Here is a 122,968-nt window from a genome sequence, read left to right on the forward strand (position 1 = left end):
TCTGTGTATTTTCATACAGCCATAGTGATTTCACTCTTCTGCTACAAACCCAAGGGAAACACCTTTGCCACACCTAAAGTGACAGGGAGCTGCAGCCGCCAGGTTTGGCCACATAGAATGACCTGAGGTAGCAGAGGGCTCAGGACAAGGAGTAGAGCTGGAAGAAGGCTGGCTCAGAGCACTAACCCTCCGTGACAGACAGCTGTCACTCCAACAGCAAGTGCTGGCACCCAGGGGAACTGCAGTGGGGCATGGGGGAGTTCTGGAGCACAGGGGGTCAGGGCCTTTGCTGGAGGTATGAAGTCATGCTGACAGCATACCAAATAACAAGCTGCAAAGGACAGAAGGCTGTGAACATCACCCTAATCCCCTTGTGCATGTACATTAACATACAGCTTTTCATAGCATCATAGAATGATTAAGGTTGGAAAAGACCTCCAAGATCATCTGGTCCAACCTATCACTACTGTTGTCACCCACTAAACCATGTCCCCAAGCACCATGTCCAACCTTTCCTTGAACACCCCCAGGGATGGTGACTCCACCACCTCCCTGGGCAACCTGTCCCAATCAATGCCTGACCACTCTTTCCAAGAAGAAATGTCTCCTCATTTCCAACCTGAACCGTCCCTGGCACAACTTTAGGCCTTTCCATCTAGTCCTAGTTTTAAAAACAGAAACAACCAGGGCAGGAATACCCTCCTCCCAGAGGAGCATAAATCACCACACAAGAAGCTCCCTGATGTTGCTGTAATTAGCACCACAGAAAAACCCATACAATAATTAACTTTCTCCCTTCCCAGTTAAGATTTAATATCATGCAGCAAAATAAGACCTGAAGTGATGAAACAAGCAGAAAAAGATCTGGACAGATTGGAGAGCTGGGCGATCACCAACCACATGAAGTTTAACAAAAGCAAGTGCCAGGTCCTGCACCTGGGACAGGGCAACCCTGGCTTTACGTACAGACCGGCGATGAGACGCTGGGGAGCAGCCCTGCAGAGAGGGATCTGGGGGCTGTGGCTGACAGCAAGTTGAATATGAGCCAGCAGTGTGCCCTGGCATCCAGGAGGGCCAACCATATCCTGGGGTGCATCAAGCATGGCATTGCTAGTCAGTTGAGGGAGGTGATTGTCCTGCTCTACTCTGCACTGGTGCAGCCTCACCTCGAGTACTGTGTGCAGTTCTGGGCACCACAGTACAAGAAGGACATGAAACTGTTGTAGAGTGTCCAGAGGAGGGCGACGAAGATGGTGAAGGGCCTAGAGGGGAAGACGAATGAGGAGTGGCTGAGGGCACTGGGCCTGTTCAGCCTGGAGAAGAGGAGGCTGAGGGGAGACCTCATCATGGTCTACAACCTCCTTGTGAGGGGGAGTGGGGAGGCAGGTGACCTATTCCCTGTAAACACCAGTGATAGGACCAGTGGGAACGGTGTTAAGCTGAGGCAGGGGAAGGTTAGGCTGGACATCAGGAAGAGGTTCTTCACCGAGACACTGGTTGCACACTGGAACAGGCTCCCCAGTGAAGTAGTCACTGCACCAAGCCTGTCTGAATTTAAAAAGTGATTGGATTGTGCACTTAGTTACAGGGTCTAAACTTTTGGGTAGACCTGTGCGGTGCTAGGAGTTGGACTTGATAAACTTTACAGGTCCCTTCCAACTTGGGATATTCTATGATTCTATGAAAAAAACAAAACACACTGTCAAATTAGGCACTCGTGACTTGATAAGGAATTAATTATGCCCTGGTCTAATAACAACACACTGCTTTTAATCTGCCCTGTGCTCCAAGCAAGGAAGGGCATGCTGGGAAAAGCTGCTTGAAAAGTCCTGCACTGCCCGAGGACTGGGCTGCTGCCAGGGCCTGCCACCGGGACAGGGCTGACCTAGGGTGATGGCAGTACCAGGACAGGAGAAAGCCCAGGACAGGAGGGACGCAGGCTGTGGGGAAGCTTTGTCACACCCCTGTGAGACCAGGACACCTTCTGGGGGGCCAGATCCAGCTGGCCAGGATGGCTCCAGCGTGCGCAGCAGCGGGATGCAGGAGGAGAGGTTAGGAAATAGTGGCCAGGAGTCAGGAAGGTCCGATCAGGTCCCAGCTTGGGTCCACTCCAGGTCATGCTAGCCTCATCATCCCAGGGATGACCTGCACCCCTCAGATGTGCTGCTCTTCCCCTTGCAGGAGGGAATAGCTCTTCCCACAGGGAATTGGTGCTGCCAGCCCTCAGGGGCACGGGGACCTTCTCCAACAAGTGCATGCTCCTCACCATGAAGGGAAGGCAAAAATCTGCTGTATGGGTAATACATGCTGGTAGCTGGAGAGGCTGCAGTGAGCAAAGCCATCTCCCTGGGGAGGAGCAGCGCTGCCAATGCTAGCAGCCCCAGCCCGTAAAACTGGGCACTGGGGCGGTTTGCAGTTCTTCAGCCAGGCAGGACAACGCTCTTCTCCTGCTGCCTTAAAAGTGAGGAGAGTCCAACTCCACCGAGAAGCCACACCTCCATCCCTGCTGGGCCCAGACCCCAGGGGCACAGTTCTCTGGGCACTGAGGGTAGGCATCTCCTCAGCTCCGATCTCTGCCTCTCCCCAGCTCTTCGTGGAAAATAGAGGCTGGAGATGGCTTACCAGCCCCACACACCACTGAGCCTCCCTGGTAAAGCAGGACTTCGATCATGCAGACAGGACACAGGACCCATCTTGGAGATCATCTGAGATCAAGTTTGATTCGTTTCATTTTCTCCAGTGCTCTGGTACAGATACATCCAGTGTAAGCGGCCCCTGCACACTCCTGTCTCACTCTGGCAGCTCAGCCACTCAATGCCAAGAGGAAATCACAGAATCACAGAACAGCTTAGGTTGGAAAGGACCTTAAATTCCAACCACCCTGCCATGGCCAGGGATGCCACTCACCAGATCAGGTTGCCCAGGGCCTCATCCAACCTGGCCTTGAACACCTCCAGGGATGGGGCATCCACCACCTCTCTGGGTAGCCTGTTCCAGTGCCTCACCACCCTCTGAGTGTAGAATTTCCTCCTAACCTCTAATCTAAATCTCCCCTCTTTTAGTTTAAAGCCATTCCCCCTCGTCCTATCATTGTCTGCCTGAGCAAAAATTCGCACTCCATCTTTTTTTTTTTTTATAAGCCCCCTTTAAGTGTAAGAAGCTGCAACGAGGTCACCCCAGAGCCTTCTCTTCTCCAGGCTAAACATTCCCAGCTCCCTCAGCCTTTCCTCACAGAATGTACAAGGGCTGTGGAACACCAACCTTCCGAACCATGGACAGCAGCCAGCCTGACAGTCTGAAGCCTGCCTGGCACTTTTGAGGATGCTCTTCCAAAACTAGGGGGCTCCAGGCCACCCCATGCTCGAGGCTCAGGGGTTCAGACTCTGCACCAGCTGGGACAGAGACCCATATACTCAAGTCACAACAGACCTTTCTGCGTGGGGTTTTGACCACTCTTCCCAGGCCACAGGGCTTCCTAAATATGCGTGTTTTAATGAGGGCCCAAATCCAGCCCTGAAATCATTACCTGCCGCAAGCAGTCACACTGAGGTACACCACAGCCAGACAGGTAAGACACATTTTGTAGCACTACCACATCCGCCCCAAGCATGTTTGCTTTTTGCCCCAAGCCCTCTTGAAATTACTCCACCTGATATTATCTGCCACTTGATACAGCTTGGTGTAAGTCAAAGAAATAAGTTACTCGATTACTAGAAAATCCAGTAAGACTGAATTCAGAATTAGTCTCATTAAAGCACAGAGCAAGTACTTGCAGCATCAGCATGTTTGTTTCTTGGTCTCTTTCCTTGCCCTGCCTTTGGCAGCACCCAGGCACTGCCCATCTGCTCAGAGGTCATGCGTGGTCACCACAGTTTGCATCACTTGGTGAGACCCTGGAAGTTGGGCTCTGTACACAGGGGCAGCACAGCCTGCCGGCTCAGCAGCTTGTCCAGGATGTTTATTTCAGCATCTCGCCTCTCGATGTCCTCAAACGGAGTCCAGGACATGTCGTGCTGGAGCTTATAGGCACCAAGAAACTCGTGGGGACTGGTCCCCCACTCCTGGAGGAGAAAGGACAGATTCACATCACTACTCAGGTTCCCTCGAAGCTGGACTGTGCTTATGGCCCCTCTGTCTGGGCTGGCTTGCCCTTCCACCTCTGAGGCAGTCCCAGCTACACAACTCCACCATTTTCTAACGTAAAAATAGGATCAACTACCCCAAGTCTAAGGCTGGATCAAGCTACAGTGCTGCTGACACAGGGAGGCTTGGGGATTCAACATCACCCCAACCTGTGCAGAGCTCTTCTACCCTGCTCTGTACTTTGCTCTGCTTTCTCTGAAGTCCTCGCTCTGCACATAAGAAAAGTGGTACCTGGGAGGAAGACACCCCTGACACTAACCCCACCACTCAAGGGCAGAGCCATCCCCATTTCCCATAGAAACAAAACACCAAGCTGCAAACCAGCCCAGCCCCTGGGCTGAAGCACTTGAACAAACTGTGCTGCCACACAGCCGCGCTGGACAGGGAAGGCCCAGGGCATGTTTGCAGTTCATTACTTTCAAAGCACTGCAAAGACTGAATTCAGGTCTACCTGCCATACATCTCACCCACCTTCTACCAGCATCTAAGAGAACTTCATAAAATGGCTCTTACACCAGCAGGTAACTCAGACCAAGAACACTACCAAATGGGCAAGGGCCCACTAATATTTCCATCAAGCTAGTGCTTTTCTCTGAGTTCCAGAAGTGCCCAAGCACTAGAAACTTGTTGTTTTTCTCCTCTCCCAGTTCCTCCAAAGCTGTTACCGCGCACCTTAGGAGACAGGAGGGAGAAGTATCTTTGGCCACTCTCCCGCCTATACAGGTAGTAAATGTTTCCTGGCTTCTTCACAAAGTTGCAGGCCACGTGGTGCAAGTCAGCGTCTCTGTTAGCTTCCTCCAATACCTAAAAAACAAATTTAAGATTTCTAGGTGAAATATAACTTATTTGCACGCTATCACATCTGCCTAAAACACTGCTTGCATGGCCTTGCCCTCCCAGCACAGTTCTGGCTTCACACAGCACATCTTCACTCACCCCAGGAAGCGGATGCTTTCCAAAGGGACAATTTATTTTCTGTTTCCTCATCTGAGCTGAACCCTGGGGCTCATGCACCACTCTACCAAGGTGGAGTTACCTCCAAGCAACAGCAACATCTTCACAACCTCAGGTTCACCTCCACACCTCATCCCACCATGTGCTGGGCTCATTCCTTGCCTCCACACACGGTCACCAGGCCCTGCAGAGGTCACCTGGGGAAGGGACAGCAAACAAATGGGAATTCAGCTTCCCAGCGTCCTCCAGCTGACTGCTCTATGGCTCCAGCAGATAATGACCAAACGACACACTCGCCCTGATGGCTGCGGGCCAGTTGCAGTGACTGGCAGCTCCTTTCTCACTCCAATCCTTCTCTTTGCTTCCAGAACTCATGATTGCAGCCCCAGGGGTGAAGGCAGAACCGAGGACAGCCGAGCCCCACTGTGTTTGTGGCCAGGTCTGACTGCTCTGGCAAAAGAGCCTGGACAAACTCAAGAGCTGAGACGTGGCCAATCACTGGGGAAAAACTCATCTGTTCTGTACCAGGTCCTCGTTGGAGCATGACCCACAGGCTGCAGGGACAGGAGATTCCCATCACACAGCCACCACTGACGCCTGAGCTGCTCTGGTCTGACCCCCAGCTCCCATTGCTCCTGAGAAAGACGTTGGTCTGCGCAGGCTGAAGTCCTCCTTGCTATGCAGAGGAAAGTCCCAAAAACATCTCCCCCGCCCCCAGCTGGTACCAGACAATAAACCTTCATTGTGTCCCCACTGAACCTTCTCTGTTTGGCTTCTGGCAATGATTCGCATCCAGGTTGCAGATTGTTCCAAATGCTTTGCCATCACCTACGAAGCTACTTTTTCCTTCCTGTTTCCTCACAGCCAACATGCAAGCTCAAGGCAATGATCTCCCCGCCCAGCCACCATGAGACCTGCCCTCACCTTCCGAGCCTGCTCCTGCAAATACCGGATCTGCTCGGCAATGACGGTCAGGCGGTTGCAGGCGTTTGCTCGGACGAAGTCACCCGCCTGCAAGGAAGAATGGGGCTGTTCAGGACCGGGGCAGCCAGGGCTCTCTCTGGACACTTCCACGCCAGAGATCTGGACGTGCGCTGGAGAAGCCATGGCCACAGCCTCGCTCAGGGCTTGGACAGGGCTGTGGTGCTGCAGGAGTTGCCCAGGGAGCTCTGAGCCCACCAGCCTGGCAGGGGGACACCCAGGCACCCCCAGGAAGGGAAATGACAGCCACAGGGCCAGGAGGAGGCACCGGGATGCCTGGGGCCGCAGCCAGCAGCAGAGGGGGCGGTGGGAATTTCCAGGAGACTCTGCTAGGCCAAGAGGCAGCGGGACGCGCTGGGAGAAGGCAGGAGGATGTACTGGGGTGACTGGGAGGCACTGGGGGAGGCAGCAGGACACAGCAAGGGGCACTCAGGAAGGCAGCAGGACACACCGGGAGGCACTAGGGGAGGCAGGACAGACTGGGAGGCACTGGGAGGCACAGGGGGAGGCAGCAGGACACGGCACAAGGCACGGGACAGGGGGCCCCAGGAGACGGAGGGCGGCACTGGGTGCAGCGGCCCCGGGACCGGCGCTGTCCCGGGAGGCCCTGGAGGAGGCCGGGCAGCAGCGGGACACCGGCCGCCTGCGCAGCCCCACACCCGCCCCAGCCGCTTCCCCTCACCTGCTGCACCTGCCGGGCCAGGGCCACCAGGTCCCCCGGGTCCCCGACGCGGGCGGCCCGCCCGGCGCCGCCCTCCGCCAGGGCCAGGGCCAGGCCCGCGCCGCCGCCGCCGCCGCCGCCGGGCTCCGCTCCCCCCGCCGCCGCCATGCCGGGGACAGGGGCGGGGCCTCCAGGGGGCGGGGCCTGACGGAGGGGCGGGACATCTCGGGGGCGGGGCCTCCCGGAGGGGCGGGGCTTGCCAAGGCTGGGCCATGGCGCTGGCGGGGCGGCTGCTGCCGCTGCTGCCGCTGCTGGCGTGGGCGGCGGGGCCCCCGGAGCCGGTGGGGCCCTCGGAGCCGGCCGAGCCCCCGCTGCCGGCCGAGCCCCCGGACGCGCTGTTCGCCGCCGGCGCCGAGGCGTACGCGCGGGGCGATTGGCCCGGCGTGGTGCTGCACATGGAGCGGGCGCTGCGTGCCCGCGCCGCGCTGCGCTCCCGGCTGCTGCGGTGCCGCCTGCGCTGCGCCAACGCCACGGCCGGGCCGGCGGAGGAGCCCCGGCCCCAGCCCGAGCCCGAGCCCCCGCTCCGCGACCTCCTCTTCTTCCGGGGGCTGCTGCGGCGCGCTGCCTGCCTGCGGCGCTGCGGCCCCGCCGCGCCCTCCAGGTACCGCCTGGGCGAGGAGCTGGAGCGCGAGTTCCGCAAGCGCAGCCCCTACAACTACCTCCAGGTCGCCTACTTCAAGGTACGGCCCGCGGGCGGGGGCGGCGGGGAGCGCCCCGCGGGGTCTCCCGGGAGCGGAGCTCCGCGGGCGGGGGGACGCCGGGGGTGTCCCGGGCCCCGGGAGGGGGCGATGCTGGGGGCCGGGGCTCGGGGGCTGGCGGCCGCCCTGGCGGCGGGGGTCGGGAGGCGGCCCCGGGCCCTCCCCGCCCTCCCCGGCTCCCCCCGCGGTGCCACGTCGGGCCTGGCCGCGGCCCTGCTGGAGGAGCCGCGGCAGCGGGGCAGAGCCGGGCTGCTGCTTTTTGGGTAGGGAGCAGCTGGACAGGACGATCCCGGGGGTCTTTTCTGACCTTCACCGTGCTATTCTGTGACCCCGTCGGGTCCCTGGGGAGCTTGCCCTCAGCACCGTGCGCATGGGCCGTGGACAAACAGGAGGAGGTTTCGGTCCCGGTTCCTCATGCCTCCTGCCACCCCCCACCCAGATCAACAAGGTGGCGAAGGCTGTGGCAGCGGCGCACACCTTCTTTGTGGCCAACCCTGAGCATGTGGAGATGAAGCAGAACCTGGAGTACTACCAGATGATGGCGGGCGTCAAGGAGGCCGACTTCATTGACCTGGAGGCCAGGCCACACATGGTGAGCACCCCATCCACGGGTTTTATCCGCAGGGGTTAGAAAGATGGATTGTGTTGGCTGGGATCGTGGCAACAAGCCTAAAATTCATGGCCATGGCTGGGTGTGGGGAAGAGGAGATGGGTCTGCCACCAAGAGGCGCTGGGCAGCATTGGCTGAGTGACTTTGAGGGCACTTCTGGGATGGTGACAAGGGCTTTCCTGCAGCAGGGGCTGTGGCAGGAGTAAGGTTCCCCTCTCCCAGGGACGCCCTCGGTGCTGTTGCGGCCCTGCAGTGAGGGGATGTTGCAAAGAGCAGCAGACCCCACAGTCATTCCTTAGCCTGGTTCTCCACAGACTGAATTTCGACTAGGCGTGAGGTTTTACACAGAGGAGCAGCCCGCTGCAGCTGTCCTGCACCTAGAGAAGGCACTGGAGGAGTACTTTGTGGCAGACACTGAGTGCCGCGCACTCTGTGAGGGGCCCTATGACTACGAAGGCTACAACTACCTGGAGTACAACGCAGATCTTTTCCAGGCCATGACAGGTAGGAGTGCATGTACAGCATCCTGCCTGACAGCCTGGGGACTCCCCTGATTTCCCTGTGGGGTGAGCATGCATCTCATCCTGAAAAGAGCAAGCCCTATCCTAGATTTTCCTAGGAGGATCCTGATCAGTAAGTTGCAGGAGGTGTTTCTACCTGCTCAGTGCTGGGGATGCTGCCCATGATCCACCACATACTCCTAGAGGGACCAGCAGAGGGTCACCAGGACACAAGACTGGGAAGCTGGGGCTGGGTATGAGGAACACCTCCTTCCCTGGAGGGTGGCACACCTATGGCACCAGCCCTGTCAGAGGAGACCACCATCCCTGTGGGGTTCTGACACTGAAGAGCCCTGGTGCAGTGCTGGCACCAGGTGGTTGGAGTGGGGACCCCCAAGGTCCCATCCACCAGCCCTTTGGTGACATCACCAGCAAGTGGTGACGTTGGTATTTTTTTTCCTACCAGATCACTACATGCAGGTGCTGAGCTGCAAGCAGGGCTGCGTTACAGAGCTCGCCTCACAGCCTGGCCGGGAAAAGCCCCTGGAGGATTTCCTGCCCTCGCACTTCAACTACCTGCAGTTTGCCTACTACAACAGTAAGTAGCTTGTTGCCCCATCCTCTGCTGGCTGGGACTCCAGCACATGGCACTGCTGTCATCACCACGGACAATGTGCTCTAGGGTAGAAATAAAGGGCAGGCCCTTCTCCATGGGCAGGAATGTGCCGCAGGACAGCTGGGTCTTGCTGCCCTTGGTTGCAGTAAGTCTCCGTCCCCCTTTAGATGCCAAATTCCCAGGAAGCTTCACTACAGCCTAGAGAAGAATATTCTTTTTCTCCTGCCAACTTTCAACCTCAAACTCCAAATGACAGAGGCACCCTCCAGAAGAGTTAGTTATAACCCAGGCGAATGCACCTCTTTTTTTTGTTGTTGTTGTTCTCCTCCTTAGAAAAAGTTGAATTAGTTCTTTGCGTGTTTCTCCAGAAAAAGGAAAAAAAATGAACCCCAAGAAGACTGAAAGGATGGAATACTGTAGATGAAAGTAGGTCAGAGTGCTTAAGTGACTGAAAATTGCAGCTTGGTCTGGAAATGGTTGGGTGTTGCTGTTTGGAAATAGGCTTTAAGATATAATTTCCAGGCATGAAAACTACCCAGCCAGTGGCATTGATTTCTGGTGAGGTGGAGGTGGGCGAGGGCCTTGGGCTGTTACTTTCCCTTTGTGTCAGTGGTTATCTTTCCTCCAGAGTATCTACCCTTGCTTGCAAGGGAGACCTTTTGCAGAATAAGAGTTTTCTCTGTTGTTTCTCCTCTGCATCCCCATTTACTCTTTCTGATGCACTGTTTGAAAGCGTCCAGCCTTAGAGCTTATGATCTGTTTATTCTGCATTAGACTGAGCTTGCCAGTGTATCGTCTCCCTGATGACTAGCCCCTGCCAAACCCCTTTCATCCTTCCCAGTTGCTGTCCCAGCAGCAGATCATGCTTGTGCCAAAGCTGGACACCAGCAAGGCAGGGAAAATACATGCCATAACAGTTCTGTTTCTCTTTCCAGGTGGGAATTACGAAAAAGCAATTGAATGCACCAAAACCTACTTGCTCTTCTTCCCGAACGATGAGGTGATGAACCAGAATTTGGCCTATTATACTGCTGTCCTGGGGGAAGACCTGGCCAGGCCCATTGAACCACGAGAGGTGGGTGACCATCTGGGATGAGACATTGTGGGGACAGGTTCTGTCCTCTTGGGGCTCACAGCCTTTGCAGCTGTTTCACAGTCAGCTCTGGGTGGGCTTGCAGTGGGAGCGGTCACCCTCCATCAGCAGGGCAGAGAGGAGAGGATGAATGAGAGACCTACTGGTCTCAGACCAAAAAGAGTCTGACTGATCCACGCCCATGAGTGTACTTCACATCTCTCTCTGTCTCCTGTCCTGGGCAGTGTAACAGAGCTGGTGGTTTTGTGAGCAAGTCCCAAGGCAAATCTGTTCTCTGTGCTGCTGTGTCAGGGCAGATAGGAGGGAATACTGCTTGTTAACAGCTGGAACTTAGCTGAGACTGAAAAACATCACTGACTAAATAGCTTTGGCCAATTTACATGGCCAAGTGAACGCTTGATTGCTTACACAAATTGAACAGCACTCCTGGGAGAGGTATAGGAGAGGCAAACAGTCTTTTTTGTGAAGGCATGTATTTGAGAAGATCAAACCCACCTCTTCGACATGATTGAACAACTGAAGTGAATTTTCTTTAGAAGGAAAGAATCTCACTTCAAAATAGCTGGGGCCAAAGGCTCTGGTGCTACCTTAGAGGTGGTAGACGGGAATTCAGGTCTCTGCCATGCATCAAATGGGGCACAAAAGGGAATCTGCTTCTCCAGAGCCTTCTGCAGGAGGGACATGTGTCCCCTTCCATGTGCCTGTGTCTCCCTCATCCTATCCCTAGGGCTCATCCACATAGGAAAGTTCAACCAGGATGGGGAAGTCACTTGCTCCCCAGCTGCCAGAGAGTCCAGGAAACCAGAGCAGTGGGTCTGGAGGGAGGCCCATGGGAGCAATGCAAATCCCACACCCTCCTGCCCTCACTCAGGATGTTTCCAGAGCACTTGTGCAGTGCCCTGACCCATCCCTCTTGTCCCTTTCCCCAGGAGATCCAGGCATACCGCCAGCGAAGCCTGATGGAGAAGGAGCTGCTCTTCTTCAGCTACGATGTCTTTGGGATCCCATTTGTGGACCCGGTGAGTGGCATTAGACCTGGCTGGTCGTGGCAGTCAGGGGTGTGTCTGCAGGGGAAAGGGATGTGCTGTTTGTGTCCGAGCTGGATCCTTGTCCAGCTCCTGCTGTTGCTGTTGTTGTGGCTGCAGGACACGTGGACCCCCGAGGAGGTGATACCAAAGAGGCTGCGAGAGAAACAAAAGTGAGCAGCTGCATGAGCCTTCCTGATGGGGAGGAAACCAGTGGGGAGTACCCCGCTGCCTTCCTGGGATTTGGGCTGAACTGGGGGGCTGCAGAGTCACTGCCAGGGAAGTTATTTGATGTTGGAGCTGGGAGAGGCTGCTGGAGGGCAGCACTTGGTTCTCCAGCTTGGCCCTTGGGTCACGGGGTTGAGTAGGCCACCATGAGTGGCTTGGGGCAGGGGGGTGAGGGCTGTGCGGAGATGACATGCTCCCACCTTGGGTTTTGTCACCAGCCCCTAGACACAACTTGTCCTGTCCTTGCCTTGGCATGCCTTGTTCCTGACATGGGGACAGTGGGGCTGTGGAGCTGATGGCCCATGTGTGCCCAGGGTAGAGCGGGAGACGGCGGCACGCATCTCGGAGGAGATCGGCAACCTCATGAAGGAGATCGAGACGCTGGTGGAGGAGAAGGCAAAGGAGTCTGCTGATATAAGCAAGTTCATCCGAGAAGGTGCGGGGTGCTGTGGGTCAGGGGAGGTAGGAAAGGGACCTCTGTGTCCCCAGTGCCAGCCTCCAGTCCATCCAGGCAGGTGGTGGCAGGAGCAGGCAAAAGGCTCTGGCTAACCACAGCACCCCCACCAGTGCTGTATGCTGGGGCCAGCAGCCCCCAGCCCCATCCACGTTCCTTCCTGATCCCATTTGTGCCGTAGGTGGCCCCTTGGTGTACGAGGGAGCCAGCGTCACCATGAACTCCAAGGCCTTGAATGGCTCGCAACGTGTCGTGGTGGATGGGGTCCTGTCAGCTGAGGAGTGCCGGGAGCTTCAGAGGCTGACCAACGTGAGCATGGGGAGGGGAGGAATGGGCAGAAATGGGGCAGGGTCTGATGCTGAAGGGTCACGTCCCGTGGTTCAGAAGTCAGATGGGATAACGTCGGCTGGGTTTTGCAGGCAGCGGCCTCGGCTGGGGACGGCTATCGTGGGAAGACATCTCCTCACACTCCCAGTGAGACCTTCTATGGCGTGACTGTCCTGAAGGCCCTCAAGGTTAGGATGTCTGTGGGGAGGGGAAGAAACAAGCTGCAGTGATGAGGGAGGGGACTCTGAAGGCAGGCAGCTGCCACTGCAGGCCTCCTGGGGCTGCCTCAGTTGCCATGCCAGGTTCCACAAGGGCTCCTGCCCCAGGGCAGTCAGCAGCTGAGCCCATGTCCTGTCTGTCCCCTGCAGCTGGGCCAGGAGGGCAAGGTTCCCCTGCAGAGTGCCCACCTCTACTACAACGTGACAGAGAAGGTGCGGCACATGATGGAGTCCTACTTCCGCCTGGAGGTCCCACTCCACTTCTCTTACTCCCACCTGGTGTGCCGCACAGCCATCGAGGGTGAGTACAGCCGCAGGGAAGTATGACACAAGGAGAATCGGGGTACCTGCTCTCCTATCTCATTTCTTAAAAGGAAGGTGTGGGGAGCTTGTCCCTAAGTCTGGCTGGGGAGATGAGCAGCCCTGTTGGCTCTCCAGGCAGCTTCATACCCTGCTGGGTTTTGGTGCTTGGAGGCGTTTGGGGTTGGGTGTAGGGGGAGGCTGTCTGGAGGGCAGGAAGAAATGCCATGAGATAAGTCCATAGACTTGCGCTACCCATATGACCAAGTTCCAGTGAGTGGAAGGGCATTAGGCTACAGGTGACCTTGTTATCTCCATACATGTGCTTGGGGACAGGTCACCGCCCTACAGGGACAGACTGGTCCTGAAATGCTAGGTCTTGTTGCACCCTAGATAAGCAAGAAGGCCGGAGTGACAATAGTCACGAGGTGCATGTGGACAACTGCATCCTCAATGCAGAGGCCATGGTGTGTGTGAAGGAACCACCAGCCTACACCTTCCGGGATTACAGGTACTGAGGTGTTTGTGGGCCAGAACTTCTCTGTCTGAGGGCGTTAAGGCTTAGTGGCAGGTGGGCCAGTAGCCCCTGGGGTGAAAGGGCAGCCCATGCTGGGCTCTCCTGCCTCCATCTCTTGCTGTTGGGGAGCTCCAGACATACCTGCTTGCTGAGTTGTGGTCTGGGGTGATGGATGTCACCTCTGCTTGTCCCCTGCTTTCTTTAGTGCTATCCTCTACCTCAATGGGGACTTTGAAGGGGGAGCTTTCTACTTCACAGAGCTGGATGCCAAGACGGAGACTGTAAGTACCTCAGCTCCCCGTGCATCTGTCAGCAGCCCCATTACCACACCCCACTCCTGCTCGCTGGCTGCCAGCCTGCTGCTGTCCTCTGGGACAGTCCTCCATGTCAGTGCAAGGGGTTAATGTGAGTCGGGGGCTGACTTGCCCCCTTGCCCCACCTGGTGTAGCAAGTCCAGACCAGCCTCTCCCTTGCAGGCAGAGGTGCAGCCCCAGTGCGGCCGTGCCGTGGGCTTCTCCTCTGGTTCAGAGAACCCCCATGGCGTCAAGGCTGTGACCAAAGGCCAGCGCTGCGCCATCGCCCTCTGGTTCACCCTGGACCCACGGCACAGCGAGCGGGTGAGCACCTCAGCCCACTCTTCCCTGGCAGCAAGAACATTTTTGGGACTGTCATCCCATACCCTTTGTGGAAGCAAGGGGTAGCAGGGTCTGACGTGAGCTCTGGTCTGCAGGAGCGTGTGCAGGCTGATGACCTGGTGAAGATGCTTTTCAGGGTGGAGGAGGTGGACTTGCTGCAGGAGACCGGCACAGAGCAGGAGCCACCACCTGTCACCACCACTGATGGCTTGCATGCAGCAAGGAAGGATGAGCTCTGACACTCCTTGTGCAGGGTCCTAGCCTTGCCATGGGCCTGCCCTGCTCTGCCAGCACCACCAGCTTCAGCCTTTTGGGACACTGTTGTAGCACGCAGCTTTGGCTGCTGGGCCCTGGGGTGCCAGATGGGACTTACCTTGTGGCCAATACACCCTGTGCAGGAGGGGGAGCTGGAGGTGCCCTGTGCTGCTCCATGGCATCTGCCCCCCCGCACCAGAGCTGCCACTGACCTCAGCGTGCCCTGGAGAGGAGCAGCCAAACTCAGGGGGGGTAGGAGGGAGATGTGGGGCAAAGGGAGGGGGGAGGCTCTCTTATGGTTGAGGACTCAAGTACCAAGGTAGCAGTGTGGGGCTGAGGGGGCTGGAGTCACTCTAAACGTGCCTTACTGCTTTGCTCGAGCCCACTCCACACCACCACTACTTCAGTGCCTTCTGCAGAGAATGGGTGAATAAAGGTTGTCTTTTCCAAGAAGCTGCTCGCAGCACAGCTCCCCTGGTGGCATACTCCCTGCCGTGCCATCAGCCACCGTTTGGGCCTTGCAACCCTGTTGCTGTCCAGGCGAGGGCAGCAGCCCCAACGCTGGCGGGCAGCACCCAGCGGCTCCTGGCATCTGCCATGCAGCAACCCCAAGGCAGCGGCTGCGGGAGGTGCTGGGGACCGGGTGCCTCAGCTGGTAAGCACAGTGCCCCGGGCTTAAAATAAGGCTTGTTGCCCCGCAGCGCTGGGGATGGGGCATGGTGGGGAGCAGGGGCTCCCTGTGCATGCCCAGTGACCCAACCCCTGCAGGGTTTGGCCCCCAGTCCTGCTGGAAAGTGGGCAAGCATGTCTGCTGTGCCACTCACCTAGGGCAGCACCCCGAGAAGTTTTGGCAGCGCAATGGGGCCCCTAGATTAGCCCCGCAGCAACCCCCTGGGCAGCAGGGGCTTGGAAGGGACCCATGATCTTCTTGCTGTAAGTAGGAGGGAGCTGGGGCTGGCATGGCAGGGGCTAGTTCACCCCACTTTGGCTTCCCATTGCCCCGGGCGGGGGCTCTGCCCTCATACTGAACAAGAAGGACATTGAGCACCAGCCGAACAGGGCAGCGAATTGTTCCCGGGGGTGCTGGGTGCCTCAGCCATTACCATAACCATCCAGGGAATGTGAGTAATGGTCCCACCACCAGCCGCCTGCAAGGGGGCCCTGCACTGGTGCTTGGAGGGGGCGAAGGGCTGCTCCGGTGACCAGGGCTGGGGACTTGGGCACAGGCAGGTGGCCGTGAGGTTGCTTTCTTTGGGTGGGCTCCAGCAGCAGCTCATGCCCTCCACCAGGAGCAGTTCCCCGCTGTCCCCCCGAGCACGGCAGCTTGTCCAGGGGAGGCATCCAGCCCCCTGCCAGCCAGCCCTGAGCGTGAGCTGACTGCAGATGAGGCCAGGCGGTTAAAGATTGCCAGGCCCCACAGGAGGCCAGCGTCCCTCCGGCCCTACGGCTGCCCGCACCCACCACCTATCGGGCCATGATGGGGAACTCTGTGCCAACCCCAGCTTCGTGTCAGGGGGCTGACAGAGCAGCCTCACGCCCCTCAGCCTTGTGCCAGGCCACCTGCGTGCCCTGGCCCCGTGCCAGATTCCTACAGCTGCCCCCGCGGCAGGGGGGTCCTGGCCCCATCAGCCTCCCCCTGCCATCCCATGCTGCTCCGGACCCTGGGGCACGCTGTGTCCCCCATTGGTTTCCCTGGGGGTCCCCATCTCCCCGATCCCCTCAGGGCCCCTCCGCCTCTCCCCTCCGGGGTCCCTCCTCTCGGGGAGACTCTCCCTCACCCCGTGCAGCCCTGGGACCCCCCCCCCCCCATCTCCCCGGGCCCCTCAGCCCCTCCTGCGGCCCGAGGGAGGGCGGAGCGGGGCGGGCCCGGACACCGCCCCCGGGTCGAGCCGGGCCGGGCCGGGCCGAGGCGGGCGCAGCGCGGCGGCGATGGGCGGCGGGGCGCGGGAGCTGGCCGGGTACCTGGCGGCGCTGGGCGGGTGGGTGGCGGCGCTGGCCGCCGCGGCGCTGCCCCAGTGGCGGCAGAGCTCGTACGCCGGGGACGCCATCATCACCGCCGTGGGGCTGCACGAAGGGCTGTGGATGAGCTGCGCCGCCCAGAGCACCGGGCAGGTGCAGTGCCGCCTCCACGACTCGCTCCTCTCCCTCGACGGTGCGTACAGCGCGGACGGGGCCCCGGGGTCCGACACCCACAGGGTTGAAGCCCCCCTGCACGCGTCTGAGCCGCCCGCTGTGGCTCAGAGCCCCCCTACCCCGCACTACCCCCTCCTGGTGGGTTTGAGCTCCCCTGGCCCCTCCGGTGCTCCTAGCAGGTCTGAGTCCTTCCTCCCACCGTGTCGAAGCCCCTCTAATGGGCCCCAGCTCCCCGATCTGCCCATTTTGTGGGTCCGAGCCTTCCCCAGCCCCACGGGCTCTGAGCTCCCCCTGGGCCCCTCTTAGGTCTGGGCACTGCACAGGTCTGAGCTCCTCTGGCCGCTGCAGTAGGTCAGAGCCCACCCCCAGCCCTGTGCTCCCTGATGTCCTCTTCTGTGGGTCTGAGTCCTGCTATAGTTCTGAGCCCTTCATGCTCCTCACTGTTTGAGCCCCACAATGCACCCACGGTTTGCTACGTGTTAGAGCCCCATCGTAGGCCTGAGCCCATCTTATGCTCCTGGGTTTGAGCCCCTCTGTGTGGCTTTGTCCCCTTGGCCTCTGTGGGTTTCAGCCCCAAGGCAGGTGTCACGCAGGGGAATGGCAGCTGCTTGGTGGGGACATCACTTGGGGACACGGTGCTGCTGTGGGCACAGTGCCGTGGTTCCCACCCCAGGAACTCACAGCGAGAAGAGGAGCATGGTAGGGAAGAAGGTCGGGGTGTGGCTGCATGGAGTTGGGAGAGGTGCCCTGAGGTGAGCCGAGGTCTGGCACCACACGATGCCTCTGGGCACAGGAGCAGTGTGTGGCTGGCTCCTGCCCCTGACAGCACAGGGGAACAAGGGTTAAGGACCAGGGTTAAGGACCAGTTCATCCTGCTGGGAGGTGACTTTGCTTTGCAGACCACTGTGGCTGAAAGCTCCTGCTGTTGAGCAGCTTTGTCTTCCCCCCCTGCAGTTCACATCCAGACCTCCCGGGCTCTCATGGTTATTTCTCTCCTCCTGGGTTTCTTTGGCATCATTGTGAGTGTCGTGGGCATGAAATGCACCAAAGTTGGTGAAGAGGATCCCGTTACCAAGAGCCGCATTGCTGTTGCTGGGGGTGTCCTCTTTATCCTCTCTGGTAAGTGGCTGGGCAGGTCCAGTCCATGGGTCCTTGCCCTTCTTCAATGCAAAAGAGCTCAGACAGCTTTTAAAGACTTGTTGGCAGAGAAAGGGAAGAGGGAACAGTTTGGTGATGGGCTGGGTGTTGCTGATGTTCAGTGTTTGATGTCCAGGTCTGTGTACGTTAGCAGCTGTGTCCCTGTATGCAACACAGGTCACCTATGAGTTCTTCAGTGCCAGCACCCCGATCAACGCAAGGTAGGAGTTGTACCCCCAGCCTGAGGGGAACTCTTTGAATCCCAGCTTGTCCCCAACATACCTGCATGTTTTGTGGGTTTGGGCAAGGCGCCGGGCAGGCAGATGTGCCTGCAGCCAGGGCAGTATTGGGGCTGTGCCAGTGCCACCCTGCAGTTGTGACACTATGAAAGTCCTTCCAGCACTTTCAGTCCTGGTTTTAAGCAGCTGAATAAGTTTTAATCTTAGTGCCACTGCTGACTTTACACTGAGACAGCGTAAGAGTGGTCATGTGGGGTTTCAGCACATGGGAGGAAAAAAATGTGGGGGAAGATCCCGATAGCTGCAGGGAATCCTAAAAGCAAGATCAGGCCAATGTGAAGCATGGGGGGGCTGGAGAGAAGGACACCCAGCTTCTGCCTCAACACTGCCAGCAGCCTCCTAGTGGCTTTGAGGGCCTGGGTGTCACTGAGGTCCCTGTTTCTCTTTGTACCTCTGCCTTTTTCACTCCCAGTCCTCCTCCCTGATGTCCCCGTCTCTCTTGCCACAGGTACGAATTCGGCTCAGCATTGTTCATTGGCTGGGGGGCCGCCAGCCTCACCATACTGGGGGGCTCTCTCCTGTGCTGTTCCTGCCCCACCAAGGAGCGGCAAGGACAGCAGTACTATCGGCAGTCACAGCCCTCAACAGCTCGGGAGTACGTCTGATCCCTAACCCTGCTCTCCCTCTGCCACCAAACGCCTCCCTCCCTTCCCAAGAGCAGGCCAGACCCCGGTGCTCCCACTCGGCACAGCAGATGCTGCACGGTCCCTGGGCACCATGCGAGACCTTTCATCTGCTCCAGACACACCTATTTCTCAGGGGCTTTTCCAGCTTCCAGGTTACAGCACTGCATGAAGTGCAAACCTCTAGATTTTTATTTTTGTTCAGTTCCTGAATCCAGCACCGCCAGGCTCCCCAGAGGAGGTTGCATGTCCACCCCCAGCCCTGAGCTGCTGGGGCTGTGGGTGGTTGGGCCATGTCCCGTGGCGCTGGCCGCTGTGCCCCGTGCCACTTTGGCAGGTGCTGGTCCTGCGGGGGTGTGCAGCACAGAGGCGCTTTGTGTCGCAACCCCCACGCCACACGCGGCTGTCCCTGTGTGCCTCAGTGTGTCTTGCAGCCTTGCCGTCAGGAGCTAGTGCAGAGTTTTTCTCGATTTTCCAGGGAAAAGGATGCTGCCAGCCTGTGTTGGACTCAAGCAGCAGGAAGGTCACCCCATGGCTTGATGCCCTTGTGCCCTGGCCTTGGGGTCTTAGGAAACATTCCTGCTTTCAGGGTGCAATTATTCCCTGCCTGACTGCTGCCCCAAAGCAACATTTTATTCATTAATTCTCGTTTTGAGCTCAAGAGGAATTAGACACCACTCTGGCCATTGGCAGCCTGGCAGTTGCTGGTGCTCCAGCTGGGCTCTGTCACCTAAAATCTGACCTGGGCGCATTTTTCACCAGACACAAGTCCGTGGCCTTGTCAAGCAGAAGAACAAACTCTGGTATTGGTCAAATTAAAGCAGGCAAAAAAGGGGACTTTGAGCCACAAGCAGTGGTTTGTTTTTATTTTTGTGCCCAGAGCAGCTCTTTCAGGTAACTCAGAGATGGACAGACCTGTGAATTTTGATGTCTCCCTGCTGTTTCCAAATCCCCCTTCCCCAACAGGATCCCCTGGACAGGATTCCCTGGAGCGTGCAGTGAAGTCTTTAAGCTCAGGAGCACTAATTGCCACCACCTCTGTGTACTGCGTCTTGGCTGTTACTAACTGCTCTGAACCTCCATCACTCCAATTTCTTCTGTAAATCCCCCGAAGGCCCTGTACTGCCAGCTATCCGTCTGTTGTGTGTGGTATGCCAGCTAAACCACAGGAAACCAAACGGTGGAAATGATCCAAAAAGTCTGTGTGGTTTCTTTTTGTGTTTCATTTTTAATTACTATTTTTTTAATCCCAATTACCCAAGTAGTTGATTTCTCCCTGCTTATTTTTGCTTTATGCCTGTGTGCTGCTTTGATTCCTGGCTAAATTTTGCCAGTTATCCCCTGTCTGCATCCCCACATTAAAGGACGGCATCATCTCCTCGTGTTGGAGGGGAAGCCACGCGGTTTCTGCCCTGGGGTTGGTTTCTCTCTGGCAGGCAGGACTAACAGCCCTCTCTCTCTTTTGACTTGCAGACCCCATGTAAAAATATCTTCACCCGTCAGGGGAGAGCAGTGCTTGTAGTCTGTCTTCACCCATCGGGGAGAGCAGTGCTTGGTCAGCTGAACCCAGCTGATGGGTTTCCCCTCAAAAAATACACACCAAAGCTACTGCTGTGAGGACTGAAAAGGAAAATAATGCTTTACAAAAATAATAGCTGAAATATGTTTTTATATAAAGAGCACAGCGTTGTGTAGAAGAATGTTTTTATTCTTTTAATATGAAATTACATTAACTTTTCTATGTGATGGACACAGTGGGAATGGCACTGTTCGGGATTTTAATTTTTTTTTCCTAATTGTTTGTACTAAAAATTGTGACTCAGTAGAATTAAAGTATTTCCAACTATGGGCATCTTTTTAAAGTTGTCTCGTTGTCCCCCCATCCAAATCTGGGCCTCTTCTGAACAGTGCCATGCAAGCGACCACTCTGCCGGACTGTGGCAGCCTCCTGCATGGCGAGGTCTGGGCAGGGGCTTCCACCAGATGACTTCCCTGTGCCAAATATTTTTGCCTGTTGCTGGTTCTTGGGGCAGCACAGTGGCCAATGCCCTCCTTTTGGCATGTGGGGAGGCATCGGAAATAATTGGGGCTCATAATAGCTTGCCATGAAGACTTGAGCCATGCTAAGCGGAACTTTTGCAGGTGCTCACAGACAGGTGCTATCTCTCAAGCCTTTTGTCATGTGTCACCCTAAAAGTACAAAGCGTGGCATTGAAGACAGCTTAATTTAGCCTTAAACCCATGGGAAATCCCAGCTGTCCCATTCGGGGGGGCTGGCCCAGCACCTCAGCAGGGCCCTTCCTGGCTTGAAAGCAGCATCCTCTGCTATCCCCTCTCACATGGGGGCTTCAGGCTGGGCTCTCCTTCCCTAAGAATTCCCATTCTTCAGCACAGTACTAAAACACATGAAAAAAAAAAAAAAAATCTGGAAGAGGAGCCCTGCAAGCTGTAGTCTCTTTTCCAAGAATTCAGGGCTTGGTCATACCTCACTGGGCCTGTCCTCTGCCATCCTCCCCTGTCCTGCCCATGGCAGCTGGCTCACAGATACACCCTGTAGTCCCCCAAAACAGAGATCTGGGGTCCCTGGTGACTCCTGTGACATCACCAGAGGCCTTGCGAGGGCTCAGCCCTGCGACTCCCTGGGAACAGCCACATCGGCTGGAGGCGCATCAGAGAGGGGGGAAAAAATAGCTGAGCTGCAGCAGCGAGAACGTGTTTGTGGGCATAAAGGCCCCCACTGTCCTCCAGACAATCCCTTGTGTGTTTTGCACATGGCAAAGTGGAACAAAATATGGGAAAGAGCTGCCAGACTTGCTATGATGGCCCACAGCTCCTCTTGCACTGCGTGGGATCTGCCTCCATCCAAATCACGCTGCACAGAGTAAAAAGAGCAGTTTGGGGCTTCTTTTATCTTTTTATTTGCTTCTTATATAACCATTATGATGAAGAGTAGTTAGGTTTCTGGTTGTACTTTTTGGTGGCTTGCTTGCTTCCAAACACTGGGAAATAGTATTCATTTTATTCATTTTTCCATCTCCCGTCTGGAGGAAAACCTCTTTGGCTCTCTTTTTCTTCCATTTGTAGACATACAAGACTCCCTGCATGGCATGCTAAAACAGAAAGGCTCAGGCGCTCTGTCAGCAATATTTCTTATGCACCAGTTTTACAAACCAAGTAGGAAACCAGATCTGACCTTCATCCAGTCTTCACTCACCAGAGGAATTTAATTACTTATATTCTGATAGATTTGCCCCCTGCCTGTATCTTTTCATACCTCAAAAGATTTCAACTGAGAATCAAATCATGTCATACATAAGAAACTGACTGATTAAAAGAGCAGAAAATAAAAGCAAGCATATTTTATAATATGATATAATAGAGGTGATGCAGCAAGATGCTTTGTAAGAAAGCAAGAGCAAAAGTAATTTTTCCAGGTAGTAAGGAATCAGTGAACAAACCTGCAGGTTTTGGGACAGCATGAGGCAGCTGAGGTACCTAGGCAGTGCTTTCGAGTCTCAGCAATAGCCCACAATAATGCATCTGGCTGACCAGGCACAGTTACCTGACCTGTAACCACCAGCAAAGAGTGACGGCTGATAATGGCCCAGAGGTTTTACAGGATCCATTAAGTGAGGCTTTGTCCTTTAGAGCCTTTTCTTGCCTCCCTCCCTAAAGAGCTTTGAACTGGGGGGGGGGGGGAGGGGGGGGGGGGGGCAAGGCTGGAGAAGGAATCGCAGTTCTGCTTGAACTGGCAAGTGCTTTGGTCTTGCTGCCTTTAGGCTAATCTCTCTAATTAGTTCAAAACCTATAACATCTTTGGGAGATGAGAAATACTGGACCATTTCACAGCTAGATACCTGATGGATAGCACTAGTTTTCTTCTTCAATAGAAAAAAAAAAAAAAAAAAAAAAAAAAAGGGGGTCTTAATTATTGACTGCACGCCTGGCCAAAGGTTTGAATTATCCCCCTTGCAACAGACTGCATTTTTTGTCTTCCTGCCACCTCTGACCCTGTTGCATCAGTACTGTGAAGCCAACATGTTTTAGGCCACTCATCCACGAGCAGTAATTAAAAGGCACGATTAAAGAACAGGGGATAATTGCCCAGGACACAAAGTCCCCCACCTGGGGAGTGTTTCTCCACGGCCCCAGCTGGTTCCCACAGGTGTCAAGATGTGGTATTTTTTGGAGGCCGACCTCTGTTCCCAGCCCATTACCTTTTTAACCACAGGGCCCCCCATCATGCCTTGAGCACAAAGCATACCTGACGTGACCTGGGGAAACATTAAATAGCCCCGTGCAGGCATGGGCTTGCAGTGCAGCTGGGCTCTGTTGGGCACTGTGCTTCCTGGGCTCCATCAGGCACCTCTGGATGGGTCAGCATCAAATCCCACCGGTGCTCGAAAACCTTCAGGACCCACTTGAGGATCCCTGAAGAGCTTTTGCCGTTGTCCTACGCCTGCAAGGAGGAGCCTGATCACACAATGAAGGTAAGGCTTCCCTAGCACCTCTTCATTGCTGAAAGGGTTCAGGGCTGAATTTAACCCCCCGCACTGCTTGCTGTGTGGGCTCTCCTCTCACCTCCGTTGTGCCACCAAGCAGGTCATGAGCTCAGAGCCTGTGGAGGACAAGGCACGATGCTGCCAGCTGGGGCTAGGAGGGGAGGGCACTTGTGGACATCCTGATCCCACCAGCAGAAAACCTCTCCCAGAAGCCATTTTGCAGCAGACCGTGCTGAGCAATGCTCCCCAAGCAGTACTGCTGCCATTGCCTCTCCTGAAAGCTCTACCTGTGCCAAAGCACTGCCAGGCAGCCCCAGCATGTACCTGGCTGGTGCCTGCTCCCACCTCACTACAGCCTGGCTCTCTTCTGCTTCTTCCAAAAGGAGAACAGGGCTGCTCAGCCCTGTCTGCTCTTCATGACGTGGAAGAGGCAGTAGGGACAGACAGATGGGTGGTGGAGCTTATGAGGAATTTACTCATGCCACATGATGAGTAAAGGTAGCAGCTGGTGAATGCATGAGTTACCCATCTATGTTCTGTCCTGGAGGAAGACAGGATGCTTCCCACATGCACATGCATGGACACATGCATACCACCAGCTCTCCTTCGCCCTAAACATCATTATTTCCCCATAAAACTCTTCCAAACACAATGAAAACAGAATGAAGCTGGCAGCTCTACCACCTGCTGCACCAGCCAAGGTTCAGGCAGTAAAACTAAGCTGTTTTGGAGTTATCCAAGTGCAAACAATGACTGAGAGTTTCCTCCACGGAATATTTTTTTTTCTTCCTTTTCACTTAACTCAAATAGCTGAACAGATTTTCTTCAAAGCCTGCAAAACAGTCAGGGTCTAATAGAAAGAAGAAAGGTTATGGGGAGTTAGCTCAGAAGGTGGCCTGGGAAATTAAAAGAGCATTGTAAATTGGGGTCTAAGAAGCTGCCTGTTAATAGCAGAGGGAAGCTGATGGAGATGTTCAAAGACAGTGTGAGTGGTACCTCCACTCCCAGAAGGTGTCCCAAGAGAGGATCTTGTGGGAGATTTTTCTCACTAGGCTCAGGGCACCATGCCCTGCTTCCTGGCCCTGCCCCTAGAGCAGGCAGTGTCTGCACAAAGGGCACAGACCCTACAATGGTGAACATCACCCCACAACATACATGGGGTCAGGGCTGCTTAACCCATGCAGCTCAGAGACCCATGTGATTTCATTAATAGTATATCTATTTAACAATTGCTCAGATCATAGGGTCTGACAACGGTCGCTGTTTGACAATAGTTTCCAAAGAATGCTTAATTCCCAAAGGGGCAACACTAAGGGTTGGCAACTGTAGGTGGTCTATGTGGAAGAGGTGACTGCAAAATGAACATACCCCAAAGGCCCTATCTACGCGCAAAATTGGTGGTTCAGCCTCAGCCTAGGTTACCTGAGCACTTTGGAAGCACTGAGGACCATGGGATGGATTCCAGGTGTTATAGCATCATAGCATCATAGCTATGTTTGAAAAGACCTTCAAGATCACCAAGTGCAACCACCAACCTGAGCTACAGAGTCCTGTCAATACACCACATCCTTTAGTGCCACCTCCACATGTCTCTTCACTGTCTCCAGGGATGGGGGCTCCATCACCTCCCTGGACAGCCCATCCCAATGCTTGACCACCCTCTCCATGAAGAAATTATTCCTAATATCCAATCTAAAACTCCCCGGGACAACTTGAGACCTTCCAAGCAGCTCTTAGGGATCCAGCACTCTGACCCAGGCAGTGCTTTGTCCTCAGAGGATCAGGTTCCTGGGAAGTGGCCAGAGCAGAGGCAGCAGACATCTCTGTGCCCTTGCAGGTGTCCCCATGATTGCAGTCTTGCAGATGATGGCGTTCGGTCTCACTCTCCTCTCAACTCTCTTCCTCCTCCTGGCCACATGCACTGACTGCTGGATGGTGAATGCTGATGACAGCTTAGAGGTGAGTAGAGCAGCTGTGATCATAGTTGAGAGCCAGGTTAGTGCCTTGATATCTGTGGGGTTGCATCATGACTCCACTGGACTGGAGGGGGAACATGGTGGGATAAGCCCACCACTTTCTGCGTGAGCTGGAGGACCAGGAAAATACTAGAGCAGAAGGAAGGGAGAGACAAAGAACAGGATATGGTGGTGAGAGCCTGAAGATCTGCCTTGCTGGGTTGGGATATTCCCGAGGAGCAGGGGGGCTTTTGAGTGCTTTCTGCTTTGAGCATCTTTCTCCTGCTTCCAGGTGAGCCACAAATGCCGGGGGCTTTGGAGAGAATGTGTCACCAACATGCAGGATGGGGTCAGGACCTGTGACCAATATGACTCCATTTTGGCAGACCATCCAGGTAAACTAGCAGGGTCTGGAGGTGGAGGCGTTACTGTACATCATTAACCCTTTTCTAGCAGGAGGCAAATGCTTTGCCTATTCCACCAAATCCCTTTAATCTCTCACGAATAGCCACAAAGGCACTTTTAAGTTCTCAGCTAAAAGTATTCCCTTTGAGAAGATGACTCTCACTGTGAAGGGCTGACCTTTGTGTCTGAGCATTGCAGGCCTCTTGCCCCACCAGCATGGCCAGGACAGTAGCCCAAGGACCTGACACATCTGCTGAGCAAGGGCACGAAGCTGTGCTGAGAGGCCAACACACCACAGAGGTGGTTTGGCCCAGCTCCAGCCTGCTCCACCATTTCCTGGTGGGATTTGCAACCCCCTCTCATCTTAGGAAAAGAAAATTTCTTTAGGAAAGGGGAGCCTGACATGAGTCAAAGCAGTTGTACTGAGTGGATGCAGGCATTTGAGGGAGGGTGGTGAGGGCCATGCCCACTGGCCAAGGCCTTGTGTCCTCAGTTCATGGACAGACACAGCATGGTAAGGCCTGCATGGGACACATCAGGCCCTGCACAGGAGAGCTCTTGTCCTTTAAAGAATGCTAGTGTGGGACAGCACAGATTTGTACAGAGGAGAAGGGAATGTGAAGTTAGCATGGACTACGTGTGGATTTCTGTATTGCTCTGGGGAAAAAGCTTTGCAGGGAGAAGTCACATCACACACGCAGTGATGTGAAGGTCTCAAGGAAACGACCATATCCCAGATGCTGACTGGTGCACCTTAAGTTGTTTGGTTTGTTGAGCTGAGCTGATAACAGGCTGATTAAGTCCTGTTGCATGGTTTCTGATGAGCACCCTGGCTGTAGTACATACATGGTGAGTGGCACATAGGGCTGGGGGAATGTCCTAGTGTCAACATCTCCTACAGATATGCCCAGCAGCAAGCTGGGTGACTCTAGCAGGGCCACAAGCAGCAGTTGGGGAGGGGGGAGGCAGATCCTCTGATCATTCTTCAGTCCCCTGTCTTTTTTTTTTCCCCCCAGTGAAGATTGTGGTGACACGGACGCTGCTGATCACAGCAGACCTCCTGGTGGGCCTGGCCTTGGCAACTTTGCTCCTTGGGCTCGACTGCATCAAGTTCCTCAAGGAAGATCCTCATGCGAAACTGAGGATGTGCTATGGGGCTGGTGTCATCCTTGGCATTGGAAGTGCGTGGCTGGGAGTGCTTAGGGGGCAGCTGGACCTTATGGCCCATAGGGAGCTAAAGGCAACCTCAGAGGGGCCCTGGAGTTGTATGGCTCTCCCTTAACTGGCCCTATTCCTCACAGGCATCCTGGGCCTGGTGGGCTCCGTATGGTATGCAGTGGATGTCTACGTGGAGAGGGCCATGCTGATGTCACACAATGTATTCCTGGGAGTCCACTATGACTTCGGGTGGTCTTGCTGGCTGGGGATGGCTGGCTCAACAGGCTGCTTCATGGCATCCATCCTGCTGACCTGCTGCCTCTACACTTGTTCAGGTCAGTCCATATTGCCCTGGGTTGCCCCATCCCACAGCAGGGGGCTTGTTGTCCTGCATGGCCCCTGTGTTACATCCCTGACTCTCTCCTGCAAGGCCCCAGTGCCCGCCAGGAGCCCCTGAGGTTCCCCCAGCGCCGAATTGTCACCAGCAAGATGTACACCATGGACTCCCGTGTGTGATGGGCAGCAGCATCTCCCTGCACCCAGTCCGTTGCATGATGCTCACCCCAAGTCTGAACCCATTAAAGCACCATCATCTACTCCAGGACATCTCTGCAACTGCTCTAGGACTCCGATTTCAGGGCTCCAGGCAGGGCCTGAACAAGCTATAGCATCAGCAGCTGCAAAAAGTGGGCATGCTGCAGAAGCAAGTCACAGACAAAGAGGTGTTACTGCCAATTCCAGCCACGTTGATTCAAAAATAAAACCTAGAAAAGTGGTGGTTTATGAAAAGAGGCTCCTCACTGATGCCGGAAAAGAGAGAAGGAGGTCTCTGTGTGGGTGGGGGAAAGCTTAACATCCCTCCCAATTTAATTCCTTATTTTCCCATCATTAACACGAGGGGAGCAGTTCAGGACCCTTCCAGATCACACAGCTCAATTCAGTACCTCATATGACCCCATATGAAACCTGGGGTCCTAAGTTCCTGCTTCCCCCTGCATGCAACAGCACCCCAGCTAGATTGCTCCTGCCACCCCAAAGCCCCTTGGGGAGCTCTCACCACCTTGAGGGTGACAGAAGCAAAGCAGCTCCTGGTCACTGCGCCACTGCTGCTTTGGAGGAGGTGAGCAAAAAGCCTCAACTGCATAGAGCAACACTGACTCCACGTGGCTGCTGGCCCCGATGATGCAGCAGGCTGCTGGAAGTTGCCCCTGCACTCAGAAATTTGGTAGCATACATGCCATTTAGAAACTGGGTAAAGCCAGTAGCCTGGAGCATTCAATAATGTTATCATGGGGTTATCATTAGAGTAACTCCACAACCACATAGAGGCAATTTGAAAACTAGTGGAGGTGCTCTTCATGCAGAGCTGGGTACTGAAGCCCATGCAAAAAGAATTCTGTTTTCCAAATGAATTACCCTTCTTCACTCACAAAACACTTTGAAAATAAGCGTGAACCTCCAAAACACCCTCTCCCCCATTGGCTGTGATTTAAATCTCCCCATTTCAAGCTCAGCTCCTCTGCTCAACAGCCAAAGGTGATGTGCAATCCAGGAAGCCTCACTTCCTGCCCATATGACAGCACCACACTGCCTGCTTCTTCCTCTATGAGGATGCTGGGGCCCTCTGCCACGCTCCTTGGGGAAAGTTCATCTCTAACTGCAAAGGTGAGCCTGGAGAGAAAAGTCACTCCTCCCTGCTCTGCTCAGTCTTTGTCCTATCCCTTACTTCTTAGCCAAAGATCAGCAGACAAACCATATGGCAGTGAAAGGAGGTTGGACCAGGTCTGTGGTCCGAAGAACTGGTAGCTTACAGGAGACACCTCCACTGCTCTAAGGGACACAGGCAGCCAGCAGCATGTTAAAAGGCATTTAGAGACACAGCATTGGGTTCTTAATGGTTGGCACTTGAGCACATAGGAAAGCAATTAAAAAGAGCAAGCATTTGCATGATAAAAGCAAAGAGCTCATTAGTGCATAGAAAGGAAAAAGCTACAGTTCCCATTCAAAGCTGTGAGACAACTCCGATGCCACTGGGTGCTCCTCACTAGCAGCTTTGCATTCATCACCAGTAAATTTATTACAAGCACACAGCACACTGCTCTGCAAGGCTGGGCAGGACCAAGTGAGCCACACCTGGGCTAAGAAACAGCTCTGGATTTCCAGCAGGCCCCGAGCAGCCCTGACTCACACACACACCTGGCTTGCTGCAAGGTCTAATCAGAGGAGCCAGCTTCTCTGTGAAGCACAGCTCAAGTTTCCATGCTCACTGAACCCCAGCATAAGAGCAATTCAGTCACAGCAGAGAAGCATGTCACCACCTGGACTTGCCTGTGGGAAGCACAGCCTGGGAGCTCCAACATCTGCTTGTCAGAAGCTCACACTGAGCAGAGCATGAGTTAAATCAAATCCATGCACACTTGAGATTGCTCTCCCCTTTTGGAAGGGAAGCTCAGCTTCAAACCCAGCTGGAGACCTATGTTTTCTTCTGGTTTGCCCTAGGTTCCCTCCCCACACAGCAGTTAAGGGGGGCAGCAACTTTTGCAGTGACTCACCTTTGAAAACATCACATCCACATCCTAGTAAGTCAGGAGCAACAGCGCTTTGCATCATACCAGATGATGAGTGCCCCCCCTTCCCAAAAGGGCTCCCACATCACCTCTTTTCTGCAGTGGTCATATTCCATTGAGGACATAGCTGAGCTTCTCCAGCAAACAGCTTTTGGAAACACACGTGGATGACACTAAGCACCTCCCCTCATCATCCTCTGGCCTTTCCATTGAGTTGTATCAGGATATAATTACACCATTTTCAGAAGTTTGTGACTGACCATCCTTACAAAGCCGGCAAGTGTCAAATTCGAGACTACCTTCCTCAAGGAGATTGATGACAAAACTTAATTCAGCAGGAGGAAGAAACCTTTCAGCCACCCATGGCCTTGGAGAGGTGGAAGCAAAGGCCCCTGCTCAAAGAGGTCTCACTTAACAAGAGAAACAGATTTCAGCCTCTGCATTTAACTCACCAGTTTCACAAACTGGTGTTTTTACAGAGAAACTCCCATCATATAACACCTGCTGCTTAAGGTATCAGCAACCCTCCAGTCATTACACTGGAAGCCAGGGCACCAGCACTAACAAATGACCACTTGCACTGCACCCAGGGGTGTCTAGCACAAGCCAGGGCCCTTCCACCCACTGCAGCCTATGGGAAGGGTGTGAGGCAACAGCAGCCTCCCACTGAGCAGCCAGCCCTGCACCAAGAGCCGTCATCTCCCTGAGCCCTCAGTCCCAGGCTGTGACTTTCACAGAGCTGCTAAGCTCATGTGCAACAAGAGGCTCTGTAGACCTCTCAGTCTGTTTTACCACAACAGCCTGAATGAGGAAGCATGTTACAAACCCAAATTCCCTTGCAGTAAGGTAAGGAATAGACAGGCAGCCAGAAGCAGGCTCCAGGAAGTCAAGTACAGGAAGCAAGCATCTTAGGGTCACACAGATTTCACTTAGGTTTCACTGAAGAGAGCTGAGGACACTTAAAATTGAAGAGTGTATGAGTTCAACATAGTTTTGATAGATATCCAAATACATCATGCTGAAAAAAAATAAAGCAGTCTTTTTCAAAGCCTCTTATGAATGCTTAACTTACATGCTTTCCATACAAAAGTGGGTTTCAAACAACCAAGCACACACTAATTCTTTAAGACCTTTATTAACAGATGCTTGCAGTTTGACTTGAAAAAATCAGGTGTACATTTCATACAAATTAAAAATGAGGTTCTTAAAAATCTCAACTTGACCAGATATGAAACAATTTAAAAACCTTTAAAGGTGTATTGAGAAAAAACAGACTTTTAAAAAACGTGTTTATCGTTTCCAAAAGGAGACTTCTTTAGGTAAAAATAATAAAAACCCCATGCTGCATAGATAATGCAGATAGTTCTAGTAATCTGGTCAACAGCAAAAAGCAAGCACTTAAGGTCTTCAGTTCCAATTCTTTTGTTCATTTCTTATTGCTGGAATTTCATTTTCTTTTCTTCTTCATTTCTTAGGTCTTTTCTTTGATGACTAAACTGAAAGAAAAAAGGGACAGGTATAATCAGATATAAATGTTTTGTCTACCAAGACTCACCTGCAATTTAAATTCACACTGAGCTTTCATACACACAGAAGAATCTTATCAGCTACAGCTCTTAAATTAGTCCAGCACATCAGCCCACTTTCCAGTGATCAAAACTGCCAGCTGCTATGCAAAATAAGTGCAAAGAATTCCAGGAAAGAAAAAAAATTAACAGAACGTAACTCTATCTACACCTCTCCCTGCACTGGCCTCCTGCTTCAGACTCTTTCACGACAGCCTCTTGGAGAACGCTCCTCAAATCAGGCACTGCAGACACACAGAACTCTACCGTACACTCGTCTGGAAACAAAGCTGGTAAACTCTGAGGAAACTCCTGGGAAGTCAGGAGAACAACTTAAGATCCGCAAAAGATGGCTGAACGGCAAACCTCCACCTATGCCGAACAGAGGTAGAACAGCTTCACTATGCACCAGAAATCACGATTTATATTCCCCAATACTAGCAAATAGATAGAAAAAGCAAAATAAAGCGTTGTGTTTTTTCTTTCTTTGAAGCCTGCTAGTTAAGGAATTCATCCAGCTTGCCTCAATCATTAAGATTAACAGCAGGATAATACAAAGGCTCACGTCAGGCACACAGAAAATGCTGCAGCAAGACATAGAGGTATAAAATAAGTTATTTGTACAACAAATTCAGCAGCATCCGAGCCCTTGAAGTAGGAGTCCCTAAGACCTCATAGTTGGAGAGGTCTATAGCTACTAATGACACCAAACTACTGCTCCTGCATTCCCTATTCTTCCCAGTAATGTATCCATTCATTAACATTCTCACCAGGATCTAAATAAGTCTGAATGCTGGCCTTCGAAGGCAGAAGAGCAATGAGTGAAACAACAGGAATGGGATACGAACTCTGGTTAACAAAGGAAATACAGAAGAGGAAGAACAGACAAGGAAGGTGCCAGAAACAAAGCAGAAGATAGAACAAGTAAACTGTTCTGGCAATGAAAATCCCCAAATTAGCAAGCGAATCCATCAGAAGACAGCACCAAGCTAGCATCAAATCACAACTAGCTTACTTTGCAATGAAGGCAACGTTTTTAATATCGACCTTAACACCAAGCCACACCAGTACTTCAGTCTAGGAAAGTGAAGCCTCCAGCTGAATGCAACATCAACCACAGATACAACTGCTGCCAGCATTTTTGTTCAGATAAAAAGCCACTACCAAGTTATTCCTGCACATTCTACATTAACTTACTAGAAATGAATCCCTAGATGTCTTAATGCCATCCAAATGCCCTTTGGGACATAGCAGTAAAAGCCAACATGCTTACAGTCTCAAGCAAATCCTAGTACCTCTGCATACCTGTTTCTCCTAGCAGGATACTTACAGCTCACTATACCAGCATCACTTGAACTACTATTTCTGGGTGAATGAAAACTGTCATAAGCCTGGGTTACTGACTGTAGCCAAGATTTTAAGATTAGCAATACTCTAGGCAATGATTCCACCAGTGAAAATCAGAGCTTTGTAACTGAGTCCTCCCAATTAACCAGCATTTAGACAGCAAAATCTCACAGCTCAGTTCTGCAGAACTTGGTAAGTGCACTAAGTGTGACCAGCTCAGTTACAATACACATTAGCAAAAATAGTTCAAATCTCTCAAGGCAAAAATTAAGAGGAAAGCGTCCAAAGAAAAAGGTCAACCATCAGATCGTATCCTCAAAAACATCCCGGCACGCACCCGGATGATGGTAGAGATGGTAAGCCGGTATTTACTCAGCCCCGCCCTGCTCGGCCTCGGGAGCGGACGTGTTCTCAGCTGGTGGTTCGGCTGTCTTCGTCTCTTTGCCATCTTGTGGTTTAGGGTTCTCTGGGCGTCTGCGTCTGTAGTTGAAGTTACGACGGTACCGACGTTGAGGTGGCTGCTGACTTTGGGTCTCATCCCCTTGGTTCTCTTTATCTTCCTCATTTCCATCCTCTCTGGGCTGTCTTTGACGAGGAGGACCCCTGAAAGTCAAGCTAGGCTTTAACAATGCAGCATCTGACCATCGCGATGTTCTGTCTGTGTTGCTAAAGCTCAAGGTAAAAGAAAAAGAGTTGATCTGCAGCATACCTGCGAAATCGTGGTCTATAACCTCGATACATGTTCTGCCTGACTGGTCTGCCTTGTTCTCCTGCACCCTGGTTGTCAGCACCCTGGAAGACATTAGGCAACAAACCATCTTAGCCACATGCAAAATCATTACCACCACAACTAGCCAAACCATGGAGAGCCTGCTGTAAGCCAGGAGGGCTGACCGCTGAAGTCTGAAGCATACAATAAGGTGGATAGTGGTCCCAGTGCATACAAGTATGCACTACGCAGAATCTATTGTTTTTCCAGTTAATTATACAGAAAGTTAACACTAATTTGATCACACTGCTTTTCAAGAGTAGTGACTAAGACCTCCAGCATATTACTATCTGCTCAAGCATTTCATCTTACTGCTAAGCCTTATGGAACAGATCTTGAGCATCCACAAAGAATGGCAAAGAGCTGCACCCCATCACCATGCTCCAAAGAAATCAAGTCAGCACAGCACCACGCAAACATTACCTCCACTATCTCTCCCTGCACGGGAGGGTTGGAATATTGTGGTCGACGCCCGTAGGGCCTACGCATGTAGTAAGGTGGGTACCGCCGCCTGCGGTAGGGGCGACGTTGTTGGGCTTGGCCTTCCGGGATGTTCTCTGCTCCTTCATTCTTTTCCCCACTCTCACTGTTCTGGTAGTTTTGCTGGTAGTTGCGTGGAGGACCCCTGCGACGTGGATATCGTCTGTAATGGTTACGGTCTGCTGCGTATTTACTGCCTTGCACTGGAACTCCACCAGGGCCTGTAACATTAGCTGCCTCCGCACCCTACAGAGCAGGAAGAGTGTTAGGTAAGCAGTGAGCACCAAATCAGTTACAGCATAATATAATATAGTACTGAGCAACAATTTACATCCACATTTGTAAAGCAATGAAAACCCATTAATCTCCCTGGATGTCATCAGGCATCGACTCAAACCACAGGCACCACAACAAAGCCTGCAGACCAAGTTTTCTGTGCATACTCTAACACCTGAGATGTGTTTACCTTTTCTCCTTCAACCACATCAAACTCCACGGTCTCTCCATCTCCTACGCTGCGGAGGTACTTCCTGGGGTTATTCTTCTTTATGGCAGTCTAACAACATAATATTGCAGAATTACATTTACAGGCACAGCATTAAAATACTACTTAGCATGTCTGAAGACCTTTTTTTAAAGGAATTTAAGTATTTATTCCTTAAGATGTCATCCTCCTGAACAAGTAATTAAACCACAGTGAAAACTCAAAGTCAAATTCATGTTTTACTACAATTTTGGCCTATCTGAAGCTCTTCCACTGCCTAAAAATATCTGACAATATGCTTTCTGCTAGTTGAGAAGTTGAAAAAGCAGTTTGAAGAGATATAAAGAAACCACAAAACCAATGCAAACTGAACAAGAACTTGATCACTAAGCAACCCATAGTATCTGTACGTTCCCATGAAGTATGCACACCAATACAAAAAGCTTGCTTTGGGTTTTCCCATCATGTAATCAGGTTTCTATCCCTCTACTTCCCACAAGAATATGCAGTAGCCTACACTCAACTGAGGCTGTCCCAGACTACATGAACACATCAATAACCAGAAATCAAGAGACTTCCTTCTCTGAGGCTTCCGATACTCTTGCTTCAGCCACAGTATTTTATTTACCAACTAACTGCAAATCTACTCTAGCTGAATGTTATACACCAATCATTACACTTTCCACAGTGTCAATACTAGAAAACTCTTTGTCTAAGTGTCTGCGTGTTAAATGACACTACTGGAAAATGCTGAATTTTCTATGCTGTTGAGCAGTGTTTTTTTTGACAGGTGAGAGTGCCCTATGTGCACTATTCTCAGCCATATGCTATTTGCCAAATACTTTAACTGAACAGTAAGACAAGTGAAACAACTTTACAAATAAATGCCAGCAATAGCGTTCAGCTAGATTTCTTCCCTAAATCAAACAAAATCTACAGAAAAATGTGTCCAAAATTTTCAGCATATAATGATTTTAGGGAGAGATGAGAAACCTTACTACAACAGCAGCAGAGTGTAATACATCTTCATGAGAAACCAGCTTAGTAATGACGATGAGAAGGAGCATACACAGCCTAGAACATGATCATTTATTTCAAATTAAACCCCAAAACTGTTTTATCATGAAAATTGCTACATTAAAACAAGCCACTGCCAAACTGTGCTGTTAGAAACTGACAGTAGTTATACGACAAGTCTAGAAATCTGACAATAAGTCAAGGTCCCTTACGGGTTACCCTACTTGCAAATCAAGTAATGAAGTCCAACCGCTTTGCTTTCCTTCAGGGTATATATTCCTGCCTCCGTCCACAGAAAACCAGTTGAGTCTCTTGGACTTTCTCCACTGCCCATTACAGAATAATGTTTTATTAATAAATGCCTCCACAGTTTTATTATGTTTAAAAACACTGAGCTGGTCACACTGATTTACAAGTCAGACACAACAGACTCAATGAAGGCCTATCTGCTCTATGAAATAAACCACAGATGCATCACAGTCTCACTTTGTGCTACCCACAGGTTATATTTAAATGATTATGTCTGATTGAAAATACATCTACTAAAATGTTTATAAACTTTCATTGAAAGCTTGGAGTAAAAAAAAAATCCATAGAAGTTCTGCCAAAAAAAAAAAAAAAAGAAAAAAAAACACACCTTCACTGGTTCATTCCTATTACAACCCAATTCATTTTTCCCTCTCTGCTGCACGTTTTTCTTTTAGCTGTATTTCTATAGTCTGTAAACCCACAAGACAACTTAAATGGACTTTAGATAGCTATTCCCAAGTTGGGGTACTATAATTTCCATCACTATATAGCATCAGCCTACTCCACCCTAAAGTCCTGATGATGGATGCATGTGGATATGCAAGACCTCCAACCACGAGCAAGCTCTACGTGCATCCTATCAATGAGAAACAGTCACTTGTGTTAAAGTAACAGTTCTTGGAAACTTGAGGTACTTTCACCCCCTCAGATCCACTTAGGTAAGGTTGTGCAGAGCACGTCTCAGATAGGTAACATGTTTTTCAGTTTCCAGAGGATCTTACCTGATGGACAAACACATCTTCCTTGGTGTCATTCCTGTAAGACAACACAAAATTGAAATTCAGATGTCAAGTACACAGTAAGCCCAGTTTTAAAATGCAGCTGTTTAGCGGTGGGATCAAAACAGCAAACTGTCAAGACAAGTAGCTTCCAGCATCAGCACTACTCTTCAACCTGCTCTTAACTGTTCTCTTATTAGCTTACTGCTTAAAGGAAAGATTTTATCAGGTAGCCTATGCAAGGTTTAGAGTACACACTGAAGTCCTGTAAGACTCTCATGAAAGCATTTCTCCTCTCTCCATCCTTGCAATCCCACCAGTAGAGAGGCTTGAAGAAGAAAAACACCTGACAGTCCACAGTGACCAGTCCATCATTTCTGGTAACACCGTGGGGGAGATGTGCCATTGCAGGCTATGAAAACCATTTGAGTCTTGCTTCACTGGTCACATTTCCTACAGCCTGCAACAGTGAGCTGCAGCGACCTTGTGAGGACAGCTCCATGGACAGCTGCTGACCAGAGCACAAGACACATTCCTGCTGCGAAGCAAGGCAAGCACCCTGTGCGCATACATCACACTGGCTTCCTGCTGACAACCACCTGCGACCACTTCAGTTACCTCCTCTCAGCCATGCTGCTTCCTTCACCTACGGAGCAACACCATTAACTGATCAGCACTCCACTGAAGAAAGGCAGTGGGGTTATTCAAGTCTCACTTGCGAACACAGAGAAAGACAACCTTGGGCTTCTCTACTCACAAGAAACAGAAAACATCACGAATCTGTACCTCTAACCTAAACAAGAATCCAAAAGCATCTTTCAGGGCGATCACGCCATAGCTTCCACAACTGCCATGCTGAGCAAGGCCAGGCAACCACAATCAGTACCAAATGAAGTCAGGAAAGTTTCTGTTCTGCAATTAAGCAGCACAGTTGAAACGGCCTCCACAATGATTTGAGAGCTGTACTCACCATTTCCACCACTCATAACAAGCTCAGAGCCCCACATTCAAGGTCACATCACACCAACCAAACCTCGCTGTGGTGTTAGTTTCAAGTCATTCCACAGACTCATGAATCAACAGCAAAGTGCCTTTTATTTCCCAGAATGACTGGTTAAAGGCACAGCAAAGCAAGCTTGTGTCAAAGTATGCTCATAACTGATTTTTTTATGTTTATTTTTTTAATAAAATAAAGCCTCACCATTGGCTTTAAAATGCGAGAATGACAACTGTGACTTTTCCAAAACTCAATCCAAGCTATGGCTATTCTGGCAGACAGCACCACTAAAAGGCACCTTGTTTCCTTACAGAGCTGATGCCTGAAAATACTACAGGCCTCCAAGTTTACTGTAGTAAAGACAACAGAAAGGACTAGAGAAGAGCAAGTGTGATCATCAGGAGGCATCTTATCTCCAGCCGCCGGTGATGCAGCATTGAGAAGCCCTTGAAAGCCAGAGCCTAAATACTTGCTTGTTCACCATACAAGATCTCTAAAGAGATGCACCAATAGCTGATAACCTTCAGGAAAGTAACAGCTTTCAGTAAAGATGCTTGCTATCCTTCTGCACTCTCAGCTGAACAGCAGCATCAAGAAGCACTCACCACCTATGCTCTTCAAGTGTGGATGCTCTATACTCTTGCCCAACTTAGATTTTTGGCAACAATACCAGATGTTTGTCACTAGGGTCCTTTTTCAACGGCTGTTCCATTTGAGAGTATATTGAAGTTTTAGATAAATGAATGACTCAGGTACACACAAGTAATTCAAGGTGTATACGTGATTAGTTAGAAAGTTTACTGGTTAATTTCAAAGCCCGGTGCATGATTCCTGTACTAAGATGGCATTTTCCAGCAACCACATCTAGAAGCAGTAAGTGTACTGCCACTCAGATGGCGCAGGAATAACAGCAGCTATCACATTCTCAACCAAAATATGAAACAGCACAGAAGACCCCCATTCTGACGCCCTAACAACCTGGTTAGTTCATCTCAGTACTAACTAGATGATATTTCCATCAATACCTTTAACTGCGTTAAAAGAACATTTAGACAAGCAGACCAACTGTGCATGAAAATGTAGCAATGCTGCAAATACAAAGCCAGCCATCAATGTGCAGTTCCAATTTGTTAGCAGGACAGTTAACAGTGTCCTGCATATCCATTTATTACTTTGACAACTGGAAGAAACCACTGACAGAATTTAAACTAATATTTCAGAAAAAAAAATGCACTTCAACATTAAAATAACACAGTAAATACTTGAAGCTCACATGCACCTAGAAAGCTGAATTTTAGTTGCAAAGCTTGTTTTAGCTGCAAGCGTACCCGACTGAAGCAAAGACAAGCAAGAGCAGAAGCTCTCGCAATTTCCCTTGTATCAAGTGAGAGAGATTCCAGAGCTGTGGAAATGTCCTCCAGTTCAGTTCTCAGGCTGCAGCTCTAATCTCCTGATAACATGAGATCATGCTGTGTTTCTCATTAAAAATGGCAACCTCAGGGATTAAACAGCTGCCAAAACAATATGAGTGGGGAAGCCATTCAGATGTTTTAACTAGCTGCTGTTGCTTCCGTGCCTGACTCACATAACTGAGCACTTCCACTACTGAGTGGAGCCGAGAAAAGGCTTCCCTAGAGGTAGAGTTTGTGGCCTGTAACTTTATAGGCACTTACAAGAAGAGCAAGAGACGCTAAAGCTAACAACAGACAGCTATTCAGCACCCAACGTTCAAACGCTATACGGGGAACTGGACAGGTTCAGCAAGTCACACACAAAACCAGCTAAGGAGCTCAGACGATACTTAAGACAAGGCCAAAAGGTACCACGTAGATAAAAAGACAATCTTTAGAACAAAGCTAAATAAGAAGACCAGTAGCTACACTTGCTTCCCCAGAAAAGGATTCCCAAGCCTTCTGTCAAATACTGTTAGAGAGGGTTTGAAGCCACCCAGCTGCAATACGTCTTTCTTCAGCTTGTTTCAGACTTTAACCCACTTGTTCAACTTACACTCAACACCTTCCTGATCCAAAAAGCCTTATACTGCCATAGAAGAAGAAAGAAGACCCTCCAGTAGCAAATACATTATCCTATGTCTTTCCCCATTTCTGGTAGATGCATTCCTGCGGAGGTGCTTAAGGGGAAAACAGCTCCTACAAATACAGCCTCTGCAAATAACCCACACACCGGCTGATAGGATTTCCGTTTCTTTCCAGAAGGGCCTAGCAGAGCAATTCCAGAACTCCTGCGCTACTCAGCAGCTTCACTGCTACGCTAACCTGAAGTCTATGTACACACCCTTAAGCGTCCAGATTTGCTCTTTAAATCACCTACTGTCAGAAAGAGAACCTCCCAGGCGTTTGTTTCTCGAGGCCCATCCACGCACTCCAGCCTTATGACAGAAAAGCAGCCCGAACTTTGCACATTTCCCTGTACGGTCGCAGCTTCCCGAGGGCAGCACGCTTCTAGGCGCCTCCAGCTATTCCCAGCCCAGCTCTTGCCGGCAGCCGGCCTTCCCCAACCCCGAGGAGCCCGGGGAAGGCCCCGCCGGGCCCCGGGGCCGCGCTCACCTGTTGATGAAGCCGTAACCGTTCCGTACGTTGAACCATTTCACTGTTCCCAAAACCTTCGTTGCTGGGAAGGGAGCGACAAAAGAGAAGAGGGGAGAGAAGGGGGGGGTTGCGGGGCGTCAGGCGCGGCACGTGGCGGGGCGGCGCACACAAAGGCCCCGCGTGGCGGACATTTTGCGCCGCGCCGCCCCGCCCCCACCCGCCGACACGCGGGGCCCGGCGGCGCGCGCGCGGCGGGGCGCGCGCCCAACGGCCGCGAGGGGAGGGGGGCGGGGGGAAGGGGGCGCGCGGCGCTCTGAGGAGGCGCGCGCGGCCCCGCGGGGGGGGGGGGGGAAAGGGACGCGCGCACCGCCGAGGCCCTCTCCTCCCGTCCCCTCCCCGCCGCCGCCGCGGCCCCCTCCGTGCCTCACCGATGACCTTCTTGTCCCCGCCGGCGGGAGGCGCCGCCGAGGCCAGGCCGCTGCCCCCGTTCCCGGTGCCGCCGTTGGGCTTGGAGTCGGCGGGGGCGGCGGCGGGGGCCGCCGCGGGGACGGGGGCGGCGGGCGGCTGGGTCTCGGCCTCGCTGCTCATGGCGGCGGCTGTTCGGTGCGGGCGGTGGTGGTGACTGGCTGTTTGCGCCGCCTCCCGCGGTGTGATGGTGACTGAGGCCGGCCGTGGGGGGGCTGCTCCCTGCTCCGGGCTCGCTGAGCTCCGCTCTCCGCTCCCGATACCGATCGAACTGGCCACAATGGCGGCCCGCACCGGCTAGCCACCCCGCGCGCCCCGCCCGCGCGCCCCGCCATTGGCCGGCCGCGCTGCCCGTCAGGCGGCGCGCCGCTCCCATTGGCCCTTCTCGTCCCGGCGGCAGCCCCCTCGCCGCGCGCCCGTTGGCGGCGGCACCTGCCTTTCCTCAGCAGCGCGCGCGCCCATTGGCCGCTCGGGCGGCGGCGGCCGGGCTCCTCTTCCTTCCCCGCCCACCCCCAGGCTCCGCCCCCGCCCCCTGATTGGCCGCCGCTGCCGCCGTTCGCCCCGCGGCTCCCGCCCCTGCGGGCCTGGCGGGGACCGGGCGCGCGGCCACGCGGCCGGGAGCGCCCCGAGCACGCGCCCGCGGCCGGGGCCCGGCGGGGAACCGGGAACGGCCCCGAGGGGGCGGGGGGGGATCCCTCCGCGCTGCAGGCGGGCAGGGCGATGCCATCACGCCGGACTCCATCTGCTTGTGTTAACGTGGCTCCCCGAGGAGCTCCTCTGGTCACTCCTCGCAGGGCAGTTTCCCCAGATAACCGCCTCCTCATGGAGCTATTTCAGAGCCAGGCCGCAGCCCCGGGTCAGAGGTCTCTTCAGAGCCTTGCCTTTAATCAGCCTTTTCCTGTGCCTCCGGCCCTTCCCTGCAGTGACACCTCTCTGCAGTGCCGGGGTGTGGAGGCATGGGGCTGCCCCAGGAACGCCTTCCCCTGAACCCTTCCTCCCCCTGGGGCAGCGGGGAAAGCACCAGTGCCAGGTTCCTTCTGATGGAGCCCTTTCTCCACTGACCACCTTTCCTCCCCTCTTTGCCTTCATCTCCTGTGGCTTCGCTTTACAGCGACGCAGAGAAACCTCTGCTGGATTCTCTACAAGGTCCAAGGGAAACAGAGTGTTCTTGTGCACCAAGTTATTCTCCTTATGCACGTGAACTGTGGTTGTTGGCTGCAGACTGACAGCCCTGCCCTTGGCGACGTGATTCCTTCCATGTTAGAGGAGGGAAAGGTCAACAGCAACCACCAAGAACAGAGCCAAGGTCTCCGCAGGACCCATCACTGCACCATCTTTGCTGAACCATCTTTGCCACCAGTGCGCTAAGCGTCCCCTTGGGGTCAGCCCTTCAGCACTCTTACAATGACCACTGAGTCCCGGCCGGATAAGGGCTTGGATGGGGCCCTGCCAAGGCAGCACTTAGTCACAGGGTGCAAAGAGATGGTGCCTCGCTGCTCATCCTGGATGGAGAAGCTTCCAGGTGAGCTGTGTTGCCAAGCAGCAGGTACTTCCCAGCTCAGCCCCATGCCCCTCACCTCCCCAGGCTCTAGCAAAGAGCCTACACAGTCCAAAACACATCTGCTTAGGGTATGACAGACTGCTAGCCTCTCTTGGAAGCTGACTGCTTCTGCTGATTCAGGCTGTCTAATGGGCTTCCCAGCCCTGCAAGGCAGGCAATCTATGGACAAAGAAGGAGAGAGAGCATGTGATGCCGTGACCAAAATAATTAGAGACCTGATGGAAATCCCTGACAAAACGCAGGGCTTGATTAATGGACAACCCAAAACAAGTCATGTAACTGTTTCAAACCAACAACAGTTGCTGTGGGTTTACAGACACAGGTCTTGTCAAGCTAACTTGGTATCTTCTTCCATAAGATCTCCAACTCAGCCATTGAAGGAAAGATCTTAATCCAGCGACACAGTCCTGTAGGGGGTCTGCATCCATATCACAACCTTTATCAAGAAACTAGAGTGGCATCAAACCTGGATGGCATTCAATAAATTGAGAAAATTGACAAAATATAATGGCATATAGAGTCAGATAAAATAGAGGGTCAAAACAATTTATCAGTTTTATCAATAACTGGCAAGAAATCTTCAGATCTGCAGTAAGATGCCAGTAAGGATTTATGGGTCACACACCTACAGAATGCGTGGGCCACAGATTGCTAGCGAGCAGGGCATGAGAGTCTTTTGAGGAGAGGCACCTGCAGGGTCTAAAGGCTAACCTGGTACTCAGGTGTACAGAGACAGACAGAAATACATGTACCACCTCCAGTAGGAACGTCCATACTTGGAGGAAGATACTGGAGCTCAGAGAGAATAACGATCATCTGCTCTACAGCAGATTCCAGGATTTGCTTCACATATGACTGAAGGATGACTTCATCCCAGGGAATTAAACCCAAAAATGTGGTAGTTGAGAGAACTTTCAGCCAGCAAGTAAGGAACAGCAACGGTTGGAAAGCTGAAACTCAGCATGTTCAGTGTCCGAGGGGGACAAACATAACCAGGAATCTAATTCACCATTCAACTTTCAAGAGGTTACAATGGATTTACCACTGTTAGAAATTACTTTTGGGAAGCTGTGTGGCTCCTGCTATGCAGGAAGAAAGACTGGCTGATCACAGTGATACAAATACATCAGGTTGAGAAAGTGCTCCTCTGCCTGGACCTAGAAATAGGTTCCCTGGTGAAAAAGCACGGTGAATTTGGGTACCCACAGCCAGACCATGAACCTCAGCACTGCAGCGGGCAGGCAGCACGTCTATGAGCCACCTGTAGCTAAGCTCATGCCTAACCCCATAGGGAAAGGACATCTGGACACATTTCCTGAGCAGGAACACCTGAATTTTGTCTTATTTTTTCGGTCACCTCTACCTCACAGCTGTTATTTGGGTCCAGTTTTCTCCTCCATAGGAGGAATTTTCAACCCTCATCTCCTATGAGATAGCCCCATGCAGTTTCTTGGCCCGGAGAGGAAAGGTACGCTCTGTTTCTTCATCACCTGACATACTGCAGCTACAAAAAATGCTTTGGGCTGCGGAGAAGCGAGTGCGACTGTCCTCAGCAGCTGTGCAACCACAGGAATAGGGACATGGAAGGCCTGACTACCAGAGCCTATCATAAACATTTTAAACAGTTGTTACATAAAAGAGGACACCAAAGCTTGCCTGAAGGATCTCTCCTCCAATACATCAGCATTTGCTCTCCAGCAGCAAGTAAAGAACAAGCTACCTGCACAGACCATGCCTCCCTGAGACAGCCCCACACAGCACACCATAGGCAAAGATCATAAAACATTCTTGCTGCCCAAGGAGCCATGGGGCGTATCAGGATAGGATGAGGCAATTGCACGTGATCAAACAGACTTTGTCCAACCTCTTTTATACTTAACCTGCTGCACGAGAAAACTCACCTTGAAGCCCAGCCCCCACGAGGGGAGCTTTCAAGTCACCCAGCAGGTGAGTTTGCAAACCCAGTCTGAGATTGGCAGTTTTTCCACAAACCTGCAGCCTTGATGGTGTTCTTTGCAAACATGAAGAAAACGGAGCCCTGATTTTTACTCCTACAGCACAATCATTCTCTGCTTCCCAGCCCAAAGGCCTTCTATAACATCCTTGTAACACCCAGGTAAATTCCTGTAACACCTGTGACACAAAGCAGCCCGATGGCCTAGCACTGGGATGTGCCAGGGGAGGGTTTACAGCATAACTCACCTCGGAGCCCAGCAAACTCATGCTGATAAAGCCTTTATGCTGTACCAATCTCCTGTGCTTCAATAAAGCTGCATGTAAAAAGGTTCTAGACATTCCTAAGATGCTAAGAACCTCTCTGCCAGGCAGTCTTATTTACCTGCCAAGGAAAAGAACTGGTGTAACACAGATCTGCCATGTTCCTTTCACCCCTTCTTTCCAGCAGCAATGCCTCTCAATACCATGCACAGAACGTGTTCCCTATTGGATCAGCTAAGGGCAATGCACACTGCAGACACAGTAGACAGTAAAAACCCAGTAACCCTTCTCACCCAAAGAATCCATTCCCAAGCATGTTAACTGATGTCCACTACATTGGTATTTACCACAATCCTTTATTTACATTTGAATGTGTTAAAAAAATATAGATGCCAATTATTAAATAACTTCAGGAGAACGTCAAGAGCGCAGGTCTGGCCTGTAAAGAGGACAAGGACAGTGAGGGAAGTGGCTGGAACTGAAACTGCATGGAGCCAGCAAAGGCCTCCCAACCACCAGTGAAGGAACACTGAAACAAAGGAGAATAAACAGGTCCAAATCATAGAACCACAGAATAGTTTGGGTTGAAAGGGACCTTAAAGATCATCTAGTTCCAACTCCCTGCCATGGGCAGGGAGGGCTGGGACACTTCCCACCAGACCAGGTTGCTCCAAGCCCCATCCAACCTGGCCTTGAACACTTCCAGGGATAGGGCATCCACAGTTTCTCCAGGTAGCCTGTTCCAGTGCCTCACCACCCCTCAGAGAGAATTTCTTCCTTGTAGCTAATCTAAATCTACCCTGTTGTAGTTTAAAGCCATTACTTCTTGTCCTATTGCTATGCTCCCCAGTGAAGAGTCCCCTTCCATGAGGAATGCTTGATGGCCATCTGTAATGTCGTACAACAGCAGCAGGACTGCGCGGTGGCACTGAAGCGAGCACTGCCTGCTGCATGCACCAGGTCATGCCAAACCTGTCTACAAGACCTAGGGAACCAGGGAGTCTTTCTGGGTCTCCATTCCAGTCTACTTAAAACCAACAGCGGTGTTTGTTTCACCGGGCTGATTTTAAAGGATCTTGACAAATAACTGATTTAGCTGTCTGAAGCTGGGTGAGACAAACCCCATTCTTGCCCAGAGGCCACTGACAGGCAGCAGCATACACAAAGGCAGCTCCCAAGACCTGGTTAGGAAGTAAGCACGGTGGCACCAGCCGCACACCCACACCTTCCAGTCTCAAGGATGTTGACCACAGATCATGTACAAAGGCTCCAAAGATCAACGGGTCTGGATCTAAGGATCCCACTCATGAGCACAGGTCTCTTCATCTGCAAGAAAGCCTGCTTAACAAGGTTGTCCCTATCTTCAAAAGCCTATAAATGCCACCAGAAGTACCAGGAAAATGAAAGAATGATTACATTCCCTATTGTCACTTCATCAAATAGGAGAAATATCTGAAGCACTGCAGATCTGAAAGACTTAACCCCGGCAACAGGGATGCATTTTCACAGGTAATTCCAGACACCTTTGGCAATTGTTTAACAAAAAGTCAAAAATTTTGCAGTTACTTTTTCAGCGCCTGCCTGCTGAAATTTGGAAAATCAGCAACCAAAAGCTAATACAGCAGATTTTTGACAAGCTGCAGCCTGACATATTGAAATCTGGTCAGACTTGCTTAAATGCTCATGTTGTTTTTTTATTTTTTTTCTATTTTTTGTGTGTGTGTGTTTTTGTTGGTGTTTTTTTTTTTATTAACAGTGAAGTGGGCAAACAAATATAAACAGAATACTGTACTGAGCTCAGTCTTGTAGCTACTGATTTAAACAAAACGAAGCCTGGGCCATAGTAAATGCTGGAAACATCTCCCTTTGTAATGACAGGGGTATCTTCCTGAATTAAGGTAAAGCGATGCAAAATGATAATCCCTTGGCCCTCCAGTGGTAACTGTCCTATGGCTGTAGTGAGCAAGAAGGCTCAAGTCTTCTCTTCCCCCAGCACTTCTTTTCTTGATCTTTGCTTGCACCAAACATGGACGCTCTACTTTCTGTAGAATTAGGAGAGTTCACCAAACTGCAGGTCAAAGTGAACCCCCTAATCCCTGCAAGTTGCCTGAGTAATACCAGCTGCATTCCTGTTGCAGGTCTCTTTTCATCCACTGGTTTCTAAAGCTGAGGCTCCAAGGCAGTCTAACCCCACCCAAGGCAGGGCTGCCATGACCCCATCTTCCCTCAGACAGCAGCCACAAAATCCTGTCCCTCTAATGCTGCCTTTGGTCTTTATGTAGCCTGAAGGGAAACAGCATCAGGGAGTTGAGCTGGTAAAAATTCTATTAGAATTATATTAGAGGTGTGTTTTCGGCTGGTTTCAGTGTCAGTGAGATGAGCCAACTTTATGCAGACTCAGATGAATGTGAAAACAAGCCAAGAGAAAAGTAAGAAACGTGGCAGCCCATGTTTCACTTGCACTGGATGCCTCAGAAGACAGACTTACCACATTTCTGTTCCATTGCTTTACATTTCCCCACACTGGGAGATCACAACTGGCAGCTTGGGTTTGTTATTTGGACCTGTAGGCACATTCTGGGAACAAACAAACATAGAATGTTACACCTTATGAAAAAAGCAAACCCAGTGAGTGACAGGTAATTGAAGACTGGCTAAGAGGCATCTGTGCAACACCAGGAACATGGAAACTTAGAGCTCTGGGCAGCATATAAGCACCTTCACGTATCTTGGCAATGAACAATCCAGTGAACATTCTCGTACACCAGTTTGGCATACAGACCAGACCCTGATCCTTTGCATGGATAAGATGTAAGAGAGCAAAAACTGGGGAGCTCCTCGTGAGATACAACAGAGAAGATATCACTTAGATGTCACTTAGGGCCGCTCTGGTTTATGTACCTTTAAAGTTACCAGTTAGAGCTGCAACAAGCAAAGTAAACTGATATTCGTACAGAAGGGGAATCCAAACAACAGATAGTCACAAGGCATCCCCTATTCTGAACCCCTTGTTCATGAAAGAGCAGCCAAGTCCAGGAGAACTTCTTAGTTAATTCCTTTAGTTTCCCACTCCCTGCAGTGATGTACATCCTATCAGCACAGACCACAACCCTTCTTCCATCAGTGCTTTTAGTGAAAAATGTTAGCAACAAAGGGCTAGCAACTGTATCACGCTGCATAGTTCCTTGCACGGGACCTTTTCTCAATACCTAACAGCTGGCAGCTCTGTGTTTGTCCCACTTTTTGGATTCTTTGATGGCCCTTGCACACAGTTCCCCACGCAAAGCAGGAGTGTATCATGAAATCACTGTCAGCTGTATCGTATAAAACACTGTTTGTTAAGTCCACTCACCATCCTGCCATGACACCCAGTCGTGGTGTATTCCATACAGGGTAACCACCATGTCTGAACATATTTATCTAGAGCTCCTGGAAGCCCATCAGAAGACTTAACTTTTCTTATTACATATGCTGATCACAGATCAGCAGAACTGATGATTTAGTATCCATTGAACAATCCTAGGCAATGGCACAGAAGTGATCTGCTTTACTCTCCTGTCTGAGTTGCTGATGGAACAGCTTTTCAATTTAGCTTCCTGAACAAATGCAAAGCACTGCAAATAAAGCCACAAGAATAAAATCCCCACTCAAAGACTAACCAGCAACAACGGGATCACAGCATTTCTAAAGTCAATCTAAATGACAGACTTTGTCACAACAGTTTCCTATTATCTTATTAACGATGACAACCAGTAACACCAGTTACCATCACTGGTATTCCCTGGTAACCGTTAAACAGACAGCAGGAGAGAACAGAAAAACCCTTGTTGCTCTCCCACATGACTTTCCAACACAGACATTCACAGAGAATAAAGGCAAATTCAACTTACTTCAATTTTTCTCATTACCAACAGTCCATCAACGATTTTACCTAGAATGAGAAAATGGATCCACTTCAATATGGCCTGTTTCCACCTTTGCTGCCCTCCCCAGCACGTATATGATTTTTTTTTCCTCTCCAGAAAGCACCATGCAGCGTATAGTAATTGGGCACTTCACGGTTTGCTACTGATCTCTAAACTGATGAAAGAAACAATCCCTCTTAAAACATTTGCCACATTCAGAACACATGCGTGTTTTCCCCTCACACTGGTGGCATGTGTAGAAAACTAGGTTTTGAGACTTACCTCCACCAGTTGTGGTAAAATACAGCATGAGCTGTACAACCATCAGCGCATGTATCAACTCCATCAACACACTATGTGTAACGATGCAAAAATGGCAGAGAATAATATCAAGAGTTACTCAAGAATTAGAGGAAGTAGTAAACAGGACAAGAGCTTAACATCTGGCCTTGAAACCCTACAGCTCAAGAGGAAGTACATGGAAATGTAACTCCCCAGAACCACATTTGTTCTACAAACTCAGCTCAAAGCTCCACTCTCCGACAGTGGAGAAGAAAGGTAACCCTTCACCCATCTGCACTGGCATGAGGACTTATGTAGTAACATAATACACTGATCAAAGAACTGAATCTGGATGAAAGCTGTGAAAAAATGTTTCATTTCACCAGTGGTCCATCTCAGTATCTGGCTGCACAAATACCTCTGCTGGCACAAATGATGGGGAAGGAACAAGCAGTCCATGGCTGTTCATTTCAGCAGCTGTGCCACAGAGTGCATCCACGAGCCAGTATACCAGGCCTGCGTGACAGATACTCACCGAACACAACGTGTTTCCCATCCAACCAGTCACATTTGGAGCACGTAATGAAAAACTGACAGCCATTAGTACTTGGACCACTGTTTGCCTGGGGGTTGAGAATGTCAGAATACAAAATTAGGACTTCCCAAAGCTGAAGGCAAAGATATCGCATATAAGAAAGAGCTGTTGCTTAAGAACTAACCTAGGTTTTTTATTTTTTTTTTATTTTTTAAGTTTATTGCTATACAAACCAAAGAAAACAAGACATTTATTTGCAGGAGAGTACCCTGTGCTTGGACACAGTGTACTACCAAGTCAGTCCTGCCAATGTGTGCAAGAGCCACGTCAACTTCTTCTTATGATAATTCTACAAAGGCACCTTCAGCACAAGACTGTGCCGAAACCTGGGATCCAGAGCATGTTCCTGAAAAAGGGCTGAACTTTTTGGTGATGAGTACTTACTGGCTGCAGTATTATCCTGGGGAAAACTGAAAGCCAGAAACCAGGACAGAAAAAAAAGAAGCTGATTTCTGCTATTTGGAAGTTTGCCTAAGTAGAAAAAAGGTACCTGTTATGACGGTCAGGATCAGAAAGCTAATGATCATGCCAACACAGGGTTCACAGGAATGACATGATGCACTGAGTAATTCAGAGCTGAATGCAACACCCAGAGCATTTGGTCTCTCCTACAAAAACATCTCTGCAACACTCAAGTCCATCTCAATTTTTCCAAATCTCTTTTGCCAATCAGGAGACACTAAGGCACATTTTTGTGCTGATGAGTGAATTGTGCAAGTCCTGCACCTAGCAGGGCTACAGGGCTGTAGCAGGGCTACACAGGACACAGTCACACTGGATCTTTTCCTTAGTGCCAATCTAAGGCTAATCCCTTTGGCTGTGATGGACCTTGAACAACTCCAGAGCCATGCTGCTTTAACACAAAGCTGGCAATACCAGCATGGCATCCCTTCTCACATACTGTGGTACACTGCTTGCTTAGCTGTGTTGTGACAGATCTGTTTGGACCATATTTTGAACAGGGTGAATATCAAATCCAAATGGTAAATGTCCAAAACAAGTAATTTTAAGGACAAGACAGCTAGAAGAGTGGAGGGAAAAGCAGTTGTAGTCAGGAACATTTGGTTCTGGCCCCACTTGCTTTCTACTCCCAGAAAACAGTGTATTGTTCCTACCAGACAACATGCAATGGTTGCAGTTTTCCTACAGTGTTGAACAGGAAGCATATGTTCTGAAAGATACCATGGTAACACTGTTATGGCTTTGAAACTCCCAAATCTCTCTGTTTCATCCTTGCTAAGGTCAGTGTTTAATAAAAGTATCGGGGAAGAAAAAAAAACAGCACTTGCCACTGTTCAAAAACGTCAATAATCAAGCTATTCTGAAAGCTGATCAAACAAAGCCTGCCCCTGAACTCCAACAGGTAAGGAAAAAGGATGCTGCAGGATCAGGACTTCAGTGTTACTCGACACATTAACCCATGAGTAACCTGACTGGTACTTACAAAGCTGGTCTTTCAGACCTTATATCCAGTGATAGAGATTTCTGCTGTCTGGCAAACATTTTATACATTTAGGAAAAGCATAGAGAGAAAGTAACAAAAGCTTTTAAATCTTAATTTTATACTTACCATAGAAAGCAGACCAGGAGCAGAGTGTTTCAGCTTGAAGTTTTCGTCTGCAAAAGGACCTCTATATATACTGGCTACTCCAGTGCCATCTCCCTGCATCAGAGAGGGATTAGTCAGCTACAGCATTTGTTCTGTAGCACGAATTTCAAATAACCAAGCAAAAGCAGTGTTAAACTCAGCCCAAAATGGATGCTGTACTGCCATTTATATACAACAGTGATGAACATGTTCAGATGTTTCATTTCTGAAGAGAAACTGTGACTGGATTCTAACTACACAGTACATCATTTGTCATCAATATGCTGGCAGAAACCCAAAGAGATATAAGGATTAAGTCCAAGCCTCTCAGTGCAATGAAGTCATAGATTGCTTGGTATGGAACCACCTGGTCTTAACAGGCACTCCAGGGAAAAGGGAGGGGAGGAAGTATTGGCTGGTAGAACAAGGAAAGCAGAAGTGGAAGTGGAAGAAACTGGCTGATGTCACGCTTATTTCACCTTACTTTCTGTGACTCTGCTGAAAATAGGGAAGTGCCCCCTTTGTTCAGTTTTTAGCAGCTACTGTCTGCAAAGTCACAAGCAAGGGCAGTTTCTAAAGTACAGAGCTTCTCATTTTTGCTGTACTTTCTACCAAGTTGAGGTATCTTGTACTTAACTACAAGTGCTTGCTCTCAGTCCTCAACATATTTATAAATCAAAGCAGCATGGCCTGTAACTGCTGCAGATTGCAAGCTTTGACTGCTCATGAGGTTATGACTTTGCACAAGCCTGACAGACAACTCATAGAGATATAGCTTGTGGGATCACTGAAAGGCCGCCCTGACTTCTGGTCCAACCCTACAGAGAAATTCCTGTACAGTGCCAGCAGAGACTCTTCAGTAAAATGGCCTTAAAATGGTGCATTGAGGAACCCTTCAGAGAAAGCTGTGGAAGCAATGCAACCAGATACCTCTGGCATGGTCAGTTAAATTTACTATTCTGACTGTAATTTCCCTTTCTGCGTTGATATTCTGCTTGCTTTAGCCCCATTTATTCTGGCTTGATGTACTCTGTCTCCCTGTATTGCCTTTCTACCTAACATATACTTTCTTTATTAGGCCAGACTTAATAGGAAAATAAGTGCTAATAATATAAGAGGCACAGCTCCGCATCTTTTGATGTGCTTGCCTAGTCCTTGCTCCTTTTCCTGCAGCATCACAACTGGGGACTGCCTAAATACCTGGTGTGGCTAAGCTGCCCCCTGTACAGTTAGTTCTCTCAGTGACTTTCACACAGCCAAGTTTTGCATTTAAAAAAATAATAATAATCTTTTACCACACCCTTCAGATTTCAAATAGTTCCAGAAATGAAGTAACTACTGGGTCTTAGGACAGTGAAGACTCAGTGGTCTTACAGCCTCGCCTAAATACCCTGCTTTTCCCCCCATGGTAACACTGCAGGCACAAATACTCTCTGCTATTTTTAGACAATTCACTAGCAAAAAAGTTAGGTTTGATTTAAACTCTCTTGCATTAGACACTCTGTTCCTGTACTAGGGTATTGTCTTCACAAAGACATTGGAAATCCACAGGCTCTCTTCCTGGGCAGACAGGAGAAAGGAGGACAGCAGGATAAAAAAAAATAAAAATATCTCTGCAAGTTTAAAAAGCCTCTAGCTATACTGCCATTCTATTTTACAGAAGAAATATTATGGGGAAGGAGAAGATATTTTCACCCAAGACTACAGAGTTGTTTTCAAGTACATTACTATCTGTTGCAGTAAGTCGGTAGCAATGCTGTGAGGAAGCCTCCAGTTACCACCGGATGCCTCAAAACAGAGAGGGAGATACCATGAATCAGCATGGACCCTGGAAAAGAGTTGCATATGCACCATGTAGGAAAAAATACATAAGCAATATAGCAATACATACGTTTACAAAGTCACCTCCTTGGATCATGAAATCCTTTATTACCCTAGAAAAGTAAAATGATACTTAGTAGAAAAATGCCTCAAACAGCTTAATATGCATTAAAAAGAAGTTATGTCTTACAACACAGAGAAAGTCATCAGGGTCTATGAATGTTACAGTCTACAACCAACAGTGAATATTAACTACTGGTTGGTATCAGGTAATTTGGGTCTGTATCGGAGGAATGGGAGGGGTGTGCAGGGGTGGTAGCTCCTGGTGAAAAGAGACTGGAAGCTGCCCCCCATGACATATAAAGCCAGTTCCAGATGGCTCCAAAAGGGATTTGTCACTTGTCAAAGCCAACCCAACAAGCAATGTTGTTTGTGCTTCCATAATAACAAATTTAAGAAAATAAAAAGACACTAATTGGCAGCTGTGAGAGAAAAGTCAGAAAATGTGAGAGAAGGAAACCTGCAGACACCAAGGTCAGTGCAGGAGGTGCTTCGGGCATGCAGCACAAGTTCCCCTGCAGCCTGCGGAGAGGCCCCTGGTGCAGCAGGCTGCCCCCCTGCAGCCCATGGGTCTCCACATGGAGCAGATCTCCATGCTGCAGCCCGTGGAGGAGCCCCTGGTGGAGCAGGTGGATGTGGGGGGTGCTGCTGCCTGTGGGGAACCCACAATGGAGTTGCTCTTGAAGAGCTGCTGCCTGTGAACAGCCCCCACAGGATCAGTTTGGGAAGGATGGCATAGTGTGGGAGGGACCCCACACTGTAGGCAGGGCGGAGAGTGACTGTGGAGGAGCAGCACAAGGTGCTCCACTGACCACAACCCCCATTCCCTGTTCCTTGCACCGCTTAGGAGGAAGTACAACAGAGACTGAAGTTGAACCAGGGAAGAAGGGTGGGGATAGTGTTTTTAGTTTCCTTTTAGTTCTCACTATTGTACTTTGATATTAATTGGCAAAAAAATACATTAATCTTCCCAAAGCCAAGTCTGTTTTGCCCATGATGTTAATTGTGAACCACTTCACCGTCCTTATCTCAATTGGGAGCTGTTTTATTGCATCTTCTCCCCACCATCTTGCTGAGTAGTGGGAGAGCAGCTTGGTGGGCACCCAGCCAATGCCAATCCACCACAGGGACCATTGCTGTTCAACAAGAGACACAGATACATAACAGATACAAGGAAATGATCTCTCATCTGGCAGACCAGGAATGGAGAAACCCTCTGCAGTGACCTGTGGTATGCATTTGACAGCGTCCCCAAATCCTCCAGAGGAACAGTATTAGCCATGACCACCTACAAATGCCTCCTACACCAATAATGCCCTTGGGACAGGTCTGAAAATCATGCTTAACTCATACTTCTATTTAAACTTCTAAGCAAAAGCAGAAGTACCTGTGGAAAGTGCTTCCTTTATAACCTATAGGAACACCATCTTTCCTGCAAGGAAATAAAAAGGAAAATTGTTACCACTTACTGGGTATCCCAACACTAAACCCTCCCAGGAGTTTAGAGTCCTGAATGGTTGTCCTGTACATTAGGAACTCCCTTGATATACAACCCACCTCCAGCAGTGCCTGCTGGGTCCTAACATGCAGTGATTCTATCAGAGACCAAGGGAAACCCTGAATGGGCTCTGCACATTAAATGACATGGTTGCTTATGACACCCATCTCAAAATCTTAACAGGATACCGTTGTAATTTGCAGCACATACAGGTGGGATTTGCAGGCAATGTACTTTTAGAGCAACTGGAGTATGACCAAAGTCAAGCCCAAAGGGGAAAGTGCACCATCTCTGTGACCAACCAAGCTAATCACTTTCAGCAGAGCAGATTTCTGCAAGTCTTTCATTTTATAGCAGCATAGTAAAGAAAGCTTCCCAGTGGGCCTTCTTTCTAGTCACCCAGCCCTGTTTTTCTGAGTATGCTACTTAAAAGAATATAACCCACGTACCTGAATTCACCTGTACAAAACTGCCTGGAAAAGAAAAAAAATACAGAAGACCAGAGGAATCATCAGTAACTGCTCATCACTTCCATTTCTAAACAGAGCTTTGCAGAGATATTGAGGTTTAGGTATTTAACACTGAGATTGTAAGAGACAGTGAATGTGGAGCAGGACAGCACGTTCCACAGGGGACAGGGCATAATCACTTTTCCGGAACTGGGAAATCCACGTGGTACATCCTGTAATCAATGACAGAGAATGGGGTGGCAAGGAGTTTTTACCATGATGTTAAGGCACTCTCTTTAGTAAACACAGTGAGCGTATCAGAAGCTCCACAGAGGGAGCAGAGAGGGACCAGAGCCCTTCACCTTCAAGCCAGAAAGGCTCCGCTGGGGGTTAGGATGCTGCATGGTCACGGACAGCTCTGTGCGGACAGAGAGCTGAAGCGGGTGCAGTGGCCCTGACAAGCCGTCACTAACACCACAACACCCCTGCACCGTGAAGCCTCTAGAGCCTGGCTCCAGGCCGGCAGCCCCGTGCCAAGCCTGCAGGCCCGCCGGCTGCTCCTCACCTGAAGTTCTCCGCAGTTTTGGGCACGACGTCGGCGAACAGCTCGATCTTCATGCGGCCGACCTCCTGCAGAGAGAGAGCGAGAGCAGCCCAGCTCAGCCACCCGCCGCGGGCCTGAAGACCCCGCCGCGCCCCACCGAGCCCCTCTCCCCGCCCCAGGCCCGCCGCCCGGCGCCACCTGCCCGCCGATGGTGACATCGAAGAACACCACGGGGTTGCTGGGGTTGGCCGCCAGCACCGCCATGGCGCCCGGAAGCGGCAGCGGGAGGCGGGGCCGCGCTCCCTCGGGCGGCCGGGCGGGACGGCAGGCGTCACCGCTACGTCACGGGGCTGATGGCAGAGCACGTCACACCGCCATGACGTCACAGCAGCACGTAGCGGCCACTCGTTGCAGTGCCACAGCGCGGCCTGACGTCACCGCCGCCCTGTCACGGCCCCAGCACAGAGGGGCTGGGGGTGCCCCGGCTCCATCTTGTCCTGGCTGCCCGCAGCAGGGTGCCCAGGCCCGTGCCCAGGCAGCTGCAGAGGCTCTCTAAGGAGGAGACTCCACAGCCCCTCTGGGCAGCCCGTGCCAGGGCTGCGACACCCACACAGCACGGGAGGGCTCCCCGGTGCTCGGCTGGGACCGCCCGGGCTCTAGTTTGTCCCGTCGCCCCTTGTCCTGGCACCGGGCACTGCCGAACAGGGCCTGGCTCCGTCCTCCGTGCACCCTTCAGGCCCACCAGGTCCTTCCCTGCCAAGCTGCTGTCCACTGGGTGTCCCCAGCATGTCCCGGCGCTGGGGTTGTTCCCAGATGCAGGCCCTTGAGCTTCTTCTCCTGGTTCAACTTCAGGAGGTTCCTGCGGCCCATTTCTCCAGCCTGCCCAGGTCCCTCTGGATGGCAGCACCACCTCCTGGTGTATCCGCTGCTCCCCTCAGTTCTGTGTCAGCTGCAAACTCTACCCCACCGTCCAGATAGTTAATGAGGACTGGGCACGGTATAGAGCCATGTGGTAAACCTCTAGCTACTTCACCTCCAACTAGACTTTTCACCACTTTGCCCTCCTCCTTGCCTCTCTTTGAAGACAGCAGTGACATTTGCTTTCCTCCACGCTTTGGGCACTCCTCCCAGTTGCCACAATTGATCAAGGATTATCAAGGGTGGCCTCTCAGTGCCATCTGCCACAGCCCTCCAACTCAACTTTGCACCACTGATCACCACCCTCTGGACCAAGACAGTTTTTAATGCACCTCACTGTCTGCCCATCCAGCCCATATGTCAGCAGCTTCCCTACAAGAATCCTATGGGAGACTGTATCATTGGCCATTCTGAAGCCCAGGAAGGCAATATCCACTGCTCTCCCCTCATCCATCAGGCTCGTCTTTTCATTGTAGGAGTTTATCAAGTTCATCAAGCATGACTTCTCCTTGGTGAACACATACCGATTACTCCTGATGGTTTTCTGGCTCTTCATGTTCCTAGAAATGGTTTTCAGGATATGCTGCTCCAGCCCTTCTGCAAGGATCAAGGTAAGGCTGATCATCCTGTAGTTCCCTCTCCTCCTTGCATCAGGCATTCCCTCTTCCATCAGGCCATGTGGAATTTTCTATGTCCAATTTGCTGAAGTATTCCCTGACTTGATCCTGTTCTGCCAAGGGCACATCCTCCTTGCTCCAGCTTTCTCCCCCGGTCTCTGGGAGCTAGGACTCCTGAAGGCCAGCCCTGCTGAAAAAGACTGAGACAAAGCATGTATTTGGTCTTCAGCCTTTTCCATCCTGTGTAACTCCATTCATTCAGCAGTGGGCCCCATTTTCCCTAGTCTTCCTTTTATCACCAATGTACTCATGGAAGCCCTTCTACTTGTCTTTGACATCCCTGGCCAGATTCAATTCCATCTGAGCTTTAGCTCTCCTAATTTCATCCCTGGGGGCGATGAAATTGCTTGGACAATGTTTTTATGTTCCACCATGGTTACTTGTCCTTGCTTCCACCCTCTGTAGGCTTCCTTTTTGTGTTTGAGTTTCACCAGGAGCTTCTTGTTCATCTGCTGCAGGTCTCCTGGCAGTTTTGGCTGACTTCTCTTTGTTGGGAGGCATTGCCCTAGACCTTGGAGTACGTGATCCTTCCATATTAAGCAGGTTTCCTGTAACCAGCTCTGTTGGGCCCCTCTTACCTCCAGAACCCTATGCCTTGGGGCTCTTCCAAGCAGATTCTTGAAAATACCAGAATCTGCTCCCCTGAAGCCCAAAGCTATGTGCTTGCTTTTCACCTTTCTCCCTGCCCACAGCATTCTGACCTCCACCATTTCATGGCCACTACAGCCAAGACTGCCATTGATTATGACCTTGACTTTCAGATAATATTTTGATGAAACTCTCAGTGTCTACCACACCCTTCAGGCTGCATTCCTTACTCTCTCAGAGACTCTGCATGTGACTGGATATTGAGCTGACTTTATTCTCCAAACATGCTTATTTGGAAGAATGCACCCACAAGTCACAGTCAAGGTGCAATGATTGGCAGTCCCACTCAGGCTCTGCAATAAGGTATGCATTTATATATTTTTTTCACATATTTGACTCAACATCATAGCATTTTGCACCAAATATAGTAAAAATGGAAGGTTGAGCACAACAGTGTGGGAGATTGGTTTTATAGCAACGTAGGATGACTCTAACAGATGGTGCTTTATTGTATGCACCCCATGACAAGTGGCTTGGTAAAGAGAATGAGCGAATGACTACCTCATAAGAGAGAGAGTTACTGTTGGATGCAAATTTATTTTAATATTTTCCTGTAGCACCAAGGAAATTGTGTATGCATTCCTGACATAGCCAAAAGCACTTTGCTACAGGGAAATGGAGAATGCAGGCACACAGCTTGCTCAAAAGGCAGATCTTTGTTTCAAATTTCAATATTTCAGGAACAAAGTTTTTATATTTATATACAGTTTTTTATACATTCATATTCCTAATACGTTTTCCTGGATGTGTGACCCCTGAAATGAGTGTTAAAGTTTAAAAAGCTTGTCTTCACACAGAGGAACAATGACAAGTGGGAGAACCAGAATAATATCCAGGCCCTGCTACTGCCAGGGCTGCCCAGGAGAACCTCAGATGTGAAACCTGTCAGGATGAGTCAATGAGAGCTTCTCCCCCTGCTCCTTTCCCTCTTTCTCTCCCCAGTTCCTCCCCTGCCCTCTCCTCTCTCTGGGTCTAGGGATATGGGTCACATTATGGGATGCAAGGGAAGAGACTTTCAGGATCTCACTAAACTTACTATTGGATGTTTAGGGGAGGAACCAAAGGTGGAGAAAAGTGGGGATCAATGGGGTTTGGGGAGGAATAAACCTGGGGAAGGAAATAATTAAAATAAAAAAAAGATACATAAACAGATTACCAGTCAGTATATGCCCTACCCTGATCAGCATGGTCTGTCTCGTCTTCTCATTAAATTCCATCTCTACCACTTTTCCTGTGTCAGGAGCCTTTTATTCTGTGTGCATGTATGTGAATGGGGGTCTCCATGCCAGCAGCTGGATTGGGACTGGGGGCCATGTGCCAGCTGCCATTGTGTGATCAGTAGAGAGTTATCAAGCCAGCCTTGCTGATGAACAGCTTCAGAGGCTTGGGAGCCAGGAGTCTGTGTGTAACTCTGGGGATGAGGCTCCAGGAGCATTTAGCTGATGGAGGCCCCAGGGGTTTCCAGGCCTCCTGCTGGCTTTCATACCACTGTCATCATGTCAGTCGTGCTGTGAACCTGAAGGCTCACATCAGCAGCCCACAAGCTGCAGCAACATCAAGGTGTGTTACACGCTATGGCAGCACCAGGCAGGCTGAAAGGCGCACACAGGCTTTAGAATGAGCTCCTTTTTTTTGCAAGTTTTAGGAAGAGCTGAGAGGATGACAGAACAAGCAATGGCTATAAGTAGTAAGCTCGTATTGATAAACTTGCCTTTTCTTTATTTATTCTTTTTTTTTTTTTTTTTTGGCCTACCTATCTCTCGTGTAGCCGCAGGAGGGCACCTTATCCCCTCATTTGCTCCTAATTCCCTGGGAAGTGGCGAGGAGACCGTAAGCAGCTATTTCCTAGTAGACAGCATAAAGGGAAACACTCCTCCTCGACTGAAGATATATCAGAGAACAGAGCTTAACTCAAAGTTGTAAAGCAAATACTAATAAAAGTTGCTTGGTTTTACACTTTTGCATGCATTAAAAATGTGCTGGCAGGGCAATGGCTTGCCCTGTCTTTAGCAGCAAAAAATGCCCATGTCAGGTCTCATAACCAAGGGAAGTAATGAAATAAACATAGGAAAAAAATCTTGAGATGGCTGATCAGTATGGGAAGGCTGACAGTCCCAAGCGTAAGCACTGCTTTAACTTTTCTGCTTCTGCATCTCAGATGTTGACAGTTTAGCATGAAACACTGAGGCCAGGTATCTGCATGTAACATATTTCCAAGAGATTTCCAAGATTTCTCAATCATATATTGAGTGCTGACAGGCTTCAATTTTTATATTTAATTATTTTTATTATTATTTTTCTGTCCTTTCTCACATGTCAACCTAAACTCACATGATCAAAGTTCAGCAAGAGTATTAAAGTTTCTGCTATTATTACCATAATGACCAGTTGTCATAGACTTCTGTGAAGGAGTTTATTTCCTTTTTACTTCTCCATTCCTCTCATCATTCCTCATTCATCTCATCAATAGTCATTGTTCCACCAATGCAGCAGTCCCCAAGATACTGGTTTATGAAATCATAAACCTACAAAATCACATAGACTAGAGAACAACACAAATCTACTCCAAACTCACAATCAGAGCAGATCCAGTTAAGAGCAGCTTGCTCAGAGCCTTGCCTGTTGAGTATTATCTCCAGGGGTGGAAATCCCTTCACCTGTCTGGGTCCCTCTTCCAGCATTTGACCACACTCATAGAAAACAAACAAAGAAACAAACAAAAAAGCATATTTCTTCAATCAAGTTGTAATTTTCATCTTGCAGCTTGTGCCTATTACCTCTTATCCCAGCCCCTGCAATGGGTTGTCTCAAACCCTCACTCTTAGCAAGCACAGTTTTTCCAGGAGCTCTGGAGGGACTGGGTGACCCTTGCAGACAGCAGCCTACTCAGCCTTACATCGGCACCAGCAGGGCTCAGCATCCCTCATACAAAGTACTGTGGCCAGGTCCGAGTAAATGAAGATGCACAGGAGCCCACCACAGGGCTCCAGCTACCACCAAGGCTCACAAACCCTTGTACAAAGCAGTTTGCCTGGACCCAACACACCGATGGACCTCACCGACCCTCGCACACAGCAGGGCAGCAAATGCTGGTGCATCAGCAGAGCTTGCCCATGCTGGTGAGCCCAGGTGTGGTGCAGCAGCAGGGCTCAGCATCCCTTGCACCCAGCTGTGTGCTCAGCCCTCTGGTGCTGGCAAGTCACGAGAACCCTTGTGCATAGCAGGAAACTGATTCACCAGCTACTAGAAGGAGTCGTTGATACTCACATACAGCAGTATACTCTGTCCATCGGGGGAATTTGTCCATCTGTTGTATTAGTGGAATTTGGAAACTTTTACATACAACAGCACAATCATTCTCAGCGCACAGAGGGGACTTGGTGACCTTCATGCACTGCAGTGCATCTGGTGCCCGGGCAGGAGGAGGGAGGATCAGCATCCATCACTCAGCAGCCCAGCACCCAGCCGCAAAGTGCTGTTGGACCTCGTCGATACTCATGCACAACAGCTTTTCCAGCCCTGATATCGGTGCAGATGAGTGACCCTCACACACAGCAGAGCAGTGAAGGCCAGGGGATCAACAGACTTCAGAAACCCTCGCCACAGCATGGAAACAAGTCTAGGGTGGGCACACTGTTGTGGGATGGAGACTGAAACCCACTGCTGCACGGTGACTAGGTTCACTGCTCTGACTGTAGCTTCAGGCTGCTGCACTTGGCTAATCCTAACCGATACCACAACTCTAACTCTAAGCCTAACCCTAAAACTCAGTGCATGTTTGGGTGCACCAGTGACCCTTTCTTGTGCCTCTGTGCATCCCTGGATTGCTGGATATCTCCTGGAGGGAAACCCAGACCATACAGGTGTCCATTTTGGGACACCTGTACCCTTTGGTTTGCTTTTCAGTGTACTCAGTCTCCACGAGTGCACCTTTTGGCACACCCTGATCCCCACAGTGCACCTGTTGCACTGCCCCCACACCGCTTGGCATCCATTTTGTCTTGGTGCATCACGTAACCCCTTGTTTTACAGATGCTCAGGTCTCCTGGGCCCCTTTTCAGGGATGCCCCAGAGCCCTTGAAGTGTCTTCTGTTGCATCCCCTACTCCTGGGACCATCTTTGGATGTGCTCTTGACTTCTCATTGTGCCTTCTGAGGTTCTCCAAGGCTTTTGGTAGGCCTTATAGGGCTCTCCTGGACCAGTGGGTGTGCATATTTGGGTACACCAGACCTCTCACTTAGAGTTTTGGGGCAATTTGGACCCCTTAGTGCATCTTTTGGAGTGTTGTTGCCTACCCTGTTTGCCATCTTGGGTGCTCTGTCTTCCTCAGATTGCCTTTGGACACCTCCCAGAGCCCTGGGCACGCCTCTTGGTGTCTCTGGAACCCTGGGTGCATATTTCAGCACTCACCAGTGCAATCTGTTTCTTTTCTCAGTGTGCCTTTCAGTACATCTGAACCCCCTTGGTGTGCCTTTGGGACACCCTGGATGCCTCCATTTCTTTGTTAGGGTGTTCGAAGACCCTGTATGAGCCTTTTGAGGTGGCTCTGCACCCCTTGATCTGCCTTTTACTGCTCCCCCAACTCATGGCTGTGCCTTATGGGGTACCCCATCCTCTTTGTGTGCTTTCAGGGTACCTCTGGACTGTTGCAGGTACCTTTTGAGACACCCCAGAGTCCTCAGTATCACTTTGGGTGGGCTGTAATAGACTCTCACAATGACATCCGATTTATTTCCTTATCCCTTAGTCCATACCCAGAGGCTCTAAACAGTGTCACCCCCAGCTGCAAGCTCCGTACAGCGCAGCCCCTCCATTACCTGCAGCATCAGCCCCCTGCCTTGCCTGTCCCTCTTGAAGATCCTGTAACCGTCCATCACAGCACAGCAGCCACTGGGCTCTTCCCACCAGGCTACACTTACGCCAATGATGCCGTAGCTCTGGGACTGAGACAAGGCTTCTAGCCCCTCTTGTTTTTCCCTTGTGCTGCGTGCGTTGGTGTAGCAACATTTCCAGCGTGCTCCAGTGTACCCAGCACCTCACAAAGCAGACTGAAGGATCTCGCTGGCACAGTCTCATAAGTTTATCACTGCTAAGCCTGTTTTTATCCCTTTCCCCTTCAAATCTAGCACCTTTCTCACCTAAGAAACTTGATTATGAGATTCAAAGGGACAAGAGACAGCTTTTATGCATTCAAATTGTGGCTACCCAGCTGAGCACCTACTGCCCACACCTGCTCTGCTGTGTGCAGGGAGAGGCAGGCACAAGGGAAAGGCCTCCCTTGCCCCTCAGTGGGCCCCAAGTCTCTCTGCTCCCCCATGCACGCTCAGATCCTCTTCATCCTCTTCAGAGATGTTCCACTTCCCTTCCTTGGGAGAACAGATCTCCTCTCTTCCCATTTGGGACTGCTTTTCTCCTTACCATGGTCCTCTGTGACAGCTCAGATCTCCTCCAGGCTGATTCACTTTTTCTGAGGACTTCCTCCCTCCTCCTTTGACAGCCTTAGTTCCCCCTCATGGGAATGGTAATTCTTACTTGTCCACTCTGTGCTCAGCTCCCCTCCATGCATGCTCATATCTCTTCCATTCACACTTATATGTGTGCAGAACATCCCCCCCCAGCACATGCTCTGATCCTTTCTGCTTCCCTCTTTGCATGCAGAGCCCCTGTACACCCACCTTCCTTTCTCTTCCTGCTGTGCCCCTTCTGATTCCACCCCTCCATCCTCCAGTGCCCTCCCTTCCTCCCAGTGCACCTCCAGCCTCAGCTCTGAGCACTCACATTTCATCCATTCTCCTCCCCAGACTCATGCAAAACTAAATGGAGAAGTATGAGCATGCAAAAGGAGGAACAAATAGTACCTGAGCACAGACAGAGGGGAATGGAGAAAAGTGGGCACACAGCAGAATGTAGGGGAATTTCTCCAAGTTTTATTTACAAAATTCATAGTTTTGGACTGGACAGGGAATTAGGGTTCAGGGGGGACATATGTCTCACCCCACATCTCTTCCTTTTTACTGAGTTTGTCTGCAAATTCCAGCCTCCCAGGTGGATGCATCCCAGGTGGATCTGGGATGACACACACACAGTTAGGGTTAGGTGAGGTTAAAAAAAAAAAAAAAGATGTTGAATAATTTAGTTGAAAGATATCACAAAAATCACCAAGTAAGTCATTTGGCAATTCTCCCTCCTGCAGTCCTTGTCACCTGATGGCAAGCCCAAATCCTTGCAGTCCAGTGAGGGTGTATTTTACAAACATCTCTCTCTGTTTACAAGTTCTCAGAGCTGATGCTCTGACTCTCCTCCTGCAGCTGGGAGGCTGTGGTGTCTCCAGGCGAGGCTACATTTAAGTACCCAATCTCAGAAGGCTGAGAAGGCGATAAGCAAAAGGACGAGTCTTGGCTTTCGGCTCCTCCTTCGGGCTTCACGGTGCTGAGAGAGTCTGGCAGTTCTTGTGATGGGAAGCTGAAAACAAATTTCCTCTCAAATCATTCTGCAAACTCCAACTCTCTGCTACCTGCATAGCCCCAGTGCTCCTCCCAGCACCGCTGTGAGGCAGCACAGGGTCAAGACAGTTTGCCTGGGCTAAGGCTCCAGCACTCTTCCTCCAGCATGTAGCTGACAGCCCGTTTCCCCCAGAGCATACTCTGACTTGTGACACTGTCCATCACCCACATTAGCACCCAAAGGCCACAAGCAGGACCACTGTGCCAAGTCTCTAGCAAAGACTAGAATGCTCTGCTTTCCCCATTAGTGTGCTCACCTCCCGCTTTTTGGGGTGGATTGGGGTATTCCTTGCTACGCCAGAGGCTGAGAAATAGCTCAGGGTCCCTCCTGCCCCCTTGCCCACTAGTCATGAAACTATCCTGGGACATGGGTCATACAGCTCCAGGCAGCAACCGTCCTCTAAGCCTCATGACCTCTCATGTAAAAACACTTCTCCAAATTCACTGGGCACGAAGCTGACGATGTCACAGCAAGTGCTGGAATTTACACAGTCATGTGAGCCTCACTTCTAAATCCTGGTGTTTCCTGACATATTTTGAAAATTTTACTTCTCCATCCTATCAGTTTCATGGGGTCTTTTTAATACCATTTCCCTTGTAACTAGACCAAAAAAAAGGGGGGGGGGGAGAAAAAGAACCTTGGTTGTAAAAGCACAGAGTGGAGCATTTGTTTTGACTGCCAAAATGCACAATTTCTGCATTGCCACATGCAAATTAAAATTATTTTCCTTCTTGTTTTACCCCATAATACCTGGTACGGGGAGATGGCAACACCTTACTCTGTAGCTGCCGTTCAGAGAAGTTAACACCCTTCAAGTCCTGGAATGATAAACAGAGACTTTCAAAGTAGGAGGTATGTATCAGATCCTCAGTTTCAACACACAGTCTGGGTCTTGAAAGTGCCCCCCACTTCACAGCTTGTTCCCCAACTCCCCAGCTCCACAGAGGTAAGAATCTTATATTTGTTTTCTGGGTCTGAATCTAAACTAAAAACAAACAAACAAACAGCCCAGCTCAAAGAAACAGAAAGAAATGAAATGCAATGGAGCACACAGACAGCTATTTCTACCAGGTCCTGAAAGCACTTTGTTTCATTTGTAATCACGTGTTTCCGCTTTGGGCTCCTTTTAAATTTCAAAATGTACCAATAAACTTCCATATCCACCTGTTTTATCTGGAGAGTTGTTGAAACAAAATCTTTGACTTTCCTGGATTTTTCCCATTTCTCCTCCCTAAATTTTTTGTTAATTTGTTCAATCCAGAGCTGAGTTTATAGGTAAGACATGCTTTGTTCAGTTCAGTTTAGTCACTACTGTCCGTCAGCTTTGTCTGAGGTTTTCCTGGCTCACAGAAATAACATACCTAACTCCCTACCACAATGTTCTGGGTTATTCAGAATTTTAAAGCTAGCTTCAAAATGGCCAGGCCCCAATTACTGAAGTCTTTTAACAGCGCTAAAACTGAAACAGAGACAATGTGAACTTAGGGAACTCTCTTCTGTGGGAAACACAGGTACCCACTCACCGACCTCACTTACTCTCTAGAGGTTTGCTGCCAACCAGGGGCTTGTATCAGGGTTGCTACCAAGAGACTACCGAGCCTTGGGCAGCCCACAGACTGCTATCGCCTGCTGTTGTTTCATCTGGGTACCAATGACACTGTCGAGAGCAGTTCAAGGTGTATCAGGAAGGACTACGGAGCCCTTGGAGCAGCTGTAAGAGGCTCTGAAGTACTGGTGCTCTACTGTCCGATCCTACCAGTCAAAAGGCTTTGAAAGGAGCAGCTGAATCCAGCAGATCAATGCATGGGACTGGTACCTTAGCCAGGGATTTGGCTTTTTAGACCATGGGACTATCTTTGAGAAACCTGGTGTACTGGGGACAGATGGGGTCCATCTGTTGGAGGTAAGAAAGAGCATCTTTGGTTACAGGCCTGCTAACTGGTGAAGAGGCCTTTGCACTGAAGTTACCAGTGGAGAGGAACCTCAATCCACTCAGCTCTTACTGGTTTGATGCCAGTGCCAGCAATAGATGCTCGGAGCCAGGAAAGGGATCAGAGGTCTGTGGGATAACACTTGAAGAGCAGCACAAAGTAATTCCAGCCACTTCATCCAAAAAAACAGTTTCACTAGGGGTCCAACTTAAGTGCCTCTGCACAAATGTATGCAGCATGGGAAATGAACACTGGGAACTGGAAGTTTTAGTTAAATCTCATGGCTGTATCACTGACCTCAGTGAGACACGGCATACCTGGGATGCTAGGATAGATGGTTACAGGCTCTGCAACACAGGGAGGCAGGGAAGGAGAGGAGATGGGATAGCCATGTACACTAGGGAATGCCTTGACTGCATGGAGCTGGGCGAGGACAATAAAAAGGTTGAGTGTCTCTGTCTTAAGTGTCAGGGAAAAGGCCTACGAGACAGATATTATGGTGGGAGTCTGTTACAGAGCACCCAGTCAGGATGAAGAAGCAGATTAATCATTCAGTAAGCTACTAGAAGTCTCACTAACCCTTGTTCTTGGGGTGGGGGGGGACTTCAACTTCCCAGACATCTACTGGAAATACAACACAGCAGAGCGGATACAGTCTAGAAGACTCCCAGACTGTGTGGAGGATAGTTTCTCGACACAAATGGTGAGTGAGCCAGCTAAGGAAGGTGCCCCACTTGTTTTGCTGTTTGCAAGGAGGGAAGCACTTGTGAGTGAAGGACAGTTGGAGGCTGTCTTGGAGACAGCGATCATGAAAGGATCCTTGATGAAGTAAGGGAGGCAGTTCTCAATTACTTCACGGTCACTGTGGCCAGGACAGCCACCGATCGCCAGTTCACCCACAAGACCCTCTCTGTTTTACCAACAACAAATCTAGGAGAGCACCTTTCCTAGTTGGCTTCCATAGTGCCCATACCAAGTAGTTATCTCCAACATGCTTTAGAAACTTCCTGGAGCTGTCTGTATCCACTGTGTGGTATTCCCAGTTAACATCTGGCAAGCTGAAGTCACACTAAAGGATACGAACAAGTCTAGAGAAATCCCTCAATTCCCTACAGAACAATACACCTGTCCTATAGGCCATCCAGCCACGATGATGACAGACTCCCACATCTGCATTATTTGCTTTTCCTGTAATCCTTACCCAGAGGCTCTCAATCATGTCATCTCCAACTGCAAGCAGCATACAGCCCCACCCCTCCTTTACGTGCAGCATCAGCTCCTCACCTCGCCTGCCCTTGCTATGTCTCCTGAAGACCCTAAAGCCGTCCATCACAGCTCTCCAGTCACTGGACTCTTCCCACCAAGTCTCCCTTATGCCAATGATATCATAGGTGTGAGATTGAGCCAAAGCTTCCAGTTCTGTTCCTCATACCGTGTGCACTAGCATACAAATATTTCAAATACACTTCAGTGTATTCAGTGAAAGCTCTGATCAGCACAATATTCCTCAAAGACTGTCATGCTGTCCCATAGCTTATCACTAGTGAGCCTGATTTTATCCCTCTTCCCCTTCAAACCTAGTTTAATGCTCTTTCACTCAGCCACACGAACTTGTAAGCAAAACTCTTTCCCCCCTTTAAGAAAGGTGAATCCTACCAGGCCCCAGCAGGCCTGGTGTCACGTAGACTACCGCATGATAAAAAAGCCAAATTCTGCCAGTGACACCAGCCTTGGAACCACGTATGGATAAGCCAGATCCGCCTGCTTATTTTGATATAATTCCGTACAATTCAAAGGATAGAGGATAATTCTGCTGGCACCCATGATCTCTTTACCAATATCTCAAAGGATCCCAAAGGCTCTGAAGTCTCCTTTAATCACCCTTGGACTTCTCATCATAAATTTGTCGCTACCCACATGAAAAAGCAAGGGCAGATAATAATGAGTGCCATACCAGGCTAGGAGGTCAGCTACCCCTGAAGTCCATCCTCAATGACAAAGCCATTGCAGTCTACTGCGGGCTTGGCGTCACTTCCCACCCAAAGGAGAGGATCGGTTCAACCCTTCCCTGGCACCTCAGCTGCAGCTTGGATACTGACCCACTCTCAGGACATCAGCTCCTGTAACCTGTCTGCTCAGAGGGTCTCACCTCTGTGTTGGGAGCGTGGATGCTCCTCATGGCGCGCTGCGAGGTGGGCACGTGGCTGGAGAGCTGCAGTTTGCTCTCATGCAGCCCCATGTTCTCCTCATCCAGGATCTTCACTCTGGGCACGTTGTATACAAGGCATAAGTTATTTCCCATCCAGGCACACTGTGCTTTCAAAAGGGCATTTTCTTTTTCAAACTCAGACCCTTTTGCCTGCACAGCCTTCAGCTGCATGCCAAGGGCCTAACTAAATCCCACAGCAACGAAAGCCCCAGCATTAGTGACTGAGGCATAATCCAGGCTTTCCTCCAGACATAACAGGGATTTCTTCAGAGAAAGGAAAATAAAAACAAAGAAGTACTAGGATTAGGCAGGTTTCCAGGGGCATCTCACCAAGACATCATTAGGAGCCTACCTGCTCTGCAGGGTGGCAATCGTAGACCTGGTGCTCCAAGGCGTCTCCTCTTGGTCAGTTATCTTCTGGAGGAGTCGTCTTCTTTCCTGGAGTAATTTCTCATTCTCAGTAGTGATCTGTGCAATCAGCACCTTCCCCTGAGTGTTGTTGCAGAAGGGAACAACAACCAGCAGTTACGCTTTGTTCTTCTCTATCCACTCAAAGTGTCTTACCAAAAGAATCACCATCAAGCATGTTCCCTAGGAGGGAAAGCCCTTGATGTGTTCTCTTACCTTTTCTACTTGGAGTTTTGACTCACTGAGCTCACTTTCAAGCTGCTTAATTCTGCTGTCCCTTTGTTTCACCTCATGGATGAACGTCTCTTTGGCTCTGCGGATCTTGTCTTTGTGGCGGAGCTGCATTTCATTATATTTCCTGAAGAGGCACAGAGACAAACTTAAGGCCATGAAATCTTTTTGTGTTCTGGGTCAAAAACAAGGCAGATGTTCTGTGTTTATTCGGGCTTTTCCAAGCACGAACTGGCAGCCATCTACCAAGCTCTACATGTATTTGGCTTCCCAGTTAAAGGCAGAATGAGCACACCAGCTCACTGGTAACCAGCAACACTGGGGTTAAATATTTTTCTTTCCTGAGACTTGCGATTGCTGCTCTCCCCTTGTATCCTGTCCATTTAGGCAGGAAAGACTTCCTTTTTTTTTTTTTTTTTTTTTAAATTAATTTTCCTTTCTGTCCCAGTTGGAAAATATCATACAAAAGTCTCTATCAGATTAGGGACGTTTGCATACATTTGCTCAAAACTCATGAGAAAAACACTACCGGGCTTCAAATTAGTTCAAAAGTATTCTGATGGGAAAAAGCAGATCCATGAAGCCCCTCTGCCCAGACCCTAAACAGCAGCACCCACAGCTCTCCTTAGACACCCTCTCATTTTGCACACTGCTTTAGCTGCCAAGAGGAACACGAAGTAGCAGCAGATGTGTGATGCATAACCTAATTGCACAAAAGGGCACCAGGTTAAGGCTAGTATCTCAGTGCTAAATGTCCTGAACAGGAGAGACATGAACGGCTACAGAACAGTGATGGCGTGTGTGACCACCAGAGCAATTCCTGGGAAATTTGTCTTCATGTTCCCTGATGCTTCAGTCCTTACCTGATGTACAGATCTTTCTGGTTCAAAAGACGGACTCCTTCCTCATAAAGAGCTTTGTTTTCCTCCTTCAGCAGTGAAAGCTGCTCTGAAAGCTTCTGGTTCTCCTTGTGACATTGGAGATGCTGGAAGAGTTATTTTTTATTTGTGTGTCCTCAGCTACAGCAGCCCTCTGCCTCCTTTTCAGGCTGGTCTCTCTTGCAGTCTGTCATTAATCCTCACATTCCCCGTGACAGATAATATCCATCCATCCTGCTTCCCAACCTCCCTGCTGCCAAAGCCACTGCCTCCTCCTGCATCAGGTTTACGTGGCAAGGCTTTGGTAGCAACAGGACAGTGGGGTGGCCTCTGTGAGCACAGCCCAGCAGCAGTCCCGTGTCAGAGAAAGGCCAGTCCCAGACAGCTCCAAAAGGGACCTGCCACTGCCCAAAGCCCACCCGATGAGCACCGTTGGTTGTGCCTCTGGGAGACCACATCAGAGAAAGGGAAAAAACTGCTGTGCAACAGCAGCTGGGAGAGAGAACAACAGAGAGAAACAGAGAGCGAGAGAGCAGTGTGGTGTTCAGCTGCCCATCAGGGTGAAACCACCACACCTCCCCAAAAAGAAGGTGGAATATGAACTTCTGTGCTGCTGGGGGACCACAGGCTTCAACAGGGCAGAGGAAGACAATGCATCCTGCCAGACAGTGAACTCTACCAAAATTTTCCTGTGAAAATCTCCATGCTTCATGAGAAAATGGGATGGCCTTTTTCTCTCTCTCTTCAAGCCCTCCTTCCCTGCCCTCACAGTTGCATCCCCAGGAAACCTACTCAAGATGGGATGGTGCTTTTCCTCCAGTTCTTTTTTTAAGTCAATGGGATCTGTAATTGCTCAGCACTTGGCTGGCTTTGGCCATATTTCACCAGTTCCCACACACAGATTTCATACTGGAATGGTCCCATTTACCCACACAAATTGTTCCCTAGAGTTCAGTCTGCCCTGGAGCCAGCCACCAGTACAGCATCACCTTGGGTGATGTGGACGTGTCCGTGCTGCAGCTCACCTCACTCGAATCAGTTTTCCTCTCATCTTCTAGGGCATGCAGAGTCTTGGCCTGCAGCTCCACATGCATCTTGGCCAGTGATGCCTCTGTCTCATGCGAATGCCGGAGCTGCTGCCGCAGCTCCTCCACCTGTTGCTCCAGGAGCTTCCTAAAAGCACGTCGGTGTGACAGTGAGACACAGACACAGAGGCCAGCCCATGGTGTCCCACCATGAATTGAAGGCCAGCTGTGGTCTAAAAACAACATCGTGCCTGCATCCACACCTGCCCTGGACAACTCTGAGGGTAAGTAGAAAGAAACGAGCACATCCCACGTGTCCCCATGTCCTAGTGCCCTGCAAAACGGCGACTGTCCTATCTGGGAATGTCAAACCCAGTGTGAACACAGCTGTGCTGGGACACTGCAGGAACAGCTGCTGGCGTCTAGAAGATAAATAATCACTGAACCAAAATCACTGGGCTGGCTGGAAAGGCACATGCACCTTTTGAGGCAGCTGAAGTCTCCACAAATGTTTTAATTTTTTTTTAGGGGATTCTGTCTGGCACGGACACTTGGAGACTGTCTATCACAGACACAAAAGAAAAGATGGGAGGCAAAAATCAGCAACTCTGTGAGCCCACCTAGGGCCAGGCATGGAGCTGCAGAAGGTAGCTGGGAACACAGAAGCATTTGCTGGCTGGCACACACCTCTTCTCCACTCACAGCACAGTTCTTACCCAGCTCTGGGTACCTTTTCAGCAGCTCCTCACGGAGTTCTTGCTGCACTCGAGCTTCGTTTTCTCGAGCCTCCTTCAATTCCTCCTCCAGGAGTTTCTTGTCTGAAACACGGGTCTCTGCCAGCAGGAGCTGGTGTTGTGAATCCTTCAACTTCTGATGGAGCTTTGAGATCTCAGATTAAAATGGGACATGGATTAAATTTTCTGAATTTAACAAGCCAGTACTTGGACCCAAAATGAATAATATTTTTAAATGGCTATCAATTAGTTTGGATCAGATACTATGTCATGAATTAGCAACATGTTTTTATTTTTATTTTTACACTTAAATCAATGCTGTACCCTTCAAAAACAAACCCAAAGATTAGTCAGGAACACAGAAGAACTGATGCTATAGAAAACATAAGCTTTTGTAACTCACTAGACTGTGAACAGCAGCCAGGGTCCTCTGTGAGGACATGATCCAGATTCCCTACATCTGCCAGCCCCACTATAAGTATTCTCAGATACCGAACTTTAGAGTCAGGAGTTAAGGCATCCAATTTGCTTTCTATTGTCTTAATTATGCATCCACTATTAACCAATATGTCTCTTAAAATACTCAGCCAACCTCCCAGGTGATCTCAAACTAGTAAAATAGACTTCAGGGAGCTGATTTGTGAGCTGCTAGGGCTTCTTCTTCTGAACTGCAGCTACATAAAACTGCTAAAAATATACCTAATATACGTAAAATATAGCTAAGATGTTACCTTAGTCCATGTTGATGAGTTACCTGTTTTTGTGCTTCATACACTTTGGACTTCTCCTGTATAAGTTTCTCTTGCAGGCTGCTCTGCAATTTATCAGCATGGAAGCATTTCAAGAGCTCTTGTTCAAGTTCTTTGACCTTCTGCTGACTTTTTTCCAACTGTGCTGAGAGAGAGGAGCATGTCTCAGTTGTGTCTGAGAGCTTTGCCCGAGCTTGCTTCAGTTCAACTTTGACCTGAGTTTCAAAAGAAGAAATCAAGTCTGAACTTCTATATATATTATCTGAAATGTCTGGATCTAGAACAGGGAAACAGGATTACCAGACACTGAAAAAGAATAAAAGAATAAATACAGGGACCAAGTACACCATATTTATTTGGAGGTGGTGCAATTCCATGGAGCTGAGGCAGAGGATGCTTGACAGCATCAGCTACTGCACGGTCAGAACATTTCTTGGGCAAAAACTGGAGAGAGACCAATACATTCATAGACTCAAATAGTCACTAGTGCTAACAAGAACACAAATGAGACCCAGTTTCTTCAAATCATCACTTCAGACCTCCCATAGCTTGTAAAATGATCACAGAATCATTAAGGTTGGAAAAGACCTCCAAGATCATCTGGTCCAACCATCCCCTACCACCAAGGTCACCTACTAAACCATTTCCTAAGCACCACCTCCAACCCTTCCTTAAATACCCCCAGGGATGGTGACTTCACCACCTCCCTGGGCAACCCCTTCCAATGCCTGACCATTCTTTCTGAGAAGGAATTTATCCTAATTTCCAACCTAAACCTCCCCTGGTGCAACTTGAGGCCATTCCCTCTAGTTTCCTGTGAGAAGAGGCCAACCCCGAGCTCCCCACACCTTCCCCTCAGGCAGTTGCAGAGAGCAATAAGGTCCCCCCTGAGCCTCCTCTTCTCCAAACCAAATGCCCCCAGTTCCCTCAGCCACTCCTCACAGGACTTGTGTTCCGGGCCCTTCACCAGCTCCGCAGCCCTTCTCTGGACACGGTCCAGGGCCTCGATGTCCTTCTTGTAGTGAGGGGCCCAAAACTGAACACAGTACTCGAGGTGCGGCCTCACCAGAGCAGAGTTCAGGGGGACGATCACCTTCCTGGCCCTGCTGGCTGCACTACTCCTGACACAAGCCAAGAGGCCGTTGGCTTTCTTGGCCACCTGGGTACACTGCTGGCTCATGTTCAGGTGAGCATCGACCAACACCCCCAGGTCCTTTTCCTCTGCACAGCTTACCAGCCACTCTGCCCCAAGCCTGTAAAGCTACATGGGGTTCTTGTGGCCAAAGTGCAGGACCCAGCCCTTAGCCATGTTGAACCTCATCCCATTGGCCTCTGCCCATCGACCCAACCTGCCCAGGTCCCTCTGCAGGGCCTACCAACCCTCCAGCAGATTGACACTTCCTCCCCCAACCTGGTGTCATCTGCAAACTTACTGAGGGTGCACTCAATTTCCTCATCCAAGTAATCAATAAAGATATTAACAAGGATGGACCCCAACACCAACCCCTGGGGAACACCACTGGTGGCCAGCTGGATTTTACCCCGTTCACCACCACTCTCTGGGCCTGGCCGCCCAGCCAGTTTTTAACCCAGCAGAGTGTACCTGTCCCAGCCATGGGCTGCCATCTTCTCCAGGAAAATGTTGTGGGAAACCACGCCAAAGGCCTTGCTGAAGTCTAGGCAGATTATGCCAACAGCCTTTCCCTCATCCACCAGGAGGGTCACCTGGTCACAGAAGGAGATGAGGTTGGTCAGGCAGGACTTGCTTTTCATGAACTCATGCTGGCTGGGCCTGATCCCCACATTGTCTTGCACATGTTGTGTGATTGCATTCAAGATGACCTGTTCCACCACCTTTCCTGGCACTGAGGTGATGCTTTCCTCAAGCAGTTATCCCTGCTCTGTTCCTACCTTGGTGCATTCCTGCTGGAGCAAGAGATTTTGCTTTTGTAAGTCAACATTTTTCTCCCTTTCATATCTCAGCTCCCTCTCAGCTGAGCTGCACAAATTCTGAACTCGACGCAAGTCCTGCCGCAGCTGCTGCACTTCTACCTCCTGCTGTTGGAATCTCTCTTCAGACATACTCTGCAGGAACAGCAAAACAAAGGTCATGGGAGAAGTGATTTAAAGGAAGGATAAAGACTGGTAATTAAGAAAGGTGAGGATTGCAAAAGTATGCCAGTAGACTTTATGGGCATTTAAGTAGGAAAAGGGGTACAGTATTTCTTCTGATTCCCACCCAAGCAGGTCACTGCCACAACACCATAACCTGTGTCCTACCCTGTCCATCTCCACGGAGAAGCTTATACAGCTCTAGAGGTTGAAGGAGAAGATGCAATAACCTGGATCAGGCAAGAAATCCCCGTTAAAGCTAACCTAGCAAACTAAAGAAAAACAATGCAGGTTGCTCTTAACTCAGATATCTGATGCTGAACTGGTTTCTGATGTTGTTGCAGAGTTTTGTGACAGTCTTGCTAAGCACAAGTGGTGCACCCAGACACAACTTCCAGAGGTAGGAGGAACAAAGTGGGTCCTGCAGCAGTGCAGGACACTGACACAGTGCAACAGCAGCCTGGACACCTTGGAGTGGTCACCCACTTCTGTCACAGGAAAACAGGTTTACAATAGCTTTCAGAAAATGACTGAGCTCTTCGGTCCCCCATCTTCTTGAAAGTGCACTGTACACAGATTAGAAGCTCTATGTTTGGTGTATCAAAATCCTTCTTCTTCCCAGCATCAATTTCAGCCATCTGGTGATCTGCATTCTTGCCTTGCAGCTTCACCTTCTGTTCTTGGGACCAGGTGAAGTCCCCTGAAGATCAAGCTTACATTCTCAATAAATGTCCAGCTGTGTGGGAACCCTTTGTTTGGTGCTCTTGGATCTGGCAATGTCATTTGTTCCCAGATGTTCCCCCAACAGGGATTTGTTCTCACCTTATCCTGTTAGGATCCTTTTCTGTATCCCCTCTACACCTCTTATCTTGCTCTAGAAGACAGTACACTTTTCTGGTCTGCTCTAACTGTACAAATGTGATGCATCTTGGTATCAAGCGCAGCTCTGATCCTCTTTTGCACTCCCACTCCTGCCTGCAGGCCCTCCTGTCCTCTCTTCGCTTCCAAACTCCCACACATAACCATTGCTTATCTTAAAACTTCCCAGCCTGGGTTTCTTCATCATTTCTTCTTGATAGGGCTAGCTGCTCTTCCCCTCCTTCTTTAGCTCTTGCAGTAAGACAGGTGAACAACTTGCATTTAAAGCAGATAAACACAGCAGCACACAGCCCTTGCCTGCCGCCTGGTAGAGCAATTGGCAAGCAGTAACCGAGGCTGCAGCAAAATCCAGGGGCTTGTGAGCTGCCACTTGGTGTCAGCAGTTGATGAGTTCAGGCACAGCAGTACAAAAGCAGAAAACCCCAAGGGCAGTGGAATAGTTTCTGATGGTCTTGTAAGGGCAAGACCATTATGGGAACAGAAAGCCAGCTCTGTTGCTCACACTCCAAAAGGGAGATAAGAAAGAGCTCTAAAAAAGTCAAAAATATTATCTGAGGACTCTATAACTTATTTCTTTCACCTGCAGTAAGAGAGGCATTCAGTTTATCCAAGTTCTCATTACGTCCAAAAACATGACAGAAGGAAATCATTACATTTGCTCATTCCCAAGCATTTTTCCCAAGGAAATCAGCCTGCCTCTCATCTCCTGCTGTAGTGTGTTAACACTACAGCACTGCAAGAACTGGCTGATGCTGGAGATGTCAAAGATTGCAAAACTGTCCATACCTGTTTAATGCTCCCATTTAAGCTGCCTGCAGAGCTCTGTGACACAAGAAACCTGTTGTCTCCATGGACCATGCCTTGATTCGTCCTCAAAGTCTCTTCAACTATGCTGTCAAGCTGCTCCCTGGTAGTCAGGATATCTTGCTTTAGCTTGGCAATTTCTTCCAATAACAACTGTTTTTCTTCATTGTTCTCCTTTAGCTGCTTTTCTAGCTCCTCTCTCTTCTTGTTGCTTTCTAGTAATTCAGAACTTGAAGAAGAAATAGTAAATCAAAGAGATAACTATACACATCCATGGGAAATCACTCTCTGAACAGAAAACTAGGGATATGAGAGTCCAGTGAAATCCCAGGGATTTTAATCCTGGGGACTAGCAGTTCTGGGCAAGGTTCAGTCTCCCACAGACACTGATCCACAAAACTATGTATCCAAAGGGTCAGCTCCCAGTCATTAGTTACTAGTTTAACTGCTATGCAAAGAAACACTCGCATGGGCCCATGTGAACCGTTCCGCACCAACAAGCAGCACCAGAGCACTCACACAGTGCCTTGCTGCATGGAAGTAGGGGCTCAGCTCTCCCCATCAGCTGTCTGACTTATCCTGATCCAAACTATACGACCTTACAAGCTAATATACCTGTCTTATCCCAATTTTTACTTTATCTCAGTACTGAGCTAGCCAGGTAATTGAGAGCTGACTATAACCATACTGGATTTAATCCATACTTTTACTTATTAATGAAAGTTTGAGCATGGATGCTTTAACTTCAAATTTGTACTGGTCTACCGAAAAAGGGGAGTGAAGGAATACCCCTGACATCTGCTGAAACCTGTTCTTCAAGGATCACTGAAATTCAGAGCAGGATGTACAACATAAGCTGTTGGCAGTGGTTAGGCCCAAGAAGCCTTAACCCATGATGGGAACTCTTTGGGACCACAGTAGTCCAAATGCTACCTAACTCAAAGAGAAAAAGCCCACTGCCAAAGAATAGCTCTCATTTACGCTGTTCAGAATGTGGAGCAGGTGCAGAAAAAAAAAAAAAAAAAAGGCTTACTGCTGATTGATCATGATATCACTAAGGGAAATGCTTATTCATCAAAAATCCCTACAGAGAGCTGATTACCTTATACCTTAGAGGAAGGCACAAACTCCTGTGCCCGTTCTTGCCAGAAGAAACACTCTGGATTTTGAAAAGACTGAACAATTAATCATCAAAGATAAATGGCAGAAAGTACCACAGGCCTTTTTAAGGTTTACCGTACAAGTTCTTGTTCATCCGTCAAGTTTTGGATCTGCTCTTCCAAAAATACTACTTTAGCCATCTGCTCTTCATGTGTCTTTTCATCTGTACATAAATTTTCATGTTGCTGCTCAGGTTTGTTAATCTGCTCACTTTCTTGTACAAGTTCAGAGGCCTGCAAGGTCAGAAACACCATGACTTTCATTTTCTTCACTCTCATTGAAATATTCCAAACAGTATAACACAGCCTGGGGACTCCATCAAGCAAAGGTCTGTTATTCTGCAGCTGAATTATTGTAGCTCTTGACCTCTGAAGATATATATACAAGTTTTCCATCATGGGAGGCAGCTGTGTGTAAACTATCACCAAATCACAGTTATTATTTGATTTCATCCTTCTGTTGGCCATCTGTAATTCTCAGTGCTTTATATCACATGCCACATTTCTTTACAAAACTAGCAACTCTTGGAAAAACAGAGAGAGCATCCTCCAACCAAAGCCAAACCAAATCAACTTTCTGTGGATGGCTGCTCTCCTCTTTCAGTGTCACCTATGCCTTAACATGGCAATGGCAGACCCAAACCCAAAGCCTGAGACACAGAGCAAACACACAGAAAATAAAAGGGATGAAAAAGAAAAGAAGGGATGAGGAATGCGTAAGAACACGGGAACTCCCAAACTGGACTGGAACCAGGATCTGCCTAGCCTAGTATTTGCTTCTAAGCAGTGGCGAAACCAAATCCTTCAAAGGACAATGCTGTTAAACCCAGAGTTATTACTCTGTTTCGTAAAATTTGTGGTTTTGTTGTTGTTGTGTGTTTGTTTAAATCAATAGCTCTTTTTAAGTATATACTAGCACAAATATTTTAATTCCAGGTCTTCTTATCCACCCTCAGATGTGTTTGTTTATACTGAACAATGCAGACAAGCAGCTTCTATCTGCAGCAGACACTAGAAGGACGGTGATTCCTTTACATTTCTCACCTTTGTATCTAACAAAGCATTATCTTTTTGTAGCTTCTCGTGGAATATGTTAAAGAAATCCCTGTTTGCTGATAATCTTTGCAGACTCTGGAGGTCATTATAATGGCTTCTATGGTCTGGTTTTGAGTCAGGCAACCCATGTTAAAGAAAGCAGTTAGCAATGAAATACCTCTAACTATAAGCTCAGAGAAAGCTTTCTCCTCTCAAATGTCCGGAAATCTTTTAAAAAACAAGAAAAAGGTTCCAACAAATGCAAACAGCTCTGTGTATAGCATTGTCCCATGGCACATCACATACATAGTCGTTATTAAAAGCTACAAGGACTAAAATAATTAGTTTGAAATTACTAGGCCCTTTCTATGTTTTGGACATCCCAACAAACAACATCGAACAACCTCAAATCTTGATCTCCAGGTGCATATTACTCATAACAGCCCAATAAATTCATGCCAGGCTCACTTCCAGCACTCTGTTGGAAGATGTTTTGTCCCGGTATAGCCGCTCTAACAAAAGGGGATGAATGCATTTGTGAAGTCAATGATCCTACCAAACACATGCAAGTCCTCTATTTCCAAGATGATTACAGCCATCCAGCCTAACACAGGCCACTGGATTTCATCTCATGATCCCTTTAATGGAGAAATAGCCTGCTCTGCAGCTTAAGCAAAACCACCAGCCAACAGGTGGCTGAATGACAAACAAATTCACAGATATATACAATTTTGATTAAAAGGTCCCTGGACTATGAGTAGATTAAACTACTGGGATGCAGAGGTTAGAGTGACCTCTCCTGTTCTTCCCATCATCTCCAAATCAGACGATTCCTTTTTTTATATCTTATTTATAGACTGACCTAGCCACTTCCTAACCTGCTTTTCCACAAAGCCTGGTCTGCAACATGAGCTTTCCAATGTGAGTTTGTTGCCTAAGTTCTACAAAAGACCTGCCCTCTAGATGACACCATTCCTCCAGCAAGACTTTGGCATGCATGCAATTACACCAACAGTTCAGACCCTCCCTGGTTTTTACTTATGTTTAAGGAAGCAATATGACTTACAGCTTTTAATTAAAATACTCAATCTGAAAACTCTTTCTCTGTCCTCTACAGAAGAGGGCTTTGGCTATAGACTTTGAATTACTGTTTTGTTATTAGATTCACTGAAAGAAAAAATATATTATGGAGTTAGAGACAGTTCCATTAAAACAGTTAGATTTAAAACCATCTGCCAAATAAGCTTTGGAACTGGCTGGACTAGAGAAATGAGTCAACAGAATTCCACGCAACACCCTTGGAGGGCAACTGTTATGTTTTATGGAGTCACAAAGGCAACTGTCTCCTGCAGGGAGTCACACTGTAGGAACTATGTGCAGATTCTCCTGAAAGAGCAGAGCCTTTAGAAAAATTTTCCACTTCTCAAACTACAAAATACACAGTTCCTGGGAGAACAGCACAATATTGTAGTTGATGCACATCTGACTGCCCAGTACCTTCTTCTCAGCCTTCAGATCTTCCCGCAACAGTTCAAGTTCAGATGCAAGTTGTTTTCTCCATTCTCTCCGCTCTCCCAGCTGACTTCCCAACTTTTCTATTGTTTCCTGACAGCTTTCCAGCATCTGGAACAAGCAAGATTAAGAATGACTTCCACAGCATCCTTTATTCTAGAAAAAAAGAGAAATAAATTGCAGAAAATAAGTCTTCTAGAAAGATGAGACTGGGAAAAATAGTCCTGCTGGCAACATTCGAGGGCTCCTACACCTTTTATCTAGAGTTGGCTAGACACCTCTGGAGCATTCACCTGACCCAAGGTACCTGAGCAAGCTGATCTCCCCCACGCTATAAGCTCTGTCTTCTCCCACAAAAGAAACCTGACTAACAAGTAACAAACTCCAGCTGTCTGACTAGCATCATCTGACCAGAAAGTAACAAACAGACAGCAAAGCCAGCCCAAAACTAGCTGCGAATCAGCCTCATGGCAAGCATACCTATATGCTACGCTGGTTTCACTAATCTCTAAATAATGGTCAAGCAGAACTTCAGGTCTTGATGTTCCTCTACATGTGTAAACCTTTCACCCTCACAGGGAAGTCAACATTCTCCTCAGCTTGCAGTGCTGATAGCAAGACAATCTCTTAAGAGAGCATTCAAAGAAATGAGCTATCACAGAGATAATGTGGGCATGCTGGATATCTTTGGAGGAAAACAGCTATCTGCCTCGCATGAGCTGATGGAATACAAATTCTCAGAAGATGACAAAGAGCATTCACATTAGATGCTCATTTAATACATTTCTAAACAAATGAATGTATTTCCCAAGGAAAACCTCTTACCTCTTGCATCTCCTGTGCTCCATCAGACAACGCCTGCTCTTCCCCACTCATCTCAGCTTTGTTCTTCTGCACTTCAAGTAACTCTGTCTCTAAACTCATGATCTTAACATACACAAACCATAAGTTAAAACCAAACCAGTACCCGCAACTAGTAGTGAATTTGCTCCTTGTGCAGCAGTTACAGAATAAACCCTGTGCTTGAAAGTGAGGACTGGGGGGGGATGTGGGTAGCTGCCAACACAGGCTAGCTGCAGCTCACGTGTTTCATCCTGCTGCTTCAAAGGCTGAACAGGTCATCCAGGGCCAAGTAGGCAAATGAAAGAACCCTGCTTCACAAAAGGAGAGAAACAACCCAGATATGTGGTTAAAATTCAAGGCCTCTACAGCTTGTGGGCCTTCTACATGTTGCTCTCTCAGCACACAGGATGCCACGAGACCCTATACAAAGGCACCCTTGACTAACACCATGGACCATCCTCCTTTCCCACAGTCTCATGATGCTCAGGTAGAAGTGCCCAATCCCCACAGCTGATCTCATCCAAGCAGACCTTGGACCCAGTCCCTGGACCTGTCCTAGTCCCTCCACCACCCAGAGGAGGTTGTAACTCCCTCCTGCAAGGTTCCAAGGGCTCTGGACGCTGACATGTACTCTTCTCCTGGCAGACGAGAGGCGTCTGGACAAAGATGCCCTCCGAGTTTGCCCGTCCACCAGAGGAGTCTTCCAGTGCAGGGGCCCTGGTGGCAATTATTATCAGTCCTGCCGTTTTAAAGGGTTTATCTGAGCTAGATAGTCCAATTTCCACAGTCCAATTTCCCCTCCTGATATGGTTCTTGCAGATCCTTTTGAAAAATGGGAGTCTTGGCACTAACGGCCCAGGCCTGCCCCACTGCTAGCCAGCACAGCAATCAGCAGCCTTTCCTTGCAGCTTCTTACACTTGGGGGGGGGGGGGGGGGGGGGGAAATTGTGCTGATTTTCCTGTTTCTAAACCACCAAGCTGGCCTCCCCATTGAACAGGCTGGACTTTCATGAGGCTGCAGAGCAAGTGGAAGTGGATGAAGTCCAGCTACAGTGGATGAAGTCCGGCCTCAGTGTTCATCTGTCCACCACATACACCATAACATACAAAGAACATGCACCTGTTCCACAGCACGTTCACAGGCTTTATGTCTCTCTCTTTCTCCTTTCTCTGCATATATTCAGATCCCATTTTTCATTCCTTTTCAACAGGAAGCCAAAAGGAAGTGCCAAGTCTCTGCAAAACTCGGTTCTTTTTCAGTGATTACAAAGCAGCATGTCAAAGCTCAAGAGAGCTTTGCTTCCACTGACAGGCTTCAGGCACAAGATGGCTCTGTTGAAGCTCCCAGCAAGGAACAATCTCTAACAGAGGGCAGCTGATGTATTGTTTTCTAAGATAGATGATGTTACCAAACCAGGTGTTAAATGCACATTCATAGAGTGAAACACCCAGGCCTCTGACAGAAACCTGCTTTCTCTTCCGTGACCAGATGACAGTTTGTGGTTCAACAAGACTTTGGAGCTGTGGAAGGAATCTCAGGAACAAAACAAACTTCCCCTCCCTAGCTACCAATCAACCTTTGCTTAGGAAGCTGATACCCAGCTATGCATTTCAATTATTTTGCTTATTTTTCCCCAAGCCATTAAGTTTTAAGCATTTAAGCTGGGCAGGTAAGTCCCATGCAAGTGGCAGAACAATACCACATTGTATCCTGGTGTCCTCGTTCTGTGTCAGTGGCCTAACCAGCCAGGACTTTTGTAGGCTTGCCAAAACAGAAAAGACTCCCAGGTCCTTTTCACACAGTGCAGCCTGGCAAACACCCAGGGGCACTGCTTTCTCCAGGCTCCAGCACACATGCCTCTGTGCGGTTCTTCCCTCATTACAGCCAAGGTATCCAAAAGCCACTCAGAGCTGAAGGATGCAGCTTTGCATCCTCCATCTGAGCAGAGGCTGGATCTAGCCAAGGTTTAACCCCCTCCTCTTCCATCCCACAGTCTGTCTCACCTGTCTCTCCGCTGCCCTTTTCAGCTCTTTTTTGTACCCAGCAGAACGCAGCTCCAAGCTAACACCAGCCAAAATGCTTTGCATCTCCTTGACTACTTGGTGCCCCCCACTGCGCTCGCTCTGCATTCCCAAGAATTCTTTTAACAACAGACTGAGGGAAGAAGGGATTTCCCCAAACTGCAAATGCATTTTGTTTGATTTGTGGAGAGTTGATTTATTCTACTTCAGTGAGAAAAGTGAGAAACATTTGAATGTGTGCTGAACAAATGCTCCATTCAATTTAAATAAAAGCCTTGTCATGGTGGACAGACCTGCTGCCATTCCCATCACGGTCAGTGTCTTCCCTCGGCTCCTCAGCTATACCTTTCTAAACATAACATCTGCTGGGGTCTTTCAGGAGATATTTGAACACACCTTCAGTCTGTTTTACTGTCATTACACAATTTTCCCTTACAGCTAGAGGTTACTTCAAAGGAAGACAAGATAAATTACTTGTAATGATTCATCTTGGAGATGTGTGGCTGCTTGCCCATTCACATGGGAAATACCTTCACACTTGTACCACCTCCTACATTGCAGTGTAACACAACAGAAAGTGTGTGGATATGTCAAAGCGCCACTCCTGACTCAAAAACCTGTGTCCTTCCTTCTCACCTCAGAAATCCAAGGTTCTCTTGGGACACCATGGACTGGTCCTGCTGCCTGGCAGCTTCAGAACATCTCTTTCCCACAGACAGATGGGAGAGGGCTACGCAGCCCAAGGAAGAACCCTTGGCCAGGTAGCAAGGCCTTGAGCTTGCCAGTGGAAAAGATCTCCTCCACCAGCCTCTTTGGAGGAAAAGCTGCCAACCCACCTAGAAGCAAAAACAGGTCCTGGCTCACTCTGTTCGTTTTGCCTAGAAATTAGCAGAGAGGACCTGTCCTAAGACCTGTTTGACTGCCCTGTCTGTAGCAGACCACGTGTCCTGGCAGCAACAATGCACAAATGCTGCAGACAGCATCTCCTTTGGGGCAAGCAGTTACTAAGCGGTCAGAAAGCACAGGTGTTCCTCGCAAAGCTACCTCCAGGAGGATGGAAAGTCCCTAATCAAATCAGAGCTAAAGAGCACCCTGACAAAGGTGGCATCAGAAGTCAAAAAGTGCAGCGTTTCATCACCAGCATGCTTAACCAGTGACCTTTCCTGGGTTCAGGTGGCACCAATGCCCCACAGGGACCACATTCTCTGTTGGACAGGTCTGAAGAAGAGAGAGGGACTGAAGTTAAAGTGAACTTGCTCTTCAGCAGGAACTGCAGAAGCAGAAACAATCATCCGAGGTGGAAAAGCAATTCCTAAAGGAGACCGATGCAAAAGTCTGGCAGGAACACTGATGCTACCTAGGACAGCTTCTCAGGGGAAACAAATGCTTCCAAACTACAAGAGGCTCAAAAGAAATAGCTCCAGAGAAAAATGAGGCAATTCAAACTTGAACTACAAAGGCTTTGCTTCAGCTCAGAGAAGAAACCAATGCTAGTACAGTCCACATGTACAGAAAAGGCGGTTTGTGAAGGGAGCATTGACTGGTCTTGTGGATCCAGGATGTAAGTTGGCTACTTAACAGTTCTTGTGCAAGCATGAAAAAGGGGAATAGAAGCTGGAAAAGACAATGTTGCTGTACCTCCACAGGGGGAATCTGTACCTCCAAGCAAGAGTCATTTACTCACTGCTATAATTATTTTTTCTCCCACTTTTCTGAAACTGGCAGATTTTGCTAGTTGTATTTCTTGTCAAACTAAACAAAGGAGCATGCAGCTTTAGGTCAAGCAACATTTTATTTTACCAATGAATATGCAGAGAGAAAAGCAGCTAGAATTAAACAAAACCAAACAGCATTTCTTCCATTTCTTACTTACTTTCCAGTGAAGTCCCTCCACTTCACTCTCAAACTGTTCCTTTTCCTGCTTTGTTTGGATCTGTGTCTCTCCCAGAATTGATTCCAGCTCTTCGTTGTGCTCAACCAAATCCTCATGCTCCTGCTCAAGATTTTGCAGCTTGTGAAGGAGCTGTGAATTCCTGCCCTCAATGTTTTCAATCACCTCCCGGCACCTGCACACCAAAGACCAGTATCACTGAGGCTGAAACTGCTATGTGAACACATCAGCACACAGACAGATCACTTACCTCTTGACAAACCACCAAGCAAGGAAGACCCAATGTGTTTTCCACTGTGTGATATCTATCCTGCTAATTCTGAGTCTCAGACCCAGCATGACCTGTCCCTGTTCTCATTTAGGTGGTGATGTGTGGAATTATTGGCGATGCGTTCTGCATGAGTAACGATGAGGGTCTGTGGAGAGAACTGGTCGGGCAGGAGGATGCTAACAGCAGAAAGCCAATGACAAAGTCAGCCTCATGAAGTGGGGGAACAAGCATGGGCATTTGAAAGGGAAAAGAGACAGAGGGATTGGATCAGACAGCCCTTTCCTCCTTGAACATGCTAGAAGAGATTTAGCAGCAGCAATTTCCTAAGCAGGCCACAGGAGAACAAAAATTTGATTTCCCTCAAAAATCCCAGTTTACACATGGAAGTCTGAAAGCCAAGTGTCTTGGTACACCCCTGGACAGCAACCAAATCCAGAGGAAATCCTCCCAGCAGCAAAACAGCTTCAAAAACAACGCTTTTGTCTGCAGGGATCCACAAAAGACCAACACCTATTCTTTTAGGAAAACAAAAAACTGGAGAATGTGCCAGAAAACAGCCTGTATTCTTAATAGCAAGGACTACACACCCACTCACAACTGCATTACCTCCAAACGTTCAAATCTGGGAGCAAAGGAACAAAACTGGTACCAAAGAATATTCTAAAGAACCCAATACTTAAACGCACCCTGCAAGACAGAATATCAGCAACCAGAGTGCCAGACAAGCCACTAGAAAAAGACAATATACAAAGTACTTATATACTGCAAACCTTTTATGAAGTGTTTCACTACTCTGATATCTGTCTTCTTGATCTGAACCAGCTTTGCCTGAAGTGTGGTCCCCTTCAACCCTCCCTTCATCCTTTGTGCCCTGTGCATAAAGAGAAAATGAAGTTACTACACAATTAAGACTCAAATCTTAGCATGACATGATTCTAAAGCTACCTAAGTCCCTCATAAATGAATGGGACAAGAAAACACGAGCTGCATCAGCTGCAACTACTCATATTAGATAATCCACTGGCTATAATAGCAAAACCTTCCAAGGCCTGTAACAGCTATGAAGGCACCAGTGGGTACAAGCTTACACCTACAGATGTGCTCTACACATAAGATTTATGTTGGGCATACCAAATAAACTGATGTCCCATACACAGAAAGGAAAACACAAGCATTTCTGCACAACAAGCTATGCTTCTTCATTTATGACAGGGGATTAAAATGCAGAGTGGGGCCTGTTTGCTCTATTTGCTTTTTACAGTAGTGAACAAAAGGCCCTTTAAAGTACCTGTAGTTGCAACATGCTCAATTCTTCAGTCTCAACTGGTGTAGACAATGGAAATCCTTGCTTCTCACCCTTTTGATACTCACAGATCTCCTCTTTGAGCTGGTCAACCTTCAAAAGAAAAACACTTGCTCGTATTTTTGATTGATTTTCATCTTGCTGTCTTAGAAAACTAAGATCCTCCTCAAACTTGACACAGATAATTGTTGATTTATTAATATTAACCACTCAGCTTGAGGGATTGGCTGAGGAGCTCACATGGCTGCTATAGCCAAGTGGCCTCAGACTATTTGAGAGGTAAAGAGAAGTAAAATGGGTAATACCACACTGCATTAAAAAGCAAGCATTTTTTCTTCATTTAAGTTGTTGATTGTGCATGTGTTGTGCATCCCCTCTTACCAAACAGGACTGAATGCCAAGGGGAAGACTGATCACAACCACTATTTCTAAGACTGTCTTTGCTGTTATTGATAGGATCAATATAACATTCCTAATAGCAGGTAAGCATTCACACCACACAGCCACCAATCATTCACACGCTTACTCTCAGTTACTGAGATTAGCTCAGTTAGTTACTGAACAGCAAGACATGGGATGGCAAAAGTAATTACATACTACTGAGAATCCATTATAGGCTGCTGAAGGACTAATACAAAGAATTTGAGAATTAAGAACAGAAGCAAAATTTGTGCCAAATTACATGTTTTAATATTCATTTAATATTTATTTCCTATTGCCAATCTCATTAAGGAACTACTCTGTTGATAAAGATTACAACATTTAGAGAAACCAATGCTTAATATATCAGCCACCTAAGTAATAGCAATGACATTCCACACAAAATGAAAAGTAACAAGTTTATCTTCTACTGAGCCAACCCGCAAAACTACATTAAAAAGCCAAAGAGGCTGAGAGGTATCAACACATGAGCAAAAAATAAAAATAATTTGAAAAATAGGGTTTTAAACTAAACTTACTTCTTTTCTTTATTAACAATCCCCAAGAAGATGTAGAACTGTTGCTGCCTCTGTTTATCCACCTAATTTTGTGCAAACAACAGCTAGTACCAGAAAGCATCCATCTGATCCTGAATGCTGTGCACAAGAAACCAAGCATCTCAGGAGCCCTAAAGCACATACTCAGTTTGAGCATAAACAGACCCCTCCATGATCAAAGTACCACCGATCTCATCCTGCACTGAAAGATACTATGATAGCTGATTTTTTTTATTATTATTATTACTTTTAGGGCTGCAGTAACAGCGGCTGCCTTAAAACATGCTTTGAGTATTTATTCTGCCAGTTTCCTGGTGTTTGTTACTACATGAGCCACAAAACATCAGAGCTGCAGTTCTGGAAATACTCATTAAAGAAAAAAGAGAGGAAATACAAAGGCAGGGCAGGATAAGGAGCACATCTAAGCCTCAGGAGCCAACCCAGGAATAGTGGCTCCACAGCAGGCCTGGAGAAGGAGCCAGGACAAGATGGGTACTCACCAAATCAAGGAATGCTTTTCTTTCCAAGTCAAGCATTTGGACCCGTGTTCGCAGTGCCAGAATTTCCTTGTCCAGCCTGCTGTTGTGCTCCATGGCCTTCTGTAGCGCAGTCCTGTCTGGACAGAGCACACACAGGCTGCTCACCAACACTTCCTTGGCCCTTGACCATCATCAAGCTCAGAGCAGAGCTATTGCATGAATACTGTTTCTGAAATTACATTGCCCTTACGTACAGGTATTTGGGAGCACAGCACAGAGAGCAGTTCCCGATACATGCGGGAACACCATTCTCTTACTCATACCGTAGAGGTTTATGTTTCTGGAGATCCAGGTTCGCCATCAGTGCTACTAAGCCATGCTGTTTACTGCAGGATCACAGCAGTCTCTCCATAGTTATTCCAAGGAATAACTTTACTTCTAGATCAGGGAAAACACCTTGCCTCAGACATGTAGGTATGGGTTTCAAGAAGAGCAACAGTAAGTTTTGGAAAACTCCAAACAGGTTTTGTTTAATTTTATTTTAAAACTTCTTCTAGAAATTTCTGGCAAGTATCATCCCACAAAATCACAGCAAAGCATGCAACATGAAAGGGGGTGAGCACTGGGAACAGTTCATGCAGGGGGATGTTTGCTCTGAAAGGGACAGCACAGCACCTGTGAAATGCTGCACAAGCCCTGCAGAGGGTGGGGGATAGTCCAGCCAGACTCAAAACTCTTTTTATTTTTTAAACCAAGGTAAAGATAAGCACCCTGGGGGGTCCATGCCACGAATGTCTGAAAAAGTAAGAGTATACACAAGTGTGGCAGGGACGCTCTACTCCTGCACTTGGCACAGGACTTGCTCAGGCTTCTGAGCCACAGGAGGCCTCGAGGTGATTGTCCCTTGAACCGGGCAGCTCGCCACCAACAGTGCCAGGTGGATGCCCACGGCCATGACCACGAACAAAGGGAGGTACTGCCTGAAAGCAGGTACCCATTGAAATCCCTCATGGGGAAATGACGGATCACATTGGAGCTCGAGAACAACATGATAAGGAATCTGAGTATGACTAGGAGCCAGTCACTTTATCTTATAAATAGAGTGGCCAGAGAAAGCTTATTTGAGCTCTCCGGGGATCACACTGGGCTGTGACCCTCGATCTCCTGCTGAGCTGGGGCACCTCTCAGGACCTCCTCGAGGACCACAGCTCCTCCACAAACACTGACAAAGGAGAAGGGTGAGACATTCACTGAAAAGGGGGAAAAAACCTGAAAGCGCATGACTATGTAAAGAACACTTCCCCCCCACATCCCGCTGTAAGTCTCACATGAACATTTCCATTATCAAATTTTTAACTAAATCTGTTTGTATTGCAGCAAATACTGTTGAATCCTTGTGTTGAATTGGCTGACGATTAAGTGCTGTTAAGACTCATACAATTCAATCTTGTGATTTACCATTAAAGTATTAATAAATCTTAAATTGCTGCTAAATCAAAGTTGTGCAAAAATCTATTTGCAACAATAAGCCTTAGTCCCGTATGTATTAGATTATGTATAAGGGAGGAGTCTAAGCTCTGCTGTAACACAGCGGTCCTTGGGCATTTGTCACTTTAGCTCAGGGCTCAAGCTCACCTTCAAGTTCAAATTCCACGACCAGCCACCATGCACACGCGAGCTATGCTCTAGTTCAAACTCCAGCCAGAATCAGCAGCATGGGCAGACCTGATGCCTGTCCACAAAATATACTTCAAACGGTTTGGAAAAGTTACCTTATCAGTGAGAAACTTCCAACTTCAGCTTAAAATTCATGACTTGCTATGAGCAGGAACTACAATGTGAATATACCAGTGTTGTGCTAACATTAGTATTTATGGCATGACCAGAGAGTAAAAATCATTGTATACCAACCCATCAAGTCTGAATCAATATGCATATGCAACCATCACACCAATTGACACAGACCATCTAGTATTTCAAATGGCAGAATCAGGAAAAAGATGTTTGTATTAGAAACATTGACAGAAACATGCCTGACTGAGTGCATGTACACTGGTATTCTGCTCCTAAAAGTAGAACTATAGAGAAGTAGAGAAGCCAGTTTTCCTTACAGAAATGATGAACGCGATTTTTCCCTTTTCAACTTAAACTTGACTTTTTGTCAGGCAAAAATAAAAATATACCTATTTTCTTGGTTCTAAACTAGAGGGAAAAAAATAAAACAACAACAACACACCCCACTTTCAAACAGGGATTTTGCTATTGGATTTTCAGTTTTGTAATTTAAAATAAAAGTGAAGAAACACTTCCTACCAAAGCATTCATTTTGCTTAAAAGTTGTCTACCGTTACAGATAAAATGTTGGATCTTCTCCACTTATAAATTGGTCGACTTACCACTCTTTCTCCATTCACGCACCCCTTCTTCCCAGCTCTCAGGCACTTGCAGGGCTGACCACAAGGCAGTTTCTGCAAGGTCAACAAAGAGACAGTTTTGCTGTGGCAATTCATTTGCATGTTTTTGAACAACAGCAAAAAAAAAAAGCAACATTTTTGATACACTTCTTTGTTAAATATAGAGTTGTAAGAAAATTAAAAAAATGAAAAATAAGAAGCAGACATCTAGACCACTGCACACGACTTAAAATCTCCAATCACCATCACCAACACCCAATAACTGAGCTACAAACTGCCCAGGAGCAATCTTGTATTTTCTCATCAATGCAAGCAAGCAGCTGCAAGTAATCACTGAACCAAAATACACTGCTTAAGTGGAATCTTATTGAAGATCAGAGATTTCATTTAGTTTTCTATTTAAAAATCAGTTTATTTACAAAGCATTTGGTTCTGTAGCGCATGGGGAAGAGAAGGCATGCAGATATACATCATCGGGGAAGTCACTGAGATGTTATAGCACTAATCTTGCACACTAATACAGCATAATAAACCACACAGACATAGCAAGCATGAAACCCTTACTCACAGTTTGGAAAGTCTTACATTCATTTGATACTTAGGAATTTTATAGAACACAGATTCCCCACTCAGGCTAAGATCCAGGGAGAGGAGTCATGCTGCAGCCTGTCCGAAATCTGGAGAAGCAGTATGGTTTGGAGGCTGCAACACAACATTCACTCTGTGCCCACGAATGCATGCGTACCAATCAATAGGCAAAGCAGATAACTGCAGGGTGCTTTGATTAAAAAGCTGCCAACGATGGGTTTGGAGGCTGGCTAGAAGGTTTAGTGACTACACCTGAGTGTGATGCACAAGCTGCGAGGTCAGCATCGTGATCTGCCATCACCCTGCCCACGTTGGTACCAGTCTCCTTAAGAGAGCAGCTGCTGCAAAGGTGATGGGGCAGTATCACACCTTGCTGCTCTCAGCTGAAATTCTGTATCACAGATTTTGGGACAATTTGAGTAACAGAAAGAGCATCTAGAAACCAGTGTTTTGCTGGGGGAGCCTCCTGTTGGAGGCAACAGTGAAGGACCTGGCTTTAGGGATCATTCCACTGGGACCTTTACCAAACAGTTTCACTTTTTTCCAAAAAACAGTTATTATTATTATTTTTTTTTGTCAGTATTTAAATGTAATTTAAAAAAAATGGAATACTGCAGGGCTGGACAATAACAGATGTTTCAATACGGAGGTTAAACACTTTCAAGGAGGTTAAATGAGTATTAGCAGTTGTAAGAATCCAACCAGTCACTTCAAGACCATTGACAAGCCTTGGTTATGAGCTCTTGCTAATGACCCCTAAAGGAGGTAGCATTCCAAAAATAGCACCTGGAGAACCTGGAGATGGGTGGTTCAGACATGCTGACACTGTGTATGAGTTATTTTAGCTGTTTTGTTTCTGGAGCAAGTTACCATTTCTTCTCAATCCCCTTCTGTGTTGTGTATTTCTCCCTTTGTACAAGCCAGGGAGAGGAATTAAGTCAAGACGCTGCTGCTACTCCTATCAAAGATCAGATTGCCCCATGTTCTGGCTTTCCACACTCCAGATTCATCCTGACTGTGTTTCTGCATTCAGGTCTCCTAGGTACTGAAGCAACCCTTGAAGCAGATTTCTCCTCATTACAAGGACATGGGACGGCCTTTCTCCAGTTCCCCTGGGTGAGAAGTGCAAGGCTCACACTGAACAGGGGTGGGTTAAATGCAGGCCAGTAATTAGGAGTGGCACACAGCCACACAAGAAGCACTGACGTATTTTGCTCTGCTCCTTTCTTTGTGTATCCAGCTCATCTGTCAGCCTCCAGATCCCTTTGTGGACCACCAGCAGCTTCTGCATGGCCTCAGCCAGCTCTCATTCAACTCTTACATGTGATGCCTGTTCCCTCTCCAGCTCCTCTCTGTAGGACTGGAGCACACAATCTAATGCTCCAGTGGAAATGAGATAACCCTCCTGGTGACAGGAGATCCCCCCTCCACGCTCCTCTGGGCCCACCAGAACAGGGGTGGTGACACAAACAGAAATCAGGTGATCTTGCAGAGGCAAGAGACACACATGTAGAGGGTGACACCTTGCCACGGACAGGTGTCAAAGAGCAGACATTGAACAGCATGCCACGGCTGCTTCCTACAAAGCTCTGTTTTTCTTTCCTTGAGACAATGCTGTTAATTAAGGTGCACTTTCAAGCACATTTGAAGACAAGGACGAATGATTACAGACAGCACATAGAAAAATCTATATATGGGGGGTTTCCAAGCTGAGGGTTCCATCACACCCTGTGAGTATCTGCTCCAAGAACAAGTCAGTTCTGCATGTTTGTTGTCCCATGGCTGTTGTGAGAGCTGGTCCCAACCAAGCCCAGCAATGGAAACCTTCTCTTCCAGCCTACAAAATGTTCCTAGTCTGTGAGCCAGACACTTCACCCACTGACCTGGTGTTTGTGCCGAGAAGTAATTTCAGCTGATATAAAAAGGGCTGTTCCTCACAGCCATGACTTTGGTCTGCTCTGTCTCCAGTATGTTTTATTTGTGGCTAGAATGAAAGGCACATGAATACTTACAGCACTTACAGCCCCAACCCAGACATCTCACACTGGTGAGATGTTAGCCCTGGCTCTCAGCAGAAGTTAGTAACTCATGTGTAGCACCAGGCTCATAAGATTGCACAGCCTGCAGTTCAAAGCACACTCCCAACCTGTCAGCAAAAAACACTAAGTAACCTCACAGTGTGCTCAAGAACAGACCCACTGCTTGAAATCTCAGCTACATGTCACGTCATCAGCAAGCAACGTGCAGATGTACTACCTCATTTATCATCTCTTCTGCATGCTGCATGGATTTGTACTGTTGTTGGAGTTCATCTTCCAATGTCTGATGAATGTGATCAAACTCACCCTTGCATAGAAAGAGATTTTAATAGATCAATACCACAAGAAAGCATGCTGCCACGGACACCAGGGTGTAGTATGCTCAGTTTTAACATACCTTCATTAACAAGGGGTTGTAATCATACCTTAAAGGACAAGTTTCAACCTGAGATATACCACATCCCTGGGAAAATCCTCAGTTGTCTATTATACTTTGCTAGTACTCTACAGGCCCACTACATATTTTTTTTTAAAGCCAGGATCTCCTTGGCAACTTCCTTTTTGAGCATAGTGGCCCAGCTTTGCTCCCAGAAATCTATGGTAGATTTACTCGATCAGTGTAGCGGTGGGTTACTTCCTCATGCCCTACTCTTTTGAACTGCTTACCAAGTTAACAGATTCCTCCTGCTCCTGTGATCTGTGCACATGAATCAGCATCAAGGATTTGCTTCTACTCAGGTTAGTTGTCATTAACATTTTTGCAGCTTGATGCTAGAGAGGTGTGTGCTTGTACATGCCAGGTTTCTCTGGCACTACTCAAAGTGTTTTCCCACCTAGGTATCAGGATGACTACACAAAAATGCATGTTTGTACCCAGGGTTTCGACTGAGGATGCATTAAAAAAAAATCAGCTATGCTTAAGCAGTCTAGCAAAAAAAAAAAAAAAAAACATATTAATTTCCATAACAAACAGAAACTTATTTGGACTTTCGGTATAAGGTTGAACAAGCACGTAAGTTTGTTTGAGAATTAGAAAGGTTACACGTTCCAGTTAACAGAGTAATGAGAACAATTAACCTTTTCACTTGAAACACTGCTGTGACTCTAATGATCCTGTAGAACAAATGTGTGATGTTACCCAGGAGAAAGAAGTGCTTAATCAACAGTTTCTAGCTCACAAGCATGAACACCAATGACATCATTTGGGGAGAAAAAACAGTCTGCTTTAGAAATTGTTTTCCTGAAAAGCACATCTTCAGAGTCTTTCACCTGGTTTTAAAAACACAGAAAGAAAGGTGTCCAGTGTAAGAACCGCAGAGAAGTTCTGTTTGATTCAGAATGAGGAGCATTAACCTTATAATATATTTTGATCATGCAAGAATACACTTGCCTTTCCAAGCCTCATTCTTCTAAACAGCTGTATGAAAATTGGATAAAAGTCAGGTATTTACAGGCCTGTCTTTACATAACGGGGGAGTCTAGCACTGTGTAACAGGAGGAATTCAAGAAAAGTCCACATTGTTCTTCACATGTAGACTATACTATCTCTACGGACCAGACTTTGCCCTGGCTTCGTCCTTCACCCAGCACAGCTGCAACAATACACTCTCCAATTTTACCCAGTAGTCAACGCCAGCCTTGTTACAGAAACATATTGTGCGGTCATTATGGAAGCATCAGAAAGAATGGTCTGAGAGCGAGCAGCTAGGAGAAGCTGTTGCTGCAGACACCGTATGCCACAACAGAAGTTTGAATGCATAACTGCTGTAGCTCTTTTCCAGGAAGCCTGCAGCCAGGTGTAGAGGGCATTCAGCCCCAGAGTGGATGGAGAAATAGGAAGGAATGAGAGCAGAAGGAGAAAGCAGGACTTCCATCCCTAACCCCTATTTGCAGTCCTGCTCCTTGCCTGCTTGCTCTTCCGGCTCCAGGAACCTGTCTTCACTGCTCAGTGGCCAGCTCCAACACAAGGATGGAAAGTCATTCATTTACTCAGGGAGAGAAACATGCAAGTGGAATTCCTCTGAAGTGATCAACAGAAGGGACCTGAACTTACACCTTACATGGGTACGTGCTTTATCCGCAGGCTGTTAGACAGAAGTCCCCATCAGCTACGCGTTCAGAAGGATGAGCTCCATGCAGGAAGGCCTGGATTCAATACCGGACTTGGAGGCATCTACATTCCTCATTTGACCTGGCTCTACTTCTCTTACTCAGACGTGGCAGTGAAGGAAGTGCAAACCCGATCACTCCTCGTAAATGCTCAGTAGCAGATGTGGTTAACTGGCATTTCACTGGAAGGTTACAGCTCTGCTTCCTCTTAACTACAGTGAGGTTTCTATTACAATGCTTCATCAGAAAAATGGTCTGTTTGCAGCAAACATTTGTATTAAGTGACAGACATTTACATGCAGATTATTCACGATTCACAGAGAGACATTTTCTAACAAGGAGGGGGAGGCAACATCTCAGGGAAGTATCTCTCCCTCACTGTAAGCAAACTCGTTGATTCTGAGGAAAATACCTATATCTGAAGGTGTTATTGTACCACTAATGAACCATGAATAACACATAACCTGGTAACAGTTAGGCAGACTGGGACTCTCCAGCCAGAAAGGGATGCTCTTGAGGTCAGTATAATCCTGAGTGGCACAGCAAAGACAGACAAGAGGCAATTGTTCACTGCCTTGAATGCAAGAGCTGGAGAGCATTAAGCAAAGCCCAGCGATGGCACAGTAAAACAAAGGAACGTGTCAGTAACTGAACCTTGCTGCAAAATGTTGAGGATGTAAGAAAACTGCATGGCGTCAACAAGCAACCACATTCACAGAAGAGAAAAATTAATCACGGACTAATAAATACAAAGATAGCACCTACAGTTCAGACACTTAACAGCACTGGAGGCAAGGGGGATATTTCAGATGTACTACCACTAAATTTTTGCCCTTATGCAGTCCTCTGAGATTCAGATGGTGCAATGCAGTCCAAACCAAGCTGAGCTTCGCAGCAGGCCTGACAAGCCCCCCTCCTTAAGTGTGCTCACCCAAAAGAGGCCAAGAAGCTTTTCAACTCCAACCAGTTTATCAGAATGAAAAACTATAAACCCAACTTTTTAACTATAGAAAAGTCAAGGTAGTGACAGAAATGAAACGGTCTGCCCACAGATCTTCCACCTGCTGATGCCCTAGCAGGCAGCCCTTGCTTCCGACAAACAGTTGGGTGTCACCAAGCCCTGCCATCTCCTCTGTTCCCAGTTCTGGCTGGCTGTGCTCTGCAGGGGCTGCAGCTCCAAGCCCTCCTGCATCTCCCTTTCAGCCCAGAGCTCACCCACTGCGTCCCTATGCAGGAACAGCTCCCCCCACCCCAAAGCACAACCTGGTCCAGCCACTTCTAAAGTGGCAGAAGGAGATTGGGAAGAGTAAGAGAAACTGAACATTCTGTATCACAAATGCTGCAGTCTAAACAGGCTCTTGACCTAGCCCAGGGCAGCAACGTTTATGCTCCTACACATCTGACAGCCATGACTGTCAAAATGAAGTTAGGGCTGAGGTGAGTATTGCACAAGGGCAGACTGAGCGTTGCACAGCAGAGCCAACAAGCACAGCAATGCAGGAGAACTGCAAATGAGGAACTACAATGGCCAGGAGCTCCTGGGCCCCAGTTCCCTTTAACAGTCATATTCAGGAGTAGGTGGAAGTCGGTGTCAAAGTTGCTGGGAGGGAGATTGCCCTAGTTGAGGTAGGTGGTCACAAACTGCCTCTCTGACACACCAGAGCTGCTGTTCCTCCACCATTTGTCCGTTTTGTCATCTTGACCTCAAAAGTAAGGGTCAAGATGTAGATGGTCTTCCCCTAGCCTGCCAACCACCAAGTCATGTTGTCAAATTTATTTACAGAACAAAATCTGTAAGCAGAGGTTTACTTAACTTCCATCCTCTAGCTCCGCAGCTAGAAGACAAGGAAGGAGTTTTAACCTCACCTTAGAGTACAGGGAAGGTTTTTCTTAAATTAATGACTGTCAAGGGAATTCTCTCACCTGTAATTAAATAATGGATCATCAGGAAATCTGGATCAGTAGGAAGCCATTATAGCCCAATGAAGATATTCAGACCCAATTATATCACAAATTCTTCAACATTCTCTCAAAAATAATTCTATTCATTATCCCTATGCAAGACCTGGGAGCAAATCAAGCATAAACATAAACTAAATGAAAACTAATACAGAAATAAACCTCATCACTAACAATCCATAGATAGAAGAATAATTTTTAATTTAAAAATCTCAAAGATATTCTTTTCCCCAGCATGCTTTCAGACAGTCTGAGCAGCTAAAGCAGGGTGTACCTGAAGCTGTGCAGCACACAGCCTGTCTATGTAGCTGTGTGAATTCAACTTCTGATCTGTGATCTCCAGTTTCTCCAGCAGCACTGTTCTTTCTACCAGTAAATAAGCAATCTGTTCGCTGGCATTACTGTGAGCTATTTCGGACAAGCCTTCCTGTTCCAGCATCTCCTTGACCTCCTTCAGCTGGGCTTCTGCAAGACAAGGCTTTCTGTGAGCACAAGAAGAAAGGAAGCCCGGTTCCCTGAGGATCTGTGCCCCAGGTTCTCTAAACACCACGACAGCCCCAGTTTCTCCTGGAACCCTCCAACAGCTCACAAAAATTCTAGTCTGTTCTCCTGCTTCCCAGCTTCCTTGCTCCCTCCTATCCCCCACTCTCTCCTACCATGGTAGTCCTATTCCCACCATTGTGACATTCCCGCTCGCACCCACTACACTGCCTGACAAGCAAATGACAGGACCTGCTACATCTGAATTCTCCTGCCCTTAAGAGGGGTGAGTTGTTATGACCATTTACCTCCACCCAGCAGCTATGCTTCACCAACCTTTTTGTCCTTGACACTCTTACCCCCTAACACACTTTGGTGGAAACTAAACAGATTAAAAAAGCATTAAGAGAAACCAAGCAGATGAGCAGGCAATCACATAAGCAGTTTCTTTAGAAAGAAGAGACACAAAATACCATATCACTCATATAAACAGAATTTTCCTAAGAGCTTTTTTCCCCCGTGCACATTCCTCCAAAACCAGCTGTAATCCCACAGGCTAAGGACAACTTCTTGGTAACGCAAACCTGCTTTTTGGAGGTCTCCTGTAAGATTAAACAAGCAAAAATTCCTTTCAGAATTAAATTACCAATTACTATTTATCCCAAAGTTACAGCTAGGAAGACTCTGTACTAGGAAAAACTTCAAGATTCAATGGCTTTTGAGGTAAACAGATCATAACGGTATTTGTTTACAGCTAGGCACTGCTTTGTTTGGGGCCACAGCTGACTCTACTGCCCAGGTTACAAGCACTATACAGTTGTGTTTACACTTCTCCAGGTACATTTGTCAGAAGAAACGTGCAGGAAAAAAAAAAAAAAAAACACAATACAAGAGGTTTCCTATTTGGTTTGAACTCCATTTTGCAGCATGCTCAGGATCATTTGTTTAAAAAAAAAAAATACACAAGAACCCCTCACTTTGGTTGGCAATTCATCCACCTGGAGAGCATGAGGATGCCTTCGTCTCCTTCGTGGCCATGGCAGCAATTCCTGCACTGGATCTATTAGCTTGTTAATCTAAAGAAGGGCTTTGAAAACCTCCCTATGTAAACACTGCTCATTTCTCATCAGTCTTTTCTCCAGTAATTTAATTAACATTAAAAAGGAAAACTATTCCCAATTTCTAGCCCAAAATAGTTTATAAATGCTTCCAAGAGCTGTAGGATGGGAATCAGGGAGTTGCGGGGTTTGTGTTGACAAGGGTGGCATAGTCACACTCCTTCACTGCTTAGGGAGCTAAGCCTCAGAAGTTACACAGAACAAGTATTTCTCATACTCTTACACAGAATACATATACAGCTTTGGACAAGCCTGCTCTGCACTTTCACACACTGGATTTAACAGGGGACCCAGCACAATCACACCCTAAGGCTCAAATCAATTGCTTGTTTCCACTCTGCACTTTGCAGCTGGCTCTGTCCAGCCCTATGGATGGAAAACACCCTGCGGTTTCCCATTCACCCTCCCTGTGGTTATGAATTACAGCTTGTTCAATGAAGAGGTAAAGCATGGCTCTCTTGCAGCTTTCCTGTATGAAGGAGAACAAAATATTGCAGTTTACAGTTTAAAAATAACTGACCCCTTGTTCCATATGCCTTATGAAGAACCCACAGCTCACACTAAACTGAGAAACCCACATGGCCTCCAAGCTGCCTCACAGATTCCTCCCACTGACAATCCAAACTGGGGTTCTTGCATCTTCCCCTGGTAGCTGCTTTGCTTAAAGACAGAAGCAGGACAGCAGGTGAAAGGGACTCACACAACTCACACAAGTTGAGCTCACAGAAGAACTCACAAAACTACTCCTATATGGACAGTTTTGCTTGAAGGTACTTCCCTTGCATGCAGCCTGCAAAACAATACTATGCTACATAGATGTGGCAACATGATCTAGAAATCTTCCACAGGCTGAAGAGGAAAAAAAAAAAAAAAAGATCTGTGAGGATGAGAGGACACTGCAGCACAAAGCACAAATTACCTTCCTGTAAAAGCCCACTGGTTCCTTACAAGCATCTCACAAACCCCTTCTGTATTATATCATATGTGACCTAGCAAAGAGAGCAAACACCTTGAATGATCAATGTCAGTGCCCTGATGTGCTCCCACAAGCACATACCTACTGCACCTCTGCTTCTCTGAAGTGAGCTTTGTTTCTGCAAAGGTGTCTTACCTTTGTAAAGCAAGAGAGGAAGTTTCTCTACCTAATGCACAGAAATGTGCAATTCACAGATACCACACCCACCACAGAAGCCGTGTCCTCTCATCCATGCAGGGGACATTTAAGCAGTACAGCTGTCACAACAAACGAGCTCAGGCTACGACGATTCTTTTTGTTTCACTCCTTAAATCATGGCAAGGCCCCAACAGCATCCTGTTTTACTTCTGTTACATCTGTTTTTCATAAAAGCTTTGGTAATTCTGTGCATGAGTTTTCGATCTGCCCTCCAAAAACACTGAAGCATATCAGATGAGAACCATCAGAAATGGATTATGAAGTGCCTCGAGGAAAGGAAAAATGTCACTCTGGGCAGAGGAACCAAATGAGGTAAAGCTCAGATCAATAGCTCAGCATAAAACCAGGCACGGCAGGAACTCTGCGGGCCCGTTCCAGGCAAGAAATAAATATATAAGCATAAACTTGCTTTTATCATCAGAAACAGCTTTTGGCAGATCAAATTGTTCACAGCAATCCTAGGACCAAGCACAGCTTCTGATCTGTTTGGGTGTTTTTTTGGAAGAGGGAGCATGCTCAGCCCCCACAGTCCACCCAAGTGATGTCCCGCATTTACCCAAGTCTTTGCACCTCTTTTGAGGGCACTTTTCCTTCCTGGTCTCCGAAGCGTGTTCTCCCAGCTGCCACTGGCCTGCCCTGCACTCCAGATCTGGACAGATCCTGTCCACTTGCACCTCGCCACTCATGCTGATCCTCTGGCTGCACCACAGGCTTCAACCAGCCACTGTCCTCAACTACCCTTTCCCATCTGAACTCATTTCAAGCCTCCCAAAAGCTCCCTGCCGTGGCCCTCTGGAGTAGCCTTACTCACATTTTTTGTTTAACAATCCCAGTGAGCTGGGGTCTTCCTTTTCACAAGACTCCTTCTCCAGCCCTGTTTTGTTAAAGCCTGATCTGCAGTATCATGTTGTCCCTCCTAAAGAGAAAACAAGAGGTGCAATAAGACCCAGAGGGCAACCGACCCTCAGCCTGCTCTGCACCCCGCAGAACACGGGAGGAACCTCTCGGCTGGTTTGCACAAACTCCAGGAGAAAGCAGAGGCCCATGGAACAAACGTGGTGATGCAGCACTGAACTGTGCAGCCACACAGCAGAGGTGGATCAGAGAACCGGAGCAGGTAAAGGACTGAGCAAGCACAGCTGCTAAGGCACAAGCACATTCCTCAACATGCTCAGCAGCTCTGTGCCAGAGATGGCCAGTGTTTTTTTTGTGTTTTGTTTTGTTTTGTAAAGGAGGAAGGATAGGTGGGGAGGAAACAGAACGGAAAGAGAAAAATGGCAGAAATAACAAATATTCACAGAGCAAGAAATGACCCACATGAACTCCTACCAGCTAAGTCACATAGTGCCCAGAGCCAGGGACCTCCGAGCACTCTGGAGCAATCACTGTCAACAGACAACTTGAGCATCCACTTCTGTGTCAGTCAGTACCTTCAGAGGGAAAAGCCGACACACAGACACAAACATGCAAGGACCCAGGACACAGACTCAAAGGTATCTCAGATCTGTCCAACGTGAGGCTGCTGCCTGGCACCAGACCACAAAGCATGCCTACAGCCCTCAAGCTGCCCCCCCCCAGCAGTCTCACATCACCCTCGAAGGAGCTGGAGGTGGGATAGGAAGATGATGAACTTCACTCCTGGAAGAAAGGGACTCCAGTCCTCCCTCCAGCACCTCTCCCTGGATCTCTAGGGACATGCTGGCACATGCAGACACGGTAGTTCAGCCACAATCCAAGCTGCTGCCTTGCACAGCCAATAACAGTGCCTGCTTGTCACCTGTTGCACCCTTCCATGGCCAGCAGCTGCCTTGCACAAGCCAAAAGGCCAGTTCCACAAGGAAGCTATCCATAAGCACCCCAAAACACACCAAGGCTGGTATCTCTCACTGTGGAGAACACCCTAGTGGAAGACAGGGCTTTATCGACGTATCCATACCACTGGCCAGATCACTAAGCCGCCAGTATGTGTTGCAGAACTGCAGCTACCGCCATCAGTAAGGCAATAACAGGTCTTAAAAACCAAAGTCTGGCAGCAACATCCCAAAATAAACTTCTCCAGAAAGCTGTGTGAAACCACCATACAGCACCAAAGCACCATGGAACCACAGGAACTCCTCAGGAATTGCAGGCTGGTAATAACTTGGTCACAACTAGGAACCCAACAATATCGTGGTCACAGATGTCAGCTTCCATTTCAGTGTTAATCATTGCTCAACAGCCATGAGAATCCTTTAAAAATGGACAAAGTTGAAAAGAGCAGAGCCACCACGAGGAAACAAATGTAAATACAGCTTTGTAGACGTTTTCATCACGCGCCTGCCACCTCGTGGGAAAGATGAGGGAAGAATCAGCAATAAAATTCTCTACCCCTAGCGTAATCACTGGGTCATTTCAAAGCCTTGCGCACCAGCACTCAACAGTACAGTACAGCTCTTGGAGCCCAGAGGTGCCAGAGGACCAGATTTTCAGACAGTGCTTAAGCTCACCTATCTTTTAAGCGTCACTTCACCAGACATGCTCCCTGAAACCTGCATGCTGACCAGAGCCAAACGCTCAGACCTGCAATAAATTTCCCCGAACTCCTATATTCACTGCCCCAAATAAAGCATGCATAACAAAGACCCTGTTCAAGCTATGTTTCTCACCCCCAGTCTCGCCACTGGCCCAGGATAATACATACCACAGAAGGAAGAGCTAACGGTAACAGCGTGCTGCTAGCAGCACTCAAAGCGCAAGAGAAGACTCATAAGACTGAAGAAAATCAAGAACAAAACAACCCCAGGTTTGAGAGAGAAGCAGATCATTTGAAGTGAAATAATTTGCTCTAAACAGAACAACTACATGAAAATAAGCACAAACTACAAGTTTTGAATCACTGTTGCAAACATATCTGTCCTTCAAAGTTGTTTTTAAAAACTATGGGCCTTGTCTAAACCAAAGCCAATGAATGGCAAAGTTGCTTCATTGACTTCAGTAGGAGCACAGCTCAACACTCAGCTACCGGACAACTTAGAGTAGGAAGATGAACAGTACAATCCATTCTGTTCTTCAGACATGCTCTGAAAGATACTTTGTGTGACAATGCATCTACATGAGGTGAGAAACTGTCCAACTTACTGAATAAAGCCAGTAAAAGCAGACAAGAATCACTAAGTCGATTACAAAACAATTTTAATGCTTCAGTTTCATCAACACTTCTGCCAACCTCCCAAAAAAATAAGCCATGAACGCTTGTCTCACAGAACTCATTGAGAAACGTTGTTCTTCCTGCAAAGAAGCTTTCAGCCAGCTCTGCTGGAAAACCTGTAGAGCACTACCTGGCAATGCATCCCCTTGGACTGTGCTTCAGAGCGAAAGGATTACCCTGCTGCAGCTGCATCAGCTCATCTCTCAGGTGCTCGTTTTCTTTGTCATACTCCATGATGACGTTGTCCCATTCCTCTGTCAGGTTACGGACATGGCCCACGTAGCTTTCCACCTAGAAAACATGAAAACGTCCCTATGCTTCAGCATGCTTACGACCAGCTCAGAAACTTACTCATCAGCAAGTTACTGGCACGAGTAACTCTCAAGCTCCCTTCACCCCCAAGATTTACAAGATAAACTCAACCATTTGCACAACACTACGCTTTGTGCCATTTTAGAATCCGGGGACATTTTGTTAGGGAGGCAGCCTTTCAACTAGAAAGGCCCCATTTCTCTCCCCCACACCCCTTTTTTCTTAAAAAAAAAAAAAAAAAAAAAAAAAAAAAAGGTCTTATCAGAAGAGACACAGAAAGGCTCAGCATTGGGCAGCAAAGCAGACCTGGCACAACGAGCCGGCCTTTAACCAGATTCACCGGCGGGCGCAGGGGACGTGCACTGGCCCCGCACTGGCCCCGCTCTCGGGCAGGTTTTTTGGCGTGGGGACCAGAGGCCCGCTGACAGGAGCGGGGCAGCCCGAGGCCCGCTGCCGGCAGCCGTGCACTTGACAACAGGGCCGAGAGGAAAGCGCCCGCCAGCCGGCACCGCGCCCCGTTACACGCCGCGGGCACGGGAGGCGAGAGGCGCAGCGGTAACGCCGCACCGGCAGCCCCGCGGCCGGGAGCCGGCCCTTACTTCTCGCAGCTCCCCCGCACGCCGCCGCTCGAGCTCTCCGAGCCAGGCCCGGCTGCTCCGCCCGCGGGGGAACCGAGACGGGCCGTAAGCGGCGGGCGGGACGCCGCGGCCCGGGCGCTGCCGGGCAACCCGCGGGCACCCCCCGGCACCGTGCGGCGCGGGCCCGGGCCCCGCCACGGCCCCCCCGGCACGGCGGGATCCGTGGCAACGGCGGGGGGGGGGCGAGCGCGACGCCGATTGGCCGGGGGAGCCGTCACTCAGGCCTGCGAGCGAGAGGCCCGCCCCCCGAGCAGGCCCCCGAGGGGTCCCGGCAAAATGGCCCAGCCCCGCCACGGCCTCCTGCGGGCTCCAAGAGGTGGAGCCTGGGGCTTCCCTCCTCCATAACCCCCTCACAAAGGGCAGAGTACCAAGATGACATTCGTTGCACTTCTTCCACCACTTATTCTAACAGTGCTTCAAGGGTGTGCTTAATTTACTCGGACCTGACTTTATGTAATTCTCACCTTTGCCAGCCCACCTCTGTTTGTAAGTGCAAGATTCAAAATAAGGCAACAGAAACCTCTAAGCTAGCAGGACCATACATTCATATTGATCATGCACCAAAAGATTAAAACAGGCAGCTTTCTGAGTGCACAAGCACATACAATACACGTGCAGCACATTCTGTTTTTTCCTAAGCACTTTACCTTCTTGCACTTTGACAGGTACTTCCCACATCTGATCACAGTCTCCATTTCAGTTTCTTAAAACACACTCTGCTGTTACCCTACAGACAGGAGGTGGCCTTTTACTCCCTGATAGTGCAGGTTGGCCAGGTCTCCAGTGTTAACAGGAATATTCAGCACCAGCCACGTGCGCATCACTTGTGCTGGCAGATTCTCCCTTCAGATCAACCACTTTTAACAACCACTACAGACCTCTGCAGGTATCAGTCCCGGCCATACATAAAGTATTGTTTCCTTCTCCTAAACTGCTAGCTCTCTCAGCTCTCCTGAGGAACCTGGGCTATTTCTTCCACCACTAAATACATGTATAACCTGCTTGCAAACTGTAAGTCTTTCAGGCACCCCTCCTGCTCTGCTGAGCCCGTTCTCATGCTCTTTTCAGCTTCTTGTTCTGCTGGGTTTCTTTTCCTCATTGAGCAAACCTATTCTCAGGTGATCGGTGCTGTCGTAACAGCACTTCTTCCTGTTGCCTTCTTGTGTGCTCAGTGGTTTTAAGATCATAGAATGGCTCGGGTTGGAAGGGACCTTAAGGATGAGATGATCCTCACCTTTGGAGAGGACTCAGTGTGAGAATTGCACTACAGTGTATTTTCTTTGTTTACAGAATTACAGTAAATTCATTTTGAGGAAAGTATGCAAAAAGGCACGCATTGGACAACAGTAGATATGCAATTAAATTTATTGTTTCTCTTTTCTAACTCTGTAATTAATGGCACATTTAACCAGCTTCTAAGCATACATTCCTCATGCTTACAATAAGCAATCACATGGAAGCAGGATTTAGGGAAAATCTGGAATCCCACAGTTCTAACTGGCTCCCTCTTTAACTCCATCCCAACAGCTAACAAGTACTTTCCTCCCGAGGCTGATCACTAACCACCTGTTCCCAAACCTGACACTGCCACTTATCCTCTGTGCTGCATGTCCCTTCACCTTTATGCCCCCCAGCAATCTGGGAACACTCACGCTGGAAAGAACATCACTGAGCAAAGCTGCTCTAAGGACACCATTACAGTACCTATTTGGCTGCTCTTTTGCTCTTGCCACTCTCCAGTTCCTCCCAGCTCAGCTTGAACAGCACTTCCTGCAACAGGTACTCAAGAGGACTCAGCTCAAAGAAAATAACCACAACTGCAGCAACTGCTACCATTTCTGCTCTGAAAAGTGTTTGTAGGCAGAGTTCTTGAAGTGTGGGTCCACAGGATCTATCTCAGAGTAACAGATGCTCTCCACCATTGCCCATTGTTACCACGATGGTCTCCTTCCTTTTTGCCACGCTGGTTTCACCATCCACTTTCAATACCAGTCCATTGCCAGCACTACAGTTCCACTCCAGTGTGTAACAGAACATCTTATTTCCTGCAGAGCTCCATTCTTTCCATCCAACATTTCAAAAAGAAACTTTAAAGAGGCAGATTCAGAAAAATCATTTATAGACATATGGATACCATTTCTCCACCTCCCAGTTCTCCTAAGCCCATGGGGCAGAAATATAGCAGTATGCCTGTTCCTTTTCTACAAACTAAAACAATTTAATTTATCATCCTTTGGAATGTTTTCACTTCTGTGTATTTTACTTTTTCAAAGCAATCAACAATAACCATCACCAAGCTGTAGAAAAGTAGACAGTTTTGGACGGCAGCCTTTTCCATAGCGTGATTCTATTTACCTGGAATAGAGAACTGCTCCAGTTCCACTCCCTCTCTAGTACAACTTTGTTTAATTCATTCAGAGCCAAACCTCATATTTTCTTCTCTATAAACAAGGTATGTTGGCCCTGAAGATAGCTCACTATCTTTTCTTCTATTTCCATGCCTTGCCCTATTTCTTCATCAGAAAGAGACAATGGAGTCTGTGAATCTTTGGTTACAATAATAACAGAGGTTCTCCGTGACTCCAGGATATTTGCTACCACCACCTGGTGACGATATTTCTCCAGAGCCTTCAGTGATTTATCAATTAAAATCAAGGGATCTGTCTCCAATTTAAAGGAAATAACGAAAGCCTCCGGAGCCCATTCTTTGACAAGAGGAGAGAGCATTTTTGGCACCATCTTCATTGTGATCTACGTTAGGAAAACACAACAGAAAAAAAGTTTCAGTAAAAACATAACAATGTGTTTTAATGAGAGATAAGGACAGCAACACAAAGACTAAGGAAATTCTGCCTTCACATGACTTCTCACTGGGAGATTTTTCAAGACCATATTTTGTCAGATCTCACCAAAATTTCACTAACATGAACGGAAAAACTAGATTCAAATACCTGTCTGCTATTCACAACAATTAGGGTGTTGTTAAGCAATGAAACTGTAACTGCATCAACATACTTCTCTCATTTGAGTGCTCAAGAACTTAAACTTAAGCAGAGGAAGATTAGTACAGACTTAAAACAGCAAGACACTGTGTCTTTGGCTCTCCAAAATCCACCTTGTCAAGGCTCAACTCTTCTTTCTATGAACTCTTTCAAGACACATGAGGCATATATATGCCAAAATATGTGGGGGAAGAAGGGGGCACATAGTAGCCTTTTTATTCAACTTCTCAGCCTCTGGGCTTGCCACTGGATTCAGGTAGGATCTTATTTTTTCCTACATTAAGGATTAAAAAAAAAAAAGACCAGCAACTCATTAAAAGCTAATTAAACTAAACCAGCAGAACAAATTTGGTATTTGTTATATACAGAACTCCAGATCCACCTGTTCCCATAAGTAAAAAGGGTCTGGGCACCAGAGACATGCACTACACCCCTTAACCACAGGAAGGGTACTAAACATAAATGCAGATCATTCTAGGACAGGACTGATCCTGCCGTGCCCTCTTATTTGCCCACCACACAGCCCCACTGCTTCTTTTGCAGCGAAGCTCAAAGAGGCAGCTGGGGAAACAAGAGGAACTTGATCTAGGCAGCAATTCACCCTAAGACAAACAAATTAAAAAAAAAAAAATCCTGCTCCCATGGAAATGCACCTTTGCATTCCCAGGGAAAATGCACATTTTTGGCCAATGAGCTTTTGCTCTGTGACCTCTCCCAGGTCTTATTCAGTCATCCCCCTGCCATCCCCACCCTGTCAGGATACCGGCACCACCATGGCACCACCAGGGTGCTCGGAGGTCACTACGAGGCTGCAGATGGGGGCTGCCAAGCCCAGGGGTGCCTCACCTGCAGGGGCCCCTCCGAGGACTGGATCTTGTGCTCGGGCATCTCCGAGGCAGGGATGTAGAAGTCAGACACCGCCGCTGCCAGGTAAAACATGACGCTAGAGCCTGTGAAAGACAACAACCGCCAGCACTCACCGTTGCTCACCTGCTCCAAGCTGTCAGGCCCTCTCGCACCAACTACGACCCCCAGGGACCGACCGGGGCCCCCCGGCTTCCAGCCCCCCTCACACCAAGCCCAGCCAGGCCGGTGCCCGCGGGCCCCCCTCACCACCCTGCTCGGAGCGGTGCTGCCCCCGGGGCCAGCCCCCTTACACCCCCCCCCCGGTACCGAAGGGCGCCAGGGCGCGGGCGGCGGCTCGCAGAAGCGCCAGGTACTCGGCCAGCCCGGTGAACTCGATGGCCAGCAGCGCCCCGCTCTCGGCGGCGCGCCGGTACTCGCGGAGGGCGGGCAGGAGGCCGGGCAGGGCGGACGGCTCGGCGGCCACGCCGGGCGGCGGCCCGGGGGTGAGGCGGAGCGCGTCGAGCAGGGCGGGCCCGGGCGGCGGCAGGGCGCGGGCCCAGGGGAAGGCGGAGCGGGCGCGGTGCAGGAAGCAGACGCCGTACCCGGCGCCCACCAGCCGCTCTGCCGAGGCGGCGCCGCGCCGCCCGCTGCTGAAGTTCTCCAGGAAGCGCACGGCGCGCGCCTCCAGCGGCACCTGCGTCCCGCCCGACGTCACCAGCGCCACGCGCCGCCCGCGCGCCGCCTGCGCCTCCGCCCAGGCCCGCACGCGCTCCTCCGCCGCCGCCGCCGCCGCCGCCGCCGCCTCCTCCGCCGCGCCGCCCGCAGCCGCCGCCGCCGCCATCGCCGCCGGCCCCGCCCCCGCCCTAGAAGCCCCGCCCCCCTCCTCCGAAAGCCCCGCCCCCTCGCGCTAAGCCCCGCCCTCACGCCGGAAGCCCCGCTCCGTCGCCCTGGCAACGCTGGAGCGGCCCCGGCGCTGCGAGCTGTGCGGGGCGGCCGCGCGGCTCCGCTGCGGCCGCTGCCGCCTCACGCACTACTGGTGGGTCCCGCAGCCGCCTCCACCCGCAGCCGACCCGCGCTGCTCCCTCACCTCGCGGGCCGGGCTCGGCGGCGGGGAGGCCCGGGTGGCTGCCGTGCCGAAAGCGGCGAAACCCAGCGGTAGCGGGGGGGCTGCGAGGGGTTCGGGAAGGGCTTTCGTGCCGGGATCCACCTGCGACTCGGCAGGACGCCGCTCCCTTCTGTGCTGAGCACGTTAAATGCTCTGTAATCAGGCTGAGTAACAGACGTTACGGGCTTGTGGCTGCTGTGAATAATTCCTGTGGTGAAAGCCCTGCAGAAACAATCTTTCTTTACATCATTTCCAAGTAAACAAAAATATCGTTCCCCCCTGGTTTTGCCAGTGATGCAGATCACCAGAAAGCCGACTGGGTTAGTATCCATGAGAAAATATGTCAGCTGCTGGTTCCAGTCCGCACATCCCTCCCTTTTCTCATTCCTGAAGAAGAAAGAAAACATGGAGTGGAACAGCTGGTGAAGAGGCAGGTATGTACAAGAAGGAAGGAATACCACTTCAAAGTGCTGCCGGCGAAGTTTAATCAGATCTCTTCTTCCTATATGTTGATGTGCGTTGTGTTGGGAGGGCATGCGGTTGGTTAATCAGTATCTGAAAAAAATAAGAGTGGAGTTTGCAACTAAAACTTCCTGATAAAAGGAGCGGGAGTCTCCTCTTTCCAATTCTACCAACCTCCTGCCTTTTTAGCAGTCTTTATTCCTAGTTCTGAACTTCTTCATTTTGCTGGCCTGGCAGCAGTAGTCCTGCACCTCCTGCCTTGCAAGGGCAATCAGTAGTTTGTACATCTCCCCAATGAGACTGGGAACCAGTTTTGGTTCTTACAGAGTGTACTCGTCCTTCAGTGATGAGAGGGATTCCCCTTTCTCTGAGCAGGGTGTAAAGAAATAAAGTCCTCTCCCTTTGTTTACCTGGCCAACTTTAAATGCTCCTTCCCACTAACTGCGGTCTTTTATCTCTGCTTTGTTGGCCTCTTAGGAGTTGCAGATGTGCTGCTCCTTTCCAGCTGGGGAGGTTTTGAACTCTTTTTTGTTTATGGGGTGCAGCATCTGCCTTTCCACAATGTTGATAGAATAAAATAACCCACCCAAATACATCTACCATTTAGAATGATCTTTTCCATAAAAAATAAATTATCCTTCTGTCGTTACATAACTCCAAATCACAGAACAGTAGGACAGCAGAACAACTGCTGTGTAAAATGGTAACAATCAAATGTTAACTGAGAAGATTAACATCATTAATCTTCTGGATTTTACACCCTGTATTGCTTTGAAGATTGTTTCTGGGCCAGATGCTAGTACTTTGGTGCAAGTGGCTCATTGCTGCAGTCAATACCTCTCTTGGGAGCATACAGAAGAAAAAAGGCTTGAAAGGGCTGGAAGCTGGGTGGACAAAAGTCCTGCATGGTAAAAGCTTGTGAAAGCTTCAGGCAACAGATTCCTTTAAGATTTGTAGGAATTAGGCACTGACAACACGATTTGTTTTTGAAAATGCCATCTGATGGAAAATCACAAATAAGATTGTTGACCGAAGAAAGCGTGTTGTAACAATACGTCCTAGAAACCAAGAGGGTGGAAGTGACGATGTAAAAAAGGTTATGGATTTAAACATGTAGGATGGATTATAATCCCACTGTCTGGAGATGGGAAAGACATCCTTAGTATCAGAAAAACAGGCTTCACTCTTGACCCAAACAAGCCCTTAAGTTGCACAACTGTCTTTCAAATTCTCTGAGTATTTCTATAATACGGGGTCAGCCTCAAGAAAAATGCAAAAGCATGGGGGTGGGGCAAACCAGGGAATCCTACTTTTTTAAGCTTTTCCAGAAAACTTTACCTACGTATTGAACATTGACATTGAACATCAGTCATTACATCTTTGATTTTATAGCAACTAAAGTTATGCTGTGTACATTACAACAGTTCACATGACCACTGAGTCAGGGAAATACTTTAGCTGGAAGCTAGTCATTTGTTTTTATTAGGTTCCAGTGAAAGCACCTGGAACATAGGGCTGATAGAGAAGTATGCAAAGGGAGAATCCCTCCTCTTGATTAGAGTGCACCCCTAGGTTAGCATGCAGTGACTCCAAAAGTGCTGCTTGAGCCAAGGTTTGGATTGGCTTTGTAGGAAAAGCTACAGACAGCAAACGGAAATTGTTTTTCTAAGTGAATATATATATAGGATTTTTAACAACTATGATTGCATTTGTTCTTTGACCTTTGTCTCCAAACTATTTAAATAAAACACATTCTCAGAATGTTATATGAGGATACGCCTTGTCTTCCTTCTTTCCTAAGAAAGGAGTGAAGAAGTGGAAACATCTTGTTTGATACTTGCTTTCTCACACATTGAGACTGCAGCTCCTAGCCTACAAATGAGGTCTGCTTTTACGTACAGCAAGGTATAGGGAAACTGCTAAACAAGGGTTGGCCTAGGTTGACTGACAAGCATCAGAAAAGCAGTATGGAGACAGTGAGAGTATTTAATGCCCCATCTTGCTGACTTCATTATTTTCCTATTCACAGAGCTAATAAAAATGCTCTAAAGAAGGCCTTTGGAGCTAAGGGAAGAGCTATGTGGTGTCCTCACAATCATAGAGAAACTATTCTGCTGAAAGCCAGCACATAGGTTTATTATTTTTTGAACATTTCTCTTGTACTTCACAAACTCCTGCACTGTGTTTATTTGAAAAAAACACAGCTTGAGCCTCTGTCAGGACACAGGAAAGCCAAAATGCCCTTTGGCCTAAGGGAAGGTGGTGCATTAAGCTGAGAGCCAGGAGGTTATGAGTTTCATACCTCATTATGTACTCCAAAACTTTGTTGATAGAAATCTGCTTTTGTCAACATAGCCGTGGGGGTGCCTACAGACAGCACCTCCAAACTGACAAAACTCCAAGTTTCTGTTTGTAAAATAGCCTCACCTGCCTTTGTGCTGTCAGTTTACCCCAGCCTCTGGGTGTGGGAAAAGAGTTCACACCGCAGCTACAGCAGTCCTGAGCACTGATGCTAGCCCTGCTGATTGTGGGTTTTAACTCCAAGGACCCACGATCAAAGTGACTGGAAGCCTGACTTCCTCTTCAAATTGTGTTTTCTTCAAGCATGCCATCTTTATGGGTGCCTCTGAGTGAGGAAATGAACATGGCACAGAACCCCAGGTGTGCGCCCAGCCCCCTGTTCCCGCCTGGAGCAGAGCTGGGGTCCTCAGCCTCCTCAAACCCTAACTGAGGGAAAAACTGTGTGGGGGCATCTTCAGAGAGATCTCTGTAATTGCAACACACATGAAAAGAGCCCAGAGCTTGCAGGTCTCCAGGAAGGAGTGGGGCTAAACAAGACAGTGCAGGGCCAAAGCTAACGATGCCCTCTAGGCTTGCCACTGTGCTGCCTTAGATATTCAGCACTGCAGGGCTTCTGTCTCCTGCCCTTTCTCCTCCTGGGAACTGTGCAAGAGTCTAACCTTTAGCTTGTCCTCACTGCCAGTGTTTTAAGATAACTTACCTCATGGGAATTGGTGATCATCCTATTGACAAGGAGTAAAACGAGAATTATGCAGATCTCCAGCACCTCCCCAGATGACAATCTGATCATCAGAGCCAGCGTTGGTAGAACAAGTGGCAAGGACAGAAAAGGCAGTCTGATAAACAGCAACTTTTCATTGTGTCTTGCCCTCACCATGTGCGGACTTTCACCTCAGCACCTGATCCCCCAACTCAGTTTGTGTTTTGTGCATATGCACTCCCTGACAAAGAGTCCCTCCCCAGCTTTCCTGCAGGCCCCCATTAGGTATCGGAAGGCTGCTGTAGGGTCTCCCCAGAGCCTCCTCTTCCCCAGACTGAGACCTTACAGCGGCCTTCCAGTGCGTAAAGGGGGTCTATGGCAAAGCTGGGGGGGGACTGTCAGGGAGTTGCAGTGATAGGACAAGGAGTTAAGGCTTTAAACTAAAAGAGGGTAGATGTAGATTAGAGGTGAGGAGGAAATTCTTCACTCAGAGGGTGGTGAGGCACTGGCCTAGACTGCCCAGAGGAGCTGTGGCTGCCCCATCCCTGGCAGTGCCCAAGGCCAGGCTGGATGGGGCTTGGAGCAACCTGGTCTGGTGGGAGGTGTCCCTGCCCAAGGCAGGGGGTGGAATTAGATGAGCTTTAAGGTCCCTTCCAACCCAAACCATTCCATGATTCTGCGTCTTTTTCACTCTCTATATGCTGATAGCTCAGGGGCTAGAGAGGGGGTGATGGTTGTGTTTCCATGCTCTTGGGTCTCCTTGTTGCAGCAGGGTTCTTCAAGGCTCTCATTTATCTGGAAAGCACAGTCCCTTTATCTCAGCTGTGATCTCCAGGATGCACTCATACACTGTCCTTGTGGTTCCCTGTCCCTGAGCCATTCTTTCACCTATGGCATGACTCTCTCTGATCACTTAAAGTTCAGTAAAATGCCTAAGCCATAACCTGTCCTCTAAAAGCACTGGAATTTGCTTTTTCTGCCCTCTGCTCAGTTGCAGCTGGAAAACCAGGCAACAAAGCAGAGCCTGCAAAGAGGTAAAGCGTTATTTTCTGCGGGTGCTCGCTGCACAGGCAAGAGAAGATGCCTTGCTGCCTTACCATGGCAGCCCTGCTAGGCACACCAGCAATGAGGTTTCTGTGCAGGCAGCCTTCCCTCTGCACCACTTGTACGAAAAGCCAACACGGAAGTGCCAGGAGTTGGCAACAATTATGATGAAAGCTAAGAGAAATAGATAAGTAAGTATCCTGGCTCTTTTTTGTTGGCAACCCTTAGCCTGTTGTAAGGGCACAGCTTCTACAGTTGCTGGAGAGCACTTGGCAACGAACGGGCATTCAAATGGAGATACATGTACATTTTGGGAGTTGATAAGCAGATCAGGTGCTGCAAAGGGTAAAAAGACCAAATGCAGTGTGGACTGCTAGGAAGCAACTATACCTGTGAGAAACATGGTTTCTGACAGCAAACAGAAATCCTACAAAGTTGTTTGACCACCAAGCCGAGCTTGGGCAATGGAGACACAAGAGTATAATTCAATGCACTAGGGTTTTCTGACTTTGACCAGCTTTCCAGACTCTGTACCCAAACTGGCAGGCCTTCAGAGCCCAGAACTGGCCAGGAGAGGGTGAGGGGAAGCTGGCAACCAGGATGCTCCAGGATGCATGCAGGTATGCTGCCGTCCCGCCCTGACCTTACTCAGAGCTGCGGGGCAGTGTGCTGCAGCACTATGCGGTGAGCTCCCTCCTTGCTTCCAGACAGCATCTCCTGCAGCTGGAGCTGTGCCATGCTGGCACCAGCTTGGTAAACCATACGCTCTGCTGCCTGCTATGAGCCACTGTTATTATCGTCAGCAAAATCCTGCCGTAGCCCATTTGTCTAATCTTTTCTGTGGTCTTGTGATGATCATTTTCTGTGCTTCATAGCTTTTATTGCTACAACCTTATTAGTCTTTCTTCATAGGCCTCACGGATTCCTTGTCTCATAAGACAGCACCTGACCTAAGAGGGTGCCCAAAGCTGTTCTTACTAGAAATAGCAATGGAATCCAAGTTCTAATATGACAGCTTTAATTTCCATCTATTAATTACAGACACAGAAAAAATTACAATCGCTGTTAACAATTGGCAAACTTGGATGTAAAAAGAGACCTTGCATATTCTTTCTCCTTATCCCTTGCTCACTCTGTCCCACTATTATTTATCCCTGCAGAAATACATCATTGATCTTACATACAGCACAGCACAGAAGTTTCTTTGGGATGGAAAGCACGAAAAAGCAATGCCTGCAGCTTTGCATGCGTTGCGTTTCAGCACTGAAGTGTATGGCTCAAGTTCTGTGCAATTGGTGCCTGCTTATCTCCTCTTGGCTGAGGCCTGCATTGGTAAGCACTGGTCTAAATAGTAACTTTGGCAAGGACAAGATCTCCCTTGGATCAGATTTCTGGTTTCCTTTTACCATTTATCAGGGAAGGACCAGCTCTACATTTCAGCATTGTGCCATGTCTCTACTCTGCCCTGCCTCAAGGGCATTCCAGAGAGATTTGAGAAGTTACTCCCCATTTTCTGCGTGAGTCTGGGGAAAAGAATCACTCATCTGTGGTGAGAGATCAATGAAAGCAAATGAAATGTTTTCTCCGTCTCTACCGATTCCCACATGAGAAGCAGTATAAAATTTTATTGTTTACCTCTGTGGCTTCATAGAATTCTCAAAAGCATTAAATTCCCAAGGGTGGTTGGTTGGGCTGTTTTCTCTGGGAACCAGCACATTTCTGAGGCCATTGCATGAGAGGAACACCTCTCATGCAATGGCCTCATTGCATTCATTCACAGAAGTGAGCTCCACCAGAAGCAGAGCTTTTTCTCATTGACTGCGTGCTTTAAAAAAAAATGTCAAGTTGGGACCCTCTATGCAGAGAACTGGTCTCCTCAGCTGTAAACATAAAGGACTGAGAAATTAAATTTAAACTTCTAAAATTAAAGGTTGGACTAGATGATCTTAGAGGTCTTTTCCAACCTGAATGATTCTACAATTACTGTAAACCATTGATGTTATAGGAGTATCCACAATACTCTACTGGCAAAACTGAGCAATCTCAAGGATTGTTGTAAAATGGAGTGGCGAGGTAAGGGAAAAAGATCACATCAGTAATTCTAGTGTGATAATACACTAGTTGTTAGTTGCTGTCTGGAGCTAGCCTGTTTTGTACACATCTTTCAGAGGTCCTGAATGCAATACACAGTTTCTGGTTTCTCTCTTAGCTCTAGCCTGCCTGCAAGTTAGCTTCTCAATACCTACTTGACTGAGGAGCACTCTGAAAAGAGGGGAATGCACAAATTAGGTCTTCATGTCAATCTACAGCAAAGGGATAGGTGGCAGTATCCTCTGCATTTCTAAATATGAAATTATCTTTATCCTGCCTTTTTTTTTCTTTTTTTTTTCTTTTTTTTTTTTTTTTTTTGTCATTTCAGGTGTTGGCCATCATCTGCAGGCATCTAAGTATCTCTCCCAAGCTCAGTGGATTGTCCTCAGAACTCCAGACTGCAGCACTGCAGTTCAGCATAGATTACATCGCAGTCTGGGGCTTCTCTGTGCTGCTGAAGGAAACTTTGAACAGGCTTTATATCACCTGGCAAATGATGTGAGCCAATTAAAATACAGCAACACTTCAATTTTCCTTCCTTCTCTAGCTTTTCCAGATCCTATAGAAAACCTCAGCAGACAGTTTTTTGGGAGTGATCTTAAGTACCATAAGAGTACATGTTAACAACACTTGACCTGTGTAGTCTAAGACACCTTTGTATCCATGTGTTAGCTAAAGTTGTGTTTTACCACTTGCCATTATTCTCTTGAGTGATACATAACTTGGCTTTACTAGGTCTGCTTATAAATTTATCTATCAGTTTTGTTATGGTCCTGAGATGAACAGGCATTCCTACCATAAATTGGTATAGTTGCCTTTTATTCAACAGATAGGTTTCTTTATATTTTGGCTGTCATTTTCCTTAATACTTTTCTGTTAGGTGACAATTCTCCATCATCCATTATTTAATGAATGTTTTACGTTCCCCAATTCAGTCTTTTTAGCCATAAGAGCAGTTTGTAAAATTTGAAGTCATTATTTCCAGCAGTGTTCTTTGGGATGCTTTGCCTGTTATTTAATCCCCCAAAAGGCAGATGGTCTCCATGACTTCCTATTTATGTCCCGTATAGCCTAAATTTATCCAGTGCAGAGTGATGTATACCAACTACTGTTGAATTTGATAGTAGCTTTTTACAACAGCTTTGTGTGGGTGTAAACGTTGACATAAGGTGGAGGAGAATTAGACACTTTCCATCCTAACAAATACAGCCCTGTCTTTGTTTAGTTTGTAAACCTAGAGATTCCCTGCTATGCCACTGTATTTTTAGGTTCCCTGAATCTGGTGCCTGAAAGGAGTAAAGTTATAGTTTTTTTTTTTTACTATTAGTGAGTCGCTGGCCTACATTAGAGCAGCCCAAGACCTGCTCGAATTCTGGCTGCGTGTCTGAGATCTGCTGAGAGTCACACGCCAGCTCAGAATAGCTGGAATGTACTACTGCAATGTACCACTGCCTTCCCACTTCCCTCCCCTCACTTTGGCTGGGGCTTCGGGGGGAGAAACAGCCTCCTGGCTCATGACTGGAGAGCTGAAAAGCAGCAGCAAGTTGTTCGTTTGAAGAGGAGAGACATGAGTTGCACAGTAAGAGGTGTGGGAAACCTGTTCCACTCTTCAGCAGGGTAACACACCATGATAAGGAATCATCTGCCCCAACTAGCAGGGATTTGGGGGTGTTGCATTCCTTTGTATAAAACACAAAATACAGGTTTTGTAGTAACATAGTTTATAGTTATAATTAGGTGTAACTAATGTTATAGTTACACAGAAAGACAGAATGCTTGCAGTATTACTAATCTGTAGTGAAAAATTTCCCAGGGTAGATATGAATGCTAAATTTCTGCATAATTATTTTTTAAATATTGTTTTCAGATTTACCTTGCTAGTTCTACATTTGGGCTAAAATCTATTGAGACCTCTGGAGGGTGTTTCCACATGGCTAATGTTTTCTTTCGCCAAAACAAAATGGACATAGCAGACTCACTGTATGCTGAGGTTAGTAAAACCAGTACTCATCCTGTATCTGTTTCTCTTTTTTTTTTTTTTTTCTTCTGTGCACTTTTCAGTGTTTTCCTGTTTCTGACTGCCTTTAATATGATGGTCACTATATCAGCATTTTAGCATCAATCTCAGAAACTTTTCATACCTATATATTTCCCTGAGTTAAACCAGAATAGATAAATTCTACATGTGCTAAATATATGTATATACATACATACATACATACATATATATATATATATATATATATATATATATATATATATATATATAAAAGTTGCAGTCTTCAGTTTTGGCAGCCAAACCTTGTTAAAAATAGCTTTACTACCAAAAGCTCCCCACAAAAGGTTAAAGACATACCCAGATGTCTTGGAGATGGTGGCCAGAGTTTCCCTAGTGAGGGAAGGGTGGAAGAGCAGCAATGGAATGTGAACAAGCAATGTAAAATTTAAGCAGAGTACCAGTGAAAAGTCGCAGTGATAAAAGCTTGTCAGCATGCAAAGCAAAGGAAGGAACAAGAAGAAATTCTTCACTATGAAGGTGGTGAGGCACTGGCACAGGCTGCCCAGAGAAGCTTTGAATGCCCCATGCTTGGAGGTGTTCAAGGCCAGGTTGGATGGGGCTTTGACCAACCTGATCTGGTGGGAGATGTCCCTGCCCATGGCAGGGGGTGGAACTAGATGTTTTTTAAGGTCCCTTCCAACCCAAACCATTCTGTGATTCTGTGATTCTATGATTCTGTGAACAGTTGTCTAACCAACATCATAACTGAAAAGAAAAAAAAAATCTTTAATTTGTTTAGCCTGATTTTCTGTGGTAAATGAGGCTGTGTCAGATAATGCAATCTGCCTCCACTCCCCTTACAAACATCCACCAAATTTGCTTTTGGTTAACAATTTAGTTAGATTTATTAGAGTCTGATGAAAATTAAAAGATAGAGCAATGAAATTCCAGCTTGTGCTCCCACTGGGAGAAGAGCCATCAGATCTCTGTGTGAAAGAGCCAGCTCGGCAGCAGCCGGCCCACTGACCAGCAAGCAGTTGGGTTATTGTGGCAGGGGCATGCATTGCAGGACACATTGTTTATAGAATAATTAGTTGCTAAATGCCGTGTGTTCATACAAGTGAAATAATTCATTTACTTCCTGGTAGGTAACCGACATCTGGCATGCCTTTCTTACGAAGTCAGTTCAAACACAGGAGCAAATTCACAAGTCAAGAGCAGAAAAGTCTCCATTCACTGAGGACAAGGAAATCAGTGAAGACAATATGAGTAATCACCATTGCGCAAAAATGTTTCTGAGACAGGATTTTAAAAAAATCCATATATCTTAGTGTTCATATTTACTGTGTTGGGTTTTGCACTGCATTACTTTAGACCAAATTTAATCAGAATCATGGGTATTTATGCTTAGTGGATAGTGCTGGATGAAACAAGTGAGACCACTTTAGAAATGAGGGTGTTCAAGTGAAAACACAGCATTCTCCTTTTGGTTTACCTGCTCCTTTTCACAGCACTCCTGGCAGTGACTTCAACAATACAAGATTTTGTATTTCATGATTTTATTCCACTTGAGCATTCTTGTTTCTTGACAGCTCCTTTCTGTCCATTTAATTATGTGAAAGTGATATTTCATCTCACTTATGTAGGTTTCCATCTGAAGCAGTGGGACACAGTGGAATAGCATATGCTGATAATTGGATATATTAATCTGGAGAATACTCTCAGAAGAATAGCTGGGGAATCTCCCACTTGGACGTAGGGGAAGTTGCATGAAGCATTAAGAAATACGCTAGGTTGTATGGTACTACTCTACACCCCACTGAAGTGAAGTGACTAGGAAAAGACTAAGCTCTGTTCCTTGTCTTCTTTTAACCGTCTATGCTCCTAAGAATATTGTCAGAGAAGAAAAATGTTTCTGCAAATCTCCATGCCTGGCATTCTCTCAAGCAGTAGTTGCTGCAATAGGAACCACACAAGGCAGGGCTACATGATTCCATCTTTGGTTATGACAAGAGTATGAAAGTTGCTCTTTTCATACAGCTGTTTTGACTTCACATCCTTACTAAAGGCTAATCAACACAATTACTGACTGGATGAAAAGGTATCTGTTAATGGGTATGGAATTTGCATGGAGCTGGGATACCACATTGATGCTTGTAGTAGAACAGCTTTGATGTCTAGAAGAGATAATTAGTTAGTTTTGAATACATTATCTTGTATACATACATCCAACAAGTTTATTTCATTCTTGATGCAGCTGAAGCCCAGCAAGCAGAAGCAATTCAAGTACTGAATGCAGTACTAGACATCAGAGAACAGGCACCGAAGCAACAACCTGGTGAAACCGCAAGAGTTTTACATGCTCTTGCAATGCTTTATTATCTGGTTATGGATTTATCAAAGGTGAGTTTCACAAGGTGAAAGGGTGCAGGAGGGTTCCCTACCTCTGCTTCAGTGTTGGCCCCATCCCACAAAAGGAGGAACAAGCCAGTCCTGGCACCTGTCCTGAGTGCAAAACTGCCTTGGAGCACTGGATAACCTAAGGCAAATATGCCTTGGCAGCTCTGCATGAAGCCAGCCCATGATTTGCACCCTGTCAAAGTTAAAAAAAAAAAACACTGGATCTGTTTTGATCTCTGCCACACCATCCACAATGGGTCCAGTAGTTACTCATGTTTTCTAGGTTTGTCCTTTATCTGGGATGTCCTGGCAGTGTACCTGCCTGTCACAAGCCACATTTAGACATCAGTTTGGATGTTAAGCAGCAAAAAAAACATAGGTCTTGCATGTGTCCCTACTTGAGCAAGATTCCCTGCATCTACCGTGATGTTTATGTAGGTTCACACTATCGGACCTTCTAATTCACTTTTGAATTTGCACTGCTTTATTTAAGAGATTGTGGCTACAAATTTCAGGTGTAACCAGTGTCCAGTTCTCTGCATTCAGAATAATGGATTTTGAGAAAGTGCTGAACACTAACCATCTAGAAATTGGGCCTTTTTGTTTGGGATAAGCAGTCAGAAACTCATGTTTCTTCTGCCTGTGATTTGAAGGGTGAAAATACAGATTATTAATGGTCTCTTCGTTCTACTAGAGAAAGCCATAGGATTTGGAAGACACAAAGAAATAAATTCAAATTAGAAAAAAGGCAAAGCTTTGTAATTGTGGGAATGTCTAGTCACTGGATGAACTGCTGAGGGAAGTGAGGGATTTAGTTCAAACTGAGTCAATACAGCTGTTTTTGCCTGAAATAGCTTTGAGAATGTTCAGATGAACTGCTGTATCAGATGGGAGGTAATGATCTCCAGCAGGAGGAGCTGGGGTTAGTAATCTCTTCTGTCTGCACCACTGGATCCTAAATAAATAAATAAAATAAATAAAATAAATCTGTTGGCAGCTTTACTCTCTCCTCTAAAGCAGCTTGTACAGGTCACCCTCTGAAACAGGCAGCTGAGTGACTGGAGCCTGGATCTGATCCAGTGCAGCTATTCCAATGAGCCTCTGCAGGTATTTTAAGTGCTCCTTGAGAAAAGCCAAATTTCTGACAATTACATTGTCTTTTTTGTTTCATTCCAGGCTTATGAAATGGGGACAAAAGCCTTTGACCTGCTGAAACAACTGCCCCAACAAGAATCTCTAGAAGCCATTGGCCGTTTGTTAAAGTTGATTAACTCCAAGCCTTTTTACACAAAATAAGGAGCCCTTTCTACCAGGGCCAGGTCCTTAGCTACAGATCCTAGTTATCTAACTATGTTGCTGAAAACGATGAAAATACATTACAAGGCATAGGTCCTGTCTGCTATTGTCATCTTTCTAGATGTGTCCTTTTCCATCTCCAGGTGTTTGAAAGTTCAGCTTTGTGGTATTAGTTTATTTTCACATGCTGGTCAACCTCTGTAGACTGTTATGGAATAACAGCATGAGGGTGGGAAACAAAAGCACAACCATCACAAAATGCATAAATTGTTACCTACTTGCTTATGTAAATAAGAACAGCCTTTTACATCCTCATGTTGTCTGTTCAGAAGCTAAAACCAGCTGACATATACTTGTTACTGTTTTCCTCAATTTTCTTTTCACTTTCATGAGTGAGATACCATGGAGAGATATGGGAGGAAACCAGGGAAGGTCTTCACTACATTCCTAACTTGGGTGGTTGACACCTGCTCCCCTGAACATGGCTGGGCTTGCTCAGGTGTTTCACCGTTCTGTAATACCTCTCAGTCTTCAACCACGGTCTCACTTTTTGCAGCACTTCAAAGGAGTCTCATAGGTAGCTCTGGACACTGAGGGACTCGTTTGTTCCACGCGTGGGAGAACTTGCATCCAGGAGGACCCATAAGAACAGCATCAAGAGCTGTAAGCATGCTTGTCAATGGACTTGAGGCAAAAGATTAAAAAGCTAGCTAGCCTTTTAGCCAAGCAGAGCTTGCAGCCCAAAGAAGTGGCTTCTTCATGTCCAAGAGCTTGCCAGCACATAGGCATCCCATTCTCTCTGGTGCCAGCCCCGAGAAGACAAAATCCCGAGTTGCTGTGTGCTGCTCCCCATAGGCTCCCATCAAACTGGCTGCCAAGCTCTCATGGGCTTCCTTGCAGAGCAGAGAAAGAAGAACAGCAGGGCACAGAGTATGTGTGACCCTTGGTGTATGAAGGCCAAGATGCATTAGAGAAGGGCTAGAGGAGCCCCGCGAGAGCCAGCCCTGTACCTGGAGGCAGCTGCGCAGTGAGCTTGGTTCAGACCCTGAAGCATGTGACAGCTGGGAAAGAGGTTAAGGGAAACTTGCCCTGCTGCTGAGGTCTGGATTCAGCTGAGCGTTAAGCCCACGATTAATTCTCATTTACTTCAGGAGGATTTATGAATGCATTTAACTGCCTTGCTGAATTGGGATGGAGTCAAGTACGCTTTTAAATGCTTCATCGAGCTGGGACCTGAACAATTAGAAAGGACTGATATTCCTGGTAAAGGGAAAGCCATTCACTCCAGTTCAACTGATTTTAATTACAGAGGGTGGGATAGCTCTGAGCAGTGCACACAAGGCAACCCATAGCAGACAGACTTGGGGGCAGGTGGGAGACCTCCAAATACTGCTACGGGAGATGCTGGTGGACACATCCACCCTCATATCTCTTCCAGCTGAGCAGGGCAGCTCTCACTGAAACTGGGCCGAGCACGCGGGGGACTCAAGGGGGCGTGCCAGCAGCCAGGATGCTTAGCGCCTGCTGGCACTGTGCCTCAGGACATGGAGGATTTGGATCACTGTGGCTGGGGATTTGGAGGCAGTAATCCCCCCAGGGCATGCCACAGCCAGGCTGTCTCTGCGTGATGTGTCAGGCTTGTGTCCCCTCCATGGTGGTGCCACACAGCACAGTATCACTGTTCCCGGCTATTTAAAGCAGTGTGAAAATTAATTTTTCATAGGTTTGAGGGCCGGGCATCTCCAGGAGCAGGGCCTACACACTGATGAGCAAGGGCTGGAAAAGGAAACCCTAGAAATGGTAATGAGAGGAGCCCTGGGCAGATGACCTTATCCTCAACCCAGTGTTCCACTGTGTGTCTTGCTGGAATTTGCACAAGGAGCATTTTTGGGAGATTTGGAAGATTTTTTACAGGAGCTATTTCCTCTGACCCTCAGGAACAGCCTTTTCCTCTGTATACACTTCAGGGGAAAGAGACATTTCAATAAATAGTAGAAAACTGAAGTGATCAACATCAGCATTTCTTTGCCTGGAAGTGTTCGGGCTTGTAGTGCTTGGCACCTTGTTAAAGGGAAAAATTCCCCCAGGAACCAGCGCCATTCCTCCCTGTCTTAGGTGCTCGCAGCAGAGCCGCAGGAACGTGCTGTCCTGACGCAGATCCCAGCCCCATTCCTCCCTGTCTTAGGTGCTCGCAGCAGAGCCGCAGGAACGTGCTGTCCTGACGCAGATCCCAGCCCCAGAAGCTCCCAGAGCAGCCAACTGGACCAGGGGCAGCTGTGGGGTCCAGCGACAGCCCTCAGGGGATGGATCGTGTCAGGTGCCCACCCGCAGAGCTACAGATGGAGGTAGAGGTGGCACCTCCACAGCAGAAAGTGCAGCTCCGGGGGTCCCAGGTGGGGCTTGGGGCAGTTAAATCCCAAGGATGGCCCTGGTAAGGCTCCTCCATGGGCCCATGCGGCAGCTTGGCGATGTCTGAGAGCAGCTCAGCAGTACCAGGAGGTGGCAACAACACATCCAGGAGCATGGCACAGACCTTTTGTAACCAAAAGCATTGGTTTCCTTTGAGGGAAAGTTTTGTGTATGCTGGAGGAGCCCTGCTAATCTGCACCTGTGCTGAGGCAATCCCATAAAGTAGCTCATTGGCAGGAGCTCTTGCTTGGCACCTGGCAGGGCCCAAAACAGAGCTCCTGGGCTGCAGGCAGCCTGGGCCTGACTGTAGGTAGGCAGCACACGATGCCTGTGAGCAACGAGGCTCTGCTGGCTTGCATCAGCCAAAACCACAGCCCCACAGCCCAGCTGGGGTCTTCTGCAGTTCCCAAAAGGTGCCTGGCTGTCCCTGTGCTGCTCACTTTTTGCCAAGTGGTAAATGTGGAATTTAGCCCGTCGCACGCCCTGCCTCGCCCCGTGAGGCCTTGGCTGCACAGACTGCTCCAGTCCGGAACAAATTGCTCTGGGAGCAGGACAGGCACAGCCACTGCCTATCCCAGTGAACCTGAATCTACAAAAGGTGCTGTAAGCAACGTTCCCAGAACAAGGCCTGCATCCATCAGCTGTGCCCATCTCCAAACCAGTGGAGACAGCAGATTTCCCCATCCTGCCTTCCCGCTGGCTCCAGCAGTGTGGCCTCCCCCTTTCCAGCCCCACCACAAGGTGCTGCAGGAAAGAAAAACAGAGTTGGAAAAACGGAGTTGGGGCACAGCCAGCCCAAATCTGGGCACTGGTGAACACA

The 122,968-nt window shown here is 48.4% G+C and overlaps 9 protein-coding genes across 13 annotated transcripts; 4 read left to right on the top strand and 5 right to left on the bottom strand.

Moving 5' to 3' along the window:
- Positions 1–3,472: 3,472 nt before the first annotated feature.
- LOC311217828 (uncharacterized protein C1orf50 homolog) lies at positions 3,473–6,917 on the bottom strand. Its single transcript, XM_084300160.1, has 4 exons — positions 6,761–6,917; positions 6,022–6,108; positions 4,816–4,947; positions 3,473–4,061 (listed from the first exon to the last, which is right to left on the bottom strand). The coding sequence occupies exons 1-4, from the start codon at positions 6,905–6,907 to the stop codon at positions 3,879–3,881; spliced, it is 549 nt and encodes a 182-aa protein (XP_084156286.1). The 5' UTR covers positions 6,908–6,917; the 3' UTR covers positions 3,473–3,878.
- Positions 6,918–7,011: 94 nt separating this feature from the next.
- P3H1 (prolyl 3-hydroxylase 1) lies at positions 7,012–14,508 on the top strand (the record flags this gene model as incomplete). Its single annotated transcript, XM_084300203.1, has 15 exons — positions 7,012–7,479; positions 7,937–8,089; positions 8,422–8,611; positions 9,074–9,205; positions 10,159–10,298; positions 11,246–11,335; positions 11,462–11,514; positions 11,884–12,005; positions 12,205–12,332; positions 12,443–12,538; positions 12,719–12,869; positions 13,262–13,379; positions 13,591–13,666; positions 13,862–14,002; positions 14,116–14,508. 15 exons carry the CDS (start codon positions 7,012–7,014, stop codon positions 14,257–14,259), a joined length of 2,202 nt encoding a protein of 733 aa, XP_084156329.1. The 3' UTR covers positions 14,260–14,508.
- Positions 14,509–16,204: 1,696 nt separating this feature from the next.
- On the top strand, positions 16,205–19,989 carry CLDN19 (claudin 19; the record flags this gene model as incomplete). The annotated part of the gene is made up of 5 exons (XM_084300139.1): positions 16,205–16,427; positions 17,363–17,527; positions 17,682–17,766; positions 18,293–18,439; positions 19,941–19,989. 5 exons carry the CDS (start codon positions 16,205–16,207, stop codon positions 19,987–19,989), a joined length of 669 nt encoding a protein of 222 aa, XP_084156265.1.
- Positions 19,990–24,814: 4,825 nt separating this feature from the next.
- Positions 24,815–26,944, top strand: LOC311217850 (claudin-16-like; the record flags this gene model as incomplete). Its single annotated transcript, XM_084300204.1, has 4 exons — positions 24,815–24,928; positions 25,217–25,319; positions 26,346–26,510; positions 26,631–26,944. The coding sequence occupies 4 exons, from the start codon at positions 24,815–24,817 to the stop codon at positions 26,942–26,944; spliced, it is 696 nt and encodes a 231-aa protein (XP_084156330.1).
- Positions 26,945–30,170: 3,226 nt separating this feature from the next.
- YBX1 (Y-box binding protein 1) lies at positions 30,171–40,045 on the bottom strand. 3 transcript variants are annotated; one of them, XM_084300351.1, is made up of 8 exons: positions 39,719–40,045; positions 39,309–39,372; positions 35,748–35,781; positions 33,682–33,771; positions 33,159–33,461; positions 32,676–32,758; positions 32,304–32,581; positions 30,171–30,545 (listed from the first exon to the last, which is right to left on the bottom strand). In XM_084300351.1, exons 1-7 carry the CDS (start codon positions 39,876–39,878, stop codon positions 32,335–32,337), a joined length of 981 nt encoding a protein of 326 aa, XP_084156477.1. In that variant the 5' UTR covers positions 39,879–40,045; the 3' UTR covers positions 30,171–30,545; positions 32,304–32,334. The 3 variants fall into 3 exon arrangements, with proteins under 3 accessions (XP_084156477.1, XP_084156476.1, XP_084156478.1); XM_084300350.1 differs by having other exon boundaries at positions 30,171–30,550; positions 39,719–40,043; XM_084300352.1 differs by having other exon boundaries at positions 30,171–30,550; positions 32,304–32,569; positions 39,719–39,927.
- A 3,824-nt stretch (positions 40,046–43,869) lies between these two features.
- PPIH (peptidylprolyl isomerase H) lies at positions 43,870–54,599 on the bottom strand. 3 transcript variants are annotated; one of them, XM_084300397.1, is made up of 10 exons: positions 54,474–54,599; positions 54,297–54,361; positions 53,732–53,755; positions 53,172–53,216; positions 51,795–51,837; positions 49,886–49,978; positions 48,256–48,343; positions 47,424–47,464; positions 46,022–46,110; positions 43,870–43,972 (listed from the first exon to the last, which is right to left on the bottom strand). In XM_084300397.1, exons 1-9 carry the CDS (start codon positions 54,537–54,539, stop codon positions 46,042–46,044), a joined length of 534 nt encoding a protein of 177 aa, XP_084156523.1. In that variant the 5' UTR covers positions 54,540–54,599; the 3' UTR covers positions 43,870–43,972; positions 46,022–46,041. The 3 variants fall into 3 exon arrangements, with proteins under 3 accessions (XP_084156523.1, XP_084156525.1, XP_084156524.1); XM_084300399.1 differs by having other exon boundaries at positions 43,870–44,062; XM_084300398.1 differs by lacking the exon at positions 43,870–43,972 and adding an exon at positions 44,100–45,575.
- An 8,185-nt stretch (positions 54,600–62,784) lies between these two features.
- On the bottom strand, positions 62,785–104,415 carry CCDC30 (coiled-coil domain containing 30; the record flags this gene model as incomplete). The annotated part of the gene is made up of 23 exons (XM_084300206.1): positions 62,785–62,980; positions 63,773–63,840; positions 67,103–67,217; positions 67,515–67,651; positions 67,787–67,928; positions 68,665–68,786; positions 69,705–69,852; positions 70,435–70,592; positions 71,193–71,402; positions 73,099–73,272; positions 74,965–75,211; positions 76,219–76,376; positions 77,187–77,322; positions 78,658–78,800; positions 79,515–79,616; positions 83,428–83,620; positions 84,487–84,587; positions 85,005–85,112; positions 86,497–86,595; positions 95,859–96,049; positions 101,720–101,834; positions 102,455–102,842; positions 104,327–104,415. The coding sequence occupies 23 exons, from the start codon at positions 104,413–104,415 to the stop codon at positions 62,785–62,787; spliced, it is 3,540 nt and encodes a 1,179-aa protein (XP_084156332.1).
- PPCS (phosphopantothenoylcysteine synthetase) lies at positions 103,870–107,182 on the bottom strand (the record flags this gene model as incomplete). The annotated part of the gene is made up of 3 exons (XM_084300207.1): positions 103,870–105,244; positions 106,342–106,445; positions 106,669–107,182. 3 exons carry the CDS (start codon positions 107,180–107,182, stop codon positions 104,921–104,923), a joined length of 942 nt encoding a protein of 313 aa, XP_084156333.1. The 3' UTR covers positions 103,870–104,920.
- Positions 107,183–107,261: 79 nt separating this feature from the next.
- On the top strand, positions 107,262–119,739 carry ZMYND12 (zinc finger MYND-type containing 12; the record flags this gene model as incomplete). The annotated part of the gene is made up of 8 exons (XM_084300208.1): positions 107,262–107,377; positions 107,739–107,880; positions 113,114–113,285; positions 114,373–114,542; positions 115,912–116,034; positions 117,192–117,312; positions 118,301–118,446; positions 119,620–119,739. Coding segments are annotated over 8 exons (1,110 nt in total), but the record flags the coding sequence as incomplete, so codon positions are not given.
- Between the last annotated feature and the right edge of the window lie 3,229 nt (positions 119,740–122,968).

Source organism: Netta rufina (assembly GCF_964035555.1).
Source record: "Netta rufina genome assembly, chromosome: 22".
Classification (NCBI taxonomy): domain Eukaryota; kingdom Metazoa; phylum Chordata; class Aves; order Anseriformes; family Anatidae; genus Netta; species Netta rufina.

What these genes read in the sequence shown, in the direction of transcription:
- LOC311217828 (XM_084300160.1), bottom strand. Translation starts at nt 6,907, where the DNA reads ATGGCGGCGGCGGGGGGAGCGGAGCCCGGCGGCGGCGGCGGCGGCGGC. An exon ending in TGCAGGAGCAGGCTCGGAAG is followed by an intron (nt 4,948 to 6,021) that starts GTGAGGGCAGGT and finishes TTTGTTTTTTAG; the next exon opens with GTATTGGAGGAAGCTAACAG. An exon ending in TCTCCCTCCTGTCTCCTAAG is followed by an intron (nt 4,062 to 4,815) that starts GTGCGCGGTAAC and finishes TTTCTCCTCCAG; the next exon opens with GAGTGGGGGACCAGTCCCCA.
- YBX1 (XM_084300351.1), bottom strand. Translation starts at nt 39,878, where the DNA reads ATGAGCAGCGAGGCCGAGACCCAGCCGCCCGCCGCCCCCGTCCCCGCG. An exon ending in GGTTACGGCTTCATCAACAG is followed by an intron (nt 35,782 to 39,308) that starts GTGAGCGCGGCC and finishes GTTGTCTTACAG; the next exon opens with GAATGACACCAAGGAAGATG. An exon ending in TGCAGGGAGAGATAGTGGAG is followed by an intron (nt 32,759 to 33,158) that starts GTAATGTTTGCG and finishes AATGTCTTCCAG; the next exon opens with GGTGCTGACAACCAGGGTGC.
- PPIH (XM_084300397.1), bottom strand. Translation starts at nt 54,539, where the DNA reads ATGGCGGTGCTGGCGGCCAACCCCAGCAACCCCGTGGTGTTCTTCGAT. An exon ending in AAGGAGGTGACTTTGTAAAC is followed by an intron (nt 49,979 to 51,794) that starts GTATGTATTGCT and finishes TCTCTGATGCAG; the next exon opens with GGAGATGGCACTGGAGTAGC. An exon ending in TGGGAAACACGTTGTGTTCG is followed by an intron (nt 47,465 to 48,255) that starts GTGAGTATCTGT and finishes TTCTCATTCTAG; the next exon opens with GTAAAATCGTTGATGGACTG.